Below are 142,631 nucleotides of genomic sequence, written 5' to 3'. Positions count from 1 at the left end.
AAGGTGGTCAGCAGGATGGCTGAGGCTCGTGCACAGGTGGTGGACTCTTCAAACATCCCCCCCACTCTCATGGAATCACTGATTGAGATGACACAGGAACCAGAAATTGTGGAAGGAGCGCCAGACATTGACACCTCCAATTCTTCAAGCACCATCCACAGTAAGTCAACTTCCCTTTACTTCACATAACATAATGTCTGTTATTCCTCAAGTAAAATAGCACAGCAAACAAAACCCCATTTTGATGCTTGCATTACTTTGACAATGCACCATAGGAGTTGTAGTACACCAACGTTGCATGCTGTACTGTGTGCTGATGACCACACTACCCATAACTGTACACCATAAACATGTCACCAACACATGACCCACAGTTACAATATTGTGAAAAAATTGTTACCATTTATTTACACTAACTCTATACATGCATTTCCACAGGTCACACCCAGGACATGTCAGAAACAATTGAAGCTGAAGAAGCTACTGACACGTAGAAATGGACGACAGCACAACAGCAACTCCTATGACCATTATTCCAACTCCAAATACTAAGAGAGCAACTGTTGCACCATTACCAGACTTTATGGATGGTGATGAGGGATAATTACAAAGCAGGGACACACCTATATCTGTGGGTAGGACACACAGACACTGTAGACTCCAAACAGCAACACTCCACAATGACAATGTGTCAGACAACATGACAGACCATTCTCCTGTGTCTGGTGGGTCCGGAGAAATCCATCATCACAGAATTAAGACTGTTATTAGGCATCTGCAAAGCATGTGAAGGACAATGCTGCATTTGCAGAAAGGGCAAGACTGTTTGATTGCTGCCATGGAGATGGAGCAACAACTGCAAAGATGCAGGCACAGGCAGTACATGTCACACTTTGATGCCTTCACTCATTCAATTAATTGGTTGGTCGTAGACACAACCACTTTTGTCAGGTTGTTGCACGTGGACAAGTACAGGTGAGCACAGCCCTTGAAAACATACAGACACACAACCTGCCTGTCCCCAACATTCTGCCGCCACCTGAAAGTGAAGACGGATCCAGCATAAGCACCACATCTATTCAAGAGGGATGCTGTACCAGGCATCCACGCCAAACACTTCTTTATCTGACATGTATCTTCTTCCACAGGCCAGCTGCTGAGAAGGCAACCTCAGAAGCCTGGAAAAGTGAATTCACTGAACACAGTAATGAGTCTACTGTGTCTTGTTTGCTATTACATACTTTGTTGCTTTGTTGAAACTATGTTACATCTGCAATGGATACAGTTGATTTAGGAGAGATACATTTTTGCCACAACCTGAATAAAAGGTAATCTTTCAGTTATGCACTATGCATTACTGTTAGATATGACAGCTTTAGGGCGGTCACCCCCCAACCTTTTGCCTGCCTCCCTCCACTTTTCTGACACTGTTTTTAGGACTCTGCACACTTTACCACTGCTAACCAGTGCTAAAGTGCATATGCTTTCTCCCTTAAACATGGTAACATTGGTTCATACCCAATTGATCTACTTGGAAGTCCCTAGTAAACTGCACTACATGTGCCCAGGTCCTTTAGATTGAGTGGCACTAGTTGGCCTAAAGCACTGGTTGTGCCACCCACATAAGTAGCCCATTAACCATGCCCCAGGCCTGCCATTGCAAGGCATGTGTGTGCGGTTTCACTGCCGCTTCGACTTGGCATTTAAAAGTACTTGCCAAGCCTTAACCCGTTCTGTGCCGGGGACGTAACGGTTAAGTCCACCGGCACAGTGCTCATGTTCTGAGGAGGTAACCATTACGTCCTCTGCACTGAGCCCAGAGGGAGCGCTAGCGCTCCCTCTGTGGGCTTCCCTCCAACACCCCCAAGGCAGGGATGGAAGGGGAAGCCTTTCCCCTTCGACCCCCGCCCCCCCCCACATCATTACAGGGTGCCGGTCGCACTGGAAGCCATTTGCCTCCAGTGCAACTCAGGAGAAACAGGTGAGTTTCTCCTCCGGCAGGTGGGGGGTTTGAAAAAAGATCCCCGGGGGAAAGGAAAGCGTTTTCCTTTCCCCAGTGTCTCTACGCATAGCGATCGGGAAGCAGGAATGCCCACTAGACACCAGGGATTTTTTGTTTTTTGTTTATTATACATGTTTTTTGTGTCGAGGAGCGGCCCCTTGGGCAAGGGTCGCTCCTATTTTGGGGGCATGTTAGCTGTGGCCATTTCTGCTCCCCTTGGGGGCAAATCAGCCTATTATTTTTAGTCTGATCTGCCCCCAACGGGGGGGCAGAAACCACTAGAACACCAGGGATTTTTGTCAAAATGTTTATGTGGGAGGGCGCCCCCTTGGGTAAGGGGCACCCCCCCACGGGGGGCATTGATCTGTTGGCCATTTCTGCCCCCCTTTCCTATGCCTATTTTTTTTTAGGCCCGCCACTTAGACACCAGGGACAGTGTGTGTGTTAGTGGATGGGGGGGGCGGCCCCTTGGGCAAGGGTCGCCCCCCTTTGGGGGCACGTGTACCAAGGCCATTTCTGCCCCTCTTGGGGGCAGATCGGCCTATTATTTTTATATTTCTGGCCCCAAGGGGGGCAGAAACCACTAGAACGCCAGGGATTTTTAAAATATGTTTATTTATGTGGGGGGGGGGGCGTCTCTTTGGGGAAGGGGTGCCCACCCCCCCAAAGGGGGCATTGAACTGTTGGCCATTTCTGCCCCACTTGGGGGCAGATGGGCCTATTTTTTTTGTGGCCCATCTGCCCCCAAAGGGGGCAGTAGCCACTTAGATACCAGGGATAGTGTGTGTGTGTTAGTGGATGGGGGGCGGCCCCTTGGGCAAGGGTTGCCCCCCCCCTTTGGGGGCACGTGTACCAAGGCCATTTCTTCCCCCGTTGGGGCAGATCGGCCTATTATTTTTAGGCTGATCTGCCCCCAAGGGGGGCAGAAACCACTAGAACGCCAGTGATATTTTAATATGTTTATGTGGGAGGCATCCCCTTGGGCAGGGGGCGCCCCCGCAAGGGGGACAATGAACTGTTGGCCATTTCTGCCCCCCTTGGGGGCTGATGGGCCTATTTTTTTTTTTAGGCCCATTGCCCCCAAGGGGAGGAGAAGCCACTTAGGCACCAGGGATAGTGTGTGTGTGTGTTTTTTTGTTTGTTTGGGGGGTGGCCCCTTGGGGCGGGTAGGCCTATTTTTTAGTAGGCCCATCTGCCCCTATGGCAGAATCTACTTAGGCACTAATTTCTAAATGCTTGATGGTGGGGTGTTTGTCAACTGGCGAAGTATTTGCATTTGTGATACATTTTTTTCTCCTTTTTGTTCTAGTTCAAAGCTTTTGCTTTCTTTGCGGTGGCTCCGTGCGGTTTTGGCGGTGGTTGACCTGCGGTTTGCATAGTTGCATGTTTTAGGTAAGTAAAAACAATTAACTCCAAAGGAGTATTGTTGCCATGCATGAATGACATGTTTGTAGGTGATGTACTAAATGCAGGATTGTGTGTGAAATTGTCCTTAGATTTGTGCACAATGATATTTGTGTTGTCTTATTTCTAATTTTCTTTTCTTTCTTTCTTTTTAGTGGGATATCATTGGTGATTGCTGTGTCTGTGCAGAGTAGTTGCTGGTGAGTCAAGCTTTTTCAGGCAAGTGAGCGGTATAGTTTTTGAGTTTATAACTCTTACTGATAAAGCTACACTTTATTACTTATCTTACACAGTGCTGGTTGTTGGTGGTGCATTTGTCCAGTTACTTTTCGTAGGACAGATCATGGCTAGCCGCAGGATGACCGCTCAGCAGGTGGTTGGTATGCTTTTTAAGTCATTGTCTGATCATGATTAAGAGAGAGACTCTGCATCTGAGGCAGAGGCGGAAGTGAGAGATTCCGGCAGTGAAATTTCTGTCGGAGAGGAATCTTCTGATGAGTAAGCCACTCTCAGTGCAGATGAGGGGCCTGTTTTAGAGGAGGACACTGATGTGCCATTAGTGCAGCAACCTGGGGCTGAAAGGTTTCCCGTTAGAAGACTTGGACTCTGGGTTGCCCCAAACATGGAGCAGCCAGAGTAGCCTGCCTTTAATGGTCTCCCGGGGTGTAGAGTCAATACAGAGAACTTTTTGCCTGTCAATTTCTTTGAGTTATTTGTGGATGATGTGTTTTTGGAGGTGATTGTTGAGCAGACTAATTTGTATGCGGAGCAGCATTTGAGGGACAACACTGCTAGACTTAGGCCACACTCTAGAGCTACCCAGTGGATTCCCACAAATTTGGAGGAGATGAAAAGGTTTTTGGGTTTGACTCTTTTGATGGGGTTGATAAGGAAGCCATCACTGGCTTCTTATTGGTCTACTAGTTCCTTGATGGCAACAGCTATATTTCCTGGAGCCATGAGTCGTAATCGGTATTTGCTTCTTCTTAGGATGCTGCATTTTGTTGACAATGTATTAGCCTTGCCACGAGATTACCCTGATTCTGACCGTCTTTTTAAGATTAGGCCTGTACTTGATCATTTTGTAGATCGGTTTTCAAAGGTCTATGTTCCAGGCAAAGAAATAGTTGTGGACGAGTCTTTGGTCCTCTTCAAGGGTTGTTTGGTTTTTAGGCAGTACATTCCTAGCAAGAGGGCACAATATGGAATTAAATTGTATATGCTGTCTGAAAGTAGTACAGGATATGTGTATAGTTTTCGTGTCTACCCCGGTAGGGATTCCAGTATTGACCCCCTGGTTGTCCTCCCACTCTTGGAGTTACTGAGAAAATTGTGTGGGAACTTGGTAGACGACTGTTCAACATAGTTCACCATTTGTATGTAGATAACTTCTACACTGGAGTGCAGTTTTTCAAGGAATTGTTTAGAGTGTACACTGTTGCTTGTTGCACAATTCGTTGTAACCGGAAAGGCTATCCAAGGGAACTTGTCTGTAACATCTTGAGAGGGGACAGTGAAGTGCCTTGCGGAATGATGAGCTGCTAGCTTTGAAATTATCAGACAAGTTGGATGTCTACATGCTAAGTACCATCCATGATGAGAGTACTTCTCCGTGACTGTTTGGGGCCAGGTTGCTGAAGTGCATTAACCTGTGTGCATTTTAGATTATAATAAGCACAATGGAGGTGTAGATAGAGTTGATCAGAGGTTGGAACCTTATACTGCTATTCGTAAGTCTTTGTTTGTTATAAGAAGTTAGCAATTCACCTCTTCCACTTAGCAACTTTTAATGCTTTTATTGTGTTTAAGGATAGGTCTACAGAGTCAAAGATGACATTGGTGAAATTTCAGGAGTCAGTGATTGTGAGAAAGTAGCCTCTTTCTAGCCTTGTTACCCCCACTTTTGGCCTGTTTGTGAGTGTATGTCAGGGTGTTTTCACTGTCTCACTGGGATCCTGCTAGCCAGGGCCCAGTGCTCATAGTGAAAACCCTATGTTTTCAGTATGTTTGTTATGTGTCACTGGGACCCTGCTAGCCAGGACCCCAGTGCTCATAAGTTTGTGACCTATATGTATGTGTTCCCTGTGTGATGCCTAACTGTCTCACTGAGGCTCTGCTAACCAGAACCTCAGTGGTTATGCTCTCTCTGTACAAATTGTCACTAACAGGCTAGTGACCAATTTCACCAATTCATATTGGCATACTGGAACATACTTATAATTCCCTAGTATATGGTACTGAGGTACCCAGGGTATTGGGGTTCCAGGAGATCCCTATGGGCTGCAGCATTTCTTTTGCCACCCATAGGGAGCTCTGACAATTCTTACACAGGCCTGCCATTGCAGCCTGAGTGAAATAATGTCCACGTTATTTCACAGCCATTTACCACTGCACTTTAGTAACTTATAAGTCACCTATATGTCTAACCTTTACCTGGTAAAGGCTGGGTGCTAAGTTACTTAGGCCCTCATTCTGACCTTGGCGGGCGGCGGAGGCCGCCCGCCAAAGTCCCGCCGTCAGGTTACCGTTCCGCGGTCGAAAGACCGCGGCGGTAATTCTGACTTTCCCGCTGGGCTGGCGGGCGGTCTCCTTCAGACCGCCAGCCAGCCCAGCGGGAAAGAGGCCTCCACGATGAAGCCGGCTCGGAATCGAGCCGGCGGAGTGGAAGCTGTGCGACGGGTGCAGTTGCACCCGTCGCGTATTTCACTGTCTGCGCAGCAGACAGTGAAATACATGTAGGGGCCCTCTTACGGGGGCCCCTGCAATGCCCATGCCAGTGGCATGGGCACTGCAGGGGCCCCCAGGGGCCCCGCGACCCCCCCCTACCGCCATCCGGATCTCGGCGGTCCGACCGCCGGGATCTGGATGGCGGTAGGGGGGGTCAGAATCCCCGCGGCGGTGCAGCAAGCTGCGCCGCCGCGGAGGATTCAATGGGGCCGCGGTACACTGGCGGGACCCCGCCAGTGGTGCCGGTCCGACCGCGGCTTTACCGCCGCGGTCGGAATCCCCATTGAAGCACCGCCGGCTTGTCGGCGGTGCTCCCGCGGTCCTCCGCCCTGGCGGTCAAAGACCGCCAGGGTCAGAATGAGGGCCTTAGTGTGTGGGCACCCTGGCACTAGCCAAGGTGCCCCCACATTGTTCAGGGCAAATTCCCCGGACTTTGTGAGTGCGGGGACACCATTACACGCGTGCACTATACATATGTCACTACATATGTATAGCGTCACAATGGTAACTCCGAACATGGCCATGTAACATGTCTAAGATCATGGAATTGGGGAGACAATTCCATGATCCCCTGAGTCTCTAGCACAGACCCGGGTACTGCCAAACTACCTTTCCCCGGGATTCACTGCAGCTGCTGCTGCTGCCAACCCCTCAGACAGGTTTCTGCCCTCCTGGGGTCCAGCCAGGCTTGGCCCAGGAAGGCAGAACAAAGGATTTCCTCAGAGAGAGGGTGTTACACCCTCTTCCTTTGGAAAAAGGTGTCAGGGCTGGGGAGGAGTAGCCTCCCCCAGCCTCTGGAAATGCTTTGATGGGCACAGATGGTGCCCAACTCTGCATAAGCCAGTATACACCGGTTCAGGGATCCCCCAGCCCTGCTCTGGCGCAAAACTGGACAAAGAAAAGGGGAGTGACCACTCCCCTGGGAGGTGCCCAGAGCTTCTCCAGTGTGCTCCAGACCTCTGCCATCTTGGAAACAGAGGTGCTGCTGGCACACTGGACTGCTCTGAGTGGCCAGGGCCAGCAGGTGACGTCAGAGACTCCTTCTGATAGGCTCTTACCTGTGTTGCTAGCCTATCCTCCTTCCTAGGTAGCCAAACCTCCTTTTCTGGCTATTTAGGGTCTCTGCTTTGGGGAATTCTTTAGATAACGAATGCAAGAGCTCATCAGAGTTCCTTTGCATCTCCCTCTTCACCGTCTGCCAAGGAATTGACCGCTGACTGCCCTGGAAGCCTGTAAAACTGCAACAAAGTAGCACAGACGACTACTGCGACCTTGTAACGGTGATCCGGCCGCCTTCTCGACTGTTTTCCTGGTGGTGCATGCTGTGGGGGTAGTCTGCCTCCTCTCTGCACTAGAAGCTCCGAAGAAATCTCGCGTGGGTCGACGGAATCTTCCCCCTGCAACCGCAGGCATCAAAAGACTGCATCACCGGTCCTCTGGGTCTCCTCTCAGCACGACGAGCGAGGTCCCTTGAACTCAGCAACTCTGTCCAAGTGACTCCCACAGTCCAATGACTCTTCAGTCCAAAGTCACGACTTCTGTGCTCTCTGGGGAACTTAGATGCACTTTGCACCCACTTTTCAGGGTCTTGGGGTGGGCTATTTTTCTAACCCTCACTGTTTTCTTACAGTCCCAGCGACCCTCTACAAGCTCACATAGGTTTGGGGTCCATTCGTGGTTCGCATTCCACTTCTAGAGTATATGGTTTGTGTTGCCCCTATACCTATGTGCTCCCATTGCAATCTATTGTGACTATACATTGCTTGCACTGTTTTCTATTGCTATTACTGCATATTATGGTATTGTGTACATATATCTTGTGTATATTTGCTATCCTCATACTGAGGGTACTCACTGAGATACTTTGGCATATTGTCATAAAAAGAAAGTACCTTTATTTTTAGTATATCTGTGTATTGTGTTTTCTTATGATATTGTGCATATGACACCAGTGGTATAGTAGGAGCTTCACACGTCTCCTAGTTCAGCCTAAGATGCTCTGCTAAGCTACCCTTTTCTATCAGCCTAAGCTGCTAGACACCTCTTCTACACTAATAAGGGATAACTGGACCTGGTACAGAGTGTAAGTACCCCTTGGTACCCACTACAAGCCAGGCCAGCCTCCTACATTGGTTGTGCAGCGGTGGGATAAGTACTTGCAACTACTTACCACTTTGTCATTTTGTACTTTTCATAAGAGAAAAATATACAAAACAAGTTCAGTGTATGTACACCTAACCAAAACGTTTTGCTTTTCTTCTCTTACTCCTTTCCTAAGTGCTGAAAAGTACCTCTAAAACTTTCAAAAAGTTCTTAAAAAGTTTAAAAAGTTTTTTTTTCTGTTCCTTAAAAAGTTCTGAAACTTTTTCTTTCTTTTTCTGTCCCTTAAACCTTTTCTATCAAGTCTGGTACAGGTCAAACTCTGGATCTGACCAGAACTGCTTATGACCACCTTAGCTGGAAAGGAGCAAGGAGTCTCTGCATTGAAAGAGGTTTAGGGGTAGGGAAGAATCCCTCAAGGGAATTGTTAGTTAATATGCTCATTGAACAGGATAAGACCATAGCTGGCACATCTGGTGAGAAATTAGGCTGACAGTTTCAATAAATGGTATTGAGGCCCAGGCCTACAGGGACACAGGTGCCAGTATCACTTTGGTGACTGAAAACCTAGTGGCCCCTGAACAACACATCATTGGACAACAGTATAAGATTATTGATGTCCATAACTCCACTAAGTTTCTTCCCTTAGCTATAGTTCAGCTTAGTTGGGGTGGAGTTACTGGCCCTAAGCAGGTGGTAGTATCACCTAGCTTACCTGTAGATTGTCTCTTAGGTAATGACCTAGAGGCCTCAGGTTGGGCTGATGTAGAGTTTTATACCCATGCAGCCACGTTGGGTATCCCTGAGGAATTGTTCCCTCTCATTTCTACTGAAATGAAAAAGCAAAGTAGAGAAGGCCTGAAAACTCAGGATCCCTCTCCAACAACAGGTAAAAAGGGTATCACAGTATCCCCTAACCACCCTGCCGTTCAGGATACCATTCCTGTGGTGGGAGAAACCTCTCCTGGGGTGGCACCTGTTCCAAGGGAACCATCAGCTGGCATAGCTGTACTCTGATTCTGGGGTAGCCCCAGTAAAAGGGTTAGAAGGGAACCTTCCCAACCTGCCCCTTAGTAGGCCACCTAGCAGGGCTGGTACTGATGTGAGTTCTCATCATAGTATAGAGGTTACTCCTTTAGGCCAGGTTGTTAGAGTGCCATCTGTTAGGGACAGGTCTCCCTCTGTTCATTCACACCATTCTTCTGTGTCAAAGCATGCCCAACCCACCCTCCCTGAAGACAGAATGTTAGAAAGGGAACTCAATAGATTGAGAGTGGAAGAATCCAGACTGAAGCTCAAGAAGCAACAGCTGGATCTAGACAGACAAGCATTTGACTTAGAAAAAGAAAGACAGAGGTTGGGGGTTGGACCCCATGGTGGCAGCAGCAGCATTACTGATAGTAATCCTGTAAAAGAGCATGATTCTAGGAATCTGCACAAGATAGTTCCCCCTTACAAGGAGGGGGATGACATTAACAAGTGGTTTGCTGCACTTGAGAGGGCCTGTGTTGTACAGGGGGTCACTCAAAGGCAGTGGGCTGCTATCCTATGGCTATCTTGCAGTGGAAAGGGTAGGGATAGGCTCCTTACTGTTAAAGAAAGTGATGCCAATAAGTTTACAGTTCTTAAGAATGCACTCCTAGATGGTTATGGCTTAACCACTGAACAGTACAGGATCAAGTTCAGCGAAACCAAAAAGGAGTCTTCACAAGACTGGGTAGACTTTGTTGAACATTCAGTGAAGGTCTTGGAGGGGTGGTTACATGGCAGTAAAGTTTCTGACTATGAAAGCCTGTATAACTTAATCCTGAGAGAGCATATTCTTAATAATTGTGTGTCTGATTTGTTGCACCAATATCTAGTGGACTCAGATCTGACCTCTCCCCAAGAATTGGGAAAGCAGGCAGACAAATGGGTCAGAACAAGAGTGAACAGAAAAGTTCATACAGGTGGTGACAAGGATGGCAAGAAGAAAGATGGTGAGAAATCTCAGGATAAGCATGGGGACAAGGGTAAAACCAAAGATCCTTCTTCAAATCATAAACACTCATCAGGGGGTGGGGATAAAACAAATTCATCCTCTTCTTCTCAACCCACACACATTAAAAAGCCTAGGTGCTCTGTGTGTAAAAACAGAGGCCATAGGCCAGGGGATAAGTCCTGTCCAGGTAAACCCCCTGAGCCTACCACCACTAATACATCAAGCTCTAGTGCCCCTAGCAGTAGTGGTACTAGTGGTGGGACTGCTGGCAACAGTCAAGTTAAGGGTGTAGTTGGGTTCACTTATGGGTCCATCATAGAAACTGGGGTAGTCAGTCCCAAGACAGTTTCTGTCACACCTAGTGGCATTGGCCTTGCCACACTGGCTGCTTGTCCCCTTACAATGGATAAGTACAGGCTGACAGTTTCAATAAATGGTATTGAGGCCCAGGCCTACAGGGACACAGGTGTCAGTATCACTTTGGTGACTGAAAACCTAGTGGCCCCTGAACAACACATCATTGGACAACAGTATAAGATTATTGATGTCCATAACTCCACTAAGTTTATTCCCTTAGCTATAGTTCAGCTTAGTTGGGGTGGAGTTACTGGCCCTAAGCAGGTGGTAGTATCACCTAGCTTACCTGTAGATTGTCTCTTAGGTAATGACCTAGAGGCCTCAGGTTGGGCTGATGTAGAGTTTTATACCCATGCAGCCACGTTGGGTATCCCTGAGGAATTGTTCCCTCTCATTTCTACTGAAATGAAAAAGCAAAGGAGAGAAGGCCTGAAAACTCAGGATCCCTCTCCAACAACAGGTAAAAAGGGTATCACAGTATCCCCTAACCACCCTGCCGTTCAGGATACCATTCCTGTGGTGGGAGAAACCTCTCCTGGGGTGGCATCTGTTCCAAGGGAACCATCAGCTGGCATAGCTGTACTTCGTGAGGTGGAAGTACCTCTCTGTGGGATAACTCATATTGGTGAGAAAAAGAGCACCATTTTAGTTAACATGGAGCATCCCTCCAACCCTCCCAGAGAAACTTTAGTGCAGAAACCCTGCACTGCCTCACAACACTTAGGACAGCATCCCTGCCCTAGTGTGGAGCTCATAGGACAGCATCCCTGCCCTGCTCCAACTCAAGAGAAACAGCATCCCTGTTCTCTCTTCCAGCCATATGGACAAAGTTTTTGCCCAGCTATGGCTTTTCTGAGACAGCATCCCTGTCTGGCATTCTCATCACTAGAAATAGGTTCAGTGGATAATTCCCTCTGCTCTAAACTAAAACCTACTGATAGAAACTCTGAAAATATATCTTCACATTGTTGCTTAGCTAAAAAACTTCAAACAGGGTGGTTTACATCCCCACAGGGAAGTAACCATATAGTGGATGATAAAGGGAGTAACCAGTCTATTGCAGAGCTACTCTCTACTTATCACCACTTAGACAATAAAGTCTCAACTGGCCAAGGTTAGCCTTATTGTCCTTCGTTTGGGGGAGGGGGGGTTGTGTGAGAAAGTAGCCTCTTTCTAGCCTTGTTATCCCCACTTGTGGCCTGTTTGTGAGTGTATGTCAGGGTGTTTTCACTGTCTCACTGGGATCCTGCTAGCCAGGGCCCAGTGCTCATAGTGAAAACCCTATGTTTTCAGTATGTTTGTTATGTGTCACTGGGACCCTGCTAGCCAGGACCCCAGTGCTCATAAGTTTGTGACCTATATGTATGTTTTCCCTGTGTGATGCCTAACTGTCTCACTGAGGCTCTGCTAACCAGTACCTCAGTGGTTATGCTCTCTCTGTACAAATTGTCACTAACAGGCTAGTGACCAATTTCACCAATTCATATTGGCATACTGGAACACACTTATAATTCCCTAGTATATGGTACTGAGGTACCCAGGGTATTGGGGTTCCAGGAGATCCCTATGGGCTGCAGCATTTCTTTTGCCACCCATAGGGAGCTCTGACAATTCTTACACAGGCCTGCCATTGCAGCCTGAGTGAAATAACGTCCACGTTATTTCACAGCCATTTACCACTGCACTTAAGTAACTTATAAGTCACCTATATGTCTAACCTTTACCTGGTAAAGGTTGGGTGCTAAGTTACTTAGTGTGTGGGCACCCTTGCACTAGCCAAGGTGCCCCCACATTGTTCAGGGCAAATTCCCCGGAGTTTGTGAGTGCGGGGACACCATTGCACGCGTGCACTATACATATGTCACTACATATGTATAGCGTCACAATGGTAACTCCGAACATGGCCATGTAACATGTCTAAGATCATGGAATTGTCACTCCAATGCCATTCTGGCATTGGGGAGACAATTCCATGATCCCCGAGTCTCTAGCACAGACCCGGGTACTGCCAAACTACCTTTCCCGGGGTTTCACTGCAGCTGCTGCTGCTGCCAACCCCTCAGACAGGTTTCTGCCCACCTGGGGTCCAGCCAGGCTTGGCCCAGGAAGGCAGAACAAAGGACTTCCTCAGAGAGAGGGTGTTACACCCTCTCCCTTTGGAAAAAGGTGTCAGGGCTGGGGAGAAGTAGCCTCCCCCAGCCTCTGGAAATGCTTTGATGGGCACAGATAGTGCCCATCTCTGCATAAGCCAGTATACACCGGTTCAGGGATCCCCCAGCCCTGCTCTGGCGTGAAACTGGACAAAGGAAAGGGGAGTGACCACTCCCCTGACCTGCACCTTCCCTGGGAGGTGCCCAGAGCTCCTCCAGTGTGCTCCAGACCTCTGCCATCTTCGAAACAGAGGTGCTGCTGGCACACTGGACTGCTCTGAGTGGCCAGGGCCAGCAGGTGACGTCAGAGACTCCTTCTGATAGGCTCTTACCTGTGTTGCTAGCCTATCCTCCTTCCTAGGTAGCCAAACCTCCTTTTCTGGCTATTTAGGGTCTCTGCTTTGGGGAATTCTTTAGATAACGAATGCAAGAGCTCATCAGAGTTCCTCTGCATCTCTCTCTTCACCTTCTGCCAAGGAATCGACCGCTGACTGCTCTGGAAGCCTGCAAAACTGCAACAAAGTAGCAAAGACGACTACTGCGACCTTGTAACGCTGATCCGGCCGCCTTCTCGACTGTTTTCCTGGTGGTGCATGCTGTGGGGGTAGTCTGCCTCCTCTCTGCACTAGAAGCTCCGAAGAAATCTCCTGTGGGTCGACGGAATCTTCCCCCTGCAACCGCAGGCACCAAAAGACTGCATCACCAGTCCTCTGGGTCTCCTCTCAGCACGACGAGCGAGGTCCCTTGAACTCAGCAACTCTGTCCAAGTGACTCCCACAGTCCAGTGACTCTTCAGTCCAAGTTTGGTGGAGGTAAGTCCTTGCCTCCCCACGCTATACTGCATTGCTGGGTACAGCGTGATTTGCAGCTGCTCCGGCTCCTGTGCACTCTTCCAGGATTTCCTTTGTGCACAGCCAAGCCTGGGTCCCCGACACTCTAACCTGCAGTGCACGACCTCCTGAGTTGTCCTCCGGCGTCGTGGGACCTTCTTTTGTGACTTTGGGTGAGGTCTGGTTCACTCCACTTCGTAGTGCCTGTTCTGGCACTTCTGCGGGTGCTGCTTGCTTCTGAGTGGGCTCTTGGTCTTGCTGGACGCTCCCTCTGTCTCCTCACGCAATTGCCGACATCCTGGTCCCTCCTGGGCCACAGCAGCATCCAAAAACCCTAACCGCGACCCTTGCAGCTAGAAAGGCTTGTTTGCGGTCTTTCTGCACTGAAACACCTCTGCAAGCTTCTTCACAATGTGGGACATCCATCCTCCAAAGGGGAAGTTCCTAGTCCTCTTCGTTCTTGCAGAATCCACAGCTTCTACCATCCGGTGGCAGCTTCTTTGCACCCACAGCAGGCATTTCCTGGGCATCTGCCCACTCCCGACTTGATCGTGACTTTTGGACTTGGTCCCCTTATTCCACAGGTACTCTTGTCCGGAAATCCATCATTGTTGCATTGCTGGTGTTGGTCTTCCTTGCAGAATTCCCCTATCACGACTTCTGTGCTCTCTGGGGAACTTAGGTGCACTTTGCACCCACTTTTCAGGGTCTTGGGGTGGGCTATTTTTCTAACCCTCACTGTTTTCTTACAGTCCCAGCAACCCTCTACAAGCTCACATAGGTTTGGGGTCCATTCGTGGTTCGCATTCCACTTCTAGAGTATATGGTTTGTGTTGCCCCTATACCTATGTGCTCCCATTGCAATCTATTGTGACTATACATTGCTTGCACTGTTTTCTATTGCTATTACTGCATATTTTGGTATTGTGTACATATATCTTGTGTATATTTGCTATCCTCATACCGAGGGTACTCACTGAGATACTTTTGCATATTGTCATAAAAATAAAGTACCTTTATTTTTAGTATATCTGTGTATTGTGTTTTCTTTTGATATTGTGCATATGACACCAGTGGTATAGTAAGAGCTTCACACGTCTCCTAGTTCAGCCTAAGCTGCTCTGCTAAGCTACCCTTTTCTATCAACCTAAGCTGCTAGACACCTCTTCTACACTAATAAGGGATAACTGGACCTGGTACAGAGTGTAAGTACCCCTTGGTACCCACTACAAGCCAGGCCAGCCTCCTACAGTGATAGAGAGCCTTATTGTGGTGGAAGAGGTAAGAGTTCCTAGAGAAGTTGTGGTGGAGGATGTGGCTAGATTGAAAGATCACCACTTTGCTGAGCACATTCCTCTCACGCCCAAAAAAGACTTTCCAGCTAAGAAATGTAGAGTGTGTGCTCGAAGAGGTATCCAGAGGGAGCCTCAAATGTACTTTCCAGATTGTCCTTCAAAGCCTGGGCTGTGTGTGGGTGATTGTTTCAGGAATTAACACACCCACTGGGGACTACCATGAGTGTAAACTGCCTGTTTTATATTTTCATGTGTTAAGTTTCATGGTTGGTATTTCTGTCATGCACTTAGTTAGCACTTTTGTGTTTGTAGTTTTGTAATTATTTCTAATTAGTTAGTGGTTTCTTTGTTTTTAAAACAAAAAAAGTGATGCCATTGTGTGTGGAGTGGCGCTTGGCTGACGGTGTACATATTGACTTGCTGTTGGCTACTGCAACACACTGCCAGCCAAACGGCAGTCCACACACTCCCATCAGCTGATGTGATTGCTGTATCAGGCATGTGGGCGTATATAAGTGATGGGCCCTTAAGTGTCGCTGTCTGTCTATGCAGGTGTTGTAATGTGCTGGGCCGTGGCTGGCGGCGTGAATGGTCTTGTGCATGTCATGTATGAAAGGTGTGTGAATGGACTGTAAAGCGGTTGGTGCCTTGCTGTGGCTGTACAGCTCACGAGCTGTGAGTCATTGGTTCCGTTTTTGGCCTTTAAGTTATTAACAGTGCATTTCATTTTTGTGAATTCTCTTGTTAATAAAATTTGATCCAAAGAACCATCACTCACCCTCGTGCCAAATCCAACCAGTATGTGTGGTACAAATGACAAAATCTGCTCCGCTGTAATCTGGCGTCGCAGCATACCTATGACACGCTAGGTGTCTCGGGTGGGACCCCGATGATGAAGCATGCCACCAACTTGGTTGGTGGCTCTTTTTAACATAACCTAAGTGTGTTTCTTTTCACAATTTTAGTGTTTGGAACATCACATAAGTATATGGACACACCAAAATGATCTATTGCAAAACTACCTGTGTTTGGGGGGGGCACGTATGTTTTATGTCCCGGGTGCGGCCTTCATTTAGGGAAACCTACCAGACCCAGACATGTTTTAAAAATAGACAACCCAAGGAGTCCAAGGAGGTGTGGCTTGCCTGGATCCCCCAACATTGTCTTACCCAGACTCCTCAGCAAACCTCAAAATTTGCTTACAAAATCATATTTTCCTCACTATTCTTTGAAGGATCACTGCTGCGGCACAAATTTCCTACCACCCGGCGTTCTCCTCAGTCTCCCAAGTAAAATGATACCTCACTTACATGGGTCCCCGAAGCAGAGTCAGCCTAAAAGATGTATAAAAGAAAATTTGTGCTTATCAACTCGCTGTGCTATCCCTTCAATCTCTACAGGTTGTTGGCATTTTTCTGTTGCAGGCACCTGGGCCACCCCACACAAGTGAGGTACCATTTTTATCGGGAGACTTGGGGGAAGGCTGGGTGGAAGGAAATTTGTGGCTCCTCTCAGATTCCAGAACTTTCTGTCACTGAAATGAGAGGAAAAGGTGTTTTTTGGCCACATTTTGAGGTTTGAAAAGGATTCTTGGTAACAGAACCTGGTCAAAGCCCCACAAGACGTCTATTTGAGAAATGCCCTGTAATTCACATGCTAGTATGGGCACCCCAGAATTCAGAGATGTGCAAATAACCACTGCTTCTCAACACCTTATCTTGTGCTTATTTTGGAAATACAAAGGTTTTCTTGATACCTATTTTTCACTTTTTATATTTCAGCAAATGAATTGCTGTATGCCTGGTATAGAATGAAAACCCATTTCAAGGTGCAGCTCATTTATTGGCTCTGGGTACCTAGGGTTCTTGAAGAACCTACAAGCCCTATATATCCCCGCAACCAGAAGAGTCCAGCTGATGTAACAGTATATCGCTTTCAAAAATCCGAAATCGTAGGAAAAAGTTACAGAGTAAACCGTGGGGAAAAATGGCTGTTTTTTCACCTCAATTTCAATATTCTTTTATTTCAGCTGTTATTTTCTGTAGGAAACACTTGTAGGATCTATACAAATGACCCCTTGCTGAATTCAGCATTTTGTCTGTTTTTGCAGAAATGTTAAGCATTCTGAGATCCAGCATTGGTTTCTCACCCATTTCTGTCACTAACTGGAATGAGGCTAAAAGCACAAAAAATAGTAAAAATGGGGTATGTCCCAGTAAAATGTCAAAATTGTGTTGAAAAATTGGTTTTTCTAATTCAAGTCTGCCTGTTCCTGAAAGCTGGGAAGATGGTGATTTTACCACCGTAAACTCTTTGTTGATGCCATTTTCAGGGATAAAAACACAAGCCTTCTTCTGCAGTCCTTTTTTCCCAATTTTTTGGAAAAAAACGAAATTTTCGCTGTATTTTGGCTAATTTCTTGTTCTCCTTCAGGGTAACCCACAAAGTCTGGGTACATCTAGAAATCCTAGGATGTTGGAAAAAAGGATGCAAATTTAGCGAGGGTAGCTTATGTGAACAAAATGTTATGAGGGCCTAAGCGCAAACTGCCCCAAATAGCCAAAAAAGGCTCGGCACAGGAGGCGAAGAGGCCTGGCAGCGAAGGGGTTAAACTCCCCTTTTTCAACATATGTCACCCCTAAGGTAGGCCCTAGGTAACCCATTCGGCAGGCTGCTGTGTAAGTAAAAGGCAGGACATACACCTGTGTGTTTTATATGTCCTGGTAGTGGGAAACTCCTAAATTTGTTTTCCACTGCTGTGAGGCCTGCTCCTTTCATAGGCTAACATTAGGGCTACCCTCATATCCTGTTTGAGTGGTAGATTCTGATCAGAAAGGTGTAAACAGGTCATATTTAGTATGGCCAGAATGGTAGTACAAAATCATGCTTATTGGAGAGGTTGGATTTTTTATTACTATTTTAGAAATGCCACTTTTAGAAAGTGAGCATTTCTCTGTGCTTAAAATCTATCTGTGCCTTATAGCCTGTCTCCAATCCACATCTGGGCTGGGCTGGGCTGGTTGACAGCTCCCTTGTGCATTTCACCCAGACAACCAGAAAGACAGGATACTCAGTCACACCTGCACTCATCTGCATACTGAATAGGTCTTCCTGGGCTGGAAGGGTGGAGGGGCCTGACACCTACATTTCAAACGCAAGTGGCCTGCCCTCACACAGTAGACTGCCAAACCCTCTACTGGGACTCTGACAGACAGACCTGTACTGAAAGGGGACCTTGTACACTTCAAAGCCTGCCCTCACACAATGGACTGCCACAGGTTTGTCTGGGACCCCGGCAGACAGAACTGTACTGAAAGGGGAACTTGTGCACTTCAAAGCCGCTCTTTGAAGTCTCCCCCACTTCAAAGGCACTTTTGGGTATATAAACTGGGTCCCTGACCCCGTCAACTCAGACACTTCCTGGGACAGACACTCTGAACCAGATCCTGCAACCTACCAAGAGGGGCTGCCTGGTTGCCCAAAGGAATCACTTGGACTGCTTTGCTGTGAAGGACTGCTGCCTTGCTGTTGCCCTGCACCCTTGCTGGCCTCTGGCTCTGCTAAGAAGTGCTTTCCACGGGCATGGATTGAGCTTGCCTACTGTTCCTGAAGTCTCAGGGCCAAAATGACTTCTCCTCTTCAAGGGTACTCCTTGTGAGGTAAAAATCGCCACACAGCCTGCCGGAATCGACACACAGCTTGCCCAGCGGTGAAAGAATCACTGCATCGTTGAACTGGAACGACGCAGTCCGGCTCCCCGAGTGGAGATCGACGCAGCGCCTGCGTTGCAATCAGAACTTCGATGCACAGCCATACCAGATCAATGCATTGCTGAGCCGGAACGACGCAGCCCGACATCCTGCATGAGGAATCGATGCAGTACCTGCCGTGTGGCAGAAACTCTGACACATTGCCACACCAGATTGACGCAGCACCTGTGACTTCGTCCTGCACGCCAAGGATATCCACGCATTGTTCCTGGGCGTCAAAAGACCCCACTTCGCAGTGAGGATCCAATACTACGTGCTGGAAATCGACGCAAAGCCCTTGCAGCATGGGAAGAATCAACGCTTCGTCCGTGGTGTTCAGGAAATCCGACGCACACCTTCTTTTTCTACACATCTCCTCCTCTACAGTCTTCATGCGAGTAATTTTGATGCATACCAGGTACTTTGTGCACACAAGAGACATTTGTTGATTCTTAAAGACTTAAGACTCTTCCTATCATTGCGTAAGCGATATTTCAATTTATGCTCATCAGATCTTGACCTTAATTCTCTCAGATAAATATTTTATCTTTTCCTAAACCTCTGTGGTGTATTTTTGTGGTGTTCTCACTGTTATTGCATAATTAATTGCACAAATACCTTACACATTGCATTCTAAGTTAAGCCTGACTGCTCAGTGCCAAGCTACCATTGGGTGAGCACAGATAATTTAGATTGTGTGTGACCTACCCTGACTAGGATTGTGATCCCTACTTGGACAAGGGTGTATACGTCTGCCAACTAGAGACCCCATATATAACATTGGTGATCAGTGTTGAGGATAGGACTTGTGTTTGTGCAGTAACATACAATTGCTATGTGTACACTACCTACCCACAGTAAAAGGTCAACTTGTTTTTTTGCCCTTTTCTGCAATTTCGTTTTCCCTGCTTGATATTTTAACCTAATCCTCAAACAACATGTCTCTGGCTGGGTCTCAAGGAGGAGCTGGAGAGTTTGATCTAGCCAAGCTGGAGACATACACTGTTAATCAGCTGAAAGGGGTTCTGCAAGGGGTTGGGAGTACCTACCCAGATTGCCTCGAAGAAGGAGGAGTACCAAAAGGCGCTGAGGGCCTGTGCAGAAGCCCGTTCTAAGGAGAATGTTGAATTGGGAGAACAAGATGAGTGCTCTCTAGAGGATTTTCCACCAGCAATGAGGGATGTTACCCCTGGAATTGTGCCCCCAGCTAAACCAGGGAGCAATGTCTCCAGTCATGGCCTGACAGCAGAGAATAGGAGGAAGGAGAGAGAGTTTCAACTGCAAATAGCAAGGTTAAACATGGAGGCAGAGAAGAACAAAGCTGAAAGAAAAGTCAAATGCAAAAACAATAGATGATAGACAAAATGTAGAACAAATCAAACATTCACCCCCAGTCACAGATATGGGTTTAATTCATTAGTTTTATTGCTTGCCATGCCATTCCAGTTTAGACCCAGCCATATGCAAATAAGTCTTGACCCTGCTCCTAATAGGAACAAGTCAGCCCAAACTACTAGGCCTTCTCTGGACGAGAAACAAGCATCCTGGGACCAGTTTCAGGGTATCATCCTTCATCAGCCAGGGTAGCTTGAAGCTGGTGGGATAGCAATCACGGGACCCACGTGTGGGCATACCCTTCCCACTTGGGGTGACAAATGCAAAAACAACAGATGATGGACGGAATGCAGAACAAATCAAACATTCATCCCCAGTCACAGATCTTGGTTTAATCCATCATTTTTTTGCTTGCCATGCCATTCCAGTTTGAAACCGGTACCAGGATGCTTGTTTCTGGTCCAGTGAGGACCTGGCTTGGCAGTTCAGACTGGACTGTTCCCATGAGGCACAGGTTCAAGACTGATTTGCATAACTGGGTCCAAACTGGGGTGGCATGGTGAGCAAAAGAACAATGGATTAAACCCAGATCTGTGACTGGGGGTGAGTGTTTGCATTGTTCAGCACTCTGTCCATCATTCTTTAGTGTTGCTTAAGTTGCCCTAAGTGGGAAGGGTATGCCAAGTCGTGGATCCCTTGCTCACTGTGGCACTGGATTCAAGCTAGCCTGGCTGTTGAAGGATGAATGCCTGAAACTGGTCCCAGGATGCTTGTTTCCGGTCCAGTGAGGACCTGGCTTTGTAGTGCGGGCTAGACTGCTCCCATGAGGCAGAGGGTCAAGACTGGTTTGCATATGGCTGGGTCCAAACTGGAGTGGCATGGTGAACAAAAGAACAATGGATTAAACCCAGATCTGCGACTGGTGGTGAGTGTTTGCATTGTTCAGTACTCCGTCCATCATCCTTTTGTGTTGCTAAAGTTGCCCAAAGTGGGAAGGGTATGCCCAGACGTGGGTCCCTTGCTCTTTGTGCCACTGGATTCAAGTTAGCTTGGCTGATGAAGGGAGAAACCCTGAAACTGGTCCCAGGATGCTTGTTTCCGGTCCAGTGAGGACCTGGCTTGGTAGTTCGGGCTAAACTGTTCTAATGAGGAAGAGAGTCAAGACTGATTTGCATATGGCTGGGTCCAAACTGGGGTGGCATGGTGAGCAAAAGAACAATGGATTAAACCCAGATCTGTGAGTGGGGTTGAGTGTTTGCATTGTTCAGCACTCCGTCCATTATCCTTTTGTGTTGCTAAAGTTGTCCTAAGTGGGAAGGGTATGCCCAGGCGTGGGTCCCTTGCTCACTGTGCCTGTGGGTTCAAGCAAGCCTGGTGGATGAAGGGTGAAACCGGTCCCAGAATGTTTATTTCCAGTCCACTGAAGACCTGGCGTGGCAGTTTGGGTTGGACTGTTCCCATGAGGCACAGGGTCAAGACTGATTTACATATGGCTGGGTTGAAACTGGGGTGGCATACAAGCAAAAGAGCTATGGATTACCCAGATCTGTGACTGGGGGTGAGTGTTTGCATTGTTCAGCACTCTGTCCATCATTCTTTAGTGCTGCTAAAGTTGCCCTAAGTGGGAAGGGTATGCCAAGACGTGGATCCCTTGCTCACTGTGGCACTGGATTCAAGCTAGCCTGTCTGTTGAAGGGTGAAACCCTGAAACTGGTCCCAGGATGCTTGTTTCCGGTCCAGTGAGGACCTGGCTTGGTAGTTCGGGTTAGACTGCTCCCATGAGGCAGAGGGTCAAGACTGGTTTGCATATGGCTGGGTCCAAACTGGGGTGGCATGGTGAACAAAAGAACAATGGATTAAACCCAGATCTGTGACTGGGGGTGAGTGTTTGCATTGTTCAGCACTCCGTCCATCATCCTTTTGTGTTGCTAAAGTTGCCCAAAGTGGGAAGGGTATGCCCAGACGTGGGACCCTTGCTCTTTTTGCCACTGGATTCAAGTTAGCCTGGCTGATGAAGGGAGAAACCCTGAAACTGGTCCCAGGATGCTTGTTTCCGGTCCAGTGAGGACCTGGCTTGGTAGTTCGGGCTAAACTGTTCTCATGAGTAAGAGGGTCAAGACTGATTTGCATATGGCTGGGTCCAAACTGGGGTGGCATGGTGAGCAAAAGAACAATCGATTAAACCCAGATCTGTGAGTGGGGTTGAGTGTTTGCATTGTTCAGCACTCCGTCCATCATCCTTTTGTGCTGCCAAAGTTGACCTAAGTGGGAATAGTATGCCCAGACATGGGTCCCTTGCTCACTGTGCCACTGTGTAGTGCTTTCCTCTTATTTAGTTTCTAAGCACTAACATAACACAACAGAAATGCACTTCTGAGGTCAAAGAAGACTTTTATTGTTGTTAATTCTTCCCCAACCACAATATTTATGAATGACGAATTAGTAGCTTTCAAGTCCGCGTTAATCAAACAAAATATATCAGTTTGCAATATACACAGCAGGTTATATTTATAAGATATTGAATGCAAAGCAAAACAAATACTTCACCGTGTGGGAATTATCTACAGCTTCATCTTTCTAAGGTCTGCAAGCTGATGACCCCTGTCAGCCGCGAGAAAGAGAGATTCATCTACCCACACGGGATTGCTGGCAGCCTGCGCCAAGCTCCAGCACGAGGTCCGGCAGATTCGAATCTGACCCTCTGTAGCCTGTTACATTCGTTACAAAGGTGTGCCCCCTCCCCTCAGACCTGGGAAACTGAGCAAGCCTTTTGGAGACTGGCCAGGTCTCCAAGACTACTCCTGTTCCCAAGCTCAAGCGAAGAGAAAAACAACACCCATGTACTCTCTCTTATCATGTCTAGTCTACTGTGAGAAAAACATCTTGGTTCATCTTGTGCAAAAACACAGCTTGGAAAAATACAGCTTGGATTCTCAACTGCAATGTCTAACTCCACGTTAAAGGCAATGGGCAGCTAACCTAAATATCAAATGCAATGTCATGTTAAAGGCAATAGGCAGCTAACCTAAATATCAAATGCAATGTCTAGTGTCATGTCAAAGCCAATAGGCAGCTGAGCTGAATACAAAATGCAATGTATAATATCATGTCAAAGCCCATAGGCAGCTGAGCTGAATATAAAATGCAATGTATAATATCATGTCAAAGCCAATAGGCAGCTGAGCTGAATACAAAATGCAATATATAATATCATGTCAAAGCCAATAGGCAGCGGAGCTGAATACAAAATGTAATATATGATATCATGTCAAAGCCAATAGGCAGTTAAGCTGAATACAAAATGCAATATATAATATCATGTCAAAGCCCATAGGCAGAATATCTAATAGCATGTCAAAGTCAATAGGCATGAAATGTCAAAGCCAATAGGCGGCTAGACTGGATACAGCATGTCAAAGCCAATAGGCAGAATACAGAATGTAATGACTAATGCAATGTCAAAGCCCATAGGCGGCTCAACTGAATACAGAAAGTAATGGCTAATGCCATGTCAAAGCCAATAGGCGGCTCAACTGAACAAAACATACAATGTGCTACTGGTGAACATTGAGCAACTAATATGCGCAGTGGTGAAACACAAAGTCATTGGTCAAAACAAACTTTATCAAATGGCAGTACATTCCGCCCTTTGACCAATGAATTTTTGTTTCACATATCTCTTGTTTCAAACAAAAAAAAAAATTGAATGATCAAAGCAATCCCTGTAAAGCAATAGAAGTGAATTAACACATTGATTTCATAACCTTTCACATCAGATACATCTACATAGAAAAGACTGGGCAATTTTTATACTCTGAATGAGTCTCTAATTCAACAGTGTTAGCAATTTGATGTGGCATGAGTTCTGCTCATGTAAAGGTGCACGGTCCACCTGAAAGGTTTGCTGGAAGATAAGCAAAAGTCAGAGTTCCATACGAGAGGGAAAAAAAAAAAACACAGCTTAGTTCCGGTGGAAGAATGCAATCAAACAAGTTGAACTTGAACTAAAGGCGCAGTTTGCGCAAAATGGATCCATGGTGCTGGCACTTTACTCAGCCAGGTTCAGGTTGGGGATTCGGTCCCTTCCCCGACCCCACACGCACACACCGGAAGGGGGACCACACAGCACACTCAGGGACAGTGGCGAAACGTGGTAGGATCTGCAAAAGAAACAAGTATGACTTTTCTTGCAAATAACATTTTTCATTTAAACTGCACCCTTCCTCTTTCTTTCCCTGTTTCACAATCAGCAGGACGTTTTTGGGGCCCTTTGTTATATTCACTGCAGGTTCTGGAGGATCACTTGGGGCTTCAGCCCACACATCAGCACTGAGGTTTTTATCTGCTGCGCCACAGCTTCCCTTTTCTTGCACTGTCAGAAGGGCTGGGGCAGACTCCTTCTTTACCAAACCTCCATTCACTGCATTTTTGTCAATTTGGGCCATTCTGTCTCCAATTTGTATCAATGAATCAGATTATTTTCAAGGTATCAGCATCATTTCGATTTTTCCTTGGTAATTTGCAGCAATCACTCTCCCTAAAACCTGATCAATTTGCCATTTCTGTCCTGGTAACTTTCCTCTCCCCAACTGCTCTGTGACTGCTTGCATGACAGATTGCTTTTGTGCGTGCTGCACAGTTTTTATCAAATCTAGGGGAATGTGCATCTCTCTCATCTCTGCCCACCTGTAAGTGGCTTTTTCTCTCAGCTGTTCACATTTCTGGGGCACCCACTTAGCCATCCCCACTAAGGCAGAATTCTGGGTGTACACTTCTCTCTCAGAATTTTTCTCATTAACATCTGCAAGGTAATTGAACCAGTTAGGTACAAGCCATGTTGCTAAAACATTATCAAAGAACCAAAAATCAGCGTAAAAATTACACATCTCGCGTAGCTCTTGCTTTAAAATCTGACACACATTATACAACGCTGTTCCTTCTCCTGTGCCAGAAAACAACATTTCAGTCAATGAATCATTAGTAAAACAAACATGCTTTTTATCTTCAGTAGACACGAATTCAAATGGTGCACACAATTTCACCGGTAATTCTTTTACCTGTGGTACTCTAGCCCTGTCTTGCAAGTACCAGATCCATTGTATGATTCTAGCTAGGGTCACTATTTTCTTTCCTTGTTCTTGAGTTACATGTACATAAGTATTTCCTTCTTGCACTGCGCAAAAACTTAAAGTCTGCATTATTTCATTTGCCAAATCACAAGCGCGCAGCTGCATATAATTTTTCACAGTGACCATATACAAAAGTGTTAGGATTTCACTCAAATGAAGGCTATTCTTTTTCCAAAAATCAAACAAGCTAATGAAACTCGGGGTGTCTTGCTCTAAAATCCTTCGTTTTACTTGTGCATTTTGCAACGGTAACTCGTAAATCACATTCTGGTCTCTCTCGTCCGTGTTATCAGTTAAGGAATGCATTTTGGCTGCCAAAAACCCTGGCTCACACGGAAACTCAAAGCAGCTCGGAGCTGTCTTAACCCCCTCATTACTGGAATGGGACAAGAAAGATTCTTCATAAACAGCCCTTTTATAACTTTCAGTCGGGCTAATTTGCTCACGTAAATTCCTATTTTCATGTTCCAACTTCCTACATTTCTCCTGCATTTCTCTGTAAGCAGATAAAGGTATCCAGACCTTTCTGTCATCATTACTTCCAAAACACACGTTTTCTACATATGCATTTTCTTCTGTAATTCCCCAAACAGAAAACAATTCACAGTTTTTCTTAGCACCATCAGGCAGTTTAACAACACATGACATGGTCTGCCGTGCTACTGTGATTCTCCAAACAACAAACAATTCACAGTTTTTCGTAGCACCATCAGGCAGTTTAACAACACATGACATGGTCTGCCGTGCTACTGTGATTCCCCAAACAGAAAACAATTTCTGTAATTCTCCAAACAACAAAAAACTATTACACTTTTAAAGTGTGCACTTAGAAATCTACTAACTCGTCAAACCCCCTTAATCACCACTTAATGACCGACCCCACTTCTGGTACCAATTGTAGTGCTTTCCTCTTATTTAGTTTCTAAGCACTAACATAACACAACAGAAATGCACTTCTGAGGTCAAAGAAGACTTTTATTGTTGTTAATTCTTCCCCAACCACAATATTTATGAATGATGAATTAGTAGCTTTCAAGTCCGCGTTAATCAAACAAAATATATCAGTTTGCAATATACACAGCAGGTTATATTTATAAGATATTGAATGCAAAGCAAAACAAATACTTCACTGTGTGGGAATTATCTACAGCTTTATCTTTCTAAGGTCTGCAAGCTGATGACCCCTGTCAGCCGCGAGAAAGAGAGATTCATCTACCCACACGGGATTGCTGGCAGCCTGCGCCAAGCTCCAGCACGAGGTCCGGCAGATTCGAATCTGACCCTCTGCAGCCTGTTACATTCGTTACAAAGGTGTGCCCCCTCCCCTCAGACCTGGGAAACTGAGCAAGCCTTTTGGAGACTGGCCAGGTCTCCAAGACTACTCCTGTTCCCAAGCTCAAGCGAAGAGAAAAACAACACCCATGTACTCTCTCTTATCATGTCTAGTCTACTGTGAGAAAAACATCTTGGTTCATCTTGTGCAAAAACACAGCTTGGAAAAATACAGCTTGGATTCTCAACTGCAATGTCTAACTCCACGTTAAAGGCAATGGGCAGCTAACCTAAATATCAAATGCAATGTCATGTTAAAGGCAATAGGCAGCTAACCTAAATATCAAATGCAATGTCTAGTGTCATGTCAAAGCCAATAGGCTGCTGAGCTGAATACAAAATGCAATGTATAATATCATGTCAAAGCCCATAGGCAGCTGAGCTGAATATAAAATGCAATGTATAATATCATGTCAAAGCCAATAGGCAGCTGAGCTGAATACAAAATGCAATATATAATATCATGTCAAAGCCAATAGGCAGCGGAGCTGAATACAAAATGTAATATATGATATCATGTCAAAGCCAATAGGCAGTTAAGCTGAATACAAAATGCAATATATAATATCATGTCAAAGCCCATAGGCAGAATATCTAATAGCATGTCAAAGTCAATAGGCAGCTAAACTGAATACATCATGTCAAAGTCAATAGGCATGCAATGTCAAAGCCAATAGGCGGCTAGACTGGATACAGCATGTCAAAGCCAATAGGCAGAACACAGAATGTAATGACTAATGCAATGTCAAAGCCCATAGGCGGCTCAACTGAATACAGAAAGTAATGTCTAATGCCATGTCAAAGCCAATAGGCGGCTCAACTGAACAAAACATACAATGTGCTACTGGTGAACATTGAGCAACTAATATGCGCAGTGGTGAAACACAAAGTCATTGGTCAAAACAAACTTTATCAAATGGCAGTACACACTGGATTCAAGCTAGCCTGGCTGATGAAGGGTGAACCTCTGAAACCGGTCCCAGGATGCTTGTTTCCGGTCCAGTGAGGACCTGGCTTGGCAGTTTGGGCTGGACTATTCCCAAGAGGCAGAAGGTCAAGACTGATTTGCATATTGCTTGGTCCAAACTGGGGTGGCATGGTGAGCAAAAGAACGATGGATTAAACCCAGATCTGTGACTAGGGGGTGAGTGTTTGCATCGTTCAGCACTCTGTCCATCATCCTTTTGTGTTGCTAGAGAGAGAAGTCAAGCAGGTTGAAAGGGCCATGGCTGAAAAGAAACTTCTTCTGGCTCACACACTGAGGCCCATATTTATACTTTTTTAGCGCTGCATTTGCGCCACTTTTTTACGCAAAAACAGCGCAAACTTACAATATACAATTGTATTTTAAAAGTTTGTGCAGTTTTTGAGTAAAAAAATGACGCAAATGCAGTGCTACAAAAGTCTAAATATGGGCCAGAGTCTCAAAAAGCTGGAACTCAAGTCTAGGCAGTCTGAGTCCATCAGTGATGGTGGCAGCATACATGCAGGACCTGCTGGAGAAAAGAATGTTCATATGCCCAAAGAAGTAGTGCCTGGTTATGTGGTGGGAGATGACATTGATAAATGGTTTACTGCATATGAAGTTGCACAAATGGGCCCATGGGGTTTCTGAAGATCAATGGGAGGGCGGGTCTGTGGAAACATGTTCCAGCTATTGGGAGGGACACACTCCTCACATTAGACCCAAAGGATCAAAACACATACCCGTTCATGAAAGCCATTTTAATTGCCAAGGTTGGGCTAACTCCCGAGTAGTCCCGTCAGAGGTTCAGGAACAGCACCAACCTCTCCACACGAACTTGGGTAGACTTTTTTGATTTTTTCAGTACGACACTGACTGGATGAGTGTGGGGCAGTAAAGTAAATGATTATGTGGGGTTGTATAGTTTGATCCTGAGAGAGCATATGCTCAGTGTTTGCTTTACAGAGTTGCACCAGCACTTGATTGACAGTAAGCTGACTGATCCTAGAAAGCTTTATGAGGCGGCGGACCTCTGGGCTAGCAGCAGAGTGTCCAAAAAGGTATCTGAGGGGACACCCACAAAGGTGAGGTGGTCAGGGTTCCCATCAGAAGAAAGAGGAGGGAGAAAAAAATAAGGAGTTCTCAAAAGATCCCCAAAATAATTCCCAGGGGGGTGGTGGTAATCTGTCCCAATCTGACTCTGAAAAGAAACTGGAGTTCTTTGATAAGAAGAAAGGGAGGTTTGTACCCCAATGCTTAGAGTGCACCAAGTATGATCACTACAAGCGCGGCTCCAAGTGTCGAAAGAGGGCGCAGCCCCCCACTGGAGGGCAGACACCTGGGTCGGCAAGCATAGCGCTCAGGGAGGAGGTAGTCCCAGATAGCTTTGGGGGGCAGATGGAGGTAACCCCAGTGTCCCTAGGAGATGAGGAAATGGTGCCAAAAGCCCATATGCCTGCAAATACTTCCAAGTATAGGAAGTGGGTCACCATTAATGGGCAAAGGGTGGAGGCTCTGCATGACTCAGGAGCCAGCATGACTACCGTCAGGGGTCAGCTGGTGTCAGCAGAGCAGGTCATCCCCAATACATTCCACCAGGTCATAGTCGCTGACAATCATGAGAGTCACCTACCAGTGGCTTTCGTTCCCTTTGAGTAGGGGGGTCTCTGGTACTCTAAAAGTAGCTGTGAGTCCTGCCATGCCTATGGATTGCATGTTAGGCAATGACCTTGAGCACACTACCTGGAAGGAGGTAGAGCTCAGGTCTCACCGGGAAATGTTAGGTTTGCGTGAGTGGGTCTGCATGACCACAAGGTGAATGGCTGCCCGGGAAGAGACTAAAGGGCACCTGGAGCCTGGAACAATGGCCCAGACAGGTTCAAGGGAGAGAGGCAAGGGATGTGGGAAACTGGTCCCAGAAGTTCTCGTGGTGGTTGACAGGGTCCCTGAGCCAACTGGGGAGGACACTGCTGCCATGGGTAACCTGCCTGAGCTGGCTGCCTGGCAAGTTGAGGGTGGGCCAACCAGGGAGGAATTCTGCAAAGCGCAGAAAGAGTTCCCCACTCTTGAGGGTTTGAGGTGACAGGCTGCGGCCCAAGCAGCAGGTGAAGCTGCTGGCGATCACCATATCTATTGGGAGAATGATCTCCTTTACAGTGAGCCTAAGATACCGGAAGCTGGGGCAGCATGTGTGCTGGTCGTCCCCCAGTGCTATAGGGCCTTCCTACTGGGTCTGGCTTACGACATCCCCCTGGAGGGACATTTGGGGCAAGACAAGACCTTCACCAGGCTTGTCTCCCACTTCTATTGGCCCTGAATGCTGGTGGCCTCAGATAGTTTCTATAGGTCCTGCCCAACCTGCCAGGCTAGTGGGAAGACAGGGAAAAGGCTCAAGCCCCCCCCCAGGTCCCACTCCCCATCGTTGGCACCCCCTTTGAAGGGGTGGGCATCAATGTCATTGGTCCGTTGGACCCCAAAACTGCCCTAGGCAACATGTTTATCCTGGTTTTTGGTGGACCAAGCCACCTGCTATCCAGAGGCGATCACTCTAAAGATAGTGACTGCGCCAGTGGTGACCAGAGCTCTAATGGGGATATTTACATGGGAGGATTCCCAAAGGAGATTGTGTCTGACAGAGGCACAAACTTCATGTCTGCGTACATGAAGTCCTTGCGGGATGCATTTGGGGTGACCACCCCTTACCATCCTCAATCCAATGGTTGTGTGGAAATGTTCAACAAACCCTGAAGGGCGTGATCACAAGCCTACCAGAGGCCATGAGGCGTAAGTGGGACATCCTCTTGCCATGCCTTCTCTTTGCTTATAGAGAGGTGCCCCAGAAAGGGTTGGGGTTCAGCCCTCTGAACTTCTCTATGGGTAACCTGTCAGGGGACCTGTAAGAAACATGAAAGAGGGGTGGGAGAAAGCTCCCAGGAAACCACCACCCAATTCTCCCCCCTCCCCCCCGGATGTGGTCAGATACATGCTGGCCTTCCGCAACCAGAAGCAATGCTTCTGGAAGCAGTCCAAGAGCAACCTCTTGGCCAGCTGAGGTGATGAAGTAATGGTATGATCAAAAGGCCACCCTGATAGAATTCTCACCTGAAACAAAGTATGGGTAATGGAGCCAGTAGAGCCTAGAGCTCTCCAGGAACGCTGGACTGGCCCATTCGAGATCAAGGAGCAGAAGCGGGAGGCCACTCACTTAGTGCACCTCAAGTACCCTAAGGGTGCTCCATCAGAACCGACTGAAGCCTCGTTTTGAGAGGTCTGAAGTCAGCATGCTTCTGGTGACAGATGAGAGTATGGAAGAGGAGAGTGAGTCTCTCCCCGACCTCCTCTCTACCAAGGAAGGTGATGGGTCAGTGGAGGGTGACAATCTCCCTGACTCCCTGACTCTAGATCAGAGAGGAGGCTGCTACCAATTATTGCAACAGTTCTCTTCCCTGTTTTCCCTCACCCCTAGACTCACACACTTGTGTGTCCATGACGTTGACACAGGAGACAGTCCCCCTATAAAGAATACAATTTTCAGAGTGCAGGTGAGGGCTAGTATCAAGGAGAAAGTTGCCAAGATGGTGGCTCTTGGGATGATTGAGAAGTCCAGCAGTCCCTGGTCCAGCCCAGTGGTGTTGGTTCCCAAGGCTGCCGCTTCCAGTGCCAAGCCAGAGCTTAGGTTCTGCGTGGACTACCGCGGTCTCAACTGTCACAAAGACAGGTGCTCACCCCATCCCGAGCTGATGAGCTCATAGACAGGCTAGGCGCTGTCAAGATCCTCAAGACCTTTGACCTCACGTCAGGGTACTGGCAGATCACCTTGAGTGAAGGGGCAAAAGAGAGATCTGCTTTTTCTACTCCTCAGGGTCATTAGCAGTTCAGAGTAATGCCCTTTGGACTGAAAAGTGCCCCGCTACCTTTCAACGGTTGGTTAACGGGGTCCTAGCTGGCAAGGATGCGTTCTGCGCAGCCTATCTAGATGACACTGCCGACTATAGTTCCAACTGGGAGCAACACCTGCTCCACCTCAGGGAGGTGCTTCAGGCCCTGCAAGAGGCAGGCCTGACCATCAAGGCCAGTAAGTGCCTGATTGCTCAGGGTTCCATGGTGTACTTGGGACACCTAGTAGGTGGTGGCAAGGTGCAGCCCCTCCAGGCCAAGATTGAAACCATCAAGGCCTGGCAACCGCTTAGAACCCATAAAGAGGTGAGAGCCTTCTTGGGTCTCACCGGATATTACCACAGATTTGTTAAAGGCTATGGCACCATAGTGGCCACCTTAACAGAACTTACATTCAAAAAGCAACCTAGGTTGGTGAATTGGACAGAGGGTTGTCAGAAAGCCTTTGACTCCCTGAAGGAAGCCATGTGCACAGTACCCGTGCTCAAGGCCCCTGACTACTCCAAAGAATTAATCGTGCAGACAGACGCTTCAGAGCATGGCATGGGGCGGTCCTAGTACAGCTGAATGTCGAGGGCCTAGACCAACCAGTAGTCTTTATTAACAGAAGACTATTACCACAGGAACAGGGGTGGAGGGCTATTGAAAGAGAAGCTTTTGCTGTGGTCTGGGCACTGAAGAAGCTGAGACCATACTTGTTTGAGACTCACTTCTGGGTTCAGACACACCACAGGCCCCTCATATGGCTCAAGCAGATGAGGAGTGAGAATCCTAAACTCTTGAGGTGGTCCATTTCCCTACAGGGAATGGACTTTATGGTGGAGCATCGTCCGGGGACTGACCACACCAATGCTGATGGTCTCTAAAGATATTTCTGCCTTAGCGTTAAGAGCTCCCAAGGGGTTGGGTAGCTCTCTCCACTTTCACCTGGGGGGAGACACATGTTAGACCTGACAGCCTTAGTGTGGTCATCCCCCAACTTTTTGCCTGTCTCCCTCCACTTTTCTGACACTGTTTTTGCTGGCTTTAGGACTCTGCGCACTTTACCCCTGTTAATCAGTGCTAAAGTGCATACGCTTTGTCCCTTAAAGCATTGTAACACTGGTTTATACCAAATTGGCATATTTGATCTACTTGTAAGTCCTCAGTAAAGTGCACTACATGTGCCCAGCGCCTTTAGATTGAATGCGACTAGTAGGCCTGCAGCACTGGTTGTGCCACCCACATAAGCAGCCCCTTAACCATGCCTCAGACTAGCCATTGCAAGGCCTGTGTGTGTGCAGTTTCACTGCCACTTCGACTTGGCATTTAAAAGTACATGCTAAGCCTTACACTCCCCTTTTTCTACATATAAGTCACCCCTAAGGTAGGCCGTAGGTAACCCATAGGGCAGGTTGCTGTGTAGGTAAAAGGCAGGACATATACTTGTGTGTTCTATATGTCCTGGTAGTGGAAAACACCTAAATTTGATTTCTACTGCTATGAGGCCTGTTCCTTTCATAGGCTAACATTAGGGCTACCCTCATATACTGTTTGAGAGGTAAATTCTGATCAGAAAGGGGTAAACAGGTCATATTAAGTATGGCCGGAATGGTAATACAAAATCCTGCTTATTGGTGAGGTTGGATTTGTTATTACTATTTTAGAAATGCCACTTTTAGAAAGTGAGAATTCTCTGCACTTAAAATCCATCTGTGCCTTACAGCCTGTCTCCAATCCACATCTGGTCTGGGCTGGTTGACAGACCCCTTGTGCATTTCACCCAGACAACCACAAACACAGGATACTCGGTCACACCTCCACTCATCTGCAAACTGAATGGGTCTTCCTGGGCTGGAAGGGTGGAGGGGCCTGACACTTACAGTTAAAAGGCTAGTGGTCTGCCCTCACACAATGGACTGCCAAACCCCCTATTGGGACCCTGGCAGACAGACCTGTACTGCACAGGGACCCTGTGCACTTCAAAGTCACTCTTTGAAGTTTCTCCCACTTCAAATGCACTTTTGGGTATATTCCTTTGATATTTTAATAATTCTAACCTCAAAATAGTTGTTGGTAATGTCTGTGCATCATGCTCGACCCTTTGCTGCACGTGTCCCATCCTACTGCACCTGTAGTGATGGTCTTTCCTCATCTGCGTCAGAGTTGGCCTCTTTGGTGATGTGCAGACCCTGCCTCATGGCAATATTGTGCAGAATTGTACATATGGGGATGATTTTACAATACGTCTCAGGTCTGTAAAGTAGAGCTCTGCCAGTTTTGCAGAGGCAGCAGAAACCTGGACTACAGTATGTCAAAGGTCCGTTCTATGATGGACTGTGGTGTCTTATATGCCCTGTTGTACTGCCTTTCACTTCTGGTTCTTGGAGCCAAGTATGGTATCAGTATCCAAGGATGAAAGGCATATGCACTGTCTCCTTAAAGGGCATGAGAAGGACAAATCTTTAGGTCCCATTACACAAACAGTTCTGGCCACTGCATGCAACCAGTCAGCAATTTTCTTAGCAATTAAAAAACCTTCACTATTCACCTTGAGACAGATGGTTACGTATTCCACTGTGGCAGAACATAAATGAGTCAAGTGTGCTATCTGGGTATTTGGCTACTAGGGCAGTTATGATGCATGAGGTGTCACACACTACCTATACATTGAGTGTGATGAATTAATGGCTGAGTGGGGGCATATGGCAATACATGTGTCATCAACATAGCCAATAACAATGGGGAACTGTGCTACCCCGTAAAACATTAAATTGGTCTTTTGCAAATATTTGAGGGTATAGGAAAAGATATTGTTTGCTTAACTTTCCTAACAATGATGTCCAGAAACTTGTGAAAGAACCTGGAAAATGCACTTTGTGACACCTGCCACTGCTCTATGACTCCCTGGTAACTGCCAGAAGCTGAAAGGTGTAGACAAACACAATACCTGCACATGTGGTGGGACTGCATTGCTTCTGAGTGTTGGGGTCTGAAGCTGAGATTGTAACTCAGCAGTTAATTCTAGGATTACCTCACTACTGAGTCTGTACTTCTCATATATCTCGCACTCAGTCTGTTCAAACAGGGTGATACTCACCCAAAATATTGTCTCCTGTTTCCTCACCAGAGCAGGGAACATATCGTGGGGGATGTGGAGGTGATAAGCATACCAGGATGACAATCTTCACAGCAGAGAAAGGTACAGCTCTGTCTCTGGAATGCTCATTGGGACCTGGCCAGTTCTTTTGCATGTTTTCGACACAGACCAAGTACAGCCAGTGCTTGAATTTCACAACTTACTCAAAGGGAGGGGGGGTTACCATGAACCTTCCTCTTGGGTTTGTTTAAGGTACATAAGGTGGGGAAGCTTGGCACTGAGACAGAAGGAACTCATTTTAAGGGTGGACGCACTGCTCAAAAACCAAATCCCATTGGGGAATGTTTCTCCTGTCTCACTTTTCCAGGGTTCCACAGCCTGAAGTTGGCAAGGATGATGTTGGATTCGATGACCATGTTGATGCATTTTAATACTTAATTATCTAGCTTTGCTGTGCGAATATATATATATTCACTGCATACATATTCACTGTTGATGCATTGCACTTTTTCTGCTTATCATTGTTTAATTGCTGTAATCATTTTGGTATCTACATGTGTTTTAGTGCATTGAAGTTAAATGCACACATTAATATTTTGTGTGGCTTCGTTTGAGATCTGGGAAGTGCCTTAATAAATTCATTACTCAGACATAGAGTGCTGCATTCTTTAGCTTTGTTCCCTCTTAGTTTGAAGCTAAGCAGAACAATTTGGCGTAGTCGTTTGCAGGATATGAAGTGAAAGATTTAAAAGTGAAAATGTTTGGCAAAAAGTCAAGGGCAGTTTCCGAGGTGCCAAATGAAATGCCAGAGCGGGAAAAAACACCTTTTAATGTTCTTGCGAATAAATGGTCTTGTGGAGCTGGGTTATGTGAAAATTGGGGCGGATGTCTTATCGATGCTGAACCAAAAACAGTTTTACTCTGTTTACAGAAAGTGCCAGTAGAACAGGGATGTGATTTATCTATTTTAGGCAGACGGGCTGGATCCTGTTATCTGCTTATAGCGAAATGCATGAAAAGTGTGCACAGTTAGAACACGAAAGTCAGCAATTGGAGAGGCAGCTAATTGAAGCTAAAAATAACATAACCATGCTGTCTTGTCAGAATAAGTTATTGCAGGATAACATGGATACTTACCAATCTGTCACAGAAAAGGCAGCCATTCGTGTTGGCCAATACAGATACCATAAAAGTAGGGGTAGAGTCAAGCAAAATAAAGTTCATTTAGCTATTGCTAAAGCAGGGTTAAATTGGGACTCTGAAGTCTGGGATGCCAATATCTGGGGTTCCACAGATTTTTCTGATTCCATTGATGAGTCGGTTAAAAAAGATGAGAGCCAGCTTGAGCCAGACGAACAGAAAGTGGTTTGTGCACAACCTATATTTAGACAGAAAATACAGAGCACCCCACAAAACCCGGGGGCGGGGGTAGTGAGATGCATTCCTTAGAAGATTATTCTCAGTGGGAGATAAACAATATAATAGATAGGTTTCGTCAAGAACCTAGGGAAGCATTGTTTACGTGGATGGTGCAGTTGTTTGACAAGGGAGCTTCTGGGATGGCACTGGTTGAGGAAAATGCAAGGAAGTTTTGTACTCTTTGCACTGACCCCATAATACAAGAGCAGTTTAGAGGTTATGGGAATCAAGGAGTGACTAACTTGTTGCAATTGGCAGTTGTGAGATGTAGTCAGAAATATCATACTAAATCAGACTGGCAGCCAAATGATAAACCTTGGTACACATTGAGAGATGCTATGCAAAGAATTAAGAAAGTATGAAAACTGCTCTTCTCTCGGATGAGGCTCACAATTTGTTAAATGATCCTTTGACATTTTCAGTACGAAGCAAACTAATTTGCCTAGCTCCTCCAGCTTACAAGGAGGTGATAATGACTCTCCTAATTAATCAGACAGGGCAGGCATTGAAAGATCTACTGGAGGCTGTCCGTGAGCTGGGTGAGCTTGGAGAGTGGATGAAACCTGGGAGAGCCTCGAGGTCTAAGGGTCGCACAGACATTAGCAAAGTATCTAGGAGAGACATGTTTATGCATTACTAAAAGATGGTGTTAACAAGGGGCAAACTGATGGGCTAGATACCAAAAGCTTGTGGGAGATGTACCGTAAGCGAGGACTGGACAGAAAGGAGGGCAGCAGGAAAGTGAACAAGCAGGATAATAAGTGAGTGAATCAGGGCCAACCACAGATACAGGAGGAAGGACAAGAGAGGGAGAAAAATGTTTCTTCACGAGGGAAAGAGGAGGAAGATTTGGACAGCGATTGGTTAACTGCTGAGAACAGGAAAGAAGAAGAATCTCCTCGCAGATATGAGAGCATATATCCAGACCTGACTTGGGCAAAAGTTGACAGGTTTAAATCAGATTAGGAAACAGGCCAAGCTCAGGTACAGGGATGGGCTTGTAAAGATCAAGGACCCCATGTTGATTTAAAAATTCACTGGAAGCATAAAAATGTTCAAAGGGTCCGGGCCTTAGTTGACATCAGAGCGGAGGCCTCTTTAATTTATGTAAATTCAAAAAAGTGTACATGTCAGCACTGCGCCATCACAGGGTTAGGTAGAAAGCACCCCCCCACATTGCAAACTACTGCTCAAATGAAAATCGGGAGATACCTCCAGTGGAGGTGCCCCCAGCAACCAAGGTGGCTCGTTTGAAACAATACAGAATTCCAGGAGGGCATGAGGATGTAAGTGTGACTACACAGGAGTTGATAGAGGCAGGTGTGTTATCTCCAGTCACCACTGACTGGAACAATGCATTGTGGCCTGTGCGCCGAGCAGATGGGCGCTATAGAATGATGACCGATTACCACGAATTGAACAAATATACGCCCCTTTTGACTGCTGGAGTCCACGACACCATCACTTCAATTGAGAGGATGCAAAAACATAAAAGGAACCTAACCTGGTATGCACCTACTGATATTGCCAATGCTCTCTTTTCCATACTATATCATTGGCCCCTGAGAGCCAGGAGGAATTTAGCTTCTCCCACGGCAGCAGAAAATTGAAGATGTTAAGGCTTCCCCAGGGGTACGTACATAGCCCCACCATCTGTCACTGGCTGGTGGCAGAACACCAAGAGGAAGTATCCGTTATTCCAGGGGTGCTATTGTCTCATTATATTCATGATGTGATGATTCTGGGAGAGACGCAAGAACAGGTGTAGACTCAGTTGGAGTTGTTGAACTCTTGTAGAGCAAAGGGTGGATGATCAATCCAGATAAGACACAATGACCCTCTAAAAATGTGAAGTTTCTAGGGATTCAGTGGACTCACAGACATAGATAGGTGTTGCCTCAGGCAAAACAAAATATATTAGAATTTTCCAGTCCCCATAATAAGCAGGAGACTAAGCGATTCATTGGACTGACTGGTTTTTGGAGACAGCATATCCCTTAGCTGAGTCAGACTTTGGCCCCTTTGTACAAAGTGACAAGAAAGAAGTGCAAGTTTGAATGGGAAGAAGATCAGCAGTGTGCATTTGAATTGGCAAAGGAGGCGATTCAACAGGCTTTAGATTTATGGCCAGTACAGGAAGGAGCCATTGAGTTTCATGTAACTGTTCAGGGGCAATATGCAAATTGGAGCATGTAGCAAAAACAGGGCAGAAAGAGGGTTCCCCTGGGTTTGTGGACCAAAAAGCTACCAGATGCTGCAAAGCGATACACTCCCTTTGAGAAACAGTTACTTGCGTGTTACTGGGCTCTAGTGGATACTGAGCAAAGGAACCTAGGTCATAACTTAATTATGAGACCTGAGATCCCAATAATGCAGTGGGTGATGAGTTCACCCAAAACTCACAGGCAATGTACAAGAAGCTAGTGTCATAAGATGGAAATGGTACATACAAGACAAGGCCAGAGTGGGACCAGCAGGAACAGCAGCCCTGCATGAACAGGTAGCACAAGCCCCCGTACAGGACGATAAGGTGATGCAGGCAGTACCCAAGATAAAAGAGTCACCAGTGAGGTGGGGTGAGCCATTTCAATCCTTGTCCCCTGAGGATAGGAAGCATATATGGTTTACCGAAGGTTCAGCCAAGTATGTATGGACCAAAAGAGTAAGGAAGGCAGTCTCATATAACCCAGTCACCAAGAAGTTGCTATCTACTACAGGAGAAGGGAAGAATAGTCAATATGCAGAATTGAATGCTGTATACCAGGCACGGAAACCAGAATTGCCTGGGACCTGTCACATTTATGCTGATTCTTGGTCTATTGCCAGTAAGTTAACCATCTGGCTTCCCAGATTGCATGAACTTAACTGGCAAATACATTCCAAGGAGGTGTGGGGCAAAGAATTGTGACAAGAAATTTGGGAAATGCTAGAGCAAATTACATCATGTAGATGCCCACTGTCCCACTGACTGCCTAGAACAATGGTTTAATTCCCTTGCAGATGACAAAGCCAAAATCTCAGAGGCAGAAGTGGCGACACAGAATTCTGACTTGGTGGGGATGGCTACGTGGGCGCACCAAAAATGTGGACACCTGGGAGAGAAGGCCACTAGAAGGTGTGCAGAGATTAGAAGGATGCACATTCCTCTAGATTTTATAAAAACAGTGATCTTGCAGTGTCCTTTTTGTCAACACACACAACAGAGATCTGTCCTGCAAACTGCCAAAGGTGAGTTGGGGAGAGGGAAGTTGCCGGGGCAGATATGGCAGATTGATTACACTATGCCACTACCGGATAGTCGCAGGTGTCAATATGCCTAGACAGTAGTGGACAATCATTCTGGCTACCTAATTGCCGTCCCTTGCAAACATGCCACTCTCTCAAAACATTGGATTTGTTAATGTTGTATTACGGAGTACCACTCCAAATCCAAAGTGACAATGGGTCACATTTTAAAGGTAAATTGGTGCAAGATTATTGTTCACAACACAGTAGTGAGTGGATTTATCATATTCCATATTACCCACAAGGTGCAGGAATGATTGAGAGGATGAACGGCTTACTGGAAGCCCAATTACAACAATGATCTGATGGAACTTTGAGAAAATGGAGAAAGCATTTAAATGAAGCCCTCCAAATTTTGAATAACAGACCTTTGACAAATGCAGAGACCCCTTTAATGCAAATGTTTACCCCAGTGTTACAGTAACAACCGCATGTAGTGACCAACACCAACAGGTATTAGGAAATAAAACAAGGAGCCTTAGCTCCTTACCAAGCCACATCAGAATCTGCAGGTCTTGATTTACTTGCTTTGAATATGTACAGACTGAAACCAAGAGACATGGCACTTCTTGAAACAGGTGTTGGAATACAGATTCCCCTGGAGCGTTTCAGCTTCCGCCTTCCTCAGGTAGTATAGGATGGTTTGCTCAGTGGCTGCACAGCTGACACTGTTGGATTTTCAAAAAGCATCATGAGTGAAGATTCCAATTGGAATGTAGAATCAATGCAGTCCTGAAAACTCTTCAGATATGCAAATACAGGAGACATCCATGGGCACTCGGATGGCTCCTTCCTATGCAAATATCTTCATGGGCAAACTGGAGGACTATATACTTGCGAGCACTAACATCAAACCACTGGTGTGGCTATGATACATTGATGATTGATGCCTGAGGAATGCGGAAGCTGAAACATTGTAGTAGAAATATATCTTTGTTCTTTGGTGAGATCATCTGTTGGAGTCACTTCTTTCTTGGATATTACATTTTCTTGTGACTCATTGCATCCTTTGGGAGCCAGATTTTTGCCCTGGCTGGCTGTTGTTTTCTTGAGATCCTTCATCTTCTATGTATGTATATATATATATATATATATCTGAATATATATATATATATATATATATGTATATAGTATATATATATATTCACTGCTTACATATTCATTGTTGATGTATTGCACTTTTTTCTGCCTATCGTTTACTGCTGTGATTATTTTGGTATCTACACGTGTTTTAGTGCATTCAAGGTAAACACTCTGGGGCTGATTCCGACCCTGGCGGTCCTTGACCGCCAGGGCCGGGGTCAGCGGGAGCACCGCCAACAGGCTGGCGGTGCTCCTAAGGGCATTCTGACCGCGGCGGTATGGCCGTGGTCAGAAACGGAAAACCGGCGGTGTCCCGCCGGTTTTCCGCTGCCCTGAGGAATCCTCCATGGCAGCGCAGCTTGCTGCGCCGCCATGGGGGATTACGACCCCCTCACCGCCATCCTGTTCCTGGCGGTTTTGACCGCCAGGAACAGGATGGCGGTGAGGGGTGTCGTGGGGCCCCTGGGGGCCCCTGCAGTGCCCATGCCAATGGCATGGGCACTGCAGGGGCCCCCGTAAGAGGGCCCCACTGAGAATTTCAGTGTCTGCATAGCACACACTGAAATTCGCGACGCACCCGTCGCACCCTTTCCACTCCGCCGGCTCCATTCGGAGCCGGCATCCTCGTGGAAAGGGGTTTCCCGCTGGGCGGGCGGGCGGCCTTCTGGCAGTCGCCCGCCCGCCCAGCGGGAAACACAGAATAACCGCGGCGGTCTTCTGACGGCTCCGGCCGGCACCGCGGTTACCGCGGCCGGCGGGAGTCAGAATGACCCCCTCTGTGTCATCATTTGAGATCTGGAAAGTGCTTTAATAAATTCATTACTCAGACTAAAAGTGCTGCATTATTTAGCTTTGTTCCCTCTCAGTTTGAAGATCAGCAGAACAGTCAGAACACAATAGACAGTATGAACATAAAAAAACACTTGTTCCCAAGGTGGACTGAATCCATGTTTGGTCATTACCTGGGGGCCCAGAGTTAACAGGCAATGCCACTGAGCTATAGCTCTTCACCATAAAAAGCCATTATTTTAGCCAAAGCTGCTCTGTAAAAGCACAAATAAGAAAGGAAAACCAAGGACCCATTTCTGAAGAAGTATTGAACAATGCTTTAATAGATATATGGTGAAGCCCACAACAGGATCTATTGGTATAAAACAACAGTTGTCCTAAGAAGAAACTGGCAGAGATAATGTTAACACCTCTGGGACCATCTAGAAAGCATAGGAGGAAAAGAAAAATAAATGTCAATGTTTGACAAATGATATATATATATTTCCAATAACGTCTCAAAGCCACACCGTTACAACTTAAAGTATCCTGGTCTGGTTTAAAAAGAACGGGCAGCACAACCAGACTCCAAAACTCCAAAACACACTTCAAAACAACTATATTTTATTTCATAGAATTCTCCAGTGCAAGAACAACATGAGTGGCAACATGTTTCAGCTATATATATATATATATATATATATATATATATATATATATATATATATATATATATATGTGAATGAAGATCCGTCAACCAGCACCAAAGATATAGTCAAGTAAAAAAAACATTTTATCTATAGAAACCTAGGTCCTAACTATAACTAACTAGTGGCAACCACCACTAGGTAATATACACACACACACACACATATATATATATTCTCTGCTAAGAAAATAAACTGTGAAGTGGAAGTGAATCGGAGTGGCTTGTTATTCTGACCATAAGCGCACAGGATGTTCAAAAGATATTAATGTGGAATCTCTCTCTCTATATATATATATATATCTATATATATATACACACACACATATATATATAGATAGATATATGTATATATACACACACATATATGTATATATATATATATATACACACACATATACATATATACACACACATTTATACATATCTCTACAGTATATATAAATATAATAATATATATATATATATATATATATATATATATATATATATATATATATATATATATGCAACTCCACTGGTCTTCAAACAGTGACGCACTCTGGCTGCTGGTGCAGATAGAGGGTTAAGACCACAACCCTTGAAATATCGAACAACAAAAGAGCACTGCACTACCGGAGGCTAAGTCATCCAACTTCTTTATTAACGTGCAATTTAGAATTCCATCAGACTCCACAACGTGTTTCAACAATCTGTCTTTTTCAAGTGGTTTTGTCTGCTGCTAGCCCACCATCTTCACATTAAGGGCTTTTATACTGGATTCTGGGATTGGTAGTTAAGTCACTGATTCACACCTGAGCCTGCTGACTTCATTTTAGCGTTTTTGGCACGATTTTTGCTCTTTCATTCAGTAGTAGATAAATTAGTATCTCTTAGTGTTCATTATTTGTGGTGCTTCGTGCCAATACAAATATTATTCACATAATTCCCCAGACTCAGAGATTATTTCATTTGTTACTAATTTGTTTTTCATTTGTAGCGTGACTTAAAGTACCAGCTATGCACAGTTCTTAACATATTGTTTAAAGTTCGCATCTGGACCCCAATTGCCACTGAATTTTCCTTCAATGGCGAGGCCGCATCGGCACCAACAGTTTTCACTAACAAACACTCACCAATGTTTATTGCTGAGGTTGTTAACTCTGTTTGAAGTTGCGCCAGGCGTAATTGAAGTAAGAATCCATTATTTCAAGTCTTCAAATGCTCAGTGCACACGCTGGAGATTAGTATCTCCTTGCCCACTTCAAATTCCTCGTATGATGTAAAACAATCCTGTCGGTGCTGGGTGCTGCCACTGTGATTTATTTGCAACTCCACTGGTCTTCAAACAGTGACGCACTCTGGCTGCTGGTGCAGATAGAGGGTTAAGACCACAACCCTTGAAATATCGAACAACAAAAGAGCACTGCACTCCCGGAGGCTAAGTCATCCAACTTCTTTATTAACGTGCAATTTAGAATTCCATCAGACTCCACAACGCGTTTCAACCTGGTGTGAATCAGTGACTTAACTACCAATCCCAGAATCCAGTATAAAAGCCCTTAATGTGAAGATGGTGGGCTAGCAGCAGACAAAACCACTTGAAAAAGACAGATTGTTGAAACGCGTTGTGGAGTCTGATGGAATTCTAAATTGCACGTTAATAAAGAAGTTGGATGACTTAGCCTCCGGGAGTGCAGTGCTCTTTTGTTGTTCGATATATATATATATATATATATATATATAGAGAGAGAGAGAGAGAGAGAGAGCCTAATGGCGGTCACCAGTAGGTCATTATAGTTGGGACCTAGTTTCCATTGAAATACCTATATCTCTGACACGGTTTGACGAATCTTCATGAAATTTCCCCCAAAAAACTATGCTTAAGAATCTTGTTGTACATGAAAGGTTTCAGGGTGATCCGTCAAGTGGGGGTCGAGAAAAAGGGGGATAAAAAAGTGTATTTCTCATGTTAATTCCCGTAGGAGTTGTGAACACAACTACAGCCCAACCCGCTGGACTGAATTACACCAGATTTGTCATAAAATGGTAGCTTTTGGTCCACAGATTACACTTTTTTTTAATTTGGTGTATATCCATTCAGTAGCTTTTGAGATATTAAAGGAAATAGAAATATGTATATCTAAGGCTGTGGATACAGGGAGATCTCCTGCTGAGATCGGATTGGCTGCCAACACTTCAAACAAGAAGTTTTGGCAGCCATTTTAGGACTTAGCTGAAAAAAAGTTTTAAAAAAGTAAAGGGGGCCAGAGGTTTACCCTACCCTTCCAGCCTTGGTCCAAAGGTCCCTCTGTGACTCCCCAAGGCTAAAAAGCATTTTTTTTTTTAAAACAGAGAAATCCGTAGCTGGATCCACGGGATCAAAAGCACAGCAGAAACAGTAAACAGAAGGGAAAACACTCACCTCTCGACACCCAACGAGGAACCCGGACGCCATAGAGCCCGAACTTCATGTGTTACCCATGTTGGTTTACCTCCTCTTCTACCAGGAGTATGAACAGTGGCGACCACGGTGAGTACTGCACCTACAATACAGGGAAGGGGGGGAGGAAAGAGAGTGACACACACATGCAACACCCCCACACTCACCCTCACACACAACATACACACAAATACATGCGGCAACATTACATATACACCCCCCCACCCCATGGAAGAATGCAAGGACAAAAGGAAATTATTGTACCCAGTGTAATCAGGAAAAATCAGATAGTCAAAAGTCAAAATTCACTATATACAAATATATACACCAACTACACAAGTCCGGATTGTCTGTGGACCACTGGGCCCAAAATGCATGGGCGAGGCTCACACATGATACCTGACTGGAAACGGAGATAACACTGCTGGGGCATCAGATCGAAAATATACAGGCACCTCAGGGGGATGGGGAGGGGGCACACCTCAGCCTGATGAACGCACAACGCCACTGCTACACGAGGGGGCTCCATGCCCATTGATGGATCCTGGGGAGTGCAAAGCCACAGTCTCTCAAGTCTCTCAAGTGGGTGGTTTGCCCACTGCTTTATCCTGGGGAGTGCAAAGCAACAGTCTATCAAGTCTCTCAAGTCGGTGGCTTGCCCACTGCTTTATCCTGGGGAGTGGAAAGCCACAGTCTCTCAAGTCTCTCAAGTGGGTGGTTTGCCCACTGCTTTATCCTGGTGAGTGCAAAGCCACAGTCTCTCAAGTGGATAACAGTCTCCACTGGTTCTGGAGGGGGCTTTGTGCCCAGAGTGCTTCATCCTGCCAAGGACTGAGGTAGTGGATGTGATACTCTACTGGTTCTGGAGGGGGCTTTGTGCCCAGAGTGCTTCATCCTGCCAAGGACTGAGGCAGTGGATGTGATACTCCACTGGTTCTGGAGGGGGCTTTGTGCCCAGAGTGCTCCACGTGCTGTGTGGCTGGTACAATTCCTGCACCTGGGTGTGCGTGCCACGAGATTTGCGAGGTTCAGGTAGCATGATACGCCATGGAGGCAGCGACATACCCCACACTGCTACGGCTGCGCCTTCCACCTGCAGGTGCAAACAGTGATGGAAGAAATGCCTCATGGAAGCTGCCCAGGGTGCAGGAACTTTCCTCTAGCCTCAGGCGACTGACCACTGGGGATGGTAGCCATGTCAGCAGTGGTGCCTGTATCCAAGGATGCCGCGGGGCTGGTGGCGGTGCTTGCGACGGTGTGTGTTGCGGCAGTGCTGGCGGCGGTGCATGGGTCAGCACCTGCTGAGGGACACAGCAGGACGTCTCCTGCAGCCTCGGACGGCTGCCCACTGGGGATGAGGCGGGGGACTGTCGCTGAGGCTGTAGACGTGCCGGGGACGGTGCTTGCGGCAGTGTCTGTCGCGGCGGTGCTTGCGACGGTGTGTGTTGCCGCGGTGCTGGCGGCGGTGCATGGGTCAGCACCTGATGAGGGACACAGCAGGATGTCTTCTGCAGCCTCGGACAGCTGCCCACTGGGGAAGAGGCTGGGGACTGTCGTTGACTGTAGAAGTGCCGGGGGGTGGTGCAGGTGACGGTGCAGGTGGCGGTGCAGGTGGTGGTTGTGGTGGCGGTGTTCCCCGCCATACAGGTTGACGTGGTCGTGGACAGAAAGTGTGACACTGGTCCCTCAGTCCGTGCCACCATGCCCTCTCCTGACCTGCTCTTCAGCTTTTGGCCCTTCCCCAGCTTTGATGGTGCCGCAGTTGTCTTGCCACTATTCCCTTTGTTTTTTGCTGAGCCCTTGGTGGCTTATACTTTCAGCTTCTCCCTCTGGGATTTGGGCACTTTTTTCACCTTGGCAGGTGGCGGAATGTCCTTGCCCCCGCTACGTGGCACACTGGCAGCCCTGATGTGTGACACACTCGATGACCCTGCAGTTGCTGGCACCACTGTGCCTGGGGATTTGGTGGCTGAGGTACTGGGCTGGGACCTGGAAAGCCTGGCCCTAGGGAAAGGACGAGGGGGGAGGTGAAGGGAAGAGGTCAAGGTTTGCCAGGAAAAGTTTTTTAGACACACTGGGACGGGAAGATGGAGTGGGTTTGGGAGTGGAGGTAGAGGTAGTGGTTGTAGGAGGGGTACGTCTGCTGAATTTGGGTGAAGGTGCATGGGCCAGAGGTTGTTGTGAGGTGGATGGCTGTTGGGTGGGTGTGTGCCTGAGTTTGTGTACTTTGGGAGGAGGGCTCACTGACACACTGGGAGAGGACACTTGGGATGTGTGAATGGTGGTGGGAGTGCACGTGAGCGGTAGGTGGTGATGGGCGTGCTGGTGATGGAGGCAGTGGCTGAGGATGTAGTGCATGCAGGTGTGAGCAGAGACCAGACAGGGCGGGAGGAGGAGGACGTGGAGGAGGGGGACACAGTCGAGGCAGTGGATGTTGCTGTGTCTGCATGGGGGTGGTGCTTGTGTGAGTGCCTGTGGGATGTGTGGTGCTTATGTTTGCCTGAGCCACTCTTGTGTGTTGATGAGTGTGCATGCTGGTCTGATGGTGTGCTTGGGATAGGCTGAGGTACAGGGGATTGGGTCTGGGTGGAGGAAGTTGGAGGGGGGAGGCTGGACACAGGGACAATGGCTGCCATCAGTGCTGAGGCCAGAGCCTGAAATGCTCTCTGTTGGGCTGCCTGTCCAGAATTAATGCCATCCAGGTATTAATTTGTTTGTTGCAAATGCCTCTCTACACCTTGGATGGCATTCACAATGGTAGACTGCCCAACAGTGAGGGATCTCAGGAGGTCAATTGCCTCCTCTCTGAGGGCAGCAGGGCTGACTGGGGCAGGGTCTGAGGTGCCTGGGGCAAAGGAGATGCCCAGCCTCCTGGGTGAGCGGGCAAGGGACACACGCTGAGGGGCTTCTGGGAGGGCGGTGCTGGTAGGGGGGGTGGTGGCTGTACTTGTTGATGCAGTGGGCACAGAGGTGCCCGCCACCGCAAGGGAGCTCCCATCAGAGGAGGAGTCGCTGTCACTGCTGTCTGCTCCTGTCCCCGCCTCACCCTCCGTCCCACTGGTGGCTTCGGACTCCGTTGTTTCACCCTCTAGGGCCAAGTGGGTTGCAGCTCCCTCCTGCTCCGATGCCAATGCTCCTCTGCCTGATGATGCTATTGCACACAAGAACACGGACAGGACAAAAAGGGGGGGAAAGACAAAAGAAAGACATGTTCAGTGCATGCAACACCACTACTGTTGGTGGACACAACACACAGGGAGCAGCCCTGTGCACTACGCCATGCACTGACAGTTCCTAGAAATTTCAGCTGACCATGGGGTACGAGGCCTAAGACCAATTGCTGCACAACTGGAAGTCACAGGAACCTGACTACGTGTAGATGGCTATTACCACTGGTGGGTTTCGGGTGCCACATGGCCTGCCTCACAAGGGACCTTTCCTACCAAGTTCGCCCTGGCCTAGAGGAACCCACTGCCCACCTCCCTACCCAGACACCTCTTAATGCATGCAGAGTTAGCTGAAGGAGAGTGTACTCACCCCCTTGTGGCTGCTGTGATGCCCTCAAGCATCCATCCAACTCCGGATACACCACTGCCAGGATACAGAACATCAGGGGGGTCATGGTGCGACGGGCACCCCTCCCACGTTGGGAGGCCTTCCCCATCTGGGCCTCTGCCATCTTCTTGCTCCAGCGGCGCAGGTCCTCCCATCTTTTCCGGCAGTGGGTGCTCCGTCTGTGGTAGACCCCCAGGGTCCAAACGTCCTTGGCGATGGCAAGCCAAATACCCTTCTTCAGGTGGGCGCTGACCTAGAGGAATGGTGCAGGGGGAAAGGAAATGACTTACCCGTCAGGACCGTCATACTCATTGCCCCCCAGTTCCCACCCTTGCCCTGACACACATACACTCCCCATCCGCACATGCAGGCCTCAGCCCCCCCATGTATCTTCCATCCACACCACTCAAAACAGGCATTGCCCATGCAGCATGCACACAGTGTACTCGCCTGTTTTTCTGGAGGACCGTACAGTTGCGTGTACTGGGGGAGGACCCCATCCACTAGTTTCTCTAACTCCTCCAAAGTGAAGGCAGGGGCCCTTTCCCCAGACACACGAGCCATTGTCGCTTCCAGACACAGGTCACAGCAGCACTTGCAGTGTAGGTCCTCTCCTGCTGAAGGTCAGGTATCAAGTGAGTGAACAGACAGAAAATGGTGGTCACGTCCGCGGCAGTGCGTACCGTCACCGCCGGTGTACATCGTCATTGGCTCCTGGGACCCATAGGGCCCAATGTTAACCAATGCAGAATTGCGCTGTGGTCCTCGACCGCCCACCGCGACGGTGTACAACGCTAGAGCAGTTACCTCATATCCCCTTGTTCCACCTTACAGGTCAGGCAGCCGCCATTTCAGGAGGCCACATGGGATGGATGTTAACTGCGTCACACCTATCTAGGCCGGGAATATAGACAGATACCAGCACATTGCGGATTACTAACGTTTCTGCAAATAACACATTGTGATACCTCAGTGTTGGATGACTCTCGGCTCGCTGTTCTCCTCCATAGGGCAAAGTAAAGGGGGCCAGAGGTTTACCCTACCCTTCCAGCCTTGGTCCAAAGGTCCCTCTGTGACTCCCCAAGGCTAAAAAGCATATATTTTTTTAAAACAGAGAAATCCGTAGCTGGATCCACGGGATCAAAAGCACGGCAGAAACAGTAAACAGAAGGGAAAACACTCGCCTCTCGACACCCAACGAGGAACCCGGACGCTATGGAGCCCGAACTTCATGTGTTACCCATGTTGGTTTACCTCCTCTTCTACCAGGAGTACGAACAGTGGTGACCACGGTGAGTACTGCACCTACAACACAGGGGAGGGGGGAGGAAAGAGAGTGACACACACATGCAACACCCCCACACTCACCCTCACACACAACATACACACAAATACATGCAGCAACATTACATATACACCCCCCACCCCATGGAAGAATGCAAGGACAAAAGGAAATTATTGTAACCAGTGTAATCATGAAAAATCAGATAGTCAAAAGTCAAAATTCACTATATACAAATATGTACACCAACTACACAAGTCCGGATAGTGTACTAATCATTGTCTGTGGACCACTGGGCCCAAAATGCATGGGCGAGGCTCACACATGATACCTGACTGGAAACGGAGAGAACACTGCTGGGGCATCAGATCGAAAATATACAGGCACCTCAGGGGGATGGGGAGGGGGCACACCTCAGCCTGATGAACGCACAACGCCACTGCTACGCGAGGGGGCTCCATGCCCATTGATGGATCCTGGGGAGTGCAAAGCCACAGCCTCTCAAGTCTCTCAAGTGGGTGGTTTGCCCACTGCTTTATCCTGGGGAGTGCAAAGCAACAGTCTATCAAGTCTCTCAAGTGGGTGGCTTGCCCACTGCTTTATCCTGGGGAGTGCAAAGCCACAGTCTCTCAAGTCTCTCAAGTGGGTGGTTTGCCCACTGCTTTATCCTGGTTTGCCCACTGCTTTATCCTGGGGAGTGCAAAGCCACAGTCTCTCAAGTGGATAACAGTCTCCACTGGCTTTGTGCCCAGAGTGCTTCATCCTGCCAAGGACTGAGGTAGTGGATGTGATACTCTACTGGTTCTGGAGGGGGCTTTGTGCTGGGGGAGGACCCCATCCACTAGTTTCTCTAACTCCTCCAAAGTGAAGGCAGGGGCCCTTTCCCCAGACACATGAGCCATTGTCGCTTCCAGACACAGGTCACAGCAGCACTTGCAGTGTAGGTCCTCTCCTGCTGAAGGTCAGGTATCAAGTGAGTGAAACAGACAGAAAATGGTGGTCACGTCCGCGGCGGTGCGTACCGTCACCGCCGGTGTACATCGTCATTGGCTCCTGGGACCCATAGGGCCCAATGTTAACCAATGCAGAATTGCGCCGTGGTCTTCGACCGCCCACCGCGACGGTGTACAACGCTAGAGCAGTTACCTCATATCCCCTTGTTCCACCTTACAGGTCAGGCAGCCACCATTTCAGGAGGCCACATGGGATGGATGTTAACTGCGTCACACCTATCTAGGCCGGTAATATAGACAGATACCAGCACATTGCGGATTACTAACGTTTCTGCAAATAACACATTGTGATACCTCAGTGTTGGATGACTCTCGGCTCGCTGTTCTCCTCCATAGGGCAAAGTAAAGGGGGCCAGAGGTTTACCCTACCCTTCCAGCCTTGGTCCAAAGGTCCCTCTGTGACTCCCCAAGGCTAAAAAGCATATATATTTTTAAAACAGAGAAATCAGTAGCTGCATCCACGGGATCAAAAGCACGGCAGAAACAGTAAACAGAAGGGAAAACACTCGCCTCTCGACACCCAACGAGGAACCCGGACGCCATGGAGTCCGAACTTCATGTGTTACCCATGTTGGTTTACCTCCTCTTCTACCAGGAGTACGAACAGTGGTGACCACGGTGAGTACTGCACCTACAATACAGGGGAGGGGGGGAGGAAAGAGAGTGACACACACATGCAACACCCCCACACTCACCCTCACACACAACATACACACAAATACATGCAGCAACATTACATATACACCCCCCACCCCATGGAAGAATGCAAGGACAAAAGGAAATTATTGTAACCAGTGTAATCATGAAAAATCAGATAGTCAAAAGTCAAAATTCACTATATACAAATATGTACACCAACTACACAAGTCCGGATAGTGTACTAATCATTGTCTGTGGACCACTGGGCCCAAAATGCATGGGCGAGGCTCACACATGATACCTGACTGGAAACGGAGAGAACACTGCTGGGGCATCAGATCGAAAATATACAGGCACCTCAGGGGGATGGGGAGGGGGCACACCTCAGCCTGATGAACGCACAACGCCACTGCTACACGAGGGGGCTCCATGCCCATTGATGGATCCTGGGGAGTGCAAAGCCACAGCCTCTCAAGTCTCTCAAGTGGGTGGTTTGCCCACTGCTTTATCCTGGGGAGTGCAAAGCAACAGTCTATCAAGTCTCTCAAGTGGGTGGCTTGCCCACTGCTTTATCCTGGGGAGTGCAAAGCCACAGTCTCTCAAGTCTCTCAAGTGGGTGGTTTGCCCACTTCTTTATCCTGGGGAGTGCAAAGCCACAGTCTCTCAAGTGGATAACAGTCTCCACTGGTTCTGGAGGGGGCTTTGTGCCCAGAGTGCTTCATCCTGCCAAGGACTGAGGTAGTGGATGTGATACTCTACTGGTTCTGGAGGGGGCTTTGTGCTGGGGGAGGACCCCATCCACTAGTTTCTCTAACTCCTCCAAAGTGAAGGCAGGGGCCCTTTCCCCAGACACATGAGCCATTGTCGCTTCCAGACACAGGTCACAGCAGCACTTGCAGTGTAGGTCCTCTCCTGCTGAAGGTCAGGTATCAAGTGAGTGAACAGACAGAAAATGGTGGTCACGTCCGCGGCGGTGCGTACCGTCACCGCCGGTGTACATCGTCATTGGCTCCTGGGACCCATAGGGCCCAATGTTAACCAATGCAGAATTGCGCCGTGGTCTTCGACCGCCCACCGCGACGGTGTACAACGCTAGAGCAGTTACCTCATATCCCCTTGTTCCACCTTACAGGTCAGGCAGCCGCCATTTCAGGAGGCCACATGGGATGGATGTTAACTGCGTCACACCTATCTAGGCCGGGAATATAGACAGATACCAGCACATTGCGGATTACTAACGTTTCTGCAAATAACACATTGTGATACCTCAGTGTTGGATGACTCTCGGCTCGCTGTTCTCCTCCATAGGGCAAAGTAAAGGGGGCCAGAGGTTTACCCTACCCTTCCAGCCTTGGTCCAAAGGTCCCTCTGTGACTCCCCAAGGCTAAAAAGCATATATATTTTTAAAACAGAGAAATCCGTAGCTGCATCCACGGGATCAAAAGCACGGCAGAAACAGTAAACAGAAGGGAAAACACTCGCCTCTCGACACCCAACGAGGAACCCGGACGCCATGGAGTCCGAACTTCATGTGTTACCCATGTTGGTTTACCTCCTCTTCTACCAGGAGTACGAACAGTGGTGACCACGGTGAGTACTGCACCTACAATACAGGGGAGGGGGGGAGGAAAGAGAGTGACACACACATGCAACACCCCCACACTCACCCTCACACACAACATACACACAAATACATGCAGCAACATTACATATACACCCCCACCCCATGGAAGAATGCAAGGACAAAAGGAAATTATTGTAACCAGTGTAATCATGAAAAATCAGATAGTCAAAAGTCAAAATTCACTATATACAAATATGTACACCAACTACACAAGTCCGGATAGTGTACTAATCATTGTCTGTGGACCACTGGGCCCAAAATGCATGGGCGAGGCTCACACATGATACCTGACTGGAAACGGAGAGAACACTGCTGGGGCATCAGATCGAAAATATACAGGCACCTCAGGGGGATGGGGAGGGGGCACACCTCAGCCTGATGAACGCACAACGCCACTGCTACACGAGGGGGCTCCATGCCCATTGATGGATCCTGGGGAGTGCAAAGCCACAGCCTCTCAAGTCTCTCAAGTGGGTGGTTTGCCCACTGCTTTATCCTGGGGAGTGCAAAGCAACAGTCTATCAAGTCTCTCAAGTGGGTGGCTTGCCCACTGCTTTATCCTGGGGAGTGCAAAGCCACAGTCTCTCAAGTGGGTGGTTTGCTCACTGCTTTATCCTGGGGAGTGCAAAGCCACAGTCTCTCAAGTGGATAACAGTCTCCACTGGTTCTGGAGGGGGCTTTGTGCCCAGAGTGCTTCATCCTGCCAAGGACTGAGGTAGTGGATGTGATACTCTACTGTTTCTGGAGGGGGCTTTGTGCTGGGGGAGGACCCCATCCACTAGTTTCTCTAACTCCTCCAAAGTGAAGGCAGGGGCCCTTTCCCCAGACACATGAGCCATTGTCGCTTCCAGACACAGGTCACAGCAGCACTTGCAGTGTAGGTCCTCTCCTGCTGAAGGTCAGGTATCAAGTGAGTGAACAGACAGAAAATGGTGGTCACGTCCGCGGCGGTGCGTACCGTCACCGCCGGTGTACATCGTCATTGGCTCCTGGGACCCATAGGGCCCAATGTTAACCAATGCAGAATTGCGCCGTGGTCTTCGACCGCCCACCGCGACGGTGTACAACGCTAGAGCAGTTACCTCATATCCCCTTGTTCCACCTTACAGGTCAGGCAGCCGCCATTTCAGGAGGCCACATGGGATGGATGTTAACTGCGTCACACCTATCTAGGCCGGGAATATAGACAGATACCAGCACATTGCGGATTACTAACGTTTCTGCAAATAACACATTGTGATACCTCAGTGTTGGATGACTCTCGGCTCGCTGTTCTCCTCCATAGGGCAAAGTAAAGGGGGCCAGAGGTTTACCCTACCCTTCCAGCCTTGGTCCAAAGGTCCCTCTGTGACTCCCCAAGGCTAAAAAGCATATATATTTTTAAAACAGAGAAATCCGTAGCTGCATCCACGGGATCAAAAGCACGGCAGAAACAGTAAACAGAAGGGAAAACACTCGCCTCTCGACACCCAACGAGGAACCCGGACGCCATGGAGTCCGAACTTCATGTGTTACCCATGTTGGTTTACCTCCTCTTCTACCAGGAGTACGAACAGTGGTGACCACGGTGAGTACTGCACCTACAATACAGGGGAGGGGGGGAGGAAAGAGAGTGACACACACATGCAACACCCCCACACTCACCCTCACACACAACATACACACAAATACATGCAGCAACATTACATATACACCCCCCACCCCATGGAAGAATGCAAGGACAAAAGGAAATTATTGTAACCAGTGTAATCATGAAAAATCAGATAGTCAAAAGTCAAAATTCACTATATACAAATATGTACACCAACTACACAAGTCCGGATAGTGTACTAATCATTGTCTGTGGACCACTGGGCCCAAAATGCATGGGCGAGGCTCACACATGATACCTGACTGGAAACGGAGAGAACACTGCTGGGGCATCAGATCGAAAATATACAGGCACCTCAGGGGGATGGGGAGGGGGCACACCTCAGCCTGATGAACGCACAACGCCACTGCTACACGAGGGGGCTCCATGCCCATTGATGGATCCTGGGGAGTGCAAAGCCACAGCCTCTCAAGTCTCTCAAGTGGGTGGTTTGCCCACTGCTTTATCCTGGGGAGTGCAAAGCAACAGTCTATCAAGTCTCTCAAGTGGGTGGCTTGCCCACTGCTTTATCCTGGGGAGTGCAAAGCCACAGTCTCTCAAGTCTCTCAAGTGGGTGGTTTGCCCACTTCTTTATCCTGGGGAGTGCAAAGCCACAGTCTCTCAAGTGGATAACAGTCTCCACTGGTTCTGGAGGGGGCTTTGTGCCCAGAGTGCTTCATCCTGCCAAGGACTGAGGTAGTGGATGTGATACTCTACTGGTTCTGGAGGGGGCTTTGTGCTGGGGGAGGACCCCATCCACTAGTTTCTCTAACTCCTCCAAAGTGAAGGCAGGGGCCCTTTCCCCAGACACATGAGCCATTGTCGCTTCCAGACACAGGTCACAGCAGCACTTGCAGTGTAGGTCCTCTCCTGCTGAAGGTCAGGTATCAAGTGAGTGAACAGACAGAAAATGGTGGTCACGTCCGCGGCGGTGCGTACCGTCACCGCCGGTGTACATCGTCATTGGCTCCTGGGACCCATAGGGCCCAATGTTAACCAATGCAGAATTGCGCCGTGGTCTTCGACCGCCCACCGCGACGGTGTACAACGCTAGAGCAGTTACCTCATATCCCCTTGTTCCACCTTACAGGTCAGGCAGCCGCCATTTCAGGAGGCCACATGGGATGGATGTTAACTGCGTCACACCTATCTAGGCCGGGAATATAGACAGATACCAGCACATTGCGGATTACTAACGTTTCTGCAAATAACACATTGTGATACCTCAGTGTTGGATGACTCTCGGCTCGCTGTTCTCCTCCATAGGGCATGTCCGCTGGGGCAGGTGATGAGACGGCGGCATCCTCCGGTGTACAGACCCCTGGTGGACCTGTCGGCAATGGAAGAGAGACGCATCCTAGTCACCTACAGACTTGGTCGTGCAACAATCCAGGAACTGTGTGCCCAGTTGGAGCCGGACCTGATGTCAGCTATCCGCCATCCTGCAGGAATCCCCCCTCTAGTGCAGGTCCTGTCTGTACTCCATTTCCGTGCCAGTGGATCTTTTCAAACAGTGGCCATGGCATCAGGGATGTCTCAGCCAATGTTCTCTAATGTGTTGTCCAGAGAGTTGTCTGCCCTGCTGAAACACATGCACAGCTACATCGTGTTCCCTCAGGTGGAGGATTTGCTCACAGTGAAAGGTGACTTTTGTGCCCTGGGACATATCCCCAACATCATTGGTGCCATTGATGGTACACATGTGGCATTTGTCCCCCCCCTCAGGAATGAACAGGTGTTCAGAAACTGGAAGAGTTACCATTCTATGAAAGTGCAGATGGTGTGTTTGGCGCACCAGTACATCTCCCATGTGAATGCCAAGTATCCTAGCTCAGTCCATGACGCTTACATTTTGAGGAATAGCAGCATCCCTTATGTGATGGGGCAACTCCAGAGGCACCGTGTGTGGCTAATAGGTGAGCATAAAGTCCCCACAGTTTCATTTGCTGTCTGGGTATGGGGTTGTCCCTAAGGGTTAGTGTGCGTCTAACAGTTGTCCCTCGACATTTGCAGGTGACTCTGGTTACCCCAACCTGTCATGGCTACTGACCACAGTGAGGAATCCCAGGACAAGGGCAGAGGAACGCTACAATGAGGCACATGGGCGAACTAGGAGGGTGATCGAACGCACCTTCGGCCTCCTGAAGGCCGATTCCGGATCCTCTATCTGACAGGTGGCTCCCTATACTACTCTCTGAAGAAGGTGTGCCAGATAATCGTGGCCTGCTGTATGCTGCACAACCTGGCTTTGCAAAGCCAGATGCCTTTTCTGCAGGAGGATGGGCCAGATGGTGGTCTTGTGGCAGCAGTGGAGCCTGTGGACAGTGAAGTAGAGGAGGCAGAAGAAGAGGATATCGACAACCGAAACAACACCATCATGCAATACTTCCAGTGAGACACAGGTAAGAAGATGCCACTGCTTGCCACATTTCATTCTATTGTAGGAACTAGCATAAGTCTGTCATTTTCATTTAGTGTATGGACCCTGACTTGTCACTTTGGCTTTCCATTTCACAGATCTAAGTCCCACTTTGTGCCCTCTGCTATGTTTACTGCTGGCCTACAGCTGGGTTACATTGGTATGTGAACAAGTAAATTAACATTTCTATATTCCATAGTTATTGCAATTACACATTTGTGAAAGCACAGACTGACTCCAGATTGTTTTGTGATTGAAGTGTGTTTATTCCTGTGCTAATAGGTGGAGGGGGTTGTAAATGGGCTGGGGGGATGGTGGAGGAATGTCCATGGCAGAGTCCAGTCTATTTGTTTCACAGGTTCATTGTCCAAAGGGGCATAGGAAGTGGAGCAATGGCAGTTTAAGGATGGATAGGGTGACATAGTGGGACAGAAGGGTGACATTCAGGGGGGTCTCATTTCCTGGCGGGGGTCTTGGCAATGTTCTTTGTCTTGTTCCTGGATCTCTGGGACCGTTTGCGGGGTGGTTCTCCATCTGCAGGGGGTGGGGTGCTGGTGTCCTGTTGTTCCTGTGGCGGTGCCTCCTGTCCACTAGCGCCGGCGAAGGTGGAGGGCTGTTCATCGTCCAGGCTAGTGTCAGGGGCCTCTTGTTGTGCCACTGTGTCCCTCCTGGTGTTGACAAGGTCTGCCAGCACCCCTGCAATGGTGACCAGGGTGGTGTTAATGAACTTCAAGTCCTCCCTGATCCCAAGGTAGTGTTCCTCCTGCAGCCGCTGGGTCTCCTGAAACTTGGCCAGTACCGTTGCCATAGTCTCCTGGGAATGATGGTAAGCTCCCATGATGTTGGAGAGTGCCTCGTGGAGAGTGGGTTCCCTGGGCCTGTCCTCCCCCTATCACACAGCAGTCCTCCCAGTTTCCCTGTTATCCTGTCCCCTGAACCGTGTGCCCACTGCCACTGCCCCCAGGTCCCTGATTTTCTTGGGTTGGTGGGTTTGCCTGGGTTCCCTGTAGTGGTGGACGCACTGCTGATTGACGTGTCCTGGGGACAGAGGGATGGGCCCGCTGGGTGGGTGCTGCGCTGGTGTTTCCTGAAGGGGGAGGCTCTCTGGTGGCTTGTGACAGTGTCAAGGGAACCGACTGTCCCGAGGTCCCAGATGGGCCGGGCTGGTCATCTTGATCCAGGCGTGCAGAGCTGCTGTCATCATTGTGGGCCTCTTCTGTGAGGGGACTGGATATGTCTGGCACCTCCTGTCCGGTGACATTGGGTAGGGGTCCTGTTGGGGTGTAAATGCATAGTTATTGTATCTGTGTGTGCCATCATGTGCAATGGGTGGTTGACCCTCTACTCCAGTGCTTGCATTATTGGCTTGGTCTTTGTGTGATTGGTGATTTTGGGGCATGAGTGAGTCTCTGTAGTGGACATGCTTGGGTGATGGGTGTCCATGCATTGGTATTACATGCAGGACTTGGTTTTGGGATGTGTGGGTTGTGTTTGTGGGGTATCTGTGGGTTGTTGGGGTGATGGGTGTGAGGGTAAGAGTGGGAGTATGTGATGGCATGCAGGTGGGGTGGATAAGGTAGTAAAGATTTGCCTTACCAGAGTCCAGTCCTCCTGCGTGGCCCTCAGGATGCAGTATTGGCAAGACTTGCTCCTCCCATGTTGTTAGTTGTGGGGGAGGAGGTGGGGGTCCACCTCCAGTCCTCTGTACAGCAATCTGGTGTCTGTAGACTACGGAACGCACCTTACCCCGTAGGTCGTTCCACCTCTTTCTTATGTCATCCCGTGTTCTTGGATGCTGTCCCACTGCATTGACCCTGTCGACAATTCTGCGCCATAGCTCCATCTTCCTAGCAATGGAGGTCTGCTGCACCTGTGATCTGAATAGCTGTGGATCTACCCGGACGATTTCCTCCACCATGACCCTGAGTTCTTCCTCAGAAAACCTGGGGGGTCGCTGAGGTGCCATGATGTGGTGTAGGTGGTGTGTGAGGTGGTGTCTGTTGTGATGTGTGAGGGGGTGTGTTGGTGTGTGTTGTTTGAGGTGTGTGGATGTTGTGTAAGTGATGATGTTGTGGGTCTGTGGATACTGGTGTTGTTTCAGGTAGTGTCTCTCTCTGGCCTGCTTTCAAATTTCTGGTAGTAAGGGTTTGTGGATAATGTGGGTGTGTGCTTTATATTGGATTGGGTGTGTGGGTGTGGTGTGTGTATGTCCCAGGAAGGTGGTGGTACCTGGTACCCAATGGGTCTGCACAGCCCTCCCACATAGTTTTTAAAATGTATCCCCAATGTAGACCTGGGGAGGTGGTGTTACCCAGGGCACAGGGGTTCATGCAGCCCCATCATATTTGTTATGTTGTCTGGGGAGGTGGTGGTCCCTGAGACCCAGGGGGGCGGTCTGCATGCCCCCACCCCCAAGATTTTTTATTATGTAACCTGGGGAGGTGGTGGTCCACAGAGCCTGGGGTGGGTCTGTGTGCCGCTATGCCCAACCCCCACTGCACATGGCCAAAGGCCATGCGCGGCGGTGGTTGGATTAACATATAGTATTTAAAATAACTTTACGGTAAAGAAAAATAGAAATTCTCTGAAAAAAACAAAGTTTACACGGATGTTATAGTTAGGAAATAGAATTTAAAAAATATAGAAATACACTTAAAAACTATAGAAATGCACCTGTTATAGTTAGAAATATTTCTAGTAACTATAACTTGTGCCCCAAGGAAACCATAATTCATGCCCTCACCATGCACTGCTAATTACCCCAGATATTACAGGACTCAGGTCACATCATTGATATTATCACTGTAACATTTGTTATAAAATTATTCATAAAAACATTTTGTGCATGGCGAATACGCAAATTATAGTTACCTTAGGGCATGAGTTATCGTTACTTGAAATAATTCTAAGTATAACAGGTAAATTTCTATGGTTTTGTACATGTAAAATGTGAGCCTAACTATAACGTCCCTGTAACCTTTGTTTTTTTTAAGTGATTTTTTTAAAATTCTATTTCCTAACTGCAACGTAAACATAAACAGTAAATGTAACCATATATATATATATATATATAAATAAATAAAACAAGAGGCAAAATACATAGTGCCAGATGTACGAATCATTTTTCAAGCCGCAAAGGGGCCGATTCACAGAATCAGCCTGTTTGCGACTTGAAAAAAGCTTTTTGGGATGTACAAAGCCCAAACTGTGATTCGGTAACTTGTTATAAACAATAATAAATAGGAATACCTACAGAAGACAGGAACACCGCACCAGGTGCCAACGTAAGGTGGAATGGTTCAGACTGAAGCGAAACAAGGGAGCTGAAACTTAGACTCAACAGGAAGCGTAGGACTCCACTCTGGAATGGGTCCATCAGTGAGCATAGGAATAGACATATTTAAGAATCTTTTCCACCCCGACTGCCCATAAAGCGTTGTAATGTAGGATCGGCATGTGTGCTGAAAAGGTGGGTGCCATCGAAGGGCATGTCTTCCAGGGTGGATCAGACAGCCTCTGAAAAGCCAGAGTGACGTAGCCAGGCATGACCGTGTAGCACTACAGAGTGAGCCATGGCTCTTCCAACTGAGTCCATGGTATCCATACCACATCTTATTACAAACTTAGCTGCCTATCACCCATTCTGGAGTGTCTAGGCATGTTTGGTCGCGGGTCTCCTCCTCCCACATAGCGGGAATGCCACTGAATCCCACCATGCATAGGAAAATCATCCCAGAATACAAGCAGTGTTTATCGACCGCAGGGCCGAGCTGGCTGAGGAGATAATGTTTCATCCATAAGTTTCCAGTCATCTGAACCCCCTGACCGGAGGAATGTTAGGAAGGACTTTGGGGTCAGAGGGGCCGTAGAAGCCTGCATCACAAAACTCCTCAGAGTCAGGTGCTGGAAAAGACAAGCCAGTTTCCCAGGGGCTGGCTGGTGTCTATTGACCAGTCCACAGGAGCCCCTGTAGTGGGCTTAGCCCAGCCACCTAATAAAAGATCATATAGTACTTCACTATATGGGAGCAAAGGCTCTATTCTTGTTTGGCCCTGGTGAAGTACTGTTATCAAGGGGTCTGTGGTCGCCTCCACAGAGGGGAGCTGCAAATCTAGGACCGCAGAGGCCCTCTTCAGCACCTCGATGAAGGAGGACCTTACCACTGTTGCAAGGCTGGTGGGGGGAAGGAGGGCGAGGATTCAAGGCCACTAGCCTCATCCATCTCTGTCAGCCAACTATCCTCTAGAGGAGGCTGGACAGTCTCATCCATGGGGTTGCTCCATCTCCAAAAGCCTGTTCCCCTGGAGAAAAACAGCAAGAAGAAGGAGCGAAGGTGTCCGAGCCAGTGGCGCCGCATCCAACGCCACCCGGCATCGGCGTGGTGCCGTTTTTGTGTCACTGAGGGTAATCGGTTCAGTGTCAACCGGGGCCGCCAACGTTGACTGATTGAATTCCAGAGTCGCAGGTGGGAACCTTGAAGGGCTGTGCACCGGAGCAGGTGTATGCTCCAGAGGGCCTATCTGATGCCGAGGGTGACCCTGCCAGCGTGGAGTCAGGTAGGATATCTCTCACCTCCAATGGGCTCTAAAGTGTGCCAGAGGGAGGTAGGGACCCAAAGATGGCATGAAGGGAATTGTAATATTCCCACATCGGGGCCAGAGTCCACACAGCTCCAGGGAAAGTAGGGACACACAGGGTGGACTCATGCACTGACTCCTCAGCCGGAGGTTGGAAGAGGGCACCAGGAATTTAAGACTCACCTGACATAGGAGGATGCTGTGACTTAGACCACCTGCATTTTAAAGTCTTCTCCTTCAACATCAAGTGTGACGTACGCTTGTGGGAATCGTTCCTGGAACAAACTCACAAACACTCCCTGGACCTAGAGCGAGACTGACGACGAAGCGGGGCCTCTGCCAGATGCACCACCAGGATCTTCATATGTCATTCCTGCATTAGCTTAGGGCGAAGGTGACAGCAGGAGTGCAATCCTCGGAGTCATGCTGTTCCAAACAGTATGAGGGTCTGTGGCTTAAAATTGCCTGCCACAGGACTCAAAAGGTTTGAACCATGAGGACATAAAAAAAAGGGGGGCACACTGTTCCTTCGACAAAAAGATTTTTGTTGAGATAAGCCAAAAGGGTATGAGGAACTCCGGATCTGCGTTGTAGCGTGGAAAAGAAGGAACTGACGTCAGCGCGTCAGAGAGGGAATTTTATGGGCTCCATCAACGTCACATCCAGTGGATGAGATTGCTACGGAGTTATACAACGCCCTCTTTCAACTAGCTACCTACATTTCCAAGTGCAATGTTCAAGATACTCTGAATTGTCCACAGAGACTACCAAGGAAAACAAACATTATCCCTAGAGTTAAATTCAAGCAATGCAAATGAAACAGGACACTGCACTCCAGCCTTATGTCACAGATACCACCTCACCATAAGACATCCATAGAAGGCACTTCTTTCTCACGACAAGCCGCCAAGCTCTGGAACTCAAAATCAGCCATGATTCGAACCATTCTGGAGTATATACAGGTCAGAAAACAGTTGAAAACATGGCTATTTCCACTATAACTTCATCAATCCCACATTCCTGGGCCGGAATCCAGGAAGATAATTGCACCTTCAACTTCAATCTACAGTTCACAAGCCACAGATGAGGAACAACCCAACTAGCACAGTACTTTCTATATCCAAGTAGGCTAAAAAGGGTTGGCCTGAGTGTCATATAGTTATGTCAGTTAATATATATAACCGTTCTGGCCAACACTAATACAATAATACTCAGGGGTGGGCAGTCAACCGTAGTTTAATCTTCTTGCACTCACATAAAACATATCTGCTATGGGTCTTGTCCATGACCATGTACTGTACCAGCCCTTAAACCAGCCATGACCAATTGAATAGGTATGGAATAACTGAAGAACTCTGTCACACACTGCTGGCTAGTTGGTGGAGTATGATCTAGTGCACCAAGATCCCAACAAGCTACACACTATGACATCCAGGTTTAGGATTATTGTAACAAAGTCCATCCTAGCAGATCTTTCCACCTTTTCTCTCTCCAACCGTGCTGGCTCAGTATCAAAAATCTTTAAACAAGTCAGGCTGGACAACCCAGTGCCGAAATCTGCTAAACTATGATCAAGAGAAATAATAAAAAAGAGCCTTATAGAGCCGCTTTAAGCTGCCATCTTATAGAACAACATAACCTAAACCTCTATCTCTGACACCTCTTCATCCTCCACAATGGTAGGCGATGTGCCCCATCACACCATAAACGCGTCTTAGTGGTCATCATGCATGATATGGAAACACTACACATGTAGGATAAAAAAACAAAGATACCACACACTATACATGGTGTTGCTTGCTTCTGATGTAGGCAAGCACTTCAGTGCCCAGATAAGGGTGGTAAGTGCAATATAAATGCTGCAATAGAATACAATCTCTGGCACAGCCTCATCTACCTGGCATGTCACTGGATGGGCTCTGGATGCACTGCTCTTCACAGAGACCGTCCTGGCATGTGACCAACAGTGTTTGAGAACTACTGGACTTTTATAAACACCGTCTGGCATGTGACCAACAGTGCCCCAGGCCTGCTGTCCCTTTATAAACACTGCCTGGCATGTGATTGACTGTTCATTTCCACAAGCTTTTCACACACACCGGACTGACATGTGAATGACTTTCTTTGCCATTAACGCTACTCAGTCACCAGACCGATTTACATCTGACACTAGCTCGGCCCACCGGAAATGGCTTCAAACACACTAGCCTGAAGTAATGCGTAACGGCACGAAGTACCTTTTCAGTGAAAATTGTCTGAAGCGTTACTACAGCACCCCTGTCGTTTCAGTCACTACCATGTATCGAAGAAATATTTTAAAATAACATTTATGGACAATGAAATGGGCAAGATCCCCTGCCTCAATTACAGAGGTTTAGTAGGGATTATATCAAGGACGGCTCTTCCGCTATGGCAGAGGAGCGTCACCCCTGCCAGCAGCAGAAGCTACAAACCTTTAAAAATAAATCGATAAGAAACTATGTTTATTATCGTTTCATTTTTAAAGGGGCGGGGCCATGGGGGATGACAGCCATGGAGGGGAGTGCACAGAGCACCCCCCCCTCAGTGTGCATATATGTTTGGCCGGCCGTGTCTGCAACCTGGCACTGTGTTGCCGGGTTGCAGAGAGCAGGCCCAGGCTCCCACTCTGCCGAGGAGCGCCCAGCCAGGGCGCACCAGCCTGCTCTGAGAAGCATCATGATTGGCCGCAGGGCAGGTTGGGAGCCTGTGCCTGCAGTGCGCTTAAGGTAAGTTTTTCTTTTATATATTATTTTGTTTATTTCTTTTTTTATTCCTCCCACCCCGCCACTTTGCCCGGTTGCCAGCCGTGACTCGATTAAATGTGAAAAGCATGGAGGATGAAAAAACCCCAAAAAACATACAAGTTCCTGTGCACACATCAAGTGGAAGGCATATGTGGTGGGAGTACTTCAGAGGTGGGAGACACTCAACTAACACTGTTTTTTAAATTGTATATTGCCTTCCGTTCTGTAGCTTGTACTCTTGATACTCCTAAGGGGGATGGAGATCTACAAGCAGGGGTGTGACACCCATGTGCAGCGTGGCGTGGTGCCATGGAGGGAGGGGGAAGAGGGGTTGCTCCAAGCTCTGACCCTCTCACTTTCGATCTGAGACCTATGAATGTTTGTGAGATATGGAACTCTATATGGGTGCATTAGGGGAAGCTGGGGAGCAGCGTTTTGCTTTCTGCAACTGGTTAACAGTCCAGGTCCTAAAATGCAAATAGCACTGAGCACTCTTAATAACCTGTATAAGGGCAAAGTACCTCTTATTGCTGTAAATGTTATGTCATCCAGTCCTTGTTTTTTTCTAAATATTTTGGTCTCCTATTCTTTTCCTCAGTGGACACCTTTGAGTCCTCTGCTCCATGTTTTTTAACTGAAGTGTGGCAGCTGTATTTAGGCAAGCAGTGTGCCCCTCATCCGGAGACCAACGTGGCTACTGCTTCCTTTTCTAGGCCCTATGGAGGCCTACAGTAGGTGTCAGCTCATTCTAGTCACTGGGGCCAGTGTTTTTTTTAGTTTGAATCTACCAGACAGCAAAGGTGTCGGGTTGAAAAAGACCTACTGTGAGCTTGCCGAGAAAGTTTTCACAGTGGGCTTAAAGTCCACCAAAGGCTTGCCTTCGGTTGGCTGTTTGGTCACTCTCTTTCGCTTGCTTCTTACCCGATGACGTGTTTGTTCCTGCCCTGGAGCATATCCTCTTTACGTGTGTCATTCCACTACTAACTTTCAGGGAACTACTTTTTGATTTTTGCTTAAGCACTCCACGAGTGTGCATGTGTTTTCTAATGGTCTCTGTGTGCTTCTTCTCCCATTTTCTGTGTTCTCTCTCTTGTGTGCTTTCCTCTCCCCAAGCTCCATGTTGCTCTCTCTTTCTAGTGTGCTTGTCCCTCTCCACACGCTGTGTTCTGCTGTAGTTTGCTTTTGTGCTTCTCCCCCAGTACCCCATGTTGCTCTCCTTTGTGCTACTTCCCCTCCCCCAAACACACTCCTAATTGGTTACTGCCCCTAACAAGACCTCTTTTGCTCCCCATCCCACGTCTTATTTTTTAATGTATTTTTATTTTTATTGTTAACATTCTGTTATATCAAAGATAAGCACTTTCACTCTCCAACTACAGTAAATAAAAAAGGAGAGGCACTTGCTAAATTTTAGAACCACGCATGCGTGGTCACTCATGCAAGTGCATTCAAAATGATGCAGCCACATCATGCTTTTTTTTCTTCTTTTGTTCACGCTGCCTAGTGTGCAGCATGAACTGTCAATGTCTTTTGGCCTATGCCTTTTTGACATACCGACTTTGCCAATGCTTGCTACCGTGAGTCAGAAGTGAGAGAGCAGGAGTCTCCCTGTGAAAAATATGCACAGTCCATAATAATTGCAATCCGTACTCCCCCTCATTTGCTTGTTAGTGATTTGATAAGAATGGCCTTGTTACTTACCACTAATCTTTTTTCTCCGAGTCCAAGTCTTCCTTCCCACAGTCCATAAAGAAGGATCATACGGTCCCCTCTGGCAGAAGATCAGCAAGCAAACTAAAACTACAAACTCCACCCACTCTAAAGGCTTCCTTCCTCCCACTTCCCTACATGCAATAAAATAGGAAGCCTTTCCAAAAACATTTCCTGTTGCAGCTATGCTTACCTTGTTTGTTGAAGCTAAAATTACCCCCAACTCATCATGGTTGTTGCGCAGGGAGACTTGCGTTGTGGCGAGGAAAACCTGGACTCAGAGTAATGAAGATTACCAATAAGTAACCTGGCTATTACCTCCTCTTTAGTCTTCCTCAGCAGAGACATTAAAGAGTGAGCTGATACCAAAACCATTAATTCGGCGTCAACTCTTCTTATGTTAAATAAATAATAACACACCATTTCAGTTGAACATGAAATTTTATTCACTTTATCATATTACTGCAGTATCAATCCAACCACGGGTACTAATGACCAGCTGCAGTCTATAGTGCTCCTTGGAGGTATGGGGGATGGTCCATGTGACAGCATTGCACTAATCACTCATTGATGCACCCTTAAAGATGGCCCATAAAACCGCCACTCCTCTAGTTGTCAGCCGCCCTAATCCTGCTGGACCTCTCCACAGCCTTTGACACTGTCTCCCATTTCACAATAATCCACTGACTGAGACAGATCGGAATCACAGATGAAGCGCTCAAATTGATTGCATCCTTTCTCTCAGGGGGCCCCCAGAAAGTCTGTCTCTCTTCATTTTCTTAGCAACCCAAGCACATCATCTGCTGCGTCCCTCAAGGCTTCTCCCTCGGTCCCACTCTCTTCAACATCTACATTATGCCTCTTGCAGACATCGTCCGAAACCACAACATCAACTTAGTCTCCTATGCCGACGACACACAGCTCATCCTCTCGCTCTCAGCCGACTCAGCCACAACGAAAACCAACTTCCACAACTGCATGAAGGGCGTTTCCACCTAGATGGAGAACCAGTACCTGAAGCTCAACACGGACAAAACCGAAGTTCTGATCTTTGGGAGACACAACTCTGTCTGGTACGACTCCTGGTGTCAGCCGAACTTGGCCCCACCCCTACACCCAAAGATCACGCCCCCAACTTCGGTATCATTCTGGACAAAGAACTCTTCATGAAAAGCCAGATTAACGCAGTCATCACATCCTGCTTCCACACCCTCTGCCAGCTCTGCAAAGTCTTCTAGTGACTCCCAGTCAGCACAAGAAAAACAGCAGCGAAAGCGCTCCTCACAAGCAGACTGGACTATGGCAGCGCATCCTATGAGGGTACATACACTGTACTCCTGAAAATACTCCAGATGGTCCACAACTCGGCAGCAAGACTGATCCTCATTCTACCCAAAAGGACTCACATCTCCCAGCACTTGAGAGACCTACACTGGCTCCCCTTCCAGGAAAGATCTTAATTCAAGCTTCTAACCCATGTACATCCACGGCCTAGGACCCGCCTACTTGAACCACCTCCTGTGATTTAACTGCCCAGAAACCTCGGCTCCGCTCACCGAGCCCTCGCGCAGGTACCAGGAACAAGAGGCTGCCACACTGGAGGTTGCTCCTTCTCCTACTTAGCTGCCAAGTCCTGGAACACCCCCCTACGCTCCACCTGAACACCTCTTTCTCCATAACCCAATTCAGGAAGAGACTCAAAACCTGGCTTTTCTACCAATGCAGTAGCACAGCACCTGGATAGCCCCTCTGGTAACAAGCAGCCTTCTAGAAATATAAATTGATTGATTGATTCGGTTCATCTGCCTTGAACCGGTTAGGACAGCTACTTCTCTTAACTCTTATAAGACAGTCTGATGGCTTGCTTCAACCACCTACTCAACGTTGAATCAAAGGGTCTTATCCCCTTCCCAGTGGATCAAAGGTTAAAAAAAATAACATCAACTTTCCTGAAAGGCTTTCTCAGCAAATAAGTCTCCACAACCCATTTAGTATCCAAGGTATGGTCTGTAATCTCCTCCGGATAGTAGAGAAAAGGCACATCTACAGCAAGTATTAAGTCATTTGAACAATGCAAAACATGCATGACTTTTAGCACAAACTCAGACTAAGCCTTAATATCATCTTGTCTGGGAACATTCACAGAAAAATCTCAGTATGTCTCCCGGTTCGCCAGTTCTTCCTTGGAAATTTGAATCTGAAACAATACTTTGCAAGAGACACACTATGGCCCATATTTAGGAAAAATGGCACACAACTGCACTAATGCAGTTCTGCACCATTTTTTTAATGCCGGCAAACGCCATTCCCTAAAGCCATCTGCGCACCATATTTATGAAATGAAGCATGATGGTGCTAAGGAATGCACAAAAAAAGACGCCAGCCGGTGGGGGATGGCGTTAGGGAAATGGAGCTATGGGTCAGAAATGACGTTAGGCTGGTTAACTGGGATCCTTGTAGAGCCTGCAACACTAATGAAAAAACCCTAGGATGGCATGGGGGAATTAATTAGTGGTCTTTTAAGAAAGAAACTAGTTACCAAACTAGTTGACAAACGTTTAAGACCACAAGGTGCAAACTTCTGTAAATTATTACAGCTTCACCTTGTGCCTCTCAACATGGAGACTGCATGACTTAACAGCAATCCATCCTGCAAAAAATCCCAAACTAGGGATTATGTGAAACTGGGTTCACAGCTCTGGTAAAATGCCATTTCTCGAAATTCTTAGAGAGAACAATCCAAGCTCTTTAGGCTCTCCCTTTCAACTGCCATGTCCTCAGTTGGAGCCACATCAGAGCTGACTTAGACATGTCTTTGCCTTTCAGAGGATAAGGATACATTGGTATCATCTATGGACCCTGAACTGAAAAGTGGAGACGTTGGAACCACAGATGCCACTTCCAACATGAAACTACCAGCAGCCTGTCCGCCTGATCCTCCTTCACTTTCTTCAATACCGTCAGCACAGCGGGAATAGGAGGACAGGCATAGAGGAGCACTCTGGGCCAGGAAAAATATAGTGCATCCACTTTTTAAACTCACTGACATGACATTCTCACACAGAACCACTGAGAAAGAGCAATCCTTCCAGGCCCATTGTCCACCCCCGGAAGATGGACTGCGTGCAAGGAGAGGAGACTGGCCTCTACGCAGCATCAGATCTTCGTCATTGTGTAAATTCTTGACCCCTTCTTTATTGTTGACATATGCCAGGATCACCCAGTTCTCTGTTCTGAGCTGAACTTTGTGAGCCTCCTCACCAGAGGAGCAAACTGCAGCAATGCCAAGCATATCACATTTAACTCCTTCCAATTGCAGGAAAACACTTTCTGACTCTTGGACAACCTCTCTGCACTGACTTGGTGTCCAATATCGCTCCCCATTTTTGTGGGAGCTACTCCAAAGAAAACCCTGTCCTGGTTTTCTGGGTTTCCCCACCATTGCAGTGCTTGTGCGGCTCCCAGCAAGACTGCACCTCTGTGCTCAAATTGTGATTGGGGATACGAATGTCAAATTAAATGATCAACTATCAGGTAACATTGCGTCTGGCCAAAGGTAGAATTATCTTCATGATGCCATTAAACTCTGCAGTCTCAATCAGTCCCTAGCTGTAGGGTTTCTTAATTAGCAGAGCTGAAGTGTGACACCAGTTTCTGCCCCAGGTAATCTGCAAGAATACCTTCCCCAGGTCTGTCCTGAACTAGGCTCCTTTATACTGGACATCTTGAGTCGGTGTTAAGTGAGATTTTTCTTGGTTTATTAAAATCATACGAGTACCCAAAACCCCACAAATTTCTCTCACATGTTGCTGAACCTTAAAAACACATGAGGAACAGATGAGCCCGTCATCTAGATACCAGAATGATTTTTTTATGTAAAAGCCCCAACAACGGTGCCAATACAATGATCAAATCATTGGGAGGTGTGCTCAGCCAAACACAACATAGAACATGGAACTTGTAATGATAGTCTTGAATCACAGAGCAAAGTTATTTTGTGATGCCTGATGTATCACAATCTGTAGGTATGCGTCCATAAGAATCGGCGATTCAAGAAAGTCTCTTTTTTTCACTCTGCAACACTGTAATGACATCATTTTGAATCTGACAGAAGAAATAAGCTGTTCACTGTTTGCAGGTCTAATGCTGGTGTGAAGCTTCCAGATGCCATCTGAATCAAAAAGAGGCTCGAGAAAAACCTGTTTACCCCTCCTCTCTCCCCTCCCCCAACCCCCCAACCCATGGCGGCTGTCCAGGAACGACTTGCCTCTTCTGTAGTAGAACCTATGCTAGCACGCCTCTTCACTTGATCCGTCAGGAGAGGCAATGCTCCAAAATATGTACTAACTGAAATTTAATCTGGTATCCCAGTTTAACAACGCTCAGGACACACTGATCCGAAATCGATTGTCCCCACCCTCCTTGGATCGTGGTCTGCGTCCCACTAGAAGCTCTTCCTTCCCAGTGTAGTCGAGAATGTATGGGGTACTGGGGAGGATTGGAAGGCCCTGTTGCTTGAGCCTGGTATGCTCTGGCCACTCCCTCTCCATCGAAAGGGCTGATTCATCATCTTAGCGCCAAAGACCCATTTTTGAAATATGACATTTTCACCTTGTGGCAGGTTTTGAAGGCGCCATCAGCTTTCTATCCTCAGATTGTTGTTTTTACTGAAGTAAATGGGTGCCGAACATATTCGGCTCTGCGAAAGGAATATGCGTCAAGAGAGTTTCTGTGATGGACTCACCTTTCATGACCTCATTCAAATGTGTTGTCTTGCGGTAATCGAAGAACTTGCTGCTGCAGTCACCAACGATACGTCTGACAAAAAGCAGTCCTGCTGTTCCACACCTTGGACTATTTGTTCTGCCAACTTTGAGAACTTTTTCAGAAAGATTCTATTATTAGCAAATGTAGATGTTCTGATTGAGAAATGTCCTTTTAATCACAACTTCAGCCCCTTTGCCGAATGAGTCAGAGGGTCGCACCTCCTCCGATATAATTGAAGCTTTTGATGAAATTTTTGTCATTATTGAGTCCACTTTTACCTGTGAAGGAATTCTGCCACAAACCATTGTAGAGAGTACCTTTTGGCAAGACATTGGGGAAAGGTATGCTATTCAGTCTCTCGCCATTGGTTTGTCAAGGCCTCATGCAGAGGTAAACTTCCTGGCTGTTTCCCCTGAAATTACATAAAGAAATACTCCTCGTCTCCTTGGGCAGGAGCATCCAGTAAAGGAAAATGTTGTCTCAAGTGCTGGAGCACTTCATTTAATTCTGTACCCTGGATGAATCTGCACTTCATTTCCGCCCCTACCTCCTGATCATGGTCAGGAGAGGACATACGAGGTCTCATTGGCGACAACAGTGCCTCTCTGGCTTTAATTGCTGCTGAAACCCGGTATGCTGGAATCATTTTTAGAGTGGAGATGCTGCCATTAATGCTATATCACTGAAGTCATCTGGATTGTGAAAGAACCAAGGGGCAAATTTAATAGCCCCTTGCGCCATATATCGCCACATTTGCGTCATTTTGTGATGCAAATGCGCCATATTTACACAGTGGTGCAATGCATGCATTGCGCAACTTTGTAACCCCATGCACCACATTATGCATGCGCCAGGCATAATGTATGCAAGGGAGGCTTTCTCCCCTTAGGTTGGCTGAAAAAATGGCACAAAAAAAATCTAAAAGATTTGTTTGCTCCATTTTTTTCACCATTTTTAACGCCTGCTCAGAGCAGGCATTAAAAGGGTGCACACCATTGGTTACAATGGGCCCCTATGTACTGTTCAGGGTTAGCGCCAACCCTGAACAGTACATCAATAGCGTAAAAAATTCTAACACTATTTCCTCCTACCCTGCGCCATATTTTAAATATGGTGCACACATGATGGCACTAGAGGGGTGCTAAGGGGCCCAAGGAAAGTGGTGCTGCACTGGGTGCAGCGCCACTTTTCTTAAATCTGCCCCCAAGTGTCATGCAAAAAACACAAGAGTAGCTAATGTGCCATGCCTATTCAGCAGGAGAGCGGTAAGGGCGTGGTATGTAGCTGGAGGTGCATTTTGGCGCACTGGTGAAGGAGTACATTGTTGTTCATAGACAGCACATTTTCCATTGAAATGCCCACTAAATTTGCATGGACATGCAGTTTCACTGGCAAAAATATCGAGCACAAAAATTAATGAGTGTGGAAATTGGGTTTCATTGAATATTTATCATTTGTGCATCACCAAGTAAATTATCATGATTTCTTTTCATCCCATTAAAATTTCTGTTTCCATCACATTTCAGGATTATAAAAAAGTACTTATTGTATACTTTCCTAGTTTCCGATACAATCTGAACTATGTGTATAGTTCATTTCCCAATATTTAAATGTTGTGTGTTAGGAAAAAATGACACGCTCATTGGCTGAAGCTCAGCAGGATTGTCACCTAGGTCACTTTTACAAAATCCTCTCACTTTGCAGTCAGAGAAATAAAACTACACTCCAGTTTCCAAATAAGCACTACTTTGTCAGAAGGTATAACTTCACACTTGTTTTTGAACAAGCAGCAAATGTGACAAGATATACACAACATTTAAAGGCATCTTTATTGCTCATTCATCTTCTCAACTTCAGTATGGATATTTTTGGGGATTGTGTAGCACCCCTGTAGCCCTACTTCCAGCGTCTTTGCTGACCCTCTTGCTCAATGGAACACTGAATGCTCTCGAATGGTAGGGTCCTCTGTCGAAGATCGCCATTCATCATGCTCAACACTCCACATGATGCTTCTTGGAAACACTTTCTTATATCGATTTAAAACTCAGCAGTACCATGGTGCCATGCAAAGTATTCACTAATGCAAACAGTGACTATTCTGGAGGTTCAGCTGTCTTTAACTCGCGCTACTCTTGCAGCTCGCGAGACTGCCACCTGATTCCTGCATGTCACGCAATTTGTACTAATTATTAACAGTAAACTTGAAGACCTACAGAAAATACTAAGACCACGAAAAACCCTTCCAGGTGTGGAACAGTGTTAAAATGTACTTAGCAATCATTTCTCCACGAAGTATTTCCCTTTTTTGCCCACGCAAATGGCTCTAGGTTTGACCTAGCGGAAACTGTGAGTGCAAAAACACCGGGACAATACCCATGAAGCGTTCTAAGTATAAAACAGAGCTGGTGTATAGCATAATTCATGGTCAATTGCTCACTCTGCTTTGGCATAATGCCATTGCAATGGAAATCTGAGACTGTAAAATTTCTTCTAAAAATACAGCTTTAAACCTCAATGATTTGAGCAACTATATGCCTGTTTCTTTACTCTTTTTGTGCAAAATAATTGAAAAACAAGCCTTTAGCCAGTTGCATCTGAAATGGCTAATCTCCATTGGTGCTACCCCTACACTGGTCTCCTCTGTTCGTAATGGGTCTCTATATTGATGACACAAGTTATCTTAATTGTCAGATTGCTAAAGTTACTAGTACTTATTTTTACCAACTAAAAACGCTAAGATTTCGTCTTTCATTCATTGACAGCCTCCATCATCTTTCAGTCACCAATGCACTGGTCTAGGCGGGACTATGGGGGTCATTATGACCACGGCAGTAAAAACCGCCTACCACTGTGGCGACGGCTGCCAAAAGACTTGCCGCGGGTACCAACCGTCCGCCGGTTTATGACCACAGCCGGATTTCCACCAGAAGGATGGTGGTGTGTGTGTGTGTGTGTGGGTGTGTGTTGCAAGTCATGTGTGTGTGCATGTATGGATGTGTGAGTGTGTGTATGTTGAGTTGTGTGAATGCGTGTCTGCGTGTATGTATGTAAGTGTGCGTGGATGTGTGTGTGAATGGATGAATGCATCCGTGGATGAATGTTGGAATGGGTGTGTGTATGCGTGCTGAAGGGAGGGTTGTGTTTGAAAGGGGGAAACGTGGGGAGGGGGGCGTGGAAGACCCCTATCAATGACAGGGAAGAGATTCCCTGTCACTGATAGTGCTTACCGCCATGTTTTTTGTGGCGGTAAGGATGCCATGAAAACCATGGCGGTAGGCGGGGTCATAATCCCGCAGGCGGACAAGTGACAGCTGCCGGACTGGAGAGTGAAGTCTCCAGCCCGGCGGTCGGTAAGGTACATTGGCAGTTTGGCTTTAGCCAAACCGCATATGTCATAATATGGAGAAAAGTACCACCATCCTGTTCGCAGTACTTTCCTCCATATTAACCCCGGCCGCTGGGGTCATAATGACTCCCTATGTGTTCCTCCACTCTTTCCTTCTCTCTTAACTCCCCCAACCCCTCCCCCCGCAGCTGTCGTCAAATGAGCATTTAGAAAGCTCATTTTAACATTCCATAATGACTGGTACGGATGAGGTGTGGGTACTGGCCTGTCAGGAACTGCTGAACCTGCTGACTACCTAATAAATTATTTTCTACACTTCCGCCTGAGTCGTCACTACACATATTGGCGACAAGTACCAGTAATATGCAGTCACTGTACAGGCCATAACACAGGCCAGGATACAAATAACTTGACACAAGAACACCTTCATTGAGCCTGTGGTTGTGAAAGATCAGCTACAACTTCCAGTGAAATACCTTAATTTCCCTGCAGCTGCTAACATAACTTGGAATTAAGATATTACTCCTATTTCAGAACAGCAGTATTGACAGTCATTTCAACGCAAAATTTTGTTACAACCCATGGTGATTTTCTATTGTTCCATCTATCAACAGGTCCCAGAATCTACGGACAACAAATGTTCTTGGTACATCCACACAAGAGCTCCGTTCAGCGAAATGAGCCTGTGACTCATAGTGACAAGGAGCTCTCAGCAGATGCAGACAAAATTTGCATCTCTTTGTTTTTAGCTCTTCAGACAGAATCCTCTCTTTTAAAATTTAGTGAATTGTTAAAAACGTTCTTATTCCCTAACAAGAAGCAGTTTGCCGTTCCTTCAGTATGCTAATACATCTTTTTTAGCATTAAGGTGTTTTACAGGCCTATGCCCTCATTACTTTTGGCAGGGAAATGGGCAGGTAATTTCCCGCTTGAAGAGTTACTTATATAATGAGTACCAATAATTCCAGGAGCCAGAACAATCAACGTAAGAGCTGGATCTTAAAGATCCTCTAAGAAATAAGGAATTGGTAATTCTGAATCAGGTGTCCCCTTATGTTGTGTTAGACTTTCACCCTGAGACTTCGACTTCTTTTAGCAATCAGAGAGTGAAAAAAAAAATCTGTGATGCCACTGCGAATATCATCATTCCCATGGGGTCGGAACTTCTACTACCGGGCTCATAGCAATTAAGTAGTAATGAGGGCCTTATTGCTTCATTACAAATTAACCCATTAAATCCACACCCTCGGATGTCACATTACCGGGGCTCCCATTAACGATGGGAGTGTGAAGTTAGTGGGTATTCTGGGTGGAAGTGTGAGGTTCCACTGAGAAATGGAGCATTACTGACTGAATTGTAATCCAGGATCCAATTCACCCAGTAAGTCTCCTTTGCTCTGAGAGGTTTCCCCTAGAGTTTTCCACCGGTTTGAAATCCTGAGAGCTCTGGGGCAAACAAGACATGTTCATGGAGTTTTCTCAGGGCTCATAATTCCGATGGTCCCCTCAGAATTTATGGGACACTTTTAGTAAGGGATTTCGAATGAAGCCATAAGTGTTGCATTGATTATCTTGAAGTGCAGAACCCTAGTAACCGCACTGTGCTAAGGCGAGGAAAGACAGTATTTTGCCATCCAGAGGTAGTTGGCAGAAGCGCAGCGTAAGACCTCCACTAAACTACAGTATACTCAATATTTACTATGCATTGCCATCGAGTACTACACTGTGTACTCTCAGCGCCCCTTTTAAAAAACACATAGCCCGTTGAAGATCTTTGTCAAATGACTATGCACTGGAATCAATGCAGATGCAGTGGGTATTTATATTTCCATGAGAAACTGTAATTTTGTATCTTAATGATACCAAGTCAATATCTGAACCCAGCAGCACTTTGAGCACGGCACTGCACCACCGCTGCCACCCACGGCAAGAACTTCAGGATAATCATCAATAGCAAACTAGACATGAGCCCCCCAGTCAACACCATCACGCCTCATGCTTCCATATCCTGAAGACGCTGAGGAAGATTTTACAATTGATCCATATCAGGACCAGGAAAACTGTCACGCATGTACTGGTCACAAGCAAGTTGGACTAGGGAAAACCCTGCCGGAAATCAACAAAGGCTGCAGATCATTCAGAACTCTGCAACCATAATCATTCTCAACCTTCCCCACCACACTCACATCAAAACACACATGAAGGAGCTCCACTGGCTCCTTATTCACAAGTGAGCACAGTTCAAACTCCTCACCAATACTTTCAAGGCACTATATAACACTGGACTAGCATATCTCAACAATTACATATGCTTTCACAAACCTTCCAGGAATGTCTGCTCATTTAGACTCCCGCGTGCATAAATTCCACGAATACAGATCTGGCAATCAAGCCTTAACCTACATCGTTCCTAAAGCATGGAATGACCTACCAGTACACATTAAAGCCTCCTCCTTACTTCTTGAATTCGGCAAGAAGTTGAAGACTTGGCTTTTCGAGTAGTCCCACTAGGCACTAAGGGGCATATTTACAATCCCCAAGCACCATCAGAGCGTCACAGTTTTGACACTCCGGTGGCGCAGTGTGCCGGCCCATATGTACAAGGCCACGCAAAACCACCTTACATGGCTTTTCAAAAGCTTGTAAATATGGCCCTCTTTCGTGCATTACTCTGCGTGAAAGGGACATTCCATGGGTGTTCCTACACCAACACCCATGGAATCTGACACATTCCCAGATACAAGGCTGGGAATGCGTCCGATTCCTTCACCACCCCAGGCACAAGGAGGAGAAATAATTGTATTTCTCCTCATTTTGCTGCTTTCTATGTGTGCTGCATTATACAGCACACATAGAAGGAGAAAAACGCCATTAATGATTGTTTATGTGCCGGAAGGTGTCCATTCATTCACCTAAACAATTATCCCTGCAACGCAGGCACCCTTGCACCATGGTGCGATGGTGCCTGCATTGGTGTTATGCTGCCAATTGTGCACCAGAGATGAGGGAAGTATGGGGATGCGTCGTATTTCTGTAAGTACGTCACATTCCTAACTTTCCTAATGGTGCAGCTCAATGCCGCAGGATGGCTTGCAGCGCCGGGCTGCCTCATTATTTTGTAAATATGCCCCTAAGTGTGCCTATACTCACACCTACTCAACACCAGGATACCCTCTAAGGTCACAGAGTGCTCTACAAATCTGCATAACATAATACCATGGCCTTCAGGTTCCAATACTAAGAACACCACGCCAAATTGGTGGAAAATAAGCAGCAATTCTCTTTATTTTCATAAACACTGTGGAATGTTGAGACAATTACAGTAAAGACAGGGTAAGCATAACTAGAAGCAGGCTACATTATCTGAAGCACCTAGTGAGTTTGGTGGGCACCATGTAATTGACTAGTTCATCCCACTGCAGTAAAATCAATGGGACAGAGGAAGTGCATACATTAATGTTTAAGTGTACCAAGGGGTTATGTTCTCAAGGGAATATTGGAAGTGATTGCCTGGTGAAGGGATACGATAAATCGTAGACAAGGGTGTGATATTAATGAGCAGTATAAGCCAAGATCCATTCCATTCCAAAGACATTTTTTTGCAAAACACAGTGAACTATTCAGTGGTGCATCTTTACATCCATCTATTTCCAACCCTTACATAAATGTATGTACATAAATACATAACTGGGGCAATCTACACCCAAATCATTGGAACTAAGCTGATCCGTAGGGTGGGTCAAGCGGACATAGATGGTCAACCGGCAGGTACTTGGATTCCACAGAGCTTCGTGGCACATTCCAACAGTTTATGGCACAGCCTAAGGTTGCAGTGTGGGGATGATCAGCAACGGCTTCGGTGCACAACGTAGACTGGGGTGCACAGTACAGTCTCTGGAGTGCAATGGAGTTGAGTGCACTGATGCAGATCAAGTTGGATATCAACTTCACACGCCTTATATTACTGGGAGTGAAGGGATGAGAAGAAATACAGCATGAACGCCCTATGTATCTGTGGAGGGTAATGCAAGTAGCCCGAGTCCTGGGAGTGAATGGGGATGTAAATAATAAGTCCTGGAAAAGCACCAGGCTGTATAGTTGACCCTAGCTACTAGTCAGGATGGAATTGCCACCAGGACATAAAAAAATAGGATGCCTTTGGTGGGCAGGCAGGACACTGACCTGATCATTGATGAAGCGATAAGACATGCTGTCTTTGGTGGACAGGCTGGAAAGAGTCCATGGTTGACCGACAAGACATAGTGTCTTTGATGGATGGATGTGATACAACATCTCTGTTGGACAAGCAAACAAGGTGCAGGACAGGCAGGACACAGCATCTTTGATGGACAGAGAGAACACAGCATCTCTGCCGCATAGACAGATATGGGGCCTTTGATGGGCAAACCGAATGTGGTTTTCTTGCTGGGATGTCTGTGGTGGTGGAATTGAGAGGCTGTATTCAGTCAGTCCACTCCTTGCGGATGGACAGGTTCCACTCCCAGGATAGGTGGTCATGCTTGTCATCGTCAGTGAAATAGGACTTGTTGTGGTAGGTTCCACGGGATATCATGCCTTTGGGTGCCTCCTCCATTGGTGTCATGAACTCATATACCTCTGGTCGTGGCCCGTAACTGCCCACCATAAAGGTAGCTTTGTCCACTGTGGAAAGAGAGAAAGTGGAGGGATTGTCACAAACAGTTCTGCAGTACATCATGATCCAATCAGAATTAACAATGCCTTCACTCTACCAGACCCAACCTGAATCACTGACTGGCGTAAATATGTTGCCACGGACCGTAGTAAAGGCAAGGAAAACAGGCCCGACCACTGGCTGGATAGGCAAATACAGCAATAATGAGGGTTCAGTTGGTCCCACATGCCTATGGGCCTCGGTGCCACTGTGCCTGCCCTGCTGCATTATCGCTGGCTACGCCCCTGAACCTTATCTTCCTTCCAGTCTGGCAAATTAATGCTGTGACTCCTTGACACTCACCTTTGACCCCAGTCCGATAGGTGTGCTGTACATACTTCAGCCCCGAAACAATCTCCTTGTTGACCTGAAACCAGAAGTAAAGGTCAGTCAGTGAGTGGTTTAGAGAGGCAGGCACATGGGAGGCTTCAGACCGTGGGGCACGGCTCCATGAGGAGCCGTGACTGCATTCCCAGGGAAGCGCGAATGCGTCTTGAACTATTTGTATATGAAGATGGCCCAGAAGCGAAAATGTTAAAATATTTGCACCCCTACCATGCACAGTTTTTCCCCCAAAACATTTACTGCAAATAATACATTGATATTATCAATGATGTTATCAAAGGTGTCAAAGGTGTAATTAGTACCGTAATTTGTGGGGTAATTAGCAGTGCATGGCGAGAGCATGAGTTATAGTTACCTTAGGGCACAAGTTTTAGATACTTGAGATAACTAACTGTAACAGGTGAATTTCTATGGTTTTGTACATTTAAAATGTAAGACTAACTGTAACGTCCCTGTAACCCTTGGTTTTTGTAAGTGAATTGTTATGTTTTTTTAATTCTATTTCCTAACTATAACGTCCCTGTAACTTTTTTTTCAGTGAATGTCTATGTTTTTTTTTACATAAACTAATGTTCATTAATATACATTAATCCAATCACCGTCACCCAACCCTGTGCACGGCCTTGCACAGCAGGGTTTGGCCTGGCCTGCAGCAAACCCTATAACTACCCGAACTCGTGCTGCACACAGCCAAAGGCTGTGAGTGGCAGGGGTTGGCCACAGGGCCCGGCCTGCGGCCAGACACTGCATCAACCCTCCTAACCACCCAACCACAAGCCTTTGCCGGTGCGTGGCAGAAATTGGCCACGGCCTCTCTCTGGGTGTGAGAATAGGTGTGAGAGGGTGTATCCAGCTGTGAGAGTTGCAGTGAGAGTGTCTGTCTGGGTGTGAGTGGGCGTATCAGTTTCTTTGTGGGTCTGTGAGTGGGTGCAGAAGCGTCTGTGTGGATCTGTGAGTGGGTGTGTGAGGACTTCAGTGGGTCTGTGAGTGGGTGTGTGAGAGTCTGAGTGAGTGCGCGAGTGTCTGAGTGGGTCTGTGACTAGGTGCGTGAGGGTCTGAGTGGGTCTGTGAGTAGGTACATGAGTGCCAGAGTTCATCTGTGAGTGGGTGTGTGAGTGGGAGATTGAAAAATAAATTGAGAGAGAGAGAGGGAGATTGAGTGCTTTTTAGGCTTAGATGAATGATATACTTAAATAAGATATTTCAAAACACTAGTAAATAAATAAACACACTGCCAAAGCGATACTAGGATTTGAACCTTCAGTGTACTGACAGTACAAGACCTTGACCATTACCCCAGAAGTGACCGTGCTCCGGTCTGCATCCAAAGTTAACTATAACATTCATGTTAAACATCTTGCTAGTCTTACTCTCTGAAGACATTGCATGGAGATACCATTGCAATTGCAATCTCTCTCACTCTCTTCTATCCCACTATGGGATGGAAGGAAGAGTGACTGGACCGCAGGAGGAGCCTCAAGGTCCCCGCAGTCCTAGCCTGCTCCCTGCGTCCTGTGGGAGCTGGCATTACTGCTACTTTAAATAGCAGCTTCCTGCTTGTGGGGGCAATGTTTTCATCTGTTTCCCTGCACGCATATTTGTGTGCAGGGAAACAGATGAAAATTCCCCTTTCTGCAAACGGGAGCTGTTTGACAGCTCCCGCTGACTGAAAGCACACTTTGTTTGCTTTTGCTTCGTGGGAGCTGTTAGCATTAAGCCCTGGGGAGGTAGCAGAAAAGCCCAGGCCTTTATTTCGAACATGCCCCTGGGGCCTGGCCCAACCGGGGGCTTACTTAAATCAAACAAGTGCGGGAGACCACACTTTTTTTTAAACATTTTTGTTTACTGTGAATTTGCGACAAAGTCGCAAATTGTCAGTAAACAATTTAAAAGAAAGTGCTTTTTTGTTCTGGCGGGGTCCCTCTGGGACCCCAACACCAGAGCTAGGGGGTCAGGGTGCCCCTAACCTGACCCCGTTTCCTTTTATGTTTTGTTTTGTGGGACTCAGCTGAAGCAGAGTCCCAAGATGGCTGCAAACACTTCCTGGTTGAAGTGTTGGCAGCCAATCAGAGCTTGACATTTCCATGCACAAGCTCGTTATGGTTTGCGAAGTCTTCAAACCCCAGATATACAAATTTGGATTTACTTTAATTTCTCCTAAACTACTGAATGGATGTACACCAAATAACCAAAAGCACAATCGGCGTACCGAAAGCTAACTTTCTGCCAAGTTTGGTGTAATTCGGTCCAATAGTTTGGGCTCTAGTCGTGTTAAAAAGTCCTAAGGGAATTAACAAAGGAAATACAACTTTTTTGATTTCGCCTTTTCTCGGCTCCCGCTTGATGGATCATCCCCAAACTTTCAGTGCACAACAAGAATCACTGGCATGCCTTTTTTGGAAAAGTTTGTGAAGATTTGTCAAACGGTGCCGATGATTTAGGCAATTCAAAAAATGCTTTTTCTATGGAAACATGGTCCTAACTATAACTACCTACTGGTGACCGCCAGTAGGTAATATAATATATATATATATATGTAACCTTATGGAGCAGGTCACAAACCCATTCAGTCCCTGATGCATCCACTATAACTTGTGACTTGTGGCCTAAGGTAACTATAAGTTGCATCCTCGCCATGCACTGCTATTTACCCCACAACCTTCGTTTTTTTCAGTGAATTTCTATGTTTTTTAAATTCTATCTCCTAACTATTATAACGTCCCTGTAGCCTATGGTTTTTCCTGTGAAATTATATATATATATATATATATATATATATATATATATATATATATATATATATATATATATATATATATATTCACTTAAAAAAAACAAAGTTTACAGGGATGTTATAGTTAGGCTGACATTTCTCATATTCAAAACCAGTGAAATTCAGCAGTTATAGTTACCTCAGCTAACAATAACCTGCATCCTGCTTATGACCTCACATATTACAGTCAGAGACATCACTGATGACATCTCAAATGACATCACTGATGACATCATCTAGTGAGTGTGAGTGGTTGTATGGATATGTGAGGTGGAGTGTGAGTGGCTGTGTGCAGCGGGCATTGGCCGCAAGGCCTGAGGCCAAGCCCTGCGGCCAACTCCTATAACCACCCAACCCCACGCTGTGCACAGCCTTCAGCCATGCGCAGCGGGGTTTGGCCGCCACGCCTGGCCTGCGGCCCCCCTGACCCTTCCGATTCTGGCCCCAGGGGACCCCAGGGCCCAGCTCAAATTTTTGTTTTGGGGAGGGAGAGGGGTCACTCCCCTTGCCCTCTCCCTCGCCTTCACCTTCTCCCCAGTAGGTCTGAGCCAGAGAGTCCCCGGGCCCGTTGCTGTACATTACATCTGGTGCAGAGGGAGATTCAGCACTCAGGGCAATGGGACGGTTTGTGAAACTTGGCTGTCTGCAGGGGACACATAGACTCAGATACAAGGACAGATAGCTTGGGATACCGGGAATAGACAAACAGGAATATTCAGGTGATTCATATCCGAATACAGTGGAAGTCAACTGGGATGCCGGGATGAGACAGACTTGAAATATGGGACTGACAGTCTGGGACCCCAGAGAGAGACAGGCTGGGATGCAGGTGATAAACAGACTGGGATGCAGGGGAGAGACAGACTGGTATGCAGGTGATGAACAGACATAGATGTAGGGGAGAGACTGACTGGGATTCAGGGGGATGTCCGGGATGCAGGAGACAGACTGGCTGGGAGGTAGGTGATAAATAGAGTGGGACGCAGGAGAGAGACTGACTAGGATAACTCATGAGAGACATTCATTGTTACACACCTCAATGTTACTCATTTTTATCAACGTCAGACGGGCATGAAACGCTGACTGGATGTAGGGTTTGTATCTGTGATCACAGGGTCACAAACAGATTCTTGAAGTGGGTGCATTAGTCCACTGAACAACCAGACCCCTGGGGTACTCTGGAGAGAAAGACTGGGATATATGAAAGAACCAGAATGAGACACCAAAAGAGGCAGGCTGAGACTCGGAGAGAGACAACTGAAATACCAGAAAGAGACAGGCTGAGAGACCAGTGACAGTCAGACTGAGACACAGGGGAGAGTAGACGGGGATACGAGAGAGAGGGAGAGAAAGAGAAAGATACTGACTGAGATACCAGGAGCAACAGACTGATATACCTGAGAGAGGCAGACTGGGATACCTGAGAGAGAGTGACATACCAAGGAGAGGCCAGTGAATGAAAGACTGAGATACCTGGAGCAGACAGATTGTGAGGAGGGTGACAGACAGACTGGGATTCTGGAGAGACACAGCCTAGGAACTAGAGAGAGGAAGACTGAAATGCCAGGGTGTGACAGACCAGGATACCAGAGGAAGACCAAGAGTCATAGTAGAAATAGTTCATGATATAGAGAAGAGATAGACATATACCGGAAAGAGACAGGCTGACAGAAACACCGGGGAGGGATAGTCTGGGATATTGAGCTGAGAGAGAATGTGGTACCAAGGAGGGATAATTTGGTGCACCGGGGAGATACAGGCTTGGTTCCAGTGAGAGATGGGCTGAGATTCCAGGGGAGATATGCTGGTTACCGGGAGACATAGACCAGGATACTACAGATAGACACTGAGATTCCAGAGTGAGACAGACCGAGATACTGGAGACAGAGATATCGGGCAAGGACATCGGGGATAATCAGACTAAGGCCCTCATTACGACCCTGGCAGTCGGTGGTAATTTGGAGAAAGGTACTGCCAAAAGGCTGGCGGTACCTTTTCCCAAATTATGACATTGGCGGTTTGGCTCAAGCCAAACCGCCAATGTACCACTCCATCCGCCAGGGTGGTAATGGCCGCTGGGCTGGAGACTTCAGTTTCCAGCCAGGCGGCTGTCACAATCCCACCCTCGGGATTATGACCCCGCCTACCGTCATGGTTTTCGTTGCAAGTGTACCGCCACAAATACCATGGCGGTAGGAACTCCTTCCCTGGCACTGATAGGGGTCTCCCCCACCCCCTTCTCCATCCCCAGAGTCCTCCCCCTCCCTCTCCTGCCCACGCACATTTACATACCCACACGTGCACACATAGACACTTATACACACACGCATACCCACAGCCACCCACGCATACACACATACATACCCACACACCGCAACACACACCAACATACATTGCCGCACACACGCATTCACAACACACAACATACACGTACACTCACATTCATTCACGCACTCATTCAACGTGACTCACACCCGCATGCACGCATACAAAAACAGACACCCCCCCCCCCCACACACACACACAACACCCCCTATCCTGTCGGAGAACCCGACTTACCTGCTTGCAGGGGGTCCCCTGGCAGGAGACAGGACGTGGCTCTGCTGTCAGCAGCAGCGTCTGCAAGCAAAACACCGCCAGGCCTTATTATTGCTCAAGATATGGTCGGCGGTGTTTTCCTGGCGCGGTGCTGCTGCTGGCAGCAGTGTCACCTAACTGCTGTCTGCCGCCATGACCATCAATGGTTTTCTGCCAGCCTAATAGCGGAATTCCGTCTACAGTCGTATTGCAGGTGGGCAGCTGGTAGCCACGGCAACGGTATGCTGGCTGCCGTCGCCGTGGCGGTAGGCAATCAATACTGCCAATGTTGTAATGAGGGCCTAAGATACTAGCAACAGACATGCCATGGAGAGGTTAGGGTATCAGAGAAAGACATGATGTTGGGATGTCAGGGAGAGACAGACTTTAATTTTGGTGAGAGACAAGACTTCAGCACCGGGTACAGACAGACTGTGATCTTGGTGCAACAGACAATACTCACTCTGAAGTAGATTTTGACTCTGTACTCGACTCCCTCCTTCAAGACGAATGTTTCTTTCTTGAGGGCTGTGAGATCTCCTACACGGTGAGGGGGGCAAAAGTGAGCTGTAATCATCGTTGTACCCAGAGGAAGAAAAACTTAGAACACAGATCCACGTGGAAACAAGAGACAATCACAATCAAATAAAGTTGTCAAAAAGAAAGAACCTGGAAATTCTCTTAGAACATTCATGTATCACACAGAGAGAACCCTCGGCTCATGCATTCACCAACAGTGAAACATGGAACTTGGATCCACCCCACAGAGAGAAAGGGGAGACTTAAGACATGGACCGCCAGAGGAAGAGACCCGTAAAAGACAGACCTACTTCAGTACACGGAGGTAACCCCAGAGAACCTTCGTACACAGATCTACCCCTGACAGACAAACCTTAGAAAGTGTAGTCTTCATCTACCTGTCAGGTCCATGGTGATTGGCCCCGGAGCCTCGGCGCAGACCAGTGTGAGCCGTGTGACCGTCACATTCGGGGTTGTGGGGTCTAAAGAGATAGGAAGAGATCAATGTATGTACTGGTGCGTAGCCATCCCAAGATGGAGTCACCATCCAAACCACCCTCCATTATTATATAAAAAGCTTTCCACAACCTCTCCTCATATACAATATCTAACCAAACCTCCCTTATAATTAACACTATCCACACAGTTTCAATGAGTTCGAGTAACAATCATCAAACCCTCCAGTTCCACAAGAGAACCCACCCAACCTTCCCTATAGGCCACGCAAAACAACCAGCCTCTCCTGTTACACAGATGAATCACCCACCCTTCGTTATACCAGTGAGCAACATAAATCCATTGGGCTCCCATTATTCTCTAGAGAAATCAAACGTTTCCTTCAGACAGGGCCACAATAAGTTACCTGAAGCATCTCCAGCGGCCCATGACACCCCAAGGACCCACACATCGACATGCTGCTTATCCAGAGGCTCCAATCCCCATTCTCTAACCTCCACTATATTCGGGGTCTCTCACCCATCCGCCTGCTCTTTCACAGATTTCCAAGATCACAGTTTGTTTTCCTTAATTGTGGGTGGGAAGGGTATCCCTTGGACTACCCCAGGGCCAATGGAATTGTGCTGCTGCGGCGATTTTTGCAGTTATAGATGTGGCACATTTGCCACATAATCCATCCTCTGCCACATAACCTCCAACAAAAAAATCTAGCTTGAAACATTTCAAAAGCTACTAAAAATGCAATGACAGGTTGACGTCTAATGGGGGCTTATTGCTATATTTGGGTGTTAAACAAGTGCTAATGGTATGCAACCAATACCCAGACAGTTGTTACCAAGTTTAAAAATGATGTTTTAATTAACTAATACTGTTACAAAATATGATGCATTATGTCACATAATTTGCCTTTTCTTGATGCATAATTTACTGAATCCTGTCGCATAATTTGACCCCCTACTGGCGCATAATTCCACTGGCCCTGGACCACCCTTAATGTAATGTAGCACTGTCGGGCCTTGTCAGCAACGTACTTAGCAAGTCGGAGTCATTGTTAGTAGTGGAAATCAGCAACAGTTTGTGCCTTGTACCTCTATACAAGCCCAAAATGTGTAGTTTTAACTAATGTGTAAAACTGAGATCCATTATAATGCTTTTCTAAAACAAGAGCAACAAGTGGGTAAGAGTCTTGAAAGTTAAACTAAGAGCTTTTGAATCATGGGGGCGAGGAGCAACAAGCATTATGGGCCAGATTTACTAAACTTTGACACAGTGTAGCAAGTGAAGTTGCTAGACTATGTTGTGTCAAAGCAAGAGAGCAGAAATGTGCGCTGAATTGGTGCACTTCCGGGTGTCTAGCACAAATGCAGGCACCCTTGCACTATGAAACAAGGATGCCTGCATTGTCATCAGAATAGTTTTTGTGCAGAAAAGAATGTCTTCTTGCACAAAATCTATTCTTAGAGGCTTATTCCTCTTTGTATGTGTGCTGCAGAATGCAGCACATGCACAGCTGAACTAACGAGGAGAAATAAAGATATTGCTCCTTCGTACACCAGCCTCAGGCAGGTGCATGATTCTGACACAAAAACATGTTTAGTAAATATGGGTTTGCATGAAATGCCTGGGCGGATGCACAGTGTAATGTCTCCCAACGCAAGGTAACAAAGAAACAAACTGGGCTTTGTGTGGCTTATTAAATACCAAATATAGATTTGGCATCAGGATTTCATCAAAAAAGTGATGCAATCCCGATGCAAAAATCTGGGGCTTTATTTGTTTGTATAGGGTAAACCTAGCCGAAAGGTAACATCACATTTTATACCGTCAAAGGCAAAGATACAGTCAGTGATTGATTGGTGGAGTAGAAGGGGTTTGAGCAGAAGTGGAGTTTCAGTTGACATGATTTAGTACTCACTAAAGATAGTTTTTTTTATTCCTAATTGGAATACGGTTGGATAGGCATGATGGATAGGGTCAATAGGGAGATGGATAGGGTGCATAAAAGCAGAAGGCCAGTTGTCTTGGTTTTTACCACACAGCAGACACTATCTTTTGGTAAAAATACCTAGTGACAGTTTACAGTGGGCTTAGAGCCCATCCATTTTTTGGCTTTATTGTCACTCTCAATTTCTTGATTTTTGTTTGTCAGCTTTTGTGGGCTTCACTTCCTTTTCCAGAGATTGCCTCTTCCATGGATCATGGACTCATTATTTGCGTCTTTCCACTGATCACTTTTGAAACACACATTTCTCTTTGTGGTTAAGCACTCCATGAACATGCATGCGTTTTCCAGCTGTCTCCTTGTGTACTGCTCTTCCCCCACTGCCTAGTTCCAGGTTTTTTCTCACCTACATGGTTCTCCCTGCATTATGCTTGCACAAGTTAGTGCGCTTCGCCCCTCTTTTAGTTTTATCGCCCAAGTGCTTCCTCCCACAGCTCCATGTTTCTTTCTCTAGCCGGTTTGCTGCTCATCAGCCCCACACTAGACATTCCTCATTCGTGTACTGTTGCTGCGCCGCCCTCTGTACTACTTGCCCGACGATTGCCCTCAGTGTTGCTTCTGCCCCATGTTGCTTGGCCCCCCTCCCGTATTGCTTCCTTTCCCATCCATGCTTGTGTGTGATTTTTTTTTGCACTTCTTCATTTCCAATCGGATGTTGTCCTGGGTGTAGGGGGAGGGGAGGGTAGTATGGGGAGTGAGGTGTTGGGAGGGGGGCGAGAGAGAGTGAGAGAGAGAGTGAGTGAGTGTGTTAGCCAGAAAGGAGGAACTGTGGGTTCTGATGACTAGATAGTTCAGCTAACTTTGAATAGGCCTCTCCAAAGTTTTCTGTGGGACCTGCCCTTCACTGAAAATAAAAATAAAGCCAAGGGACATATGTCAAGGCAGCTGCAGCATATGGCACCACCAATGGTACATGCGTTACTATAAATATATTTCACAAAAACAGTTGAAGTCTGCTTTTGTGATGTATAAATACATTTAGCATTGACTGAGCAGGGCCATGGAAAAAACAGAAACCGGGGCAACCAGCGCTGCCTGCTCCACTCAATGATGGACATGTTTTTGAAGGTTATGCATGTGATAAAGGGGAGCTAGTGAAGTTCCATCAGCGTGGGGATAAATAACAAGTATCAAGAGTAACAGACCAAGGCTGACAAGGCTTTGGGGATACCAGGTTCAGGCCAGTTTACTATAAAGAGAATGCCAGAGGAGGAAAATTAGCACATTTTATAGAATGCCATAAGCTCGGAAAACTGAGCCTAGTCCGCCCAGGAGCACATTTGGTGGGCATCAATATTTGTTATATTTGGGTAGATTTTTTATGGTATTGAACTGCCTGGGGCTTCAAGTTTGCCCACAAACAGATTACCCTTTCGACCAGTTTTATGATGGAGCATGGAGTTCAACCAATATTACTCGAAGAACTTGAGGTATGAAAAGCAAACAGCCATGGAGATGATTGCAAACACGTCTAATTCTGTTCTGTGTAAAACATATTAATTCCAGCATTTTGCAGGGAAGAATATGTTATCAGTATATGCCAGGCTCTTTGTTGATTATTCGTAACATTGTAGCACAAGCATTGTCCTTTCTGATTTTCTAGGCAAAGCCATAAATAACTAATTTCTTCCAGGAATCAAATTCCCCTACTTTACTACCCTCTTCCCCTCCCTCCGAACTTACCAACCCCGCCTTATCTTACTGCTGAAGAAGTCAGAAAGATTGTTGCAGGGGTCTTTAAAGGGGTGATATTGTTAGCTGAGGCTGTGGATGCTGTGATGTCTCTCACTGAAGGAGAAAAAGTGGTGGCTGCTGTAGGTGCTGGCTACTATGTGGTCTGTAAAGGCTGTTCACTTGGTTTCCAGATTTGCTGTTGGTAGCACCTTAGTGCAGATTTGAAACTGTCCTTGTCCACAGTATTCTGGCCCATTCTCTGCTTGCGTTTTTGTTGCTTGCAGTGCTGACATGTTATTCCAGTCATGACAGGCAAATCACTGGGCAGTCAGCTTTCTGTGGTACAGGATGGTAATGATGAAACTGACTAGATCGTGGTCTATCTAGATCATGGGTACTCACAAACGTTTCCTCGGGGGCCACAAAGAACTCTCTGTGGCTAGCCCGAGGGATGCACCTAAACCAGCAGGGAAGGGTTCGGGTGATGAAAGGTGGGAGTAGGGGGATACAAAGCAGATGCGGACAACAAAACAAGCCTTTGCGTGACTTCTGCCTGCCACCAATGCTCTATTCTCATGCACCAAGATTTAAAGTCAAAGCATAAACTTTTCATGTGAAACAAGAGGAAAAGAGACTCATCTGATGACTGAATTGCAAAATGTGAAACCAGAAAACCTGGTATCTGTCCTGGCTTCCCACTTGACCAAATTGTGTGATCCTAGCAAATTGATTAATTTCACTTTGCCTCATTTTTCTTCATTATCACATGAGAGTCCTTGAAATACACGAGTTCCAGATGTGCGCTGTACAATATCTTTTCTTGCGGTTTATTTAATAAACTATAATGTTGTTCCAGTTATATAACAACCAGGACTTTGCACAAGGTGCACCTGACAAATGACTCTTCTTTTAATAATGCCATTGATTTCCGAACGTGGGCAGCATGATTGTTTCCAAGATCACGTTTGAAAAATATCACTGCTAATAAATGTCTCTCAATGCAGTGACATAACCTGATGTGCTAAGGAAAAACGCTCATGCATGTTAATAAAGCCCACTTTTTTTAAGTTTGCAGAGACGTTTATCATGTCTCTACATGTTTAGTGCAAGATGTCTTTAAAACTAAAGGTGTTCCCAAAGATAAGTTGGCTAGGACACCATCTTTGCTTCTTTCCTATTACTTTAGTTAACGTGTAAATAAATTATGTGCAATTCACGGTTTTCTGAATGTTCCTGCTCTGTCAAGTGTACAGCAGCCTAGTGGTGCCATTAACCAGGGGGCCACAATTAGAGGTCAAGAGGGCCGCATGCGGCCCCCGGGCGTACTTTGAGTATCCCTGATCTAGATGATAGGAGATGGGCTGTTGCTGAAAGATAAGAAGACTGGATCCGGGGCGGGGGGGGTCTTGTGGCATGGGTGGGTTTGGTGACAAACTGGGTTAAGCCGAGATTTCTGAGGCTTTCGAGGATAGTGCTGGAGTTGGGGTTGGTGAGATAATCTAGGTGGAAGTTCAAATCTCCCGGTAAGATAAAAGTGCTGGAGTCGCTGATGAGGGGCACAATGAAGTCCCTGATGTCACTGGCAACATTCATTGGGATCCTAGTGGTCTGTATATGAGGGTTCCGCACTGGGTGAAGTTTACTGTGAAGTGTAGTGTGAAGGTCAGGTGCTCCATGTAGCTGGTCACGGTGTACGTGGAGCTGATGCAACTGACAGAGTCTTTGAAAATGATGGTGATCCCTCCACCGGACTTGTGAAGGTGGTGTTGTCTAATGATCTTTTATCTGGGGGGAATAGCTGTAGTGATGTCTGTTGCCAAGATTGATTGAAACCAAAGGCAGCTGTCGATCATTCTCTTCTTTAAAATTTGTACCCTGGGCTGGGATGAAGAATAGGCAATAGACAGCAAAATTATCCCTCCAAACCGGATGTGTCAAAGGTTGCTTTCCTCTAGACCACTGCCTGGTTTTTAAAATATTGATTAAAACTATGTAAAATCATTGGGCAAGGGTGTTTGTTGCCTTCCTCAACTATTCCCAGGCTACAGACCCTACTAATTGGTTGTTATGGCGACCATCCACGTGGTTAAACAAATATGTGAGCAGACCTCATGCAGTATGTGCTTAGTTAGGGTTAAGGCAAAAAACAATTTCCTTTCGAACACATTTTTGGGTACATCATGACTGTACTTAAGCTCGGTCATGTTTCTTTTTTATACTTCCAATTATCGAGCACATGATATTGACAGAGAAGGGGATAGCCCTAGGTTGGAGCAACTCACTATGATACCCAAGAGCCTGCAAAGGCTTTTACCGTATGCGTGCAAGAATTTTGGAAAGTTAAGCTAACACACAGCCTTTTAAAAAATAGGAGGAATACGTTTTTCCCTTTGTTAATGGTCGTTCTGATGGATGTGACAGCTCCTGCAAATCCTTTCCATTAGCCCTTCCTAGACACCAGGATGGATGTGCAAAATGTTTTTCATCAATGTTTAGTCACTGGTGTCAGGTCTGATGTTGCACAGCTTCACCAAAAATGACACAAGGGCATCATGAGGCACTCGCATGCTGGCAGATGCCCTTTTTGGCACTCCCACCGAGTCTAAGCACATGGAGGAAGGAGCCGAAAGAAAGTAACACAATATAACAAGCACCCCGAAGGAAGGCGTCAGAGCGTAACGCTGCGCCCGGAGCACGGAAGCAGAGCGTTGGAGCTCCTAAGCCGTGCGCGTCTGTGTTTTTGTGGTTCTTTGTTGTTTTTTCTTCGTCGGAACGTTACGATGTGCCTGGATTAAGGAAGCGGAGTGGAGCGGGGCGTTGGAGCTCTCAAGCCGTTTTTTTTTTTTATAGTTGCTGCATTTGTGCTCGGTCTCAGTCCAGGAATGGCTGGGGAGTATAACGGCAGACAGGGAGCTCCAAAACCGCAAGTTGTTTTGCGGCCACGTAATTTTTTCCCTGCCACATTGTTGAACGGCCCTGGACGGGTCGCTTAGAAAAACGGCAGATAGGAGAGGGGAGATACGCGCTCCGGCGAAAGGTGGTGACGTGCTGTGCTGGAAGCGCGCATCGGACTCCAGCATATGGGCAGAGGCGGTGAGGGGTGTGCGCCGCGGGAGACGCTACACCTCTCGCTGCTCTCTTCGTGGAGGACTACCAGAGACTCCGGGGTTTTCGATTAGGAGAAATCTAAGTGGAAGTTTGTGTAGAGGAGTAGGGGACGGCGTAGGAGCATCACAGTGTTATGTCGCCAGCCAAGCGTCGCCCCAGGGGTGTCCGGGCAGAGGTCAGTGAGTTGGAGGGTGCGAAGAAAGGTAAGCCTGGCCCCCTGGGGGCGAGTGTTAATCCCCATTTACCAGTAACTATAGCAACGGCTATAGTAAGAAATAGAGGTTTAGAGGCTTGCAGTAAAGGCCCAGTGAGTAGGGGGGTTGAACACACAGTATTACACTTGGAAGTGCCCCAACTTTCCTCAGAGGAAGGCAGGGCTGAGCCTGCGGGGAAACGTGAGTCTTTGATTACTAAGTATTTTCGGAATACAACCCTTCCCCCGCAGGGTATGGTAAACGTTCAACCTCCTTTAGGTGGTCTGGGCTCATCAAAACAATCTGCGAGCTCGGATAGTAATATGTCAGATCAGTTAGCAAAGGATCTAGTAGGACAAATGGAGGCCTCTCCCGTTACATTAACCTTGCCGGAAGTAGAGGTTACTCCCCCAGCCGTTTCAGTGACTCACAGCACAGATGTGCAGGATTTGTTAATTTCTCTTACTAAAGAGATTAGGGAGAAATTTGAGATTTCAGAAAATAATCAAGCTAGAATCCGGGAAGCCTGTGAAGTTTTGGAGAGCAAAATTAATTTGTTATCAGATCAGTTGGGCAAGCTGGAAGCTGTGGTGGAGGCCCAGGAGGAGCGGTTGATGGTACATTCTAAGGATATTTCACAGCTAATAATTGGAGAAAAGATGTTGCAGGATAAGCTGGAGTCGTTGGAAAACAATATGAGGAAAAACAATATTAGGCTGTTGGGAGTTCCTGAGGGATTAGAAGGGGAGGATATTAAAGGTTATGTGATCTCTCTAATCAAGGAGGCTATTCCGAGCTTAGCTTCGTTGAACTTAGAGGAGGATATCCAAAGAGTTCATCGGGATCCGTTTAGGAAGAACCCCGGAAGGAAAAATCCCAGGAGGATTTTGATAAACTTTGCTACATATACAATCAAGGAGAGAATTCTATCCGAAGCCCTTAAAGTTGGAGCTTTTTCCAAAGGAGATTGGTCTTTTCGTGTGAGATCGGATGTGTCTAAAGCAACGTTAGATAGGCAGTGGGAATTGGGGAATTTTATGCAGGAGCTCCGCTCACTTGGTGCCACGGTACAGTTAAGGTTTCCGGCTGCTCTACGTATTATGTGGAGAAATAAAATGTACAATATGAGAGATCCGGGGGAGGTCAGGGCTTTCATAGAACAGACTAAGGCGTCTTAGTAGAATTGGGAAATCCTGTCCGACGGAGAGCTCAAATAAAGGATAGCAGGATGGTTATCCTAAAGGAAACAGGGAGGGTTCCCCTGGGGGGGCGGGGGGGGGGGGGGTTGCGATTGTGTGCTGGTTTGGTGGGTGGAGGGGTGGTTTGGCACTGGGTGTAGGGGTAGGCGGGTACAAAAAGATTAAAAAAAGAGAGTCCTCATAACTTGGTTAGATAGGAGGGGGGAAGATGACCAAGACTTTTTCTTTGAAAATGACTAAGTATGGTAGTTTACGATTAAAGTTTCTCTCATGGAATGTTAACGGCCTAAGGGTGGTACATAGGAGGAGGAAGATTTTTGAGTACTTAAGATTGGTTGAGGAGGAGATTATTATATTGCAGGAAACTCATTTACAACGAGAAGAGTGGGAAAATTGGCTTAAACGAATGAAATGGGTATTATATAGTGCATGCTCTACTCAATCTGGTGCGGTCAAAGGTGTGGCAATTTTGCTCAAAAACCCTATAAGGTTTAAGGTAGGAGAGGTGCAAGTAGACTCCAGGGGTAGATGGGTAGTGGTAGAAGTGTGTGTATATGGCTACTGGGTTACAGTGGCAGGTTATTACGGTCCTAATTTAGATGATCCGACGCCATTTAAAGAATTATTTAATATTTTACTTTTAGCTAGGTATCCAGTGGTGTTAGGAGGGGACTTTAATATATTGTTGGATCCTGTTCTTGATAAATCGACCCCCCGGGGTACGGTTAACTTACCTAAAACTAGGGTACAGGTGAAGCAAGCCATGCGGGACTTAGGTCTGATAGACATTTGGCACTGGAAAGGGGGTGAAGGAGATAGATATACATTCCACAATAAAAAATATGGACATAAATCTAGAATAGATTTCTTTCTAATTCATAAGAGTTTGTGTCCAGATGTGATAAAGGCAGCCCACAACCCAGCACACCTTTCGGACCATTCAGCTGTAAAACTACATCTGGGTATTAAGGTGGAGAGTCAGGGTATTAGGAGTACAATAAATCGCTCTTTACTTTTAGATGACTCAATAGTAGAGATGTTAAAGAAAGATACAAGAGATTATTTTGACTTGAATCGAGGAACAGCAAGTTTATGGTGTGTTTGGGATGCCTACAAGGCCTATATTAGAGGGAGGCTTGTGAGCCTGGCGATATATAGGCGTCGGGAAGAAAAGGAGAAGTTGGGGGGTATGGAATCATCTTTAAATACCTTTCAGGTTTTAATGCATAATGCAGGAAGAGAAGGGAAGGAAGAGCAACTAGAGGAATTGGCACGTCAAGAGAAAAAGGTTCGGATGGACTTAGAATTCTTTTTGGAGAATCGTGATAGGTTAAAATGGGAAAGTAGTCGATATGCGCATTACGAATACGGAGAAGGTTGTAGCAAACTGTTAGCTTGGAAGGTTAAATCAGATTATTCTAAAAGGTATATCTTATCGGTTAAATTAGACTCTACGAATCAGACTTGTGTTGAGCAATCTGAGATTGAGGGAGCATTTGTATCTTTTTTTCAAGAAATATATTCAGAGAACCTTGTAAATTCAGAGGAGTCGATTAGAGCATTTTTTAAAAAAGCGCATCTTCCAGTTTTGGATGAATTAGCAAGGCAGCCACTGGGTTGTGAGATAAGTGGGGGGAGAGCTTGCTGAAGTTATAAAAACCTTGAAGAAAGGGAAGGCAGTTGGGCCAGATGGTCTACCAAATGAGTAATATAAGGTACTGGGGGAGGAACTCACACCAATTTTATTGGAATTATTCAATTCCATGCTTTTAGAAGGGGCACAGGTACCTAAATCATGGAATGAAGCCATAATTTGTTTATTGTTAAAACCAGGCAAGGATTCAATGTCTTGCTCATCGTACAGACCTATTTCATTGCTGAATTCGGATTATAAATTGTATACAGGGATTTTATCTAGGAGATTGGGGAAAGTTATAGGTAATTTGGTTCATTCAGACCAGAAGGGCTTTATGAAGGGTAGACAACTTTATGAGTTAACCCACGAGTTACTTGCTGCAGTCGATTTAGCGGTACAAGAAAAGGCTCCATTAGCGGTTTTGACTTTCGTGTAGGAAGTTGGCTCTGTATGTGCTATTTCAAAGTAAGGAATAGCATGCACAGAGTCCAAGGGTTCCCCTTAGAGGTAAAATAGTGGTAAAAATAGATAATACTAATGCTCTATTTTGTGGTAGTGTGGTCGAGCAGTAGGCTTATCCAAGGAGTAGTGTTAAGCATTTGTTGTACATACACATAGACAATAAATGAGGTACACACACTCAGAGACAAATCCAGCCAATAGGTTTTTATATAGAAAAATATCTTTTCTTAGTTTATTTTAAGAACCACAGGTTCAAATTCTACATGTAATATCTCATTCGAAAGGTATTGCAGGTAAGTACTTTAGGAACTTCAAATCATCAAAATTGCATGTATACTTTTCAAGTTATTCACAAATAGCTGTTTTAAAAGTGGACACTTAGTGCAATTTTCACAGTTCCTAGGGGAGGTAAGTATTTGTTAGGTTAACCAGGTAAGTAAGACACTTACAGGGCTTAGTTCTTGGTCCAAGGTAGCCCACCGTTGGGGGTTCAGAGCAACCCCAAAGTCACCACACCAGCAGCTCAGGGCCGGTCAGGTGCAGAGTTCAAAGTGGTGCCCAAAACACATAGGCTAGAATGGAGAGAGGGGGGTGCCCCGGTTCCGGTCTGCTTGCAGGTAAGTACCCGCGTCTTCGGAGGGCAGACCAGGGGGGTTTTGTAGGGCACCGGGGGGGACACAAGTCCACACAGAAATTTCACCCTCAGCGGCGCGGGGGCGGCCGGGTGCAGTGTAGAAACAGGCGTCGGGTTCGCAATGTTAGTCTATGAGAGATCTCGGGATCTCTTCAGCGCTGCAGGCAGGCAAGGGGGGGGTTCCTCGGGGAAACCTCCACTTGGGCAAGGGAGAGGGACTCCTGGGGGTCACTTCTCCAGTGAAAGTCCGGTCCTTCAGGTCCTGGGGGCTGCGGGTGCAGGGTCTCTCCCAGGCGTCGGGACTTTAGGTTCAAAGAGTCGCGGTCAGGGGAAGCCTCGGGATTCCCTCTGCAGGCGGCGCTGTGGGGGCTCAGGGGGGACAGGTTTTGGTACTCACAGTATCAGAGTAGTCCTGGGGTCCCTCCTGAGGTGTTGGATCTCCACCAGCCGAGTCGGGGTCGCCGGGTGCAGTGTTGCAAGTCTCACGCTTCTTGCGGGGAGCTTGCAGGGTTCTTTCAAGGCTGCTGGAAACAAAGTTGCAGCCTTTCTTGGAGCAGGTCCGCTGTCCTCGGGAGTTTCTTGTCTTTTCGAAGCAGGGGCAGTCCTCAGAGGATGTCGAGGTCGCTGGTCCCTTTGGAAGGCGTCGCTGGAGCAGGATCTTTGGAAGGCAGGAGACAGGCCGGTGAGTTTCTGGAGCCAAGGCAGTTGTTGTCTTCTGGTCTTCCTCTGCAGGGGTTTTCAGCTAGGCAGTCCTTCTTCTTGTAGTTGCAGGAATCTAATTTTCTAGGGTTCAGGGTAGCCCTTAAATACTAAATTTAAGGGCGTGTTTAGGTCTGGGGGGTTAGTAGCCAATGGCTACTAGCCCTGAGGGTGGGTACACCCTCTTTGTGCCTCCTCCCAAGGGGAGGGGGTCACAATCCTAACCCTATTGGGGGAATCCTCCATCTGCAAGATGGAGGATTTCTAAAAGTTAGAGTCACTTCAGCTCAGGACACCTTAGGGGCTGTCCTGACTGGCCAGTGACTCCTCCTTGTTTTTCTCATTATTTTCTCCGGCCTTGCCGCCAAAAGAGGGGCCTGGCCGGAGGGGGCGGGCAACTCCACTAGCTGGAGTGTCCTGCTGGGTTGGCACAAAGGAGGTGGGCCTTTGAGGCTCACCGCCAGGTGTGACAATTCCTGCCTGGGGGAGGTGTTAGCATCTCCACCCAGTGCAGGCTTTGTTACTGGCCTCAGAGTGACAAAGGCACTCTCCCCATGGGGCCAGCAACATGTCTCGGTTTGTGGCAGGCTGCTAAAACTAGTCAGCCTACACAGATAGTCGGTTAAGTTTCAGGGGGCACCTCTAAGGTGCCCTCTGGGGTGTATTTTACAATAAAATGTACACTGGCATCAGAGTGCATTTATTGTGCTGAGAAGTTTGATACCAAACTTCCCAGTTTTCAGTGTAGCCATTATGGTGCTGTGGAGTTCGTGTTTGACAAACTCCCAGACCATATACTCTTATGGCTACCCTGCACTTACAATGTCTACGGTTTTGTTTAGACACTGTAGGGGTACCATGCTCATGCACTGGTACCCTCACCTATGGTATAGTGCACCCTGCCTTAGGGCTGTAAGGCCTGCTAGAGGGGTGTCTTACCTATACTGCATAGGCAGTGAGAGGCTGGCATGGCACCCTGAGGGGAGTGCCATGTCGACTTACTCGTTTTGTCCTCACTAGCACACACAAGCTGGCAAGCAGGGTGTCTGTGCTGAGTGAGAGGTCTCCAGGGTGGCATAAGACATGCTGCAGCCCTTAGAGACCTTCCTTGGCATCAGGGCCCTTGGTACTAGAAGTACCAGTTACAAGGGACTTATCTGGATGCCAGGGTCTGCCAATTGTGGATACAAAAGTACAGGTTAGGGAAAGAACACTGGTGCTGGGGCCTGGTTAGCAGGCCTCAGCACACTTTCAATTGTAAACATAGCATCAGCAAAGGCAAAAAGTCAGGGGGCAACCATGCCAAGGAGGCATTTCCTTACACAACCCCCCCCCAAACGAAAGAGGATGAGACTAACCTTTCCCAAGAGAGTCTTCATTTTCTAAGTGGAAGAACCTGGAAAGGCCATCTGCATTGGCATGGGCAGTCCCAGGTCTGTGTTCCACTATAAAGTCCATTCCCTGTAGGGAGATGGACCACCTCAACAGTTTAGGATTTTCACCTTTCATTTGCATCAGCCATTTGAGAGGTCTGTGGTCAGTTTGAACTAGGAAGTGAGTCCCAAAGAGGTATGGTCTCAGCTTCTTCAGGGACCAAACCACAGCAAAGGCCTCCCTCTCAATGGCACTCCAACGCTGCTCCCTGGGGAGTAACCTCCTGCTAATGAAAGCAACAGGCTGGTCAAGGCCATCATCATTTGTTTGGGACAAAACTGCCCCTATCCCATGTTCAGAGGCATCAGTCTGCACAATGAACTGCTTAGAATAATCTGGAGCTTTGAGAACTGGTGCTGAGCACATTGCCTGTTTCAGGGTGTCAAAGGCCTGTTGGCATTCCACAGTCCAGTTCACTTTCTTGGGCATCTTCTTGGAGGTGAGTTCAGTGAGGGCTGTCACAATGGATCCATATCCCTTCACAAACCTCCTGTAATACCCAGTCAAGCCAAGGAATGCCCTGACTTGAGTCTGGGTTTTTGGAGCTACCCAGTCCAGAATAGTCTGGATCTTGGGTTGGAGTGGCTGAACTTGGCCTCCACCTACAAGGTGGCCCAAGTAAACCACAGTTCCCTGCCCTATCTGGCATTTGGATGCCTTGATAGAGAGGCCTGCAGATTGCAGAGCCTTCAAAACCTTCTTCAGGTGGACCAGGTGATCCTGCCAGGTGGAGCTAAAGACAGCAATATCATCAAGATAAGCTGTGCTAAAGGACTCCAAGCCAGCAAGGACTTGATTCACCAACCTTTGGAAGGTGGCAGGGGCATTCTTTAAACCAAAGGGCATAACAGTAAACTGATAATGCCCATCAGGTGTGGAGAATGCCGTTTTCTCTTTTGCTCCAGGTGCCATTTTTATTTGCCAGTACCCTGCTGTCAAGTCAAAGGTACTTAAGAATTTGGCAGCACCTAATTTGTCTATGAGCTCATCAGCTCTTGGAATTGGATGAGCATCTGTCTTGGTGACAGAATTGAGCCCTCTGTAGTCCACACAAAACCTCATCTCTTTCTTTCCATCTTTGGTGTGAGGTTTGGGGACTAAGACCACTGGGCTAGCCCAGGGGCTGTCAGAGCGCTCAATTACTCCCAATTCCAGCATCTTGTGGACTTCCACCTTGATGCTTTCCTTAACATGGTCGGATTGTCTAAAGATTTTGTTCTTGACAGGCATGCTGTCTCCTGTGTCCACATCATGGGTACACAGGGGTGTCTGACCAGGGGTTAAGGAGAAGAGTTCAGGAAACTGTTGTAGGACTCTCCTACAATCAGCTTGCTGTTGGCCAGAGAGGGTGTCTGAGTAGATCACTCCATCTACTGTGCCATCTTTTGGGTCTGATGACAGAAGATCAGGGAGAGGTTCACTCTCTGCCTCCTGATCCTCATCTGTTACCATCAACAGATTCACATCAGCCCTGTCATGGAAGAGCTTAAGGCGGTTCACATGGATCACCCTCTTGGGGCTCCTGCTTGTGCCCAGGTCCACCAGGTAGGTGACCTGACTCTTCCTTTCTAGTACTGGGTAAGGGCCACTCCATTTGTCCTGGAGTGCCCTGGGAGCCACAGGCTCCAGAACCCAGACTTTCTGCCCTGGTTGGAACTCAACCAGTGCAGCCTTTTGGTCATACCAAAACTTCTGGAGCTGTTGGCTGGCCTCAAGGTTTTTGGTTGCCTTTTCCATGTACTCTGCCATTCTAGAGCGAAGGCCAAGTACATAGTCCACTATGTCCTGTTTAGGCTCATGGAGAGGTCTCTCCCAGCCTTCTTTAACAAGGGCAAGTGGTCCCCTTACAGGATGACCAAACAGAAGTTCAAAGGGTGAGAATCCTACTCCCTTCTGTGGCACCTCTCTGTAAGCGAAAAGCAGGCATGGCAAGAGGACATCCCATCTCCTTTTGAGTTTTTCTGGGAGCCCCATGATCATGCCCTTTAATGTCTTGTTGAATCTCTCAACTAAGCCATTAGTTTGTGGATGGTATGGTGTAGTGAATTTATAAGTCACCCCACACTCATTCCACATGTGCTTTAGGTATGCTGACATGAAGTTGGTACCTCTGTCAGACACCACCTCCTTAGGGAAACCCACTCTGGTAAAGATACCAATGAGGGCCTTGGCCACTGCAGGGGCAGTAGTCGACCTAAGGGGAATAGCTTCAGGATACCTGGTAGCATGATCCACTACTACCAGGATATACATATTTCCTGAGGCTGTGGGAGGTTCCAGTGGACCAACTATGTCCACACCCACTCTTTCAAAGGGAACCCCCACCACTGGAAGTGGAATGAGGGGGGCCTTTGGATGTCCACCTGTCTTACCACTGGCTTGACAGGTGGGGCAGGAGAGGCAAAACTCCTTAACCATGTTGGACATATTGGGCCAGTAGAAGTGGTTGACTAACCTCTCCCACGTCTTGGTTTGTCCCAAATGTCCAGCAAGGGGAATGTCATGGGCCAATGTTAGGATGAACTTCCTGAACAGCTGAGGCACTACCACTCTCCTAGTGGCACCAGGTTTGGGGTCTCTGGCCTCAGTGTACAGGAGTCCATCTTCCCAATAGACCCTATGTGTTCCATTTTTCTTGCCTTTGGACTCTTCAGCAGCTTGCTGCCTAAGGCCTTCAAGAGAGGGACAGGTTTCTTGTCCCTTACACAGCTCCTCCCTTGAGGGTCCCCCTGGGCCTAAGAGCTCAACCTGATAAGGTTCAAGCTCCAAAGGCTCAGTTCCCTCAGAGGGCAGAACTTCTTCCTGAGAAGAGAGGTTCCCTTTCTTTTGCGGTGTTGCAGTTGGTTTCCCAACTGACTTTCCTGTTCTCTTGGTAGGCTGGGCCATTCTTCCAGACTCCAGCTCTACTTGTTCACCCTGTGCCTTGCACTGTGCTCTTGTTTTCACACACACCAGTTCAGGGATACCCAGCATTGCTGCATGGGTTTTTAGTTCTACCTCAGCCCATGCTGAGGACTCCAGGTCATTTCCAAGCAGACAGTCCACTGGGATATTTGAGGAGACCACCACCTGTTTCAGGCCATTGACCCCTCCCCATTCTAAAGTAACCATTGCCATGGGATGTACTTTTCTCTGATTGTCAGCGTTGGTGACTGTGTAAGTTTTTCCAGTCAGGTATTGGCCAGGGGAAACCAGTTTCTCTGTCACCATGGTGACACTGGCACCTGTATCCCTCAGGCCCTCTATTCTAGTCCCATTAATTAAGAGTTGCTGTCTGTATTTTTGCATGTTAGGCGGCCAGACAGCTAGTGTGGCTAAATCCACCCCACCCTCAGAAACTAGAGTAGCTTCAGTGTGGACCCTGATTTGCTCTGGGCACACTGTTGATCCCACTTGGAGACTAGCCATACCAGTGTTACCTGGATGGGAGTTTGGAGTGGAACCTTTCTTGGGACAGGCCTTGTCTCCAGTTTGGTGTCCATGCTGTTTACAGCTATGACACCAGGCCTTTTTGGGATCAAAGTTTTTACCCTTGTACCCATTGTTTTGTGAAGAGGCTCTGGGCCCACCCTCCTGTGCAGGTTTTTGGGGGCCTGTAGAAGACTCTTTACTATTTTTAGTTTTGGTTGTCTCATCACCCTTCCCCTGGGGAGTCTTTGTGACCCCTTTCTTTTGGTCACCCCCTGTTGAAGTCTTGGACACCCTTGTCTTGACCCAATGGTCCGCCTTCTTTCCCAATTCTTGGGGAGAAATTGGTCCTAGGTCTACCAGATGCTGATGCAGTTTATCATTGAAACAATTACTTAACAGGTGTTCTTTCACAAATAAATTGTACAGCCCATCATAATTACTTACACCACTGCCTTGAATCCAACCATCTAGTGTTTTCACTGAGTAGTCAACAAAGTCAACCCAGGTCTGGCTCGAGGATTTTTGAGCCCCCTGAACCTAATCCTGTACTCCTCAGTGGAGAATCCAAAGCCCTCAATCAGGGTACCCTTCATGAGGTCATAAGATTCTGCATCTTGTCCAGAGAGTGTGAGGAGTCTATCCCTACACTTTCCTGTGAACATTTCCCAAAGGAGAGCACCCCAGTGAGATCTGTTCACTTTTCTGGTTACACAAGCCCTCTCAAAAGCTGTGAACCATTTGGTGATGTCATCACCATCTTCATATTTTGTCACAATCCCTTTGGGGATTTTTAACATGTCAGGAGAATCTCTGACCCTATTTATATTGCTGCCACCATTGATGGGTCCTAGGCCCATCTCTTGTCTTTCCCTTTCTATGGCTAGGATCTGTCTTTCCAAAGCCAATCTTTTGGCCATCCTGGCTAACTGGATGTCCTCTTCACTGGGGCTATCCTCAGTGATTTCAGAGGTGTTGGTCTCTCCTGTGAGGGAACCAGCATCTCTGACTATTATTTTTGGAGTCAGGGTTTGAGGGACCCTGTTCTCCATAGATAGGATTGGTAGGGGGGAATTGTCCTCCAAGTCACTATCCTCTTCCTCTGAGTTGCCACCCTCAGAGGGGTTGGCCTTTTCAAACTCTGCCAAAAGCTCCTGGAGCTGTATTTTGGTAGGTTTGGGGCCCATTGTTATTTTCTTTATTTTACAGAGTGACCTTAGCTCCCTCATCTTAAGATGGAGGTAAGGTGTGGTGTCGAGTTCCACCACAGTCACATCTGTGCTAGACATTTTGCTTCTAAAAGTTGGAATACTTTTTAAGGATCTACAACTGGTTCTAGAATCTAATTCAAACTTTTACAAACTTTTAAACTCTAAAAGAAATGCTAAACAGGATCTAACACAAGGCCCTAGCAGGTCTTTTAAGAATTTAGAAAACTTTTCAAATTGCAAAAATCAATTTCTAATGACAATTTTGGAATTTGTCGTGTGATCAGGTATTGGCTGAGTAGTCCAGCAAATGCAAAGTCTTGTACCCCACCGCTGATCCACCAATGTAGGAAGTTGGCTCTGTATGTGCTATTTCAAAGTAAGGAATAGCATGCACAGAGTCCAAGGGTTCCCCTTAGAGGTAAAATAGTGGTAAAAATAGATAATACTAATGCTCTATTTTGTGGTAGTGTGGTCGAGCAGTAGGCTTATCCAAGGAGTAGTGTTAAGCATTTGTTGTACATACACATAGACAATAAATGAGGTACACACACTCAGAGACAAATCCAGCCAATAGGTTTTTATATAGAAAAATATCTTTTCTTAGTTTATTTTAAGAACCACAGGTTCAAATTCTACATGTAATATCTCATTCGAAAGGTATTGCAGGTAAGTACTTTAGGAACTTCAAATCATCAAAATTGCATGTATACTTTTCAAGTTATTCACAAATAGCTGTTTTAAAAGTGGACACTTAGTGCAATTTTCACAGTTCCTAGGGGAGGTAAGTATTTGTTAGGTTAACCAGGTAAGTAAGACACTTACAGGGCTTAGTTCTTGGTCCAAGGTAGCCCACCGTTGGGGGTTCAGAGCAACCCCAAAGTCACCACACCAGCAGCTCAGGGCCGGTCAGGTGCAGAGTTCAAAGTGGTGCCCAAAACACATAGGCTAGAATGGAGAGAGGGGGGTGCCCCGGTTCCGGTCTGCTTGCAGGTAAGTACCCGCGTCTTCGGAGGGCAGACCAGGGGGGTTTTGTAGGGCACCGGGGGGGACACAAGTCCACACAGAAATTTCACCCTCAGCGGCGCGGGGGCGGCCGGGTGCAGTGTAGAAACAGGCGTCGGGTTCGCAATGTTAGTCTATGAGAGATCTCGGGATCTCTTCAGCGCTGCAGGCAGGCAAGGGGGGGGTTCCTCGGGGAAACCTCCACTTGGGCAAGGGAGAGGGACTCCTGGGGGTCACTTCTCCAGTGAAAGTCCGGTCCTTCAGGTCCTGGGGGCTGCGGGTGCAGGGTCTCTCCCAGGCGTCGGGACTTTAGGTTCAAAGAGTCGCGGTCAGGGGAAGCCTCGGGATTCCCTCTGCAGGCGGCGCTGTGGGGGCTCAGGGGGGACAGGTTTTGGTACTCACAGTATCAGAGTAGTCCTGGGGTCCCTCCTGAGGTGTTGGATCTCCACCAGCCGAGTCGGGGTCGCCGGGTGCAGTGTTGCAAGTCTCACGCTTCTTGCGGGGAGCTTGCAGGGTTCTTTCAAGGCTGCTGGAAACAAAGTTGCAGCCTTTCTTGGAGCAGGTCCGCTGTCCTCGGGAGTTTCTTGTCTTTTCGAAGCAGGGGCAGTCCTCAGAGGATGTCGAGGTCGCTGGTCCCTTTGGAAGGCGTCGCTGGAGCAGGATCTTTGGAAGGCAGGAGACAGGCCGGTGAGTTTCTGGAGCCAAGGCAGTTGTTGTCTTCTGGTCTTCCTCTGCAGGGGTTTTCAGCTAGGCAGTCCTTCTTCTTGTAGTTGCAGGAATCTAATTTTCTAGGGTTCAGGGTAGCCCTTAAATACTAAATTTAAGGGCGTGTTTAGGTCTGGGGGGTTAGTAGCCAATGGCTACTAGCCCTGAGGGTGGGTACACCCTCTTTGTGCCTCCTCCCAAGGGGAGGGGGTCACAATCCTAACCCTATTGGGGGAATCCTCCATCTGCAAGATGGAGGATTTCTAAAAGTTAGAGTCACTTCAGCTCAGGACACCTTAGGGGCTGTCCTGACTGGCCAGTGACTCCTCCTTGTTTTTCTCATTATTTTCTCCGGCCTTGCCGCCAAAAGAGGGGCCTGGCCGGAGGGGGTGGGCAACTCCACTAGCTGGAGTGTCCTGCTGGGTTGGCACAAAGGAGGTGGGCCTTTGAGGCTCACCGCCAGGTGTGACAATTCCTGCCTGGGGGAGGTGTTAGCATCTCCACCCAGTGCAGGCTTTGTTACTGGCCTCAGAGTGACAAAGGCACTCTCCCCATGGGGCCAGCAACATGTCTCGGTTTGTGGCAGGCTGCTAAAACTAGTCAGCCTACACAGATAGTCGGTTAAGTTTCAGGGGGCACCTCTAAGGTGCCCTCTGGGGTGTATTTTACAATAAAATGTACACTGGCATCAGAGTGCATTTATTGTGCTGAGAAGTTTGATACCAAACTTCCCAGTTTTCAGTGTAGCCATTATGGTGCTGTGGAGTTCGTGTTTGACAAACTCCCAGACCATATACTCTTATGGCTACCCTGCACTTACAATGTCTACGGTTTTGTTTAGACACTGTAGGGGTACCATGCTCATGCACTGGTACCCTCACCTATGGTATAGTGCACCCTGCCTTAGGGCTGTAAGGCCTGCTAGAGGGGTGTCTTACCTATACTGCATAGGCAGTGAGAGGCTGGCATGGCACCCTGAGGGGAGTGCCATGTCGACTTACTCGTTTTGTCCTCACTAGCACACACAAGCTGGCAAGCAGGGTGTCTGTGCTGAGTGAGAGGTCTCCAGGGTGGCATAAGACATGCTGCAGCCCTTAGAGACCTTCCTTGGCATCAGGGCCCTTGGTACTAGAAGTACCAGTTACAAGGGACTTATCTGGATGCCAGGGTCTGCCAATTGTGGATACAAAAGTACAGGTTAGGGAAAGAACACTGGTGCTGGGGCCTGGTTAGCAGGCCTCAGCACACTTTCAATTGTAAACATAGCATCAGCAAAGGCAAAAAGTCAGGGGGCAACCATGCCAAGGAGGCATTTCCTTACAGGAAAGTTATAGGTAATTTGGTTCATTCAGACCAGAAGGGCTTTATGAAGGGTAGACAACTTTATGAGTTAACCCACGAGTTACTTGCTGCAGTAGATTTAGCGGTACAAGAAAAGGCTCCATTAGCGGTTTTGACTTTCGACGCAGCCAAAGCTTTTGATCGTGTCAACTGGTCTTTTTTGCAGGTTGTGAAGGAAATAGGTGGTCTGGGAATACCTTTTATCAGGGCTATTAGGGAACTGTATAGATGCCCATCTGCAAGAATTTTGGTCCATGGTTTGCTATCTCAGGAATTTAGGATTAGTCGGGGTACTCGACAGGGTTGTCCTATGTCTCCCTTGCTCTTTAATTTATATATCGAACCTTTGGCAATCTCACTACGGGCTTGCAGGGACATTCCCCCGTTTCGGAGTGGGGGTTCGGAAAAGAAAGTAGCATTATACGCGGATGACCTGATGCTATATACTAGTGATGTGGCGACTACTTTACCCATTATTAATACATTGATGGAGCAATTTGGTGGATTTTCAGGTTACAGCATAAATACAGAAAAGACGGAAATTATGTGTTGGAATATGGCCTATGTTTCTTCCTTAGTTAAACAGGAGATTAAATATTTGGGGATTGGGGTTACAACTGATCTTAATGATGTGGCTAATGTAAATTTTGATAGAGCTTATATGGAAACTAAAAAGTTGTTAAAGGCGTGGGCTGCTCTTCCACTTTCCATAATTAAAGATGTGCATTCTTCCAAAGTTTACTTTCTTATTTAATACTATTCCGTTGGAGTTTAAGGTGGGTTGATTTCAAAAACTACAGGGGGAACTATCTTCATTTGTTTGGGCCTTCAAGGGAGTAAGGATATCATGGAAAAAGTTGAGTAGAAAGAAGGAGTGGAGGGGCATAGCATCTCCAGATTTTTATAGGTACTACCTGGCTTTTCAACTAAATAATATTAGAATGTTATTGAATAAGAAGTCAGAGTTCTCATCGGTCTGGAGAGCTTTGACGGCGCATCTTAAGGAAGGAGCTGATAATTTTTTATATAAATTTGGACACCCAAAGTACTTTAAGAAGGTGAGCTTGAAGATCCCCAGACATGCCTGTAAGGTTTGGATACAATTTCGGAAGGTGCTAGGGATAGCTTATTATTGTAGTCCTGATTGTCTTATGGATAAATTATCAACTCCTTTGAGAATTAGTGGAATGGTAAAATGGGGCAGATTATGGAAGGTTCTGAATTAATATCTTGGTCTGCATTGCAGGAATGTACAAGTGGAACAATTTCTAAGATTAAGTATCTCCAGTTATCTAGTTGGGATAAGTCTCGTCAAGTAGGAGAAATAGGGAGGAGCTTGTGGGAGGGGAAATTAAATCAGACATGTATTAAAAAAGAGATTGCCTTTTGGTATCATGTACAGCTGGAAGCAATAGAAGACGTTTCTTCCCTCCCTCTGTTGAAATGGGGGAGGATTTTTCCGACCCTAGAAGTCACATCTTTATGGCAAAAGTCATGTTTAGAGTTGTGGTTTACTATTAAATCTGCGGGGCTGAAGAAAAATCATTTGTTTACATTACACAGGGTATATTGGTCACCAGCTAGATTAACGGCTATTGGGAAATTCAATAAAAGCTGTCCACGGTGTGGGGAAACCAATGCAGATGATGTTCATATGTTTTGGCAATGCTCAATTTTGAGTAAGTACTGGGAAGATATAGGAAGTATTCTTAGGGTAATTGTTGACGATAACTTAAGAATAAATCTTCTTATGGTGGTGTTTGGGGTTTGTGAACTGAATATATAGTGTCAGAAAATGTCTGTGCAGCAAGAGCGTTTGTTGTTTGTACTAATGCTTTTGGCTAGACGGGAAATATGTTGTAAATGGGTGGATCCATTTCCCCCCCTTGTTTTGGACTGGCAATTATCAGTAAACCGATTGTGTAAAATGGAACAATGTGGTCCTCATACTAGAAGAGACAATTTTTGGGTGGATTGGGAAAATGCTTACCAGTAGCTAATAAGTTTGGAGTATGTTTAGATGTGTAATTTTTGTTTTGCTGTTTTTCTTTTTTGGTTTCCTCCTCCTAAAAGTTAAGTCCAATGATTAAAACTCCCCTCACCTAATCGGGTGTCGCTTTGGCTATGATCATGTCTTGAAGAAAATAGTAAGACGTGGTCAATGGCAATCAGTGGGGAAAATTGTAGTGTGTAGAACAGGTGGGGTGGCTCAGCAGTGCTGTGGACCGCGCACTTGGAAACATACTTTAAAGGCCTCAGCCTTTGCTTTTTTCTCTTAGCCAAAGCGAGGGTGGCGGAATGAGGACAAAAAAAATATATATATATATAACAAGCACCGGCAAAGAGAAAAGTCACACATTTGAAGACCATTGTCTTTTTGTCAATGCAGAACAGTATCAGTAACAAGCATTTATTTTTGCTGGTGGTGTTTGGTATTGGCAAAAAAATCATCTAGGTCCCCACACACCCAGACTTCCTATCAAATGGCACCGAGGGTATCATGTTTTGCTTCAGTTTTGATGAAGAATTTTGCACTACAAAATTCTCAGGATTCTGTGGGCAGAAAGTTGGGGCTGATGAGAACAAGGCCAGTACTTTCTGTCCATTTACTCTAGCCACTGCTGGATGGACTGTGGCTTCTGTTCTGCTGTGTTTCTTTCACATGGTCCATAAGGTATAATACTGTCTGCCTCGCTGTCACCTTCCTCATCATTAGGAGGAGTGACAGTAAAACCTAACACGTCAGAGTCAGAACCAAAGAGACCATGAAGACATTGAAAAAAGTCCTCTCTGTTAATAGGGGGTACTTGAGGGATCTGTCTTTCATGAAGATACGCCACAGTTTTAGATCTGGCTGTGCTCGTATTATTTACTGCAAAAGACTTAACAGCCGAGACGGGCCTCAGACACAACTTCGAAGGCGTCAACTTCAATGCTGATGAACCCCGAGGCATCGAGGGAGCAGAGAGTTTCCCAGGACGTGCGCCAGACGAATGTGATGCAAAAATTGCAAACACACCCTTTGGAAGGCCTGAAAAACCTCTAAGGTTCATACACATTTTGTAGGCTGTAGCTCTGGGATATGCTCTTAAATGTAGCACTCTTTAGATTTCTTGTGCCTTTTCTGGTGCAAAGATCTTTGTGCTTTCTTTTGCTTCCTACATTTGTGTTCTTAAAACAGCTCTTGAAATGGGAGTAGGAATGGGACCTGGGTACAGAACAGGGACTTGTTATACCCTGAGACAGATATTCCTATATTGCATGGCTGGAAATAGGGCTCTGTAGGCTTTTATGCTTTATGCCTTACCCCTCCATCTTACTTGTACCATCCTAATGTATGTCAGGGCATAAGAAACCAAACAACCTGATGTAGGCATCCAAACAACTGGCAGTATGCTGTGCAATGCAAAATGAAATCAGGGAAAAAGAAAGAAAAAGCAAACATTCTGTAAACTCCGGTCAAACAGAAACACAAAACAAGGACATAAGCTGCAACCCGAAAATCTCTGCAAGGGCATATCAAAAGACATTCACTCCAAGGCATAAGTACAAGTCTGAGAATCCCTGCAAGTACGCGCCGACAGATGTTCACCCATTACCTAGAAAGCCCTCCTACAAACAACTATAATTAGGTGTACCATTTTAATTAGTCCAGGATGAAAACCAGGACTACATCACCCATAATGCACTAAGGTGTACTTATATCTCGGGGCGGAACCAGTACCTGCAAAGCGTGAGATTGTCACCCCAGTCAAAGAAATCCCAAGGGCAGACAACATAACCTAAAAAAATGCACATGGAAACACATTTGAATCCTGCACAGCGCCTTAACACTGGAACACAGGGGGTACTCATGCCCTCAGTCCAATGGTACACAGCTTACCAACTCAGAAGAGTGAAATTAAGCTGTATGTCACAATTTCGACTACACAAACAGCAATCTGCAACAATACTGACTGCAAAATATTGACTGGCACAAAACTGTCAAAGTAAGCATACGTAGATTTGCTAATCTAACTTCAAATGTGTTAACCTTGACGATATGGTGCAAATCGATATCTTGCAATCCGTTTGATTACAGGTAGACATTTTAGAGTTGATATTGTCATAATGCACATGAAAATCTGAGAGGACGTGCTTGTTGTGTCCTGGGCCCTAGGCCCACATGTAACATAATAAAGGATGACACGGACACATGGTTACATGTTAGAAAACTGGCCACGAGCTCGAGCCCTGAGACCCTTATATTGACAGGGTCACCTGACCGGTGATGCCTGTGTTGGATGGGTGTGGGATCGAGTAAATGCTAGCTCTCGGGGAATGGCTGATAGAAACACTAGTATGTGTCCAGCAGGACACTATGGGGGTCATTACGACCCTGGCGATCGGCGTTAATATGGCAGTAAGTACTGCCAACAGACTGGCGGGACTTACCACCATATTATGACATTGGCGGCGGCGGTAACAGCCGCCAGGGTGGAGATATCCATCTCCAGCCCGGCAGTCGTCACTGTTTCGCCTGCAGGATAATGACCCTGCCTACCGCCATGGTTTTAGTGGCTTCCTTAACGCCACGAAAACCATGGTGGTAGGCACTATCAGTGACAGGGAATTCCTTCCCTGTCACTGATAGGGGTCCCCCCTCCCTATCCAGTTAGCCCCCCCACCCTCCTACCTTTCCAAAGACCCCCCTACATTCACCCCACTCACACACACATGCATATACACACCCATTCCCACATGCATCCACACATGCATATTCATTCACACAAATCCGCACTTTCATACATACACGCATTCACATAACATCCACGCACTCACACCTCCATACATGCACACACGCATTCAACATGCAATAGACACCCACATCCACGCACACACAAACATTCACACCCCCCCCCCCCACACACACACACGACACCCCCTACCCCCCACCCCTGACAGAGACCCGACATACTTGTGTTCAGGGGGTCCTCCGCAAGAGACGGGACGGGGCACTGCTGCCACCAGCAGTGCCCACCAGCAGTGCCCGCCAGCAGAACACGGCGAGGCCGTATTATGGGTCATAATACGGCTGGCGGCGGTCTACTGGCGTGGCTCTGCTGGTGGCAACAACTCCACCTTACCGCCATCTGCCGGCATGGCCACAGCCGGATTTCTGCCATTCTTCTGGCAGAAATCTGGCAGTGGTCATAATACGGCGGATGACTGGTAGCCGCTGCAACGGTCTTTTGGCGGCCGTCGCCACAGCGGTAGGCAGTTTTTTTTACCACCAATGTCATAATGAGGGCCTATATTCCTCCCAAAATCTATTAAAGACAAAACATGTACAACCTGGGGGAATACAACAAAACACACTAGACACCACTTAGTATCTCAGCCTTGAGAGGCAGTCCACACAACGGCAGTGGAAAGGTGCAGCTGGGAACACCTGGGCACCTCTAGACTCCTCCATGGTTTAACCAGCTACTACTTGTTGCAAACACTGTGTAGATGAAGTCTGGATTCTTTGACAGCCAGTCAGATGGGCCAATGTCCACTCACACACTGTTGGTCAGTCCTGATCTTCTTGTAGTGATGTGGTTGGTGTCAAACAGTTCAAACTTGGTGCACCAGGAGCATTGGTTGAGTCTGCTGCAGAGGTTTCATTTGGGGTATCCTGACTCCATGAAGGTCAATCCCGTGAAAACTGGGAAGACATTGGTGATGATTGGATGCCTTCCTTTGAAGCTCCGCTGCCTCTTGGTACGTTGCTGGGGGAGCAGTATGTGGGAATTCCCTTAAGGCCCTTTTGATGGGTTGCCACGGGACCATGTGGACTGTGCAGGGCTGAGTGTGGGCTGCGCAGGAGCTGCTGCATGACTGCCGACATGAACCACAGCCACGTTGTTCATGCAACCGCAAGGGTGGATGAAACATCGTTGGTTGTGCTTGCCAACAGGACCTAGGCGCAAGAAGGGCTAGCAGATAGTCTCTGGACAACTGGCTCTTCACGGTGTCAGGAGTGTCTTCCTGGTGACTTGGTGGTTCTCAGGTGTAGGGCTCCACTCTGTTGGTGTGGTGTTCCTTGGGTGGTTATGGTGATGCACATGGCAATGATTGTGTTGTTGCTACTTGACAACCTGTACGACAGGTGGTGATGACTTGCCTGAAGTTAAGGTGACAGGAGGGACTTCGCAGCCATGTGGCTCATTGGATAGTTGGTGCAGTTCTTCTCCTTCTGCATGTGTGGTTGCTAGAGGGGATGTCATCTGCTTCAAGCAGCCGATGACAGGTGGCTGGACGGTCACACTCTTAAGCATGGAGCAGATATGTGGTTCGCGTATGCAGGCAGCTTACGTTCGGTATTCCTGATGGGCTGTCTCCAGTGACCTCGCTACAGCCCGGTGGCTGGCTTGTGTTGGTAGATGCACTCTCAGGTAGTAGTACAAATCCTCTGCTTGCCACCCTGTTCATTCCTACTGCGCACTTGTGGTTGGCAGGTTCTTCAGTGTGACAGGTCTGTCACACACACTTCTATCCTCTCAATTCTTCTTCATTGGTGTGGCATTATGCCACGCTCTCTTCTTTTGGCCTTCTGTGATGTGGCATCCTGCCACGTGTTCACTTTACATGGACCTCTTGCTGGTAACGTCTGGTTCATTGGACTGTGCATCTTCTTCTGCTGTGGGCATCTCGAATGCCCGGTCCTATCGATAGGACTTGACTCTGCTATCCTCATGGACCTCTCGCAGGTCTCGTCCCTTCCTCAGGGATCTTCTTGGTGCCCCGTTCTCTGAATGGGGGTCACCTTCCATCCACCATCACTCGAGGGCGTAGTGCCTATGCCTCCAGGCAGGTCACATGGCTTGGTCCTGGTCAGGGTTGTTGTGCTTGGCAGGGTTTGTCACTCCATGTGACATTTTCACTGACGGACCAAACAGTGGGAATTCAGTACAGTGGTGGCCAGCTTGTATGGCCTCTTTTGTGCAGTCATACATTGTCTATGTGCTCCCTGTTGGCACTCTGGCTGTACAGCTCTAAAATAGTGGTCTGCAGCATCAGTCTTTTTACTGGGTGGCACTGGTAGGTTGTGCCTAGTGCTCCAGGTGTCCTCTTGTGAGGCCTCCACTCCTTTGTTGCACATAAATCATGGTATGAGCACTCTTCTCCTTTTCACAGCTTGTCTGCTTGCTGCCTCGCCCTGTGTTGGATGACCAGTGGCTTCTGCACAGCTGCTTACTGGGGCAAAGTTCCTACCATTTGGGATTATAGCTGTGATCCCTTACATGAAGTTGCTGTGCTCATGCATCCTAAGGTGGTGCACTGGCAAAGTGCACTAAATCCCTCCACAACACTGGCCAAACCTACCTCAACGAAAGAGTAAACTTCCGCACTCCCACATGTAACCTCCGATCAGCCGACCTCGCACTAGCCACAGTCCCCCGCATCCAACGCACCACCACAGGAGGCAGGTCCTTCTCCTACCTCGCCCCCAAAACCTGGAACTCCCTCCCCACCAACCTTCGCAAAACCAAAGACCTCCTGCTCTTCAGAAAGAACCTCAAGACAAGGTTGTTCCCCTCCCACAGCGCCTTGAGCCCCTCACAGGTGAATAGCGCGCTCTATACATTTTTTTGGATTGATTGATTGACTAAAGGAGAGCTCTCCTGTCTAAACTAATCTGCATAACATCAGTTAATTCTGCATGCTGTGGGGCCAGGGGGCATCACTCAGTCTCTCCCTTGGTTCTTTATTGCTTGTCCTTATTCTGGCACTTTACAGTTCCCACTTTCCTTTTTTTTTTAAGGTGTCCCTCCCAGCTGGTGCCCCAAAGTATTTAGTGTGGCTTCTGTGTATTGTAGGGGTATTGGTCACCTGTAACTCAGTCTCTTGTGTTTTTCTTTATGCCCCTTGTCACTTGCTTTTTGCTGCTATACAGTAGGGGTGTGTACTTCAGGTGTGCCAATACCTATTGCCAAGCAGGTGTGTGATTGCTGCCTATGATCAGAGGGAGCAGTACTGGTCCTTGGCTCGACAGGGTAGCACCACAATTAGCCTATCATTCGTCAAGAGGCAGCAGCAGAGGCATGGACAGGAAGAGCTGCAGTGAGTCTTTGGGTGTAGGGAGCACACTTTGCGGCTGACAGTGAGAAAGATCACATTTTATTAATATGTTAGTGGCATAGAAGTTAGCAAATAGTGATTAATTATCTTTTATTTAGAGGGCCTAACAGAGAAATTAATGTGGAAATGAAAATGTGAACATTGGAATTGTGGTGGACCATGTGGCTGGCATTTATATTTTGACATCACGTTTTAACCTGAAGATATTGGGAATTTATACTTGAGCAAATTACTGATATGAATTAATGCAGAAAGTATTTCTATTAATGAATATAAGAATTGAAGCATTAAGTGAACATGAATTAATCGGACTTATATTGATTTAAATGGATTTTAATTAACGCGATTTAAATGCGCGCAGAAACATAAATAGATACACGTTTAAACCTTTCTAATATGTCATGAATAATGTTTGCAATTAAATAATCTGCTTTGTATATCTGATTTAAATTGTAAGGTATGCAATAGGGTTTATAAGTATTAAGTTGCATTAGAATGTATGCAGGCTTTTTTAGCTTGACTATGCTTGAAATATTCAATCTGCAACATTAGAGGAAAATATATGTTCCCTCTGACCTGAATTCTTTCGTAGGTTGCTGATGTGATGTTGAATGTTGTATTCTATTTAAGACGAAGAACATGCTTCAGTGTTAACTATGTAACAATATTTGTTCTAGCTGTTGAACAATTCAGGTAATTCTCATGTGAGATGTGTTTAGTCCATCCTACCTACAATGAGAAAGAATTCGGAAGTAACAAACAATTAGAATATCTTGTTGGAAATGTATGAAATAATTGAAATGACTAAGAGCTTTTGCTCAGAAAATCCGGAGTAGCTGCAAACTTGATGGTGCCAGCGGCAATCACTGGACGCTGGATCTTGTGCGTAAGATGAGCCCACCTAAAGGACCAATCAAAGGACCATGGATATTTCTAACTAGTGAGAGACTTTGACATTTTGAGTTAGTCTGTTTAGTCTCTCTGCTAGAGCCAGTCTTGATGCGCTTACGATCCCAGACGTGGTGCTGCTCTTTGCTTCTTCTGAACCCCCCTACCCCTTAACTATCTTCTGAAGAATTAGGTGATAATTTCTAATTGCCCTACTTGTTTATGCCGTTCAGTACTAATATGCCCAACCAATTCTGAACTGTTGACTTGTCCTATGTGCAGCCTGCCCTGATGCTGCCGTCTACTGATGTCGGGAGAAAGTGAAGTATCCCTGTCTGCTGTCCCATGAAGAGAGGTATAACTAAATATGATTTATGGTTTCTTTTTTCAGCTTAGATAATTACAGCAGCATATTTCTATGGGAGCAATCCTAGTAAGATGTTTTTTCTAAATTATTTTGTGTCTCCTTTTGCCCACATGTTAGCCCGTTCCCACACATGCAAGTCTAAATTTGTGTTAGAAATAAGACTGGGCCAGCCCTGAAATTGATTGTTAAAACTTGTATTTTGAAAGTTTACTGATGTCACCATCATCTTTCAAATCTGAAATTAATGTGCATATTGTGGTTATCTTGTTCTTTTGGGGTGTTTAACTGTATTGATGTTTGGTAGGATAAATCTCTTTAGATGTTTCGGTCAGCCAATGGTTTTTATGTATGTTTATAACTTAGTTTTGCGCACCATATATATAACACTGATTTTGGGATTGTAATAAAGCTTTGAGACTTTATTCAGTTTGGAGTTTAATTTGGTGTCAAATTGTGTGTAAAACTGTTTGTGATTAAGTGAATCTGACTATTACACTCCTTACTAATTCCAAAGATCCAGTCAACTTCTAGTGGTGGGAATAGCGATGGTGTCTCACCAGAGTGCTTGCGGTTTCTGAACCCGAGGTGAGAAGAAGACTTCTGCGAGCATGCAGCAGTTTTGGTAGCAGAGTTATGGTTTTTTTTTATGAGGAGGAGAGTCAGAATTTGCCCAAATTGTGAGTTGTTTGTGGTGTAGTGTAGGTGTCGGTGAAATTTCAGTCTTTTGTCACACGTGTAAGGTATGTGTTTTGAGTAGGGTTTGCGCTTGCAATGCTTTGGCTAAATTACATTGAAGTGTGATGTATGAAGTGAGTAGGGAGTTGGCGTACTCCTGGTAAATGAACAGGGATGTTGTGTACTCCGAATAAGGAAGAGTTGGCGTAATCCAAGTAAATGTTGTGCTTTGTGCCAGAAATTGCCCATGTGGTTGTTGTACAAGACTGCACTGCTATAGGTTGAGAACAACTTGTGAAAAGGCTTGTGTGATCGAAATTACCTCCTGGTTTTGTACAATTTGTGAATTAAATTTGTGTAAAAAATAAGTTTTCAAAGTTTTTAATGAGTGTGCTGAGAGGAGATGTTTTATTCTAGTTATAGAGGGTGAGCCTACTCTACCTGAGGGTACATCAGAGTTTGAAGTAATGGAGAAAAGAGGAGTTTCAGCATGTCTTTGGGTAAGTCAATGGTGCAAATAACTGAGAAGGAAGGTACTTTAGTATTTCCCTGTTACCGTTTTGTTTTTCATTTAAGAGTATTGGAGAATTTGAGGAGGGTGTTGTATGAATCAAAACCCCTTCCTGTAGCCCGCACAATTTGAAGCACTTGCCATTTGGGAACTACTTGCGAGGCAGAAAAAAGCTCAGAAATTTAAAAGGAGAATGAGGAAGGTAGAAAAGGCGTTGGAAGAAGTCAGATGGGGTGAGGGGCAGAAAATGTGGAGAGCAGATACATTACATGCAGTGAAGTTATTCCCAGCAATTAAATAGGAAGGTGGTTGAAGTGTTAAACCGAAATCCAAAAAGAAATCTGAGGAAGACTCAGAATATAAGTTAGATGGAAATAAAAAGGTAGCAGTCACCGAAAGTGAATCAGATGAATAATTTATAACTTAGTTGTTGGAGAATCGTCCCCCAACGTATAACGCAGTTACATCAGTAAACCAGAATGTTGTCCCGAGTATTGCTACGGGTCCAGTTGTACAAGGCCAGGTTCAGATGACTTCAAACGTACCTACTGCTAATGTTGCACATGTACCAGCAGTTTGTCCAACAGCTCCAATTGTTAATACAGCCCAGAATGTCACAGTTCCAGTTATGCCACGGCCAATTCAGAATGCAAGAATGACTCAATTTGAATCCACACTTAATGTACAAAAACCTGCCCAAGTCATGAAGCAGAGACAGATAATGCTTATGTATTCCCCAGTAACTACACCACAGAATGTTGCCCCGAATCAGTCAAATCAGGCTTTTTTGGTACGGTACTAACTGGCCAAGGTAAAGGATTAATGTTCCCGCCAAATCAAACAAATTTGTCAAGACCAGAAGCATTGACAGTTCCTGTGACAACAGGTCCAGTAGTCCCATTGTATGCCCAGGGTCATAATGGGAGTGGTCCCCAGATTCCAAATCCAGTATCAGCAATGACTTCACTTTTTGGAATTAATGCTGAAATGGAGAGACTGAGCACTACTGTGACAGCCATAACCCCTTTGAATTCCTTTGGGCCGAACCAGACTTATTATAGAGTAGCTCCACTAATTGATGTGACGTCCCCATGCTCTACAGGCTCATCTGTATTAGCTCACGAGCAGGTTATGAGAGCATCCAGCATTCATCCACAGACCCTATCTCAAGGTAACAACATTAATTTACAAGGGTTATCAGCACAACAATTGACGAATGGTTAGACAATCTAAATAAAGGGGCGGGTTTGAAAAAAACACAGAGGAAGAATAGACATTGAACATGGCTAGACTAAAATTGGAACTAAAACAAATGATTAAGGGAACACTTGAATTGGACAGAGTAGATTCTTATAATGAAAATGAGTTGTGCTTCATGTGCAAGGACATTACTGTTCGAGCAGGACAGATTTATGAGAAATTATCTAATTTAGCAGAGAAATATGAAATCGAGATTAATAAATAATAAAGGTGGTGCACTGGCAAAGTGCACTAAATCCCTCCACAACACCGGCCAAACCTACCTCAACGAAAGAGTAAACTTCCGCACTCCCACATGTAACCTCCGATCAGCTGACCTCGCCCTAGCCACAGTCCCCTGCATCCAACGCACCACCACAGGAGGCAGGTCCTTCTCCTACCTCGCCTCCAAAACCTGGAACTCCCTCCCCACCAACCTTCGCAAAACCAAAGACCTCCTGCTCTTCAGAAAGAACCTCAAGACATGGTTGTTCCCCTCCCACAGCGCCTTGAGCCCCTCACAGGTGAGTAGCGCGCTCTATAAAAAATTTTGGATTGATTGATTGACTAAAGGAGAGCTCTCCTGTCTAAACTAATCTGCATAACATCAGTTAATTCTGCATGCTGTGGGGCCAGGGGGCAGCACTCAGTCTCTCCCTTGGTTCTTTATTGCTTGTCCTTATTCTGGCACTTTACAGTTCCCACTTTCCTTTTTTTTTAAGGTGTCCCTCCCAGCTGGTGCCCCAAAGTATTTAGTGTGGCTTCTGTGTATTGTAGGGGTATTGGTCACCTGTAACTCAGTCTCTTGTGTTTTTCTTTATGCCCCTTGTCACTTGCTTTTTGCTGCTATACAGTAGGGGTGTGTACTTCAGGTGTGCCAATACCTATTGCCAAGCAGGTGTGTGATTGCTGCCTATGATCAGAGGGAGCAGTACTGGTCCTTGGCTCGACAGGGTAGCACCACAATTAGCCTATCATTCGTCAAGAGGCAGCAGCAGAGGCATGGACAGGAAGAGCTGCAGTGAGTCTTTGGGTGTAGGGAGCACACTTTGCGGCTGACAGTGAGAAAGATCACATTTTAGTAATATGTTAGTGGCATAGAAGTTAGCAAATAGTGATTAATTATCTTTTATTTAGAGGGCCTAACAAAGAAATTAATGTGGAAATGAAAATGTGCACATTGGAATTGTGGTGGACCATGTGGCTGGCATTTATATTTTGACATCACGTTTTAACCTGAAGATATTGGGAATTTATACTTGAGCAAATTACTGATATGAATTAATGCAGAAAGTATTTCTATTAATGAATATAAGAATTGAAGCATTAAGTGAACATGAATTAATCAGACTTATATTGATTTAAATGGATTTTAATTAACGCGATTTAAATGCGCGCAGAAACATACATAGATACACGTTTAAACCTTTCTAATATGTCATGAATAATGTTTGCAATTAAATAATCTGCTTTGTATATCTGATTTAAATTGTAAGGTATGCAATAGGGTTTATAAGTATTAAGTTGCATTAGAATGTATGCAGGCTTTTTTAGCTTGACTATGCTTGAAATATTCAATCTGCAACAGTAGAGGAAAATATATGTTCCCTCTGACCTGAATTCTTTCCTAGGTTGCTGATGTGATGTTGAATGTTGTATTCTATTTAAGACGAAGAACATGCTTCAGTGTTAACTATGTAACAATATTTGTTCTAGCTGTTGAACAATTCAGGTAATTCTCATGTGAGATGTGTTTAGTCCATCCTACCTACAATGAGAAAGAATTCGGAAGTAACAAACAATTAGAATATCTTGTTGGAAATGTATGAAATAATTGAAATGATTAAGAGCTTTTGCTCAGAAAATCCGGAGTAGCTGCAAACTTGATGATGCCAGCGGCAATCACTGGACGCTGGATCTTGTGCGTAAGATGAGCCCACCTAAAGGACCAATCAAAGGACCATGGATATTTCTAACTAGTGAGAGACTTTGAAATTTTGAGTTAGTCTGTTTAGTCTCTCTGCTAGAGCCAGTCTTGATGCGCTTACGATCCCAGACGTGGTGCTGCTCTTTGCTTCTTTTGAACCCCCCTATCCCTTAACTATCTTCTGAAGAATTAGGTGATAATTTCTAATTGCCCTACTTGTTTATGCCGTTCAGTACTAATATGCCCAACCAATTCTGAACTGTTGACTTGTCCTATGTGCAGCCTGCCCTGATGCTGCCGTCTACTGATGTCGGGAGAAAGTGAAGTATCCCTGTCTGCTGTCCCATGAAGAGAGGTATAACTAAATATGATTTATGGTTTCTTTTTTCAGCTTAGATAATTACAGCAGCATATTTCTATGGGAGCAATCCTAGTAAGATGTTTTTTCTAAATTATTTTGTGTCTCCTTTTGCCCACATGTTAGCCCGTTCCCACACATGCAAGTCTAAATTTGTGTTAGAAATAAGACTGGGCCAGCCCTGAAATTGATTGTTAAAACTTGTATTTTGAAAGTTTACTGATGTCACCATCATCTTTCAAATCTGAAATTAATGTTCATATTGTGGTTATCTTGTTCTTTTGGGGTGTTTAACTGTATTGATGTTTGGTAGGCTAAATCTCTTTAGATGTTTCGGTCAGCCAATGGTTTTTATGTATGTTTATAACTTAGTTTTGCGCACCATATATATAACACTGATTTTGGGATTGTAATAAAGCTTTGAGACTTTATTCAGTTTGGAGTTTAATTTGGTGTCAAATTGTGTGTAAAACTGTTTATGGTTTTATGCCATGATTTGTGATTAAGTGAATCTGACTATTATACTCCTTACTAATTCCAAAGATCCAGTCAACTTCTAGTGGTGGGAATAGCGATGGTGTCTCACCAGAGTGCTTGCGGTTTCTGAACCCGAGGGGAGAAGAAGACTTCTGCGAGCATGCAGCAGTTTTGGTAGCAGAGTTATGTTTTTTTTTATGAGGAGGAGAGTCAGAATTTGCCCAAATTGTGAGTTGTTTGTGGTGTAGTGTAGGTGTCGGTGAAATTTCAGTCTTGTGTCACACGTGTAAGGTATGTGTTTTGAGTAGGGTTTGCGCTTGCAATGCTTTGGCTAAATTACATTGAAGTGTGATGTATGAAGTGAGTAGGGAGTTTGCGTACTCCTGGTAAATGAACAGGGATGTTGTGTACTCCGAATAAGGAAGAGTTGGCGTAATCCAAGTAAATGTTGTGCTTTGTGCCAGAAATTGCCCATGTGGTTGTTGTACAAGACTGCACTGCTATAGGTTGAGAACAACTTGTGAAAAGGCTTGTGTGATCGAAATTACCTCCTGGTTTTGTACAATTTGTGAATTAAATTTGTGTAAAAAATAAGTTTTCAAAGTTTTTAATGAGTGTGCTGAGAGGAGATGTTTTATTCTAGTTATAGAGGGTGAGCCTACTCTACCTGAGGGTACATCAGAGTTTGAAGTAATGGAGAAAAGAGGAGTTTCAGCATGTCTTTGGGTAAGTCAATGGTGCAAATAACTGAGAAGGAAGGTACTTTAGTATTTCCCTGTTACCGTTTTGTTTTTCATTAAAGAGTATTGGAGAATTTGAGGAGGGTGTTGTATGAATCAAAACCCCTTCCTGTAGCCCGCACAATTTGAAGCACTTGCCATTTGGGAACTACTTGCGAGGCAGAAAAAAGCTCAGAAATTTAAAAGGAGAATGAGGAAGGTAGAAAAGGCGTTGGAAGAAGTCAGATGGGGTGAGGGGCAGAAAATGTGGAGAGCAGATACATTACATGCAGTGAAGTTATTCCCAGCAATTAAATAGGAAGGTGGTTGAAGTGTTAAACCGAAATCCAAAAAGAAATCTGAGGAAGACTCAGAATATAAGTTAGATGGAAATAAAAAGGTAGCAGTCACCGAAAGTGAATCAGATGAATAATTTATAACTTAGTTGTTGGAGAATCGTCCCCCAACGTATAACGCAGTTACATCAGTAAACCAGAATGTTGTCCCGAGTATTGCTACGGGTCCAGTTGTACAAGGCCAGGTTCAGATGACTTCAAACGTACCTACTGCTAATGTTGCACATGTACCAGCAGTTTGTCCAACAGCTCCAATTGTTAATACAGCCCAGAATGTCACAGTTCCAGTTATGCCACGGCCAATTCAGAATGCAAGAATGACTCAATTTGAATCCACACCTAATGTACAAAAACCTGCCCAAGTCATGAAGCAGAGACAGATAATGCTTATGTATTCCCCAGTAACTACACCACAGAATGTTGCCCCGAATCAGTCAAATCAGGCTTTTTTGGTACGGTACTAACTGGCCAAGGTAAAGGATTAATGTTCCCGCCAAATCAACAAATTTGTCAAGACCAGAAGCATTGACAGTTCCTGTGACAACAGGTCCAGTAGTCCCATTGTATGCCCAGGGTCATAATGGGAGTGGTCTCCAGATTCCAAATCCAGTATCAGCAATGACTTCACTTTTTGGAATTAATGCTGAAATGGAGAGACTGAGCACTACTGTGACAGCCATAACCCCTATGAATTCCTTTGGGCCGAACCAGACTTATTATAGAGTAGCTCCACTAATTGATGTGATGTCCCCATGCTCTACAGGCTCATCTGTATTAGCTCATGAGCAGGTTATGAGAGCATCCAGCATTCATCCACAGACCCTATCTCAAGGTAACAACATTAATTTACAAGGGTTATCAGCACAACAATTGACGAATGGTTAGACAATCTAAATAAAGGGGCGGGTTTGAAAAAAACACAGAGGAAGAATAGACATTGAACATGGCTAGACTAAAATTGGAACTAAAACAAATGATTGAGGGAACACTTGAATTGGACAGAGTAGATTCTTATAATGAAAATGAGTTGTGCTTCATGTGCAAGGACATTACTGTTCGAGCAGGACAGATTTATGAGAAATTATCTAATTTAGCAGAGAAATATGAAATTGAGATTAATAAATCCAAACAGTTAAAGAAAAGTTACAGATTAGAATTTGAGTCAAGAGACGTGAACATGAGATCACTAGGAATGAAAAATCATATTAAGGAATTGATTCAGAGCATGCAAACATGGAGAGCATTAGATAAGTGGGAAGGCAGATGGGCAAAGAAAAGAGATCAGAAAAAAAGGCGACTGCATCTTCAAATCATGTACAGCAGGCTGACGGAGCTGTTAAAATGATGGCAATGAGAAAAGTTCCGGGAGGGAATTTTGTTCATGTCCCATGGAGCAGAAGTAACATACTACACTTCTTTTACAAATGCTTACCCAAAGTTGAGGGAGAAACCAATGGAATGGTACCAGCAAACAGAGGCGTTTGTCAAGTTTGCAAAGTGTTTGTGGAAAGATCTGAACACTTTATTTGAACTCATGGTTCCAGCAGATTTGTGGAATGAGTGTAAGCGGAGTGTTGATTGGCCAACACGTGAGCCACCAAGGGATGAAATAAAAGGTGCGCCATCTGAAGAGGTGATGAAACGTTATTACAAGGTGATTGAGTTTTGAAAACTAGAGTTTTCCCTAAAGACATTGATTGGCAAAGGATTGATAGGACATCTCAGGAGACAAGGGAGTCTGTTCATGCTTATCATGAGAGATTGTTGCAAGCATTCAAGCAATACAGTGACACAGAGATTAATGAACCAAGAGACATGATTCATTTTGTGTTCAGATTCATTCAAGGACTGAAACCTGAAATTAACAATATGATTCGGAATCATTTGATTTCCTGGCAAGGAAAGCCGATCGATGATGTATTGCATTACGCAAAATACTGCAGTGACTAAATTGAACTGAAGCAGAAAAAGTTAAGGGAAAAGGCAATGGTGATGCAAATCAAGTCTGCCCAATCAGCAAGTATGCAGGGATCACAAGGAATGCTGAATGCAAGAGCAATGCAAGAAACACAGCAGCAAGGAAATATTGTGCCTCAGGTCAGTGGAAGTTTGCGGAATTCAAACAGAACTGAATGCGAATGTGGCTGACGTTCAAAATATTAAGGAAATACGCCATTGTCGTGTGTGCAGTAACGTTAGACATTAGAATCAGGATTGTCCCTATAATATTGTAAATAATTTGGTGTAAGGTAGTGATGTTGCACAGATGGTTGACAACAGTCAATTCCAAAATCAAAGAGTTCAAAGGATCAGAAATAAAAACCTGATCAACAGGTTCCTCAGCAGAACGCAAACCAAAGAGAAAATGCAAATGTGAATCAGTTAATCACACAATACCCATTGATAGATTTCAGTGACGATGAAATGAGGAAGAATATATGAGTTGAAGTTCAGAAGAGGAAGAATGTGTGTTGGCTGCCTTACTGGAAGAAAATCAGCATGGTGCATATGTGAATGCGAGTGTTATGGGTCATGATGTTTCATTTCTGGTTGACACTGGAACAACTTGTTCAACTGTCAGATCTGCAGAAGTTCCTAATTTGCGCCTTTCAGGAAGGAAAGTTCAGGTTGTATGAGCAGCAAACCAGCATTTGGTAAACCCCATTACAGTGTTAATTCCAGTCAAAATAGGAACATTTGAGGATCTGCACCAATTTGTAGTCTGTGATTAAAGTCTTTTGAGTCTGTTAGGAAGAGACTTACTATGTAAATTAAAATGCTTCATCACTTGCACTCATGAAGGGATTACAATTAAAACAAATAGTTATGATGAAACTTCCAGTCAGATTGATGAGAAGATGTCTTCACTCATTACATTGTTCCCTGCGGTGACAGTCAAAGACTTGCCTGATGAATTACAAGTCACAGTAATGCTGAGAGTTTGGGATCTCTCAGGAAAGGATATTGGACTCATACAAGGTGTTGAGCCAGTCAAAGTGACTGTAAAGCCAAATGCAGTTTTCTCCAGAATGCCACAGTATAGCATGACTCCAGAAGTAATTGAAGGAATTACCCCAGTAATTGGGGACTTTGTTGAGCAGGGAGTTCTGAAAGAAGTGATGGGTAGCGCATGTAATTCTCCAATCATGGGATTGCAAAATGCAATTGGGAAATACTGTATAGTTCAGGTTTTGAGAAAGGTGAACAAAACGGTGGTATCCTGTTGTCCTGTAGTGCCAAACCGAGCAGTAATTTTATTTCAGATTCCATGTGAAGCAGAATGGTTTTGAGTTATTAACTTCTTGCAAGCATTCTTCTCAGTGCCTTTACACAGGGTTAGTCATTTCCTTTTCTCATTCAGATTCGGCAAACATGTGTATTCATGATGCCGTGCTCAGTAGGGGTTTTCAGAAACTCTGTCCATTTTTAACCAGATCTTAAAAACACATTTAGAATCTTTGAACATGCCATTTCAGTCACATTTAGTTATGTACATTGATGACCTGATGGTTGTATCAAATCCATGTGAAGCATGCAGACAAGATACCATAGCGTTGTTAAATCATTTGGGCGAAAACAGACATAAGGTTTCCCCTATGAAATTACAGTATTTTCATAAGGAAGTAAAGTATTTTGGTGACCAAATTGAGAAAGGTGCAAGAAACGTGTCCTGAGACAGAGTTGCAGCTATTTTGCAAATTAAACCCCCAGTTACACAGAGAGATGTCAGAATGTTTTTGGGCATGGTGAGTTACTGTTACCAAAGGATCCCAAAATTTTCAGCGATTTCCAAACCACTGCAGAACGCACAAAGAAGTTAGAGACCCAGTCCCCTTCAATGAAGAATGCATGAAAGCTTTCACTGAGTTGAGAGAGTTTGTGCAGCGCTCCAGCTGTGGGAATGCCTGATTACACTAAAGTTTTTTTCCGCTCTTTTGTCATAAACGCAATGGTTGTACTCTTTCTGTTTTGACACAGTTGCATGGAGGAACAAACAGACCTGTGGCATATTTTTCTACCACATTGGATCTTGTTGCTACTGCTTTGCCCTGCTGTTTAAAAGCTTTGGCTGCTGCTGGTGTCAGCATAGGTCAATGCAAAAGGCATTGTGATGGGACACCCCTTAACTGTTTATGCACCACATTCCGATGAGGTTCTCTTTAACAAGAACTACAACTCAATATCTGACCAGTGCCCGTCTTACCTGTTATGATTTACTGATCCTTGGATCGGCCAATGCCGTTATCGAGAGATGTGCTGTGCTAAACCCAGCTACGTAGTTACCTGTTAACATTAATGATTCAAATTATGTTAATTAAATAGAACATGACTTCCTCTATATCAATGAACTGCACACCAATCCCAGACCTGATATTCAGGATACTCCTTTAGAGGAGAATGGTCAAGTTGTGTTTGTTAATGGCTCCTGTTTAAGACACGATGAAGGTACTCTGAGAGATGGTTATGCAGTTTGCACTCTCTCCGGAGCAGTTGAAACTTCATGGCTTCAAGGAGTCATTTTTGCTCAAGTAGCTGAATTGGTTGCTCTTACAAGATCATACTGCATTTCTAAGCAGCTCAAAGTGACAATATTCACAGATAGTCAATACGGATTTGGTGTTGTGCATGACTTTGGGCAGTTGTGGCACCAGAAAGGCTTTATGAACTCTTCAGGATCACCCATTCAAAATGATGAAATAATTCATAGTTTGTTAAATGCTTTGCAGTTACCTGAGAAGATTGCAGTTGTGAAGTGAACAGCCCATCAAAAGTCAAATGATTATGTATCGTTGGACATTGCCTATGCTGACCAAATTGTCAGATATTGTGCACTCCATTGCGTCACCTTCAATGAAGAGTGGGGTGTTGGAAGGGACACCGGTGAGACAAATCAACGTTTCTTGATGTCAATGGTTCATACTTGGAATGAGATTAAGAGGTTGCAGGTAGAAGCGACAGAGGAATAATACAGAGGTTGGAATAGTGCAGGTCGTGTTCAAAGATGATGTCTAGATTTCAAAGGAAGGGAAATTTGTGTTACCAGATTGTTTGTTGAGCTCAATGGCTAGATACTACAATGGTCAAGTTCATCTTGGCAAAAATGAAATGATTCGCACATTCAAACAGACATGGTACAACCCCAGATTTAAATTGATTGCAGAAGGGGTCTGTCACAGGTGTGTTATTTTTCAACAGATGAATGTAGGGAAACGCACATTAGTTAATTTGAACCACATAGGCATATCAAGAGGTCCATTTAATAGAATGCAACTTGATTTAATTGAGATGCCTGCTTGCAATGGATTAAAGGATGTATTGGTCGTTGTGTGCCTGTTTTCCCACTGGATAGAGGTATATCCAACACTTAACAATGACAGACTTACTGTAGCTAAGATGCTGCTCAGAGATATGACACAGAGATGTGGGTTCCTGACTTCTTTGAAATCAGATTGAGGAACTCATTTTAATAATGAGATCATAAAATTGTTTTGTGCAGCACTGAATATTGAGCAAAAATTGCACTGCAGTTATAGACCGGAGGCATCTGGATTGATGGAACAGATGAATGGAACACTAAAAGCTCGAATGGCAAAGTCCTGTGCCTCTACAGAATTGAGATGGCCTGATGCATTGCCTCTTATCCTGATGAGCATTCGTAGCACCCGTCAGGAAGACAGGACTGGCTACCCATAACATTCTTATGGGGCGTGCAATCAGGTTACCAGCAGTACCTGCAAATGCACTTGTGAACATAACAGATGACTTAGTGCTGGATTCCATAAAGGTCTGGCTGTTGTGGCTCACTCTTTTTCTTATCAGGTTGAAGCAACAACAGTTCAAACGGCTCAAGAACAGTGTCACTGCTTGAAAGCTGGAGACTGGATTCTTATAAAGAAACAGATAAGGAAGACTTGCTAAGAGCCAAGGTGGAAAGGACCGTACCAGGTTATCTTGGTGACGACAACAGCTGTGAAGTGTGCTGGTCTTCATGTAAGCAACACATACAAAGTTCTGTGTCCTCTTGAAAATACAGAGGGGGTTATTACAACTTTGGAGGAGGTGTTAATCCGTCCCAAATGTGACGGATATACCACCAGCCGTATTACGAGTTCCATAGGATATAATGGACTCGTAATACGGCTGGTGGTATATCCGTCACTTTACCGTCACTTTTGGGACGGATTAACACCTCCTCCAAAGTTGTAATAACCCCCAGAGTCTGATCCCGTAAGAGGGAGTGCAGAAGAAGAAGGGATTTGGTTTGAACAAGCTGTGAGGACTGAAAAAGTGGCTGAAGTAGAAATTGTGCAAAATGGTAAAGATGCAAGTAATCTGAATGCCGGCAAAGGCGCAGAAGAGCAAAGTCAACTGACTCCTGCCAGCACAGCATACGTCGTAAACCCAGTTGCACCTGAAAGAGAACTGTGAAATGAGATAAATGGCCTGCAGCCGCACATGAACTGGTTGCTGATAAACTCCCAGCAATAACAGTGAATCTAAAGTGAATCTAACTACTACACTCCTTACTAAGTCCAAAGATCCAGTCGACTTCTAGTGGTGGGAATAGTGATGGTGTCTCACCTGAGTGCTTGCAGTTTCTGAACCCAAGGCCGGAAGAAGACTTCTGCGAGCATGCAGCAGTTTTGGTAGCAGAGTCATGGTTTTGTCTTATGAGGAGGAGAGTCACAATTTGCCCACATTTTGAGGTGTTTGTGGTGTGGTGTAGTGTAGGGGTTAATGAAATTTCAGTGTTGTGTCACAGGTATCCGGTATGTGTTTTGAGTAGGGTTGCGCTTGCAATGCTTTGGCTAAATTGCAGTGAAGTGTGATGTATGAAGTAAGTAGGGAGTTTTTGTACTCCAGGTGTCTTACCAGAGTGTTTGCAGTTTCTGCACCAGAGGCGGGAAGAAGACTTCCGCAAGCGTGCCAGCAACAACCTCATTCTTAACAACTCCTGTGTGCCTCAGAGTCTGTTGTGCCAGTACTCTGTCTTTCCCTTCCTTCTGTCTGTCGTCTTCCTGCATGCAGGGTGATGGGTAGTTGAACAGCAGCTCCTGCCTGGAACAGAGCTCCCACTGGTGGGAATACAGATCAAAGGCCATTCAGTGAAATCCTGTTCTCTGGCACCCTCTAGTGGCGCACCAGCAAAAGTGCACTCTAAGAACGATCAGTAGACTATGGGGGTTATTCCAACTTTGGAGGAGGTGTTAATCCGTCCCAAAAGTGACGGTAAAGTGACGGATATACCACCAGCCGTATTACGAGTTCCATAGGATATAATGGACTCGTAATACGGCTGGTGGTAAATCCGTCACTTTTGGGACGGATTAACACCTCCTCCAAAGTTGGAATAACCCCCTATATGCTTTACGGCACCTCCGGCCTGAGTGCATCTCTGGGCTGCCCTGTATGCTACCCTCACTGGGCCATACATAGGGTGCCATGCTTTGGACACCTGGAAGGGTGCCCAGATTCAGAGGCCTTGTTCTAAGGTGATGGTGCAGTGCTCACTGTTCTGGTTTTAGCAGCGTTAGTCCAGTATCACTAAGCTCATCTGCTGTTCCTCACTCAGGCCCTCATTACAAGTTTGGCGGTCTTTCTCGCAGTGACGGTCGGATTGACGCCAAAGTGGCAGTCCAACCTCCACATTACCACAGTGACGAAAGTGACACAGTCGGACCGCCGGCACCGCCAATTTTAGGCTGGCTGACGGCCTGGAGGTTCCAGCAGTAGTAATCCGCCCTGGGGATTACGACTCCAGTGTCTGCCAGCTTTTGCATTGCACTTGGCATGGGTAGTGCAAGGGCCCCCATGGACAGCCCTGTCACGCTTTTCACTGCCTGAATTGCACGCAGTGAAAAGCGCAACAGGTGCTGTCGCATCCGATACACTGCAACATTGCCGCCGGCTGGATTACGAGCCGGCCTCAATGCTTTGGTGAGTTTTCTGCTGGGCAGCAGGCAGAAACAGCTGGCCCAGCGGGAAACTTGTAATAGGACCAGCTGGCAGAAATGTTGAATGTCAGTTTTCCACGCCAAAGAGTTTGGCAGGCGGCCTTTGCTGCCTGCTAAACTCATAATGAGGCCCTCGGTAGGTGGAGAGTTGAATAGTGGTTTCACAGGGGCTGCCAGTGTTTGGTGGGAGGGCTTATCTGTTGGAGACGCACTGTATTGTCTGTAATGCCCTCCCACCTTTCAGAATGTTTCCATTTGCACTGCTTCACTTATGCGCAGCTCTACTGGCTTTTCAGGTGACTGCCCTCTCTCACCTTATGGAGCTAAAGCTGCATTCTCATCTTCGCTCTGCCTCCCACCTCATGCTATCTCTCCGCAGGCGGGTGGCAGCAGTTGCGGTGAGGTGCTAAAGGTGAACGGTTTCTGATACTTCTCCCAGGTAAGGACAGATTTCTCCCCCTTTCAGCGCACCTAGACTTGTGCCTGGGCTGAAAACGGCCGCAGAACCGTTCCGGCTGTCTATCACCTTCACACTCTGGGGCAGCGTGGCCGGTGTGGTCAGAAATACTCGTGCCCATTATTATGCGCTGGGCCCCAGGCCCACATGTAACATCATAAAGGATGCATGTTTATATGTTAGGTAACTGGCAACAAGCTCGAGCACTCTGACCGTTTTATTGGCAAGGCCAGTGCTCTAAATGGGCAGGTACTGCCGGTACTGAGTACTGGCACGTCTTCAATGTGTGAGGGAGAGTACCAGCGCTGCAGCAATACATATAATAGGAGAGTACCGGCACTTCTTGGGAGCAAACATGTACTCTAAACAGTGATTACCTGCACTTATGTATCTCCATTTAAAGTACTGTGTTGGATAAGTGTGGGGTGGGAGTAAAAGACAGCCTTCGGGGAATGGCTGGTAGAAACACTAGAAAGTGTCCAGCAGGACACTACAGTGCTGTGAGAGCAGACAACTCAAGACAGCGGAGACAGGCTTCCCCGTGAGCCGCCAGATCATACCAAACCTCTCGGGAAGAGTAAATGTCGAGGCCCAAGCGCAGTGCTTTTTACCACCTCGCATTACTACAGCAATTTGTATAGATTACTTAATGAAAGCAAACCTGCTGCCTTCATTGATAACAAGTGAGCTTACGTGACTACACCACTAGATGGTGCCAGGTGCCCTTTTTTCTCTTTGCCTGGTTTCCATTTTGAATACCTAGAACAGGTGCTCCAGGGACCTGGCAAAACTGGAGAAGGCTTCAGAGGACCTCCATAAAATGTTTGTAAAGCCTAATATATGGCAGGTCGCCATGTCATGGCCAGGCAACGCAGCACAAACCAGGCCCCCAGCATTTCCTTGGAACACACGGAGAAGGTAAGCTGAGATGAAGCCTGCTCAAACGAAGAAGTTCCCGAACCGTAGTAGGCCTGTAACACCAAGATAGAAGACAGGACGGAGGCGGGCTGCAGATCTGCACAACATGAGAAATCCTAGGGCTAGTGCACAGCGGGGTAAAACAATGAAAACATACTACTGGGAATATGTAACAAACATGTTAAATAGGAAACAAAAGCACTGATTTGAAAGGTTAGGTTATCATCTCTGGATGGTGGATTTAAAAAAAAGTGTGTGTGTGTGACTGTCGAACAGAGTGCAGGAAGGGAAGAATGGCAAGCCAATATATGTAAATGGGAAAACAGAGAACCTAACACCCAGTTATGGAAACCATGGTTGCCTTACTCCGCGTGAAGCCTCACGTTGATAACCACTGGGACAATGAAGACGGACAAGAGGGTACTGGTCTTCAACTACAGAAAATACCCAAGAAACGTTGGAAAATAACTGAGAAAATCCCTAGTCTTCTCATCCTGAATCTGCAAAAGTGCTCAAAATGGAAATAGTAATGTGGGCCTTTACATGAAGTTGTTGTGTCATTTCTGATGAAAATGCTAGACACCAGAGACATCCAACACCAGTGACTCCATGTGGGTGAAAAAAGTTCTCAAATCTCAGAGGCGCCGGGGAATGGAAAAAATCTGTTAAAGCAAGATTCCTTTAGAACATTGCTTTTGGGAAATACAGCTCAGGGGTGTGGAATTTAATAAATTATGTAATTGTCCATGTGACAAGTAGTTTCATAAATCTACTTGTCCTGTAAAATAACCTACTTGTCCCTTTGGTGCCATGTGGTGCAGCGACAAATTATGGCAGCAGTCTCATTATAAAACAGCTCTGATAATAGCCTTGCTGATTATGCCAGGCCTAATACTATATTAGGGCTTCAATACAAGCAATTTCCTTATTACGTCACCTTTTCACAGACCTACATACTACGGCTGGATGTACCGGTAAGCAATGGTTCCATGCCCTTTGGAGTCTGTGCAAATCTACTAACTTGCATCTTTTAAGGGTTTTCACCAGCCCTTTTCTAATCTTTTTTTCCATACTGAGAGGTTGGAAATTTACTCCTGACAAGGGCAGAAGTAAAACTTCTCCCAGGGTTGGGAAAAAGTGGTTGGAGGGAAAGTGAACTTGTAAACGCTCAACAGATTTTCACTGGAGCAAATCTACACATGCATATTTGCTTGTGCTAAAATACAGTTCACAAATATTTTCTAAGAGTACAATTTTCCAACCTACTTGTGTAAATTCTTGGGAGTTCATGAGCTACAGAAATCTGCATTAATGGAAAGACATCTACGCTAGGTGCACTTTTGTGACTTTCTTTAAGAATTGGGCCCTTTTGTTTTCAATACATTTATATCTCTCTCTCTATACTTGTATTGGCTGGCTTCACTGCGAGTTATAGCAATCTGCTCTTTCATAAGGAAGAGTATTGGGACACAAAGTAGTTTTGATAAATGCCAGGAGCAACTGTGGCATTTTGTGCTTTTAGAGACCAAAAAATATTTTTGATTTTGCCAATGTCTGTTACAATGGCGTGGGCCCAGCAGCTCCCACAACAATAAAGTTTTACAAAAGCCATGCCAGAACAAGACACGCATTAAAAATCCTCACATTCAAAATGCGATGAAGCAGATGGCTAACAGTGGAGGGTTGTAAACGTATTATTTGTAGACCGGGGACTTTGTCCGAATATTCCCACACTTTATGAAGCTGGCAACAGTGAACAAATCAAGGAAGATAAATAAAGGGCAGACCCACCTCGAAGACTGGGTGACATCACTGGGAATTTCCTGTTAACTTTTATAGTACGCATAAGATTGTCTTGTGAAAGTCTTACGTCAGACAGAACATCTCCCATGGCATTAGATCCTATGCTGCCAGGCCTACACTCTATAGTAACAGAATTCTGTAAACAAAATGTCTGCAGACAGAAATACTGTGTCCTAATTATCTCATACAAAATTATTAACCCATTGTACTGAAAAATGTTATGCTTATTTCTTACAGTAAAATGCAATTTAACTGGCATCTAATTGTAATTTGTATGCATGTAAATGAAGGGATCGTATAATTGTTTCTTTTTTTGCACCTTGTGCTAGGACACCACCCCTAACATTCTTCCTTCTATTCAGGCCCCCTTCCTTTGTGTCCAGGGCTTCAATTCCTCTTCTTTCAAACGCAGGATTCCACTCGGGGGCCACTGTTGTTCACCCAGTCTAACAGCAGCATTGCACAGCAGCGTGTCCTTGCAACTGGCCAACACCTCGCCCTGCATGTTCCTCTTATTTATGGCTCTGGGCCCCACACTCACTCCCATGCCTCATACTCAGGGGTTTCAATTCCAGTTTCCATGGCCCACAGGTGCATTTCATGGCAGCACTTTCTCTATTTATTCCGCACATCTGAGACGCTCTTCTTTCTTATGGAGGAACTGAGACCCCTATTCACAGGTCCATAAATGGAGTCATAGCTTCTTACTGACCTACAGGATCTTCATCCACTCGGCATTCCCGTCCCAAAACTCCTCCCCTCATATTTAGAGCCCAGACTCCTCCATTCATATCTAGTGCCTTATTTCAAAACCCCCACTGGATACGTAGTTCCCTGGGCGTAATTCGACCGGAATACTGTCATTTAAATGTCAAAATTATCATAGCCAGATTATCTACTACTACAATGGTGCACCTATGTATATCTACTTCTACAATATTGTGGTAGTCGGTATTCTGGCTACAATATTTTTATGGGACCATATTTTTGTGCACCCACTACTTTCACCCCCAGGGCCCCCCCAGACCCCCTTCCTTCGTTCTGAAAGGCCTCATCCCTAGGGCCACCACCACATACCAACTGACACAGGTGTGTCACCCAGCAGCGTCTTCTTGTACTTGGCCAGACTCTCATCATCCTTGTCCAACTCTTGGATCTCCTGTAGAGTCTTCTGTGGTGGGGGCTTATAATTTAGCTTCCCATCCACCTCGTCTTCTTCTTCTGCCAGAGTGGGAGTCTCGGGTGCTGGTTCCGTCATTGCAGCCTGTGGTGGGAGCAAAAAGGCAGTAAGCATGGTGCATGGGTAAAGACAGTGGTATTGTCCACTGGGCAGAGTAGACATCTACAAGAAAGGTGTGACACCTCATGGAACAAGGCTTTCTCCAGACCCCAGGACAATATAGAACCCATAGGGAAGAGTATCACAGAGACCCGCAAGAAATTCAGAAACCAATAAACGGTCTCACAGCTGCTGCAGACACACCCAAGAACTTCAGAGGTCTGCACGATGCTCAGTGGGCCACAAACTTTTTCAAAGTCTTGCAAAAGGTTCTCAGAGCCCTTCAAGGACTTCAAGAACATGCAAGAAGTTCTCAGAGACATACAAAACCTTCTCGAAGATCTGACAGAGATAAGGAACACGTAAGAACTTTAGAGCTTTTCAAATGTTCAGAGACCAGCAAAAACATCTCATAAGTGTGTAAGACGTTCAGAAACCTCCAAGGAGATTCAGGAACCTGAAAAAAAGGTCAAAGATATACAATAACATTTTAAAACAGCAAGCATTTCTAAAATCTGAATGTACTTGGAGACCTGTAAGATCTTTAGAGGCCTGCCACAAGTTCATAGACCTACAAGAAGTTCAGAGACCTGCAAGAACTCATCAGAAGATCTTCTGAGAGAACCCCAAGAACTTCGCAGAGGCCTGAAAAATCTTATTTTAGATCAGAAAGTGGTTTTCAGGAACCTGTGAGAGGTTTTCAGACACCCAAACAAACGTCTCACAAACACAAAAGGAATTTGCCTGCAAAAATGGTATCAGAGCTTATGAAGAATTTCAAAAGTGCCAAAAAGTTCAGACTCAGAAAACATTAAGAGACCTGCATGGCCTTCATCAAACTTTTCATGACCCACAAGAACTTTGCAGAAGTTCACAGACCACCTAGGAACCTGCAAGGTCAGAGACATGCAAGAATTTCAGTGCCCTGCAAAAAGTTCAGACTTGGTAAATGTTCAGAGACCCTCATAACTTCAGGGAACTGCTCAGGGACCTGTAAAAACTGTTCAGAAAACTGCAAGAACTTCTCAGAGAGTTGCAAGTTCTTTTTGAAGCCCCGTCACAACTTCTAAGAGACCTTCAAGAAGTTCTCAGTGACCTGCAAAAAGTCCTCAGACACTTTAAAGAGTCTTTAAAATCTTTCAAACACAACAGCTCTGAATGAACTTTCCAAGACCATGCTAGAGAAATTATAATATTTTAAGAAGTTCTTGACACTCTGGAAAAAGAGCCTGCAGCAGGGTCGTATTGGCCTATACGGCAATCTGGCAGTGCCCTATGGGCTGGTCTCATAGATCACTATATGAGCTGTGTTTTTTTATGTTGTTTGTGGACCTGTTTTATGGTCTGGTGAGTTGGTTTTACTGTTGATTTTTCTGATATTACAACAAACCTTGCCCGCAATAAGCACAAATGCATAGAGTCTCTCATACCCTGCAAAACATTTTTCACAGGATGTCTTTACAAGTTTAGAACTGTCCTGATCTGCAAATGCGGAACACTTTTTTTTGCTAATTCGCTAATGTGGGCCACTTTTAATTTGGTGCCCGGGCCTATTTTCAGTGGCAGTCCAAAGACGGCCTTGTAGGCTGCACAAAGACTCAAGTTCTGAAAAAAATGCTACCCATTTTTGGAACATTTCATTTCGAAAGAAGTCCCGTGGTGCAAGACCCAAGAAGGAAAGCAGCTATTGACAGGAAGTGGTGGAGAAGCTCTGAAAATCTTAACCACCAAAAGACACGCCACCTGCCTCTCAGTCTCTTATCGCATTCTCTCATTTCCCCTCTGACGCCCCGTTGCCCCTCCAATGGAAGGAGTTTAGTTGCATGTCTCACCCAGTGCAAGGCGTGATGACACTCTGTAAGGAGGCAGTTGGTGTCAACAGGCAAGGGAGCTGGGTCAGGATGAAGCAAGACTGTCAAGCAGCCAGTAGATAAGCGGCACAGTCACCTAGCCCTAGCCTACCAACTACACTTTGCAGTTTGGGACACGTGATCTCATTTTTTCTATGTTTTCTATTTTATGTTAAATGCCACCAGTGCTAGTATGAGACGTGTCAGGGCTGGATCAAAATGCCACACTTGAAAAAAGGTCACTTGGGAGCAGCGTTTGTGTGTTTCTAAATTCCTCTACTCCCGGTTTCGCCACACCTTACCAAAGGCTAGCAGAAGCCCGGAAGTGCACTACAGACCACTGCCACAAAGCACATACCAGATGCCTCAGAGAGCCACTCTCAGCTAAATGCATCTGATGGAAACTGCATATCTTAGTGTGGCGGCCTGAAAATACCTCACTCAGGGGGCAACCTTTACAGTGCTGTAGGGACAGAGGCACTTCCTGGTAAGAAGCCTTGTCTGTGGCTATCATTTTACATGGGCAGTTATGGAAGGAATCCCTCTGTGGGAGGAGCTCTGTGAATACATGGCACTCCCTAGTGCATTGTTCTTTCTTTGTGCCAAGGGGCCTCTCTTTTGGTATCAGAATCCAAAGGGCGCTCCCTGGTGGGATACCCCCTGTACAAGGGGTATCTAATCTCCTGGGAGTCTTTGGATATATTTAATGGCACTTTGTGGGGGATGTCCTCCCTCTGTGACAGAGGGAATTTTATCTATGGCAGGGTGACCCTACTCTCGGTAGGTATTAGGAGTCTACTAGTGGAATCCCCCTTTTTTGGGGAAGGTGGTCTCTGCTCTCCGCCAGGTACTAGAGTCCATGGGACAGTCCCTGGTGGTATGTCATCTCAGGCAGGAGTTCTCAGCTCTGGTATCAGAATCCACAGAACACTTATGTCTTCCCTCTGAAACAGTCTCTCATCTGTAGGAGGGGTATCTTCTCTCCTGGATGTCTCAAAATCCATGGGGCATTTTCAGGGAGGATGCCCCCTCTCTGATTCAGCCACTCTATGTACTTGCTGTGCTTCCCCTACGCAATGAACCACCCAGACCTCAATCCTGCTGACATCAATGTGGCCCTCTGCCACACCACAGACCAAATGTTTTGGCCCCTGGGAGAATGTTTGGGAGTACCCAGGAGGTGGGAAATACGTTTGCTGCACAGATGCGCGTGCATCCTGCTTGTGACTTGATTGAGTCCCAGAAACAGAGCACAGTGAGTTGATGCATCACCTGCAGAGGGCGGCATCACATGCCCAGACATCATGGCCGTATCATGATGCAATATCCTTGCTGTGCCAGCGCAGAAGGAATCTCATGGTTGTCTGACAGCAATTAATGCCCTTTGTTTCCAAGCTCTACTTTCAGCAAAACATGCAGTTAATGTACACAGTCAAGACACCAAAAAGAATTGCAAAGACCCACCCTGTGCTAGTGCAGCACAGAAAGCTGTAACTATATCTGCTATACTCAGAGCCACTTGAACTGTGCAGCTGCAGCGTTTTTCACCTAATTATAGATTTGCTGCAACTGCCCCATCATATGTTGCACAATGTACAGATTTTAACATGAAGATTTTGTTTCTAGTTCTTACGGTTCAAAGGTTACTAAAAACGCAGTGCACGTGTTGCAGCGTGGTGTAAGGCCCGTTCCAAAGTTGACAGTTCATCTTTCTGTTGCTTATTGCTATATTTGGGTGTTAAATTGATACTGAGATTCAACCAATGCCCAGACAGTGTTAACAAGTAGAAGACATTTCAAACTATGACGTAATACTATCACCAATTGTGCCGTGTTTGCCGCATAATTTGCTCTTTCTGGCATCATAATTAATTTACTCAACCCTGCCGCATGATTTGGCCCTGTCCTGCTGCACAATTCCGTGACCCTGACTATATTTTATTTAAAGAATGGCCCAGCAGATTGACTCAAAATGCTGGGTTCACCGTAACTCAATGCGACGTGTACATGGGATAAAGAAGCCCTGTGATACTCGCCCCACTCAGAATAGGAAGTACAAAGAGGGGCCTTTTGACCTCCCTTCCCCCAAACTCTCCAGCTGCTCCCAGATAATCTCATTAGGGAAAAGCACACTTAGAGCTAGATGGAATTAGAGGGGGGGGTGAAATTAGCCTCCGCCCCTCCGAACTAGGCACGTGGATCCCTGCCCAGTCCCATGAAGCCCTCGGGTCATTCCCCCACCCACCAGGCACGTTCCAAAGCAGTACATTACCAATTTTAACATGTTTTATAATTTCATGGATTTTGAAGGACTAAATGAGCGCAAATGGAGAGAGAGACACACAGTTTCGCTACCAGTAAGGTTTTACCTGCACCAAAAGCCACTCCCTCGTATTTAACCAATCTCCGCTCCCTGTAGCCTCCCTGCCTGTAGTCCACCCTTAACTTCCCCACTAAAACCACGTATTTCTCCGCCACACCCACCAGTACACATCCTACCCCTCTTCCCCAGCCTGCTGCCTGGAAATGTAAAACCCCATCCAAGGCATCGGAGAGTTTTATATGAGAGCCAGCCATTTTACATGAAAACAGTATAATCTCTCTATCGCTCTACTGCACGCTCCCTCAAAAGCCTGTATCCCTACCAGGCGCCCCCTTCTAAACCCGAATGTAACCACGCCATCTACTAGACATTTGGAAACGGGAAGTTTAGGTGCAGTTTGCCCTTCGTCCCCCGATGGACCTTGCAACGACAGGAGCTGCGGCAGATCTCTGGGTGTCCAGGCCCCCCTCCACTGGGGCGCCCTACTGAACCACCTCCCGCGGAGAAAAGACTGAGACAGAGCTCTCCAGGCTGGCATAGCTCTGACTTTTACTGCGACAGAGGCGGCAGCCGGGCTTGGTAGGTGCGTCACACCCATCACTTTCGATGGCACTCTGCACATCCTCGCCCATTTCTGATCTCTACTCCGGATTTCCTTTTTTTCCCAGCGCCTAGTAATATCTCACTGCGACTCGTCCGCACTCTACAAAACTTCTGAAAGAATAAATGCTCTTTGCTATATGGTCCGTTTCCTGCGAAAGAGCAAGGATATGCCTCAGTTATGCGTCCGCTGTACATACCCCCTGTTGTCCGGGTTTAAGCTCTTCCGTGGGACTCCTTTCTGGGTCGAAGGTGCTCCGCTAGCTCTCCGGGTCCACTGAGCACCCTGATGTTCCCCTCGGTGTCCGGCTCCCCGCAGCTTTCTGGTGCTCTCTGCTCGCAATTGGCAGTTGAAAGAGGAAGGAAGTTGGCTAAGAAAAAAAAAAGCAGCGCCTTGGGGGGGCCGGTGCAGACAGGAAGCAGGACTGTACTCACGAGAAGCTCACTTGGTTATCACAGGCGAACACGTCACGCCTCTCGAAGCAGCAAGCAGCTCGGTGTTGTGGAGAGGGTCCACACCAGGGGTGCATTTGTCCAAGCACTCCTAGCCCCACTACAAATCACTAAACTTACTCAAGAATTCCAAATAAACTTAATATCTTAACTGCAAAGCTAATAACCAACGTGTCACGTAACTATTCAAACAAATTACCACACACACTTTACTGAGAACAACATACCGAAATACCCATAGCTAACAATGCAGATAACACCTCACAATTATAACATCAAATAGCACAATACGTGACACGACGCCACGTAATTAAGACACTAAGGGCCATATTTATACTTTTTGACGCAAAACTGCGCTAACGCAGTTTTGCATCAAAAAAATTAGCGCCGGCTAACGCCATTCTGAAGCGCCATGGGGGCACCGTATTTAATCAATGACGTTAGCTGCCGGCGCTGCCTGGTGTGCGTGGAAAAAAACGACGTACACCAGGTAGCGCCGGCGTAGGGGGATATGGGGATTGGGTGTCAAAAAATGGGGCAAGTCAGGTTGAGGCAAATTTTTCGCCTCAACCCGATTTGCGCCATTTTTTTCGACTCCCAACCCCCATAGAAATGACTCCTGTCTTAGCAAAGAAAGGAGTCATGCCCCCTTTCCCAATGGCCATGCCCAGGGGACTTATGTCCCCTGGGCATGGTCATTGGGCATAGTGGCATGTAGGGGGGCACAAATCAGGCCCCCCTATGCCACAAAAAAAAAAAAAAAAAAAGACTTACCTGAACTTACCTTAATGTCCCTGGGATGGGTCCCTCCAGCCTTGGGTGTCCTCCTGGGGTGGGCAAGGGTGACAGGGGTGTCCCTGGGGGCATGGGAGGGCACCTCTGGGCTCCTTCAGAGCCCACAGGTCCCTTAACGCCTGCCTTTTGCAGGCGCTAAAAAACGGCGCAAAAGCGGCTGTACGTCATTTTTTTTGACCCGCCCACTCCCGGGCGTGAATTTTGCCCGGGAGTATAAATACGACGCACATGCCTCGGAGTCAATTTTTTAGACGTGAACGCCTACCTTGCATCTCATTAACGCAAAGTAGGTGTCCACGCAAAAAAATGACTCAAACTCCATGGACTTTGGCGCTAGACGCGTCTAACGCCAAAGTATAAATATGGAGTTAGTTTTGCGTCGTAATTGCGTAAAAAAAAACAACGCAATTCCGGCACAAACGGAGTATAAATATGCCCCTAAGGGCCACATATACAACCATTTATCCTGTTGCAAATGAGGTAGGTCATTTGCGACCCCATTGGGATTCGCAAACAGTGTAAAGTACACTGGGCCAGATGTAGCAAAGGGTTTTTCCCATTCTGTGTCAATGGGAAAATGTGTTTGTACATATGGCCCACTGTTGTACATCCGGTTTTGCGAGTCGCAAAACCGGATCTTTGTACATGTGGCCCTAAATAACCAGCATTACACTGAACAGCTGATTTGGCAAGCAACACAAGCAGGAAACATAGTGTATAACCAACAAAAAATAGATATGATGCCACATAACTTTACTAACTCATTTTGTGATGTGTCTTGTTCCGACCCTGCGTCATCACATTCCAGTCTTGCATCGCCATTGGGCTGTGATTACATGGGAAGGACTGAGATGGGGATCTAGCCAAGAGAGTTTGTTTGAGAAGGGTACTATGTACCTCTTATTCAATTTGAATAATATTTATTCTGGCATGAAGTGACTCCAGCGCAGAGCCGACTTCTCCCACAGCCTTTCGCAGCCAGATTACTATCTCAGTCTTCCATTCTCATCGCATTCCAACCTTTAACAACAACAAAAACTATGAAAGCAAAAGTTGCTGCATAGGTCAAACATTTCTTAGACAATGAAAGAGGGTAAAAGCAACAAACATTTATAAAGACATAAAACATTTCTGTGCTAACCGATTAGGTAAAAGAAACATAAATTCATATAAAATGGCGTGTAATATAAAACAATACAGTTGAATGCAATAACATTCTAAGAAACTCCTACTATGTAATCATCACATTTCTTTGTAAAATGTACTCCTCTATCTGTATGGGTTGCACCATTTCCTGTAACTGGTCTTGAATTGGAAGTTGCAGCACTGCTAGAATTGGAGGTTGTGGCACTGCTAGAATTGGAGGTTGTGGCACTGCTAGCATTGGAGGTTGTGGGACTGCTAGCTTTGGAGGTTGTGGCACTGCTAGAATTGGAGGTTGTTGCACTGCTAGCATTGGAGGTTGTGGCACTGCTAGCATTGGAGGTTGTGGCAATGCTAGCTTTTGGAGGTTGTGGCACTGCTAGAGTTGGAGGTTGCGGCACTGCTAGCATTGGAGGTTGTGGCACTGCTAGCATTGGAGGTTGTGGCACTGCTAGAATTGGAGGTTGTTGCACTGCTAGCATTGGAGGTTGTGGCACTGCTAGCATTGGAGGTTGTGGCAATGCTAGAATTGGAGGTTGTTGCACTGCTAGCATTGGAGGTTGTGGCACTGCTAGCATTGGATGTTGTTGCACTGCTAGCATTGGAGGTTGTGGCACTGCTAGAGTTGGAGGTTGCGGCACTGCTAGCATTGGAGGTTGCGTCACTGCTAGAATTGGAGGTTGCGACACTGCTAGAGTTGGAGGTTGTGCCACTGCTGGCATTGGAGGTTGCGGCACTGCTAGAATTGGAGGTTGCGGCACTGCTAGAATTGGAGGTTGCAGCACTGCTAGAATTGGAGGTTGTCGCACTGCTAGAATTGGAGGTTGTGGCACTGCTGTGAGAATTCACATCAATCTTCTCATTATACACCTCTATATTATAATCCATTGTTAGAAATGGGGTCTCTAGTTGGCAGTGGTTTGCATCCTGTCCAAGTAGGGACTCTCACTCTAGTCAGGGTAAGGGAGTCACACAGCTAAGATAACCCCTGCTCGCCCCATTGGTAGCTTGGCAGTACAGTATTTGAACTCACACACAGTAGCACAGTGAAAACATCACAAAAGTACTCCACACTAGTTTAGAAGAATAGCAAATATTTATCTGACTAAATGCTGTCTCACGAAGGAGCTCTAATTAAAAGATCTGCAACTTTATTCTTGGACACTGCTCAGTACTGTACCTTGTAGTTATAGTCCAATATTCTCAAGAATTTTCTAACTCATCTCGGAGTAGCTTTTACCATTTCTGTAATGGTTACACGTTTTGTAAGTGGTCAGTACAGATTACAAATTCAGACCCAAATCCAGACATAATCCAGACAGTGATGTAGTGCAGAGTCGCTTTTTCCCATAAGCTCTCACCACCACATCACTGTCTCAGTCCTTTGCGTGTCATCACATTACCATGCCCTTCTACTATACCAACTCTAACAAAAAACATAGCAAAAACAAAAAAAGATAAAGCAAATAATGTAAACCGCATAACATAAAAAATAATCATATTTTAAGGTTTGCTTATTTTTATGTTAAATACTTAAACCTGCATACATAGTTTACCTTAAATAGTACTAAACAACTTGTGTAACTAAACATTACATAACTTACATATCACATTCATTCTTTTATACGTTTATCTCGACCAAATTCATAAAAAATAAGTACTCTGCACTTGGACACGGGGACGGAAGGCTGGGCTGAACCACACCTCCCAGGAGAACCAGAGGGAGGAGGCCACCCACAACACTCTGAAGTGCCAAAGGCACCTTAATTGGGACTCATGCTTCCCCTGCCCGCATCACTCTGGACTTGGACACAGGGGCGGAAGGCTGGGCTGAACCACACCTCACAGGAGAACCAGAGGGAGGAGGCCACCCACAATGCTCTGACACGCCAAAGGCGCCTTAATTGGGACTCACGCTGCCACTGTGTGTGTCACTCTGCACTTGGACACGGGGTGGAAGACTGGGCTGAACCACACCTCCCAGGAGAACCAGAGGGAGGAGGACGCCCACAACGTTCC

General features: G+C 46.3%; 2 protein-coding genes across 2 annotated transcripts; both read right to left on the bottom strand.

Moving 5' to 3' along the window:
• Nucleotides 1–76,597: 76,597 nt before the first annotated feature.
• Nucleotides 76,598–138,560, bottom strand: ARHGDIB (Rho GDP dissociation inhibitor beta). Its single transcript, XM_069231109.1, has 6 exons — nt 138,422–138,560; nt 133,247–133,433; nt 84,647–84,730; nt 84,193–84,269; nt 78,338–78,401; nt 76,598–78,003 (listed from the first exon to the last, which is right to left on the bottom strand). Exons 2-6 carry the CDS (start codon nt 133,425–133,427, stop codon nt 77,804–77,806), a joined length of 606 nt encoding a protein of 201 aa, XP_069087210.1. The 5' UTR covers nt 133,428–133,433; nt 138,422–138,560; the 3' UTR covers nt 76,598–77,803.
• A 2,406-nt stretch (nt 138,561–140,966) lies between these two features.
• On the bottom strand, nt 140,967–141,500 carry LOC138293850 (mucin-21-like). Its single transcript, XM_069233158.1, has one exon. The coding sequence runs from the start codon at nt 141,498–141,500 to the stop codon at nt 140,967–140,969; it is 534 nt and encodes a 177-aa protein (XP_069089259.1).
• Between the last annotated feature and the right edge of the window lie 1,131 nt (nt 141,501–142,631).

The sequence above is a fragment of the Pleurodeles waltl genome, chromosome 4_2, assembly GCF_031143425.1.
Source record: "Pleurodeles waltl isolate 20211129_DDA chromosome 4_2, aPleWal1.hap1.20221129, whole genome shotgun sequence".
Lineage (NCBI taxonomy): Eukaryota > Metazoa > Chordata > Amphibia > Caudata > Salamandridae > Pleurodeles > Pleurodeles waltl.
Note: the sequence above shows the minus strand (reverse complement) of the source record. Positions and strands in the feature narration are given on the sequence as shown.

Excerpts from the sequence above, each read along its gene's own strand:
- ARHGDIB (XM_069231109.1), bottom strand. The coding sequence starts at position 133,427 with ATGACGGAACCAGCACCCGAGACTCCCACTCTGGCAGAAGAAGAAGAC. Across the intron at positions 84,731-133,246 it reads TGACACACCTGTGTCAGTTG|ACCCCACAACCCCGAATGTG; the intron begins GTATGTGGTGGT and ends CTATCTCTTTAG. Across the intron at positions 78,402-84,192 it reads GAGTCAAAATCTACTTCAGA|GTCAACAAGGAGATTGTTTC; the intron begins GTGAGTATTGTC and ends TTCTGGTTTCAG.
- LOC138293850 (XM_069233158.1), bottom strand. The coding sequence starts at position 141,500 with ATGGATTATAATATAGAGGTGTATAATGAGAAGATTGATGTGAATTCT.